The sequence below is a fragment of the Gopherus evgoodei genome, chromosome 14 (genome assembly GCF_007399415.2).
Source record: "Gopherus evgoodei ecotype Sinaloan lineage chromosome 14, rGopEvg1_v1.p, whole genome shotgun sequence".
Classification (NCBI taxonomy): Eukaryota; Metazoa; Chordata; order Testudines; family Testudinidae; genus Gopherus; species Gopherus evgoodei.
The window spans coordinates 14,139,907-14,278,862 of NC_044335.1; the positions used below are offsets into that span (position 1 = coordinate 14,139,907).

At 41.0% G+C, this 138,956-nt stretch overlaps 1 protein-coding gene across 5 annotated transcripts; it reads right to left on the reverse strand.

Annotated features, from left to right (window-relative positions):
- Positions 1-18,521: 18,521 nt before the first annotated feature.
- On the reverse strand, positions 18,522-107,984 carry DOK5 (docking protein 5). 5 transcript variants are annotated; one of them, XR_003996551.1, is made up of 10 exons: positions 107,495-107,984; positions 62,827-62,934; positions 43,980-44,094; positions 43,760-43,900; positions 40,966-41,155; positions 39,244-39,379; positions 33,769-33,986; positions 32,975-33,659; positions 32,036-32,165; positions 26,851-26,939 (listed from the first exon to the last, which is right to left on the reverse strand). XR_003996551.1 is itself a non-coding variant. In XM_030533632.1 (8 exons), exons 1-8 carry the CDS (start codon positions 107,558-107,560, stop codon positions 19,103-19,105), a joined length of 894 nt encoding a protein of 297 aa, XP_030389492.1. In that variant the 5' UTR covers positions 107,561-107,983; the 3' UTR covers positions 18,522-19,102. The 5 variants fall into 5 exon arrangements, 3 of the variants coding, with proteins under 3 accessions (XP_030389492.1, XP_030389490.1, XP_030389491.1); XR_003996550.1 differs by having other exon boundaries at positions 26,852-26,939; positions 32,071-32,165; XM_030533632.1 differs by lacking the exons at positions 32,036-32,165; positions 32,975-33,659; positions 33,769-33,986 and adding an exon at positions 18,522-19,119 and having other exon boundaries at positions 26,819-26,939; positions 107,495-107,983.
- Between the last annotated feature and the right edge of the window lie 30,972 nt (positions 107,985-138,956).

Sequence of the window (138,956 nt, forward strand, 5' to 3'; positions counted from 1 at the left end):
AAGGTGCCTCAAAAATCTCATCTGAACAAAACCTTTTTGTGGAACATTTTCCAACCAGCTGTGCTATTTATATTTAATCTCCATTCAACATATGAAGACAAGCTCAGAGAATAGGGATGAGCCTACTCAAGATACATTAGGGCTGGAGAGAGCGCTAGGGTCCAGTCCTCTCCTTGGTGAAGACTGAGCAATTGGGTTCTCTGACAACTGGGGTGAGATGGAATCCTTCTCCTGGACTTGTGGGCAAGAAGAGCTGTTCCTGTCTTCTGATTGTCATGCTCTCAAAAACTGTAGCAGCCCATCAGTGGTGCGGGGATGTACATTTGACCTGGTCTTTTACTTAGGCACAGTTTCCTGTAATAGAAAGGGTAGTCCAGGGGGCAAAGTAGAATTTGGAAAAGTGGGATTCCAAAACAGACTTTCTGTGGGACCTCACACAAGTCATTTAGTCCTAGATCTTCAAAAGGTACTTAAGGTGCATAATGCCCATTGAGTTAGGAAGTTAAATGCCTTTGAGGATTTGTCTCTCAGTCTCTCTCAGACTAAGTTTCTCATCTGTAAAATAGGGGTAATAGTACTTCCCTACCTCACAGAGCTGTTGTGAGGATGAGTACATTAAAAAAAAGATTGTCAGGCACTCAGCTCCTATGGTAATGGGGACACAGGTACCTAAGATACTCAATTAAACAATATTATATGCCATGTGGTTCACATTTATCTCACCTTTACCCTGGTGGGAGTCTGGCTTTTGTGAAGTTACCATAGCTCCCAGTTCCAGCTGATGATTCCTTTATTTTTTTGAAGGCATCAGGAGTGTTATAAATGAGATGTTCCCTTCCCGCAAAGGGCCAAAACAAGCCGAGTCTGAACACTTTGCAATGTCAAAAAGTATGTTCTGACTCACTAAGCAGTGAGAGAGCTCAAACCCCAGTTTGTCAGGGAAAGCCAGTGCAATTATCTGTTTGAGTAACGCCAGCTTCTTTGACCCAGGCTATTCACAGAGGAAAAAATAGAACACTTTAAAATCAAATAAAACCACCAGATCTGGAATAAGAGAGAAGCGGTTTGTCCCATCATGTTGTCTTTACTGGGCTGTTATGAAAGCGTTTTGTACTGCGTAGCTGAGATCCTAGGTTTGTAGTGATTTTGGAGCTCAGCATATTGACTTGATCACAAGCCACTGAAAAGAATAAAAGGCAAAATGAAGGGAAATTAATTGTCAGTTGATATCTCATGTTTGATGGCAGTTTAAAATGAAGCTAAAGGATCCCTTCCCAATAATGGGAGTCTATCGATTTCATTGTTGAGAAGTCACAGTTTTGGAAGCTTCAAATGGAGCATGGCTATCTGCCTCACCTGGATTGAAGGGACAACAATAGGTCTGATGTTTCCCATGTACTGCCATACTCAAATACTATGGATTTCCACCCCCAGCATTGCTTCCTATTTCCTTTGTCGTGATGTGTGTGTTTTTTCCCATTCCCTGGAGCAGCAGCCAAGTTTACCCTCTTCCTCCATGGCCAATCCTAGAGCCATCTGTGCACTGGATAAGTACCTGGCATGGCTTCAGGAAAGCAGATAGTTGATTTAAATTGCAGCTGCTTGGAAAAGCCCTACAGGGGCAATACAGCAGCCCAGGGTGCTGGGGTGGTGAGGGAACAGATATAGTGATGCAGCTGCAGTAGATCTATCACAACATGGTTTCTTTGGGCATGAGGCTACTGCAACAGTGACCATGGAAGAACTCAGATGCCATCCTATAGTCTGAGATGCATTCCTTCCCCAGCACTGATAAGATTCCCACAACCCAGGAACTTTCCTTGTTTGGGTTTAGGATTAGGTCCTTAATTATGTGCAGTTATCTCAGATGTTTTTTCAAATTATTTACCTCTCGCTTTACTGACAAGCTAATTTTTGCTTCGTTTCTTTTTCTAAGATGTGTAGTGTCTGGTGAGATATCACCCTTTGGAACAGAACTGGTATCCTACTTGTAGACTGGGAGTCAGTACAGTGGGAAGCTGTTATAAGTCTAGCTCCCACTGGCAACAAGAGCTTGTATTTGGAAAGCTGTGCTAATGACCACTCTTTGTAAAGTAGGCCAAAGGCATCTGCCTCTTCAGGGTTCTGCTTGGGCATTATAGCATTTGTGGTTTGTATGCAGGGTTCCTGGTGCAGAAACGGGTCTAGGCAGCTAAATCTATAGCCCAGTGAGCACTAGCTTTTCAAAAGCAGGACGACAACTGTCAACATTTCATGTGTAATGACATATCAAACAAATTACCTGATAAAACTGGGAAAGTCAGTGTTATTTTGCTGAGTTCCTACTCATGCAGGAGCAAATTACCAAGCCTGGGAACATGACCAAATAGCATGTAAATAATTGTGATGGGAACTAATGATTATTAGCCATTAGTAGTTTGCATTTTAAAGAGCCTCAGATTTTTAAAGGCACAAACAACAGTTATGTGCTTAGCTCCCATTCATGTCTTTGAATCAAAGGGCCTGATTCTGAGTGGTCCTGCTTGGACTTCCAGGTGCTCAGCACCTGTCAGGATTATGCTCCTGTTGCAGGGTGTATTTTAAGCTTCCTTTCTTAGTTTCCCAGATATATGTATAACTAGGCTCATGCAAAAGAAAAGAAATGAAATCTTCACTTTATTGAGAGTCCGGGGGAGCGGCTGTGCAGTTTAAGACTGTGGATCTGATTGTGGTCTAAATGAGGAAGCACTTCAGCAGAGAGGACAGAGAAGAAAAGGAGAAACAAAAGCAGACCAGAGACCTTAAAAATCTAGTAAGATAATTAAACTCTAATTAAATGCCAAGTTCTCACTTCAAGCAATGGATTATGCAATTTAAGCAATTTTCCACAAGGATGACAGTCACGTGTTGCAAAGGAAAAGCAACTTTCGATTGATTTTGTTTCACTCTGTAAACAAGAAAATTGAATAATCCATTGGAGAAACAGATGTTATAAATAACCAATCCCCAAATAAAGCTAAATGAAATTTATTTTATATATTGCTGTTCTAGTTGAGCCCCCGTTTCAATCAATCCTTATCATTGAATGGCAAAAGGTTGGCAAAGATCTGCCACCCCAGAACTTCATTCTCAGAAATATTTGTTGCTTGGGAGTCTTATCTGGAGAAAAGAAATATATTAAACTAGAGACATAGGATGGTTTTTAGGGAAGAAAAGGACTTGTCTCTGTTACAATTAGACATCTCGCTCTTGCTGCAGATTTTTCTTGACAGCCTTTAGACAGGTTGCCAAGAAGGTCACTCCACCTCCCTATGCCTCAGTTTCCCTATCTGTACGATGGAGATGGTGGTACTTCTCTCCTTTGTAAGAGGATTTGAGATCTATGGGTGAAAAATGCTGCATAAAAATCTGTGTATTAATATTATTACACCAATTTCATTTAGTCTGCTGAACATGAAATGTTGACAGCTATAAATACACAGCCAGGTTCCAATGAGTTTCAGACAGCCGGAGGGTTGGGCAGATGTACTTTCAGAGAACTTAAAGCCTGAAGCTATGGGTAGATCATCTAATGATTGATTTTATAAACTTCTTAAATCACTGTGGTATCTAGACTCTAGTACCAAACTAAGGGTTGCATGTAGGGGATCAAGAGACTACCAGTCCCATGTCACAATTCATAGGATAGGTATTTGTTCCAGTCTTTATGGCAAAATATCACATCCTTCCACAGCTAAGGTCGAGTCTCTTGTGTTGGCTGCCACTCTGCACTCCAGAAGTCTGTATTTCAGGGTGAAGCAATCCCTGTTGTTATGATGGCCCTGACTCTTCATTCTGCTGGATCTACACTTGGCACAGGAGCATGACAGGGAAATCAGAGGCAGCTTTGCAGATCCCCAATACTGAGATCACCCTCTCAGAGCTACTTTTATTTGCCCTTGGCTACTTGTAGTCTCAAGATATCCCATCAGCAGCATATAACTAGAGAACAGTAATGCTTTGGCCACATCCACTTTGCTGGTAGCTGCAAGATCAGGTGGTGTTGAGCCATCATGTCGGCTATGCTAGGGTTATTCTTTAGAGGCCAGATTCATCACTTTTAAGGGACCTTTTATACCTCCAGAGGTCACAGTCAGTTTATTAACATAACAGAAAATCTGTCCCATAGTTGCTGACATAGGAAATACTTTAGGATAAAGGATACTGAATGCATGCAGGGTTTTATAGTTATCAGTAGGAGTTCTGTGTCTGGAACAAAAACATGATTAGGCCTCTTATTTAAAGTGCATGAGGTGTACTTCGCCCTTATCCTGTAGCAAGGAATCCAAGGGAAAGATGACTATGGACACTTCGACATATCCTAGCAAAGTTCTCATTGCAGCATGCCGCTCCAAGGTGGGATGCTTCTGCCTGAGGAAGAGAGCCATAAATATACTTGCAGTACCCTTGGCATCAAGACGCTATAAAATAACATTATTAATACTGAATGTAGATGGCATTTTATCTAACTAAATTATAACTAAAAATAGAGCTCATGCATCATTAATGCCATAAGGCTTTCATCAGAGGCATTACATGTTTATGGAAAAATGAGGTGTTTATGCAGATATTAACTCACTTTTATAGACAGTATATTTTACAGAGGACATGTCTTCATCACAAAGGGTTTTGTAAATCATTGTGGTTTGCATAGGTTTTATCTCACTATGTAAAATGAAGAATTCTTTGTTCAATGAAAGAGAGAAATTTTCTTAACAAGTGAATTTCTTAGTATAACAACTCATTGACCTCCTCTACAATGCTTTTTATCCAAGGATCAAAACACTTTATAGGCACTATTAAAGCCTACTACTTCCCCATTTCTGATGGCTATAAAGGACATAGATGGTGCATCCAGCCCTGGATGGAGGATGGAAGCCTTTTAACAGATCACAGCACAACACAAAAGTTTAGGATAGGAAGGGAAGAAGAGCACATGCAGTAGAAATGTGAAGGGAAAGTCAGGTAATGAATTAAGTAACATGTGGCCAGAATGCACTTCTACTCTTACAGAAAGTACCATGGGATCTATAATTAGCAGAAGTACTTAGTGTCTGTTTTACATCTAATAAAAAGGCAACATGTCCAAGAGCACAGCCTTCCTTAGATATGTACTCTCCTTACTGTAGTGTCTGTGCTCCTCACAGTTGTTGACAGGTCGTTAGCTTCACAATACAGATGAGAAGGAAACAAGTTTAAGTGACTTACCCAAAATTATACAGGAAGTCTGTGGCTGAGCTGAGAATTTAAATCCAGGTTATCCACTGGCCTATCCTTATTCTAGCACCTTGCTGTAGCATTGCTTCAAAGTTAGAGGAAGAAAGGAAACCTACTGAATACCACTCCCATTTACTTCAGCACCTTTCTGAGGTGTCTCCTGTCCAAGAGCAGTCATGCACCTGACCTTGTTCAGCCTGAGAAATCTGACTGAAATCAAGCAGCAGTAGCAGCACACAACGTATGGGCTGCAAGCTCTAAGGGCACAATGAGTCTCTTCCTGTTCTATGATTTCAATGTTCAGTGGAAGTGGATCTGCTCAGTTCCTGCAGTAGAACTCATTGTTTCCAAGTGTGGGAGACTCAGCTGAGTCCCCACAGGAGTCCACCATTCCAGGATTACCAAAGGTCCCCCCCACCAAAAAAAAAAAAAAGGAGGTGGGGGGAAGAAAACAAAATCTGAAGCTAGCTCACAGCAGGCCTCCTTTCTTTCCAGGAGCTTTTTGCAAGCCATGGTCCAATTCTACACCCACAGGTGAGTCCCTGGGAAACATTCCAAAGCAATCATTCAGAATCCAGACCACCTGGCATTCAAGGAGCTCAGACAGGCAGTAGTTGCACTAGCAGCCCTTGTTCTCTGCCACACTTTCCTTTGGGAGCAGAGGACTGAAGGTCTGTTCCCTCCCTGGCTTGCTGCTAACTGAGTAGGGCTTCCCCTCTTTTAAGCCTTTCTTCCAGGCCTGAAATGCTTTGCAGGTGTAATAGACAGCCCATAACAGTTCCTTAACCATCACCTGGCAGGTACTATTGGGTCTGTACACTCCACCACAAGGGATCACAGTGAATGAGAGCCCTTAGTATCCAGAATGTTTTAGCATCTAAGGAGTCTGCAGCATGTCTTGTCAATAGTGCTAAGGTTGCAGTACATGTAGGACAGAGGAGATATGTGGGACCTGCCACAGGGCTTGATCTTGCACCTTTGAAGTCAGTGGGAGCAATGACATTGATGTCTGTAGACACATAATCAAGCCTTTAATAGCTGCATTGCAACTGAGGAATTTTTGTACGTCTGCAAGAGGCACAAATTTGAATCTTCATCTCTACCTTTTATCTCAGCATCAGAGAAAAGAAATGCCCTCAAAGACAGCAAATTCTGTTTCAGTGGAGCTGGGGATGACTCCAGCAGTGTGTCAATAGATTCTCTTTTGCCAGCTGGAGCATTATCTGTGGTTAAGGAGGAGGTCTGGAGTCTGGACTGTATGTGAAGGAAAATCAGGATAATGATAAAGACCAGGAATGGGTTAATTGGGGAGGGGAGAAGAAATACCTCCTTCAAGCAAGCCATAGAGCCTCACACTGTGTTACAATAGCCACCTGGGAGAACTATGCTGCAGCTGTGTGCAGTTAGACAGTCCTCCAGCTAGATGGGAAGGAGCTGAAATGGAGACAGACAGGGCCAGTGTTCATTTACATGCTTTGATTTTCATAAATGTTGCAAGCAGCAGGAGAAATGTGTATAATTTAGGTTCTTCCCCAATTACACCAACCCTCCCTTTTTCATGTTGTGAATCACTCCTCCGAGACAGAGAGTGATGCCAAGCTGCTTGCTGCTATTTCACAGACAGAACAACCCCCCCCCCATTCTGTAAGATTCAAGAAGAGTCAGCGGCACACCTTTGTTTAAATCCTACTCCATCCTGATCACCATCTGTGTAAGTGGTGGACGTATAGCACACCGGAACTAATTTTGAATCCAGAGTTTTCATTTCTGCAAAGGGGAATTGTAGGTCTCCAATCCATTTACACTTTTATTATGTTTCTCTATAAGGTTTCACTGCAAAGATTTCTTTTAGAATAAACCAAATGTTTCACTTTGTTGCTATTGCTATGCAAGCAACATGAAAGATAAAGAGTAGAGGCCTGATATGGCAGAAGTGGTGGAAGTTGTCATAAGAAAGATAAAGAAGAAAAAGGATAGGATAGTTTTACTTTATTAGCTATAAACCCCAGTTTAGCCAGAGAGCAAAGAATAGGGCAGATGCTGTTAAGGTAACTCAAGTTGTTCACTTTTTCTATCACATGGAAACAGTGACACTTAGTGGCAAAGGAGAGGGACACAAATCAACCTCATTCTTTAACAGGAAATTCTCCGAGTTTGATTTCTGGGAAGTGCAAACCAGTTGGGATAAAAGAAAAACTGGGCCAACATTTCTGACAAAATGGGAACTGACCTGTTCACAGTTGTTTTTCCCTCAATTGTCTTTCATCTGTGTACCTGCAGGCCCACTCATTGACACAAGTCCTAGCTAATGTCAGTGGAAGGGAGACCATCTAGGAAGTTTCTAAAGTAAAGTTTGTTGATACATCCTTCTTCCAGTCTCGTCAGACTCTGTGTTCCCATGCAAGTGTCAGCCTTGTTTTTAGCACGGAAGAGGGTTAGCGAGTTTGGATAACTATTTGAATGCTTCCCTGCAGTGAAACCTTTGAAGATCCACCCCAATGCCATCATGTGATAAAGGACCTGTCTGAACAATCCATTACACTCACTAGCCTGGTGCATTTACACTGAGGTTAACGAGTTTATGCCAACCCAGTGTCATCTGATGTATAAGGTGTTTTCACTACCGGCCGTATCGGCAAGTAGCAATCGATTTCTCAGGGATCAATATATCGTGTCTCATCTAGACGCGATATATCGATCCCCAAACGTGCTCCTGTCGACTCCAGAACTCCACCAATGCGAACGGCGGTAGCGGAGTCGACAGGGGGAGCCGCGGACGTCGATCCCACTCCGTGAGGACGTAGGTAACTCGATCTAAGATACTTCGACTTCAGCTACGTGAATAACGTAGCTGAAGTTGCGTATCTTAGATCGATCCACTCCCCTAGTGTAGACCAGCCCTTAGAGTCTTAGTTGTAAACAGTTTCTGCTCTATCACTGAGCTTCCTTCCAGAATGAAATAAAATGAGATAGAAAAACATGTTTGTAACGCTTTATTATTGATACGGGATCTGGTCCACAATATGCTAGGGGATATAAAGTACATATATATAACAAACAGTTCCTGCCTACAGGGATAATTCTAAGGAAAGTATTTAGATCTTCTCAGCTCATTGTTGGCTCTAAATAAGTCCTCTACTAGTAGTTTCTTTTAAACCATATGGATTAGAATTCCTCAGGCAGCAAGTCGGACTTGAGCTAATCTCAAATATGTGAGACTTTTGTGTGATTTTGGGATTGTTTGATGGTGACAGCTTTGTTTGAAACAGCCACCTATTTCCTCTACTGCTAACACTAAGATGATTTTCTTATCTATTGTACTCATGTGCTCCCGTTATCACCACATCTGAGCGCCTCACAAATTTGAATGCATTCATCCTCATAACCCCTGTGAAGAAGGGAAGTACTGTGTATCCCCACTTCAGAGACGGGGAGTTTGGGGAAAAAAACAACAGGTGACTTGCCCAAGGTCACAGTTTGCGGAAGAGCCAGGAATTGCATTCAGGTATCCTGACTTTCAGGCTCGTGTCCTAACCATTAGACCAGTGGTTCCCAAACTTGTTCTGCCGCTTGTTCAGGGAAAGCCCCTAGCGGGCCGGGCCCGTTTGTTTACCTGCCATGTCTGCAGGTTCGGCCAATCTCGGCTCCCACTGGCTGCAGTTCGCTGCTCCAGGCCAACGAGAGCCGAGGGACGTACTGGCCGCCGCTTCCCGCAGCTCCATTGGTCTGCAGCGGCGAACCACAGCCAGTAGGAGCCATGATCAGCCGAACCTGCAGACACAGCAGGTAAACAAATCAGCCTGGCCCGCCAGGGGCTTTCCCTACACAAGAGGTGGAACATGTTTGGGAACCACTGCATTAGACAATCCTTCCTCTCAAGATTTCGTTGGGCAAAATGCACCAATGCACACTAGGGAAGCTTTGATGTGTGCCAGCAGTGTCCATATGGGCAGTTAGTTTGTGACACATCGATGCACCTTTGAATTTACACCCCAGTTATGTCACATTAGAGGTAGTCAAAAATGCAAACAGGATGTTAAGAATCATTAAAAAGGGGATAGAGAATAAGACTGAGAATATATTATTGCCCTTATAAATATCCATGGTATGCTCACTTCTTGAATACTGTGGTCTCCTCACCTCAAAAAAGATATACTGGCACTAGAAAAGGTTCAGAAAAGGGCAAACTAAAATGATTAGGGGTTTGGAGAGGGTCCCATATGAGGAGAGATTAAAGAGGCTAGGATTCTTCAGCTTGGAAAAGAGGAGACTAAGGGGGGATATGATAGAGGTATATAAAATCATGAGTGATGTGAAGAAAGTGGATAAGGAAAAGTTATTTACTTATTCCCATAATACAAGAACTAGGGGTCACCAAATGAAATTAATAGGCAGCAGGTTTAAAACAAATAAAAGGAAGTTCTTGACGCAGCACACAGTCAACTTGTGGAACTCCTTACCTGAGAAGGTTGTGAAGGCTAGGACTATAACAGCATTTAAAAGAGAACTGGACAAATTCATGGTGGTTAAGTCCATAAATGGCTATTAGCCAGGATGGGTAAGGAATGGTGTCCCTAGCCTCTGTTTGTCAGAGGATGGAGATGGATGGCAGGAGAGAGATCACTTGATCATTGCCTGTTAGGTTCACTCCCTCTGGGGCACCTGGCATTGGCCACTGTCGGTAGACAGATACTGGGCTAGATGGACCTTTGGTCTGACCTAGTACAGCCGTTCTTATGTTCTTATTAGTCCACCGTGCAGACACACTCTAAGTACTTCAAAAATGGCCCAATGTTCCAAGAAACACAATGAATTTTTCCTATCAAATATACTTGCTGGCATTTGGAAATTAAATGGGGAAGTGTAACATAATCAAGATAACCTATGTTAGAACTCTAATTAGAGCCATTTGTTTGGAAGCAGTTTTTCTTTAACTATTATGTGTTTGGTGGTAATGATACAATATTCTGTAAAAACAAGAAAATGGTTCATTAGTGTTCATGGCAATGGAAGATCAAACTGTACTTGGGAAAGTTAATGAATACACAGAAATATGATATCATGACCTGTGATCTCAGTGCCTGAAGGAGTAGCATTATTATGCACTCTTCAGCATAGCAACAGGGCTCAGACACAACTATTTTGGTATTCAGATTATTTGTGTGATTATTTAGTTAATGATAACAAGACCGGACATTGCAAACTTGAAGAGCTACTCCTTTTCTTAAATATGAATTGAAGCTGTTCACACCCCTACACAAAAGAAAAACAAGGAAACAAAGCCAAACAAAACAAAAACCCACCACCAAAATATTAACGCAATAGGCCAAATGTGAAAAAATATGGAGGTTTAGTTTTGATAAACACTGTAACTATCGGGGGGCGGAGGGGGATAAGGTTGTGTGGTTTTGTTTTTAATTCTCTAAATACATAGCTTCCAAGAACATGGACAGCCAAAGTTTTGAGTGTAGGTACAATTAGGGCTAGTCAAAATATTCTGTTTTCAATTTGACTCCTCTTTAACTGAAAATAATTTTTGATGAAAATTTTCAACAAGGATGATGGTATTTTGCAACCAGCTCTTGAGACAATGCACAAATGCCTACCCAGCCCCTATTATCTCTGCACACACAAATCATATTGGCCAATCCTGCTGTATGTACAATTGCTTGATTTGCACAGCCATATATTACACTGCACATAAATTGTGCGTTATCATAGTTGCACCTTGGTGGCTTGATTTAAAATGTGTGTGTGTGTTATCCTGCCCCTCATTTGCCTGCACGAAGAATGCGGTGTATATGCATGTGATTGCGAATGATGTATATTTATATATGTACCTAAAAATGATTAGTGTGCTCACAAATTAGATATATAATTCAAGATGCAATATGTGTCTGCAGCACAACCACATACTTTCAAAACCAGGTCCATATTTCTAGTGAAAATATTTAAACCTCATTTTTCCCCTTTGAATGTGTTAAATGTAAGCTAAGAAACACAGAACTATGCATGACTGTGTAAAGAAACAGAGGACAATCAAAGCATTAGAAAGAATTATATGAAGGTCTCAAAATTACATCCTTGCTTTAGCATGGCTTTCAAACCCTTTGTTGTCGGTACTAAGTACAGCCTCGGGGCTGGAGCAATTGTCCCACTCTGAATTTACATATATAAAGAAGAAAGTCGATTCCCAGGGTCAAAAGATGAACTTCTGACATTAAAGATCACTAAATGTCTATCATTAATTTCTGGAAATTTCTGGAAATACCTAAATGAGACAAAACAACAGAACCACATTTGGCTCTGTCTTAATACCCTGTATTCTAAAAGACAAATTCAGCTGAAGAGTGGTAATTTGCTTTGTATTGGCTCTACTAAATATGTTCAAGGAAAATCAAATTAAAATGGTATAGGATGCCATGACTTTACTTCCAGGGATGCAGCTAGTGATTTTTTTCCTGATGTACTGGAGATCTAATTCAAGTGAAGTCTTAAAAAATTATCCCCCATTGAGTGCTGCCAAGGTCAGTGCCAGCTTGGGTTACCTGCTGTGTTGCTGTTGGTTAAGTAGTTCAGACCTGCTCATGAGCTAGAGAGACTTGCACAGTTCAGAATACTTTCTCGTTGAGATTTTGGACTGAAGTGTAATTCGCTTGGCAATTCACTTCCTCCTCATTTCCGCTCCTCTTCCAGCCCCACATTTATACTTCCCTTTCCATGGTTTGCCCCGGAAGACTATTCCTCCATAGTAAAAATATTCCATGCTGATCTCTTTCAAGATGAGGGAGAGTGAAAGGACAGAGTCCACCACTGATCTGTCAGATCCATGTGGAACTGCATTTTGACAAAGAGCACAGAGTTACTTATGTCCAGTGGTGAAGGTTACACAGAGCTCCAGGCTGCCCTTTGGAGGGCATGCATATTGGCTATCTGCTACATGCACTCATGCTGAATATTTTTGTTCTTCTGAAGTGTTTATATATGAGCTGAATTTCTAATCACCCCAGAGTTTGGAGGGAAAGCAAGCTGGGGATGACAGAGTTCAAATCGGAGGATCTGGGTGGTAGAACTGTTGTCTCCCTGCTCGTGTCTAGCCCACCCCCTGTGCAGCAGGATTATACCTCTTGTTTGGGTGGCTGACCATTGTGTGTGGCAGGTGGAAGCAGAGAATGGGAGAGCCACTGGAGAAATAATGCTGAGGGACCCGTTACTGCATGGATCCTACTATTCTTTTTTCCGATCCCAATGGGATCCGTAAGGGCCATGGCCCAGCTATTACATTTCTAGCATTCTCAGTGCTCAATCTGGTGGATTTGCTATTCTATTTCTATACTATCTTCACTGTCGTATCAGTTAGTAAATAGTTCAAAGCCCATCTGGATGAATAATACACTATCACCCAAAGATTCATCACCATTATCAACATTACATGCAAACAGACTTCTAGGCACTTTACAATAAGACAATTAGAATTCAATTCAAAACACACACTAAACTTTTCACCCACCTCCCATAAAGCCATGGGCAATTTGGATGGACATTCTCTCTCACTCAGCTTAACTAATGACCTATCCAGCTGATTTGTCTGGTGATGATACAAAAGATAAATAACCCACCAAATTCATCTTGATCTGTTGTAATCATAGCTGTACATTTAGCTAACAGTTTGTGACAGGTTTTTGACATTAAATGTCATGATACAATTGAAGAGTACAAAGTATTTGAAGGGAAAGTTACTTTTAGGTCATTTTTCCCACCCTGCAGACAGTTCCACTAAAAGGGAAAAGAATTAGACCCCACTGATTTAAGGACCCTTCACTTAAAGACAAAGGTCACAGCATTTTCTGTCTTCTTTATAATTGGACTGTTCAACCATAGGTAAAGTCTTACCATATCAATCACTGCATGAATGAAGGCTGAATAAAAGCATTTACTGAACTGTCACATCCATGATAAAACAACAGATGCTGTCAGCTTTAAAGGGAATACATTAATGGGACAAAACCTTAAAGATAAAGACTAGTCATAGCATGCCTTTAAGATCACTTATTTATGGTCACAGTCCAGCTCAGAAATAAAAAAAGAATATAATCCTTGTTTACTGTAAATTAAGCTTATCTTAGTACTGAACAGTGTATCAAACAACAGATGTGCATTGATTTCCCCCGTCACAAGTCCATGCTTCCATTCTTCCCAGCACTTCATGTCAGGCTGCTTTTCTGAAAGTCCCTATCACTCTCAGTTTTGCTAGTTTGACTTTCTAGCCAGTGGATACTAGCCACTTACATTTCTATAGCGCCTTGCATCATGAACAATCCCAAATTTGTCAAAACAATATGGGGGGGGGACGCAAGGGACACAAGGCTGATTTTTTAAATATTTTATTACATGCATGTGTGGTCCTATTCGGAGTCAAGGGAGACACCACAAAGAAATCAAGGCTTGAAATGGTGTGGAAACTGAACTAACTACCCACCCTTATCACAGGATTGAGGCACATGGCTAGGGAAAGTGTGGAGAAGTCTAGACTACATCTGACTGTACTGTTTGATTTAAGAATACAGAATATGAGTCTCCTGAGCTATTAGTCCGTTTCCTTTGACCAGAATTAAATTTTAGAGAAAGGCCTAAAATGAACTTCCCAAAACATCCTTAAAAAGGTTCAAACCTATGGTCTTGGAAAAGACTAACTTGCCTTTGAAAAGTTGTTCCTTTGTCAGATGTATGACTGAACCTCCAGGGGATTCAATGTGAAATCAATTATTAGAGCTGGTCAGGAATTTTTTTAATGAAACTTGTGTCAGAAAATACTGATTTCTTAAAACTGAAACCTTTCAAAACGTATCATTTCAGTGAGGAAGTTTCTCATGTCTAGGATGGAATCTCTGGTCAAAATGTACATGTGCATGTCACCAATAACTCACTGGGAGGATGGAGACTCAGGTTCAAGTCCTTATCTTCTGGATTATTGGCTAGTCTGGGGTGGGGATGTCTCCTTGGGGTTTTGCATGAAAAGACCTGAGAAGTCTCCATTTCATCCTGATGTGGAACAAATTCTCAATTAATTTTTTGTGTGAAATGGAATTGTTTCCCAAACAGCCCTATAAATTATTCATTTCAGCCCAAATCCGCGAAATGGTTACTTGCTTATGTACCTCAAAATAAAGTTAAGAAGAGTGGAATTAATATGTTCCCTTAACAGCCAACCTGTTTTATTTTTTCCTTCATATCAGCATTTTTACCTTAACACTTTAATATTAAATCTTCTTTTATTCCCCTGCATACCTTCATTTTGTTTTATTAACTTCCAGTTTAGAAGAAACATAACTTTGGCTTTATTTAACAAAAATACATAAACATATTTTGTGCTATTCTGTAGTTTGCTTAGCTTTTGGGGGTGGAGGTGGGGGTGGGGAGAATTGTTCACTCTTCTGAGGCAACTTCCCAGAAAGTCAGTATTGAGTCTCCAATTCAGCAAAAGTACTTACTCACAAGATTTATTTCAGACATATGCTTAAAATTAATGTGATTAGACACTTGCTTAAAGTTAAGCATGTGCTCAAGCTTTTTTGACTCCTGATAAAAATATGTAAATATAAAAATTAAATTCCCATAAGTGATTAGAGGCCCAGTCATGAAGAGACATGCTGAGAAACAAAAATCAAGAGAATTACTCACCTGAGTAAACATTTGCAGAATTGTTTCCTATAATTAGCCATTGCCAAATTTCCCAAGTGAGGTTACTGAAAGGTAGACACCAAATAAAGTATCTAATTTCAAGGATCAAAAATTGAAAATGTTGGCCTATTTTTTGTTTTTGATTGAAATAAAAATATTATACTAATGTCCATCTCTTTTAATATATACAATTTCCATATTTTTTCTCTGTTTTCTTTTTACAAGTGAATACCACTAGCAATTCCATAGGCACTAAATCTGACCGGACTATCTTTGTTAGCTCCACTACAGTAACATGTGTCCTGGAAATGAACACCATACCCACCTTGTGAGTGTGTACATGGCTGGGACACAAAGCGCATTTATCTCCCCATTGTGCCATTAGCATTACACATAAGCGTCATTCACAATTGCAGACCTTCAACGTTCTTGAGTGGAGTGGGGAGGGGAGGTAACAGGCTATCTCCTTTCGCAAGCTACAAAGGGGAGTGTTTGCTGCATCTCCATAAGGCTTGAGAGTCTGGGTCATTCCCAAGCCCTGCTGCATGAGCTTCTTTCTCTCCAGTTATCCTCTCCCTTCAGGGCTAGGTCACATGAGAAACAAGCCCCTCCTTGCAGCAGCTTAGCTTCCTCACAATCAAGCTGTCCCTAAAAGACTGAGATCACTCAGGGCCGCCCGGGGGGGGGGGGCAGGAGGGGGCAAGCCCTTGAGAGTTTTTTGGGGCCCCTGGAGCAGGGTCTTTCACTTGCTCCAGGGGCCCCGGAAAACTCTCGTGGGTCCCGGGCCACCGGAGCTTTTTCTGCTCTGGCTCTTCGGGGGCAATTGAGCGGCGGGGGGTCCTTCCACCCCGGGACCCGCCACCGAAGTGCCCCAAAGACCCACAGTGGGGGGTCCTTCCACCCCAGGACCCATCACTGAAGTGCCCCAAAGACCCATGGCGGGGGTCCTTCTGCCCCGAGACCTGTCATCGAAGTGCCCCAAAGACCCGCAGCGGGGAGTCTTTCTGCCCTGGGACCCACCACCAGAGTGCCGGGTCTTTGGCGGCAATTTGGTGGCGGGAAGACCCCAGACCCGCTGAATTCTCTGGGTGGCCCTGAGATCACCCAGCTCCTTCACAGCTGCACTTAAACTAGACCCACACCATGTAACCCTCAGCTGGGAGGGTATCTGCTCACATTAAGATATTCTAATATTAAACATCATAATACAATTGACTCCCAAGAATAAAATTGTAGATAAAGGGGAGAAAATGGGTTAAATTCTGAATATTGAAGGCTATGGTAGTATTATGGTTTATTACAAAAGACTATGCTTCCTTTTAAGTATTGTAAAAGGTAATTGTTTTCCTGGAATACACGTCTAAAAGTGTTTTGTGAAAAGGTTTTCATTTCACTTTACTTGAGACAGGGACACGGGTGATAAGGACTCTATAAATTCCACAGGCAGAAAGACAGATAATCTAAACCATTTATCAGACATTTGGAGTATGGGTAAAATGGGACTCAGATCTAAAACACCCTGCTTGGGATTTTGCAGAACCTAAACATGATCAGCACATTTCTGCAAAGCCCAAACCACCCCTTCTATCTTGCCTTGATGTTGAACACACACATCCCCAAACTGGAGCCATTTATTTCAACATGCGTGAACTTTGTGGGAGTTGGTTGAATGGGACCAGGATCTGAACCCAGGGCTGGTGCAACCATTTAGGCAAACTAGGTGGCCGCCTAAAAGTCCCCTCAGGCGCGGAGGTGGAGTGGAGGTGAGCTGGGTGGAGGGGGGCGCAGGGGGATGGCTGCCCACAGTAACGGGGGGTGTGCACAGGGGAACAGCTCCCCGCCCCAGCTTACCTCCACTCTGCCTCCTCCACTGAGCACACAGCCTAGCTCTAAGTCTCCTCCAATCAGCGCCACAAGCCTGGGCGGGGAGGAGAATTAGAGCAGCGCTAGCGTGCTCAGTGGAGGAGGCGGAGCCAAGGTGAGCTGGGGCGAGCTACCCAGGCAGGGCTAGCTGCTGTGGCGGGAGGGGGGAAGTCACCCCAGGAAGGGTTAGCTGCCATGGTGGGGGGACGAGAGGGGGGAAGTCTCCGCAGGCAGGGTTAGCTGCCGTGGGGGGACAGGTGGAGTCTCCCTGGGTGGGGTTAGTTGCCGTGGGGGGATGTGGGGGAGAGGGGTTAGCTGTCGAGGTGGGGTGGGGTAGCTGCTGTGGGGGGGGGCTCCCCGGGTTGGATGCAGAGTTAGCTGCTGTGGATGGGGGCAGGGTTAGCTGGGTGGGGGGTGCAAGGTGGAAGTTTTGCCTAGGGCACGAAACTTCCTTGCACTGGCCCTGTCTGAACCTACTTTGAGTTTGGGTTTGCAAAAACAGCACCACCTCTAGTGGTAAAGGAAAAAGCTTTTTACAGAAGTAATAGGTTTCAGAGAGACTGCTCTGGCTTCTGGCATTGTAAGAAGGTTGATTGCTATTTCCCCAACCTGTGACTTTAATTCTTCCAGTTAAAAAAAGAAAAAAGAAAAAAAAATCACACTATACTTTGAGTAAACAAAAAAAAAAGAATGGATTTCATAGATGTCACTATTTTACATTTCACTGATACATCCTGGGAAACAGTGCTAGTGCTTATTTCAAGGGAAATCTCATGTTCCTGTCCGTTTCCAAGTTCCTCAGGCATGCATGGGTTTATTGATCCTAGAGTGAACATTGCCTGAGGATGCAGGAGTGGCTTCTCAAACCTATACATTTTAGAACTGACTCTGGTTAGAGTTCAAGCTACAAGTGCCCATCATTTGGAATAAAATAAACCAGTTTTTCACCCTTGCTCCTGCTCATTGACTTATTAGCAAATTTTATTAACTATTGTTAACAGTCTGCATCACTACACATAGCTCCCTCATTTATGAAATATCAGAACAATCAGAATTGTCCATCTATAGGTCTCCAATTCCCCATTTAATGCCCACAAACTGGCTATCCAGTTAGTGCAATATAAAACACACAAAAGATAACTGTTGCATGAAAAATCCTGTCCAAATTAATTAACATTCTAATATCATATCTGTGAATGCAGTACTTAAAGGGACACTGTTAAACACAGTAGCTAGGGGCTGGTCTACACTGGCGGGGGGGGGAAATCGATCTAAGATATGCAACTTCAGCTACGTGAATAGCGTAGCTGAAGTCGAAGTATCTTAGATCGATTTACCTCTCGTCCTCACAGCGTGGGATCGACATCCGCGGATCCCCCTGTCGACACTGCTACCACCGTTCGCGCTCGTGGAGTTCTGGAGTCGACGGGAGCACTTTCGGGGATTGATATATCGCGTCTAGATGAGATGCGATATATCGATCCCCAAGAAATCGATCATTACCCGTAGTCTAGACGTATCCTGTGACACAAAATGTGACTTCTGTCACAAAATTACTTGGCACTCATGGCATAAAGAGTGTGGAAGTTACTATTCTGTTTCTCTGAATTAATTACAAATCCTGAAGAATGGAGATTCTTTGGGAGAGATCCAAAATAACCCAGTTTCCCTCTGCTGACTCATGAGTGTCTGTTGCTTGACATTATTCTCTGAGCTGACTGCACTGCTGATACTGGCATTCACATGGAAAAGCACAACATTGGTGGGGGAAAAGTTTTATTTTTACACACCACAGAGTTGGAAATAAACATGGAAAAATTAAAGAAACGTTGACAGTGTCCTTTTAAAAGTCTGTCAGGACTCTAGGAGACTTCACACAGGAAAAACAGATCCAATTGCTGCTTAAAACTGGCCATCAGTACTATGGTCAAAGATTAGTCTTAATCAATAATGTTAGCAACTAAAGGGTATGAGTTACAGCAAACAGGAACCATGAGATTGCTGGCACAGCTGAAGTCAACACAAACACTGCGGAAACAGACTAAGTGGTATCACAGTACCCCACATAATAAGACAAATTCATATATTTGCAATATATATCTATCATATAAAAACATTCAGTAACATTTAGGGGCTGATTTCTGTCCCCTCCAGGTGTAAAATATTAAATAAACCTGTGATAGTTGGTTTGGTATTTTTTTTAAATACCTACAGAATACATTCCTTTCTTGCCAAGGTTAAAAAAAAATGTATTCAAGGACTTAATTCAATCCAAGCCGACTTTTTCTGCATTTCCAGCTTTGTTTGCTTGCCGTCATCATTATTATCCGCTGGGCCAAGCTGTCACAAGACAGAGAGAGTTTTCAAATCCTTTACAGTCTTATCAATGCTCTGATCTATAAGTGGGGAAAGTCTCTGTTCGATGAAGCTTCAGGGGGCTTGAAACATCTTCACCAAATCAGATGTAAGAAAAACAAGCATAGTTACTGTACACAGCACTTTACTCTAGAACTAGTTAAAGAATGAGACATGCATTAGACTCACTTTAGTTACTTAAGGCAAAGACTGTCACTGTGCAATCTGCCGCACTACCCTAAGAGCTGACCAAGAAGGGAATGTAGAGTCACATGTCCCTTCTGGGCTCCTTCCTTACTCCACGGGGAAGCAATAGGCTACTGGTCTGTACATATACATAAAGGTAGAAGACTGCTTCTTCTGCCATGCTGATTCAGCTCTACTACCTGATGTGCTGTGGGAAGGAGCCATGACTCCATCCATTCTCCAACCTCCTGTGCAGAAGTGACAAGAGGGGCCCCATAAATGCTGTTCTCCATTTCTTGCTGTGACCCCAAAGTGTGTAGCCCATTCAGGACACACAGGATATCACCTCACTCTCCTGTGTGAGTCTGTAGGACAAGCAGTCATTTTGCCCTACATTAAATAAAAATTTAAACAGGGCCAAATTGAGCTGCATGTACTCAGGCTGAATGGTGCCTGACTTCAAAGGCCATCCCAGTACGATCCATGGGACTACTCCTTAGAGATGATCAGGAAATGAAAATTTCAAAATCAGAAAATCAGTTTCCATTCTGAATCAGAACAGGAAGTCATAACAGCAAAATATTTCACAAACCAACAGCATACAAAATATTTTCATTCAACATTGCAAAACAAGATCAGGCTATTTTGTTTCCAAATGTCAAAAAAAAAATTTCATATATTTTGGAAAATTCCAAAAAAATATGGAAATTGAATTTTTTTTTTTTGCTTTCAAAACTTCTTTCCCACAGAAAATGTAGTTTCATAGCAATTTTACAAATATCAACCTTCTCCACTTCTCACTTAGTAAGATACTACTCAACATGTGTACGGGTATTGCAATTGGACCCCTGCTTAGGCCAAAGTTTATTTTATACTGAGTGTTTCCTTTCCTCTTGGTAACCTGGTACATTCTAAGATTTTGGTGAACTAAACTGATTACATATGTTACAGGTGCTGCGTGAAAAGCAGTTCTAAATAACAAATGACACAATAATCCTAAGGAGTGTTTATTGACTGGAACACTATTCTATGTATAACTTATTTCTGGAAGTCCCAGGACTTATCAGAGAATTTAGATCCATTAGCCAATCTGAGTTGTGGATTTTTTTCAAGGATCCTTCTCTTTACTTTATTAAATCTGAGCAATTTTTCAAGTATAAAAATAACAGTTTGTACCAATATTGTCTCCCTATTTATCTTATATCAAATACATTGGTATTAAATTATTACTTTAATAAGGGGCTTTATCATAAAACACAGTAAGAAAAATCTGCTGATTGTGGGGCAATGTTGCAAATAAACGTTTTTCTCATTGTGTCAAAGGCTATCAGCAGGTCAACTTCATAAGCCCTAATTTATGGAGCAAATTCAAACTGGCATTTAAGCAAAATATTGCTTTTACTCTTCATCCCTTTTTTCAAAACATTTGCTGCTTTTACGTTGTGTCTGTGCCCCCTAGTGTTCAGATCATCTTCAAAGACAGTAGGAAAATCAGCTTAGCTTTGTTTATGAGTTGGTGATAAATGAGGAAGAGAATGAGAATGGTACACAGACTATATCTAGGCTTGGCAGAATTGGATTTTTTAAATAAATTCAATAGATAATATCAATGGTATATTAAACCTTTTTTTATTTTTATCCACTTAAATTTTCACACTTGCGGGAAGTTATGGGGGTCAGACAATTATTTCATGACAATAGATTTTGAGATAAACTATTAAAACACAATTTGTCAACATCATATGTCAAAATATACAAAATAAATATCATTCTATCAAATGCTAAAGTTCTGAAGCAGCACTTTTCTGACTTTGCCTATATGTAAATTTCAGTCATCATAGATGGAAATACTTTTTTGTCAGTTTGTGTGTTTATAAATTGTCTGTGAAGCTGATGTTTTACCGACACCAATAACAATCTATTCCTGTCAAGCCTATCTATATCTCAGTGTTGCCATCGCTTGTGATTTTTATCACAAGTCTTGCAACATATGGTAAACCCAGTTCCTGGAGTCATTTGAATGTGAGAATCTCAGCTTTCATTTAAAAAAAAAATTGTACTCCTCATTATTGCAGAGAAAAAACTTGAAAACATGAACCCTAAGGCTCAAAACTAGGTAGCAAATTAAAAGAACCCCCATTTTTAAAAAAGGAAAACTCATCATTTATGCCAATCTCATGATTTTTGAGTCCTGACTTGATGTTTGAAAACTTGGGGTTGGCAAGTGATAGATGCACTTTGATACCAGGGCTGCAGTATGCTGCCTAACCAGCCCCTAAACCAGGCGTTGGCAACTTTTCAGAAGTGGTGAGCCAAGCCTTCAGTCATTCTAATTTAAGGTTTTGTGTGCCAGTAATACATTAACATTTTAGAAGGTCTCTTTCTATAAGTCTATAATATATAACTAAACTATTGTTGTACGTAAAGTAAATAAGGTTTTCAAAATGTTTAAGAAGCTTCATTTAAAATTAAATTAAAATGCAGAGCCCCCCCAGATAGGGCCCACGCAGTTTGAGTGCCACTGAAAATCAGCTCGTGTGCCGCCTTCAGCACATGTGCCATAGGTTGCCTACCCCTGCCCTAAATCATTCTGCGGAACATACTTTTACAACGTTGTTTGTTTTACAGTCATTTAGCTCAAAGTTTGTCCACATGCTCCCTACTTCATGGGACACAATTGCAGTCAGGAGCAGTAAGGTCTTGACTTCTCCAACTATTTCTCTTTCTGGGCCAAATTGTTGCCAGCCTCCCCATTGGTAAACTTTACAAGGTTGCCAGTAGCCTGCCCCTGTGCATCACCCTGCATGGCACCAGACACAACTGCTGTCCCTGAGCTCTCTGAGTGGCACGGATTTTCCCCACTGATGCTCTCTGCAGTGCAAGCCACCCCAAGATTAGCCTATCCTTCAACACACTAAACAATTCATGTGCACCCTTCTCAGGGTTAGCGCAGCAGGTGTTTTTTCCCTGCAAGTCAGTGAGCTCAGGGAAACATTTTACTTCTGTGGTGCATGTCAGTGGTGCTTCCTCTTGGGACAGTACAACTCAACCCTACTAAGGGTTGTGCCTGGATCACAGAGTCTAGGCCTCTCTCCATTGCCTCTCCAGTGTTGATATCTATCAAAGCTATGTCAATCCAACAAAGGAACTGTCCAAGTTTTTATTCCAAAGTGCTCTAGAGAGAAAATCAGGCCAGAGGTGTTGACAGTTTTTGGTTTCTGCTATCCAATAATCCACTATTGCCTTGTTTCTGTTAAATATTTGGTTAGTCCAGTCTGTTTCTCAGAACTCCTCTGCTGACCACTCAGAACAGATCCCTGATCCTTAGTTACTGATTCATCATCAATATTGTACTGTAGCAAGACGATCTGGTTCCCTGCCGCCTCGGAGAGAGACAAACCCCTCCAGATGCCAAAGTGGGGGGAGCCAGTGGAGCTTGCACCCGCCCCCCAGCGGTTAGGGCGCAGGACAGGAAGTACAAAAGCCCAACCCCAGAGCTCACTAGAGCCCCAGCTGCCAGAGAAGCCAGACGCCTGTGGCCTAGCTCCCGGTGGGGAGACTCCTGCAGTCAGCGATCGACCCGAGGACTGACCAGACCAGCCGAGGCCTGATGCTGACCAGACCCCAGAGAAGCTGTTAAACCTGCCTGCGGCAAGCTACCCAGAGGAGCTGCCATGCGTACTGCTTGATGGGTATCCTGAGGGCCCATGGTGCTTGGTTCCATGGAGGACACTGTCCAGACACAGGTACCTTTAGATGGGGGAGGTAGGAAGTAGCCCGGAGGCAGCTGACCCTAGTCTGGCTGCAGCACACCCAGAGCCGATGCCAGTGTGTTGCAGCCAGGATCCCCACTGATACAGCAGCGGTTCATCTACTGCTGCTAGGGCCCTGAGCTGGGACACAGTGGAGTGGGAGGGCCTGCATCTTGCCTGCCACTCAAAGTGCAGGTGGCCGTCTCTCCCCTCCCCAGGCCCTTTGAAGACAGGACCTAGGCTTCCTGAACTCATTTGTTTGCTCAGCCCCTGCATAAGAACCTGAGCCAGAGACTCTTGACTGCTCTGCCCTGAACTAGGGCCTGGGTCTGTGGAATAGAGCTGTTTGTTGGTCTCTGCCGTTGCTGTGTCTCATAAACAGATAGTTAAGGGTTAATAGAACAGAAGTACTTCATGTCTCTTTTGCCTGTAAAGGGTTAACAAGTTCAGTGAGCCTGGCTGTCACCTGACCAGAGGACCAATCAGGGGACAGGATACTTTCAAATCTTGAGGGAGGGAAGTTTGTGTGTGTGCTGTTAGTTTTTGGTTGTTGTTCTCTCTGGGTTCTGAGAGTGACCAGACGTGCAACCAGGTTTCTCTCCAATCTCTCTGATACAGGCTCTTATGTACTCAGAATAGTAAGTACTATGTAGATAAGGCGAGTTAGGCTTATGTTTGTTTTCTTTATTTGCAAATGTGTATTTGGCTGGAAGGAGTTCAAATTTGTATTTTGCTGAAAGGATTTTAATTTGTACTTGTATACTTAGGCTGGGAGGGTATTTCCAGTGTCTATAGCTGAAAGATCCTGTAACATATTCCATCTTAAATTTACAAAGATAATTTTTACTGTTTTTCTCTCTTTAATTAAAAGCTTTTCTTGTTTAAGAACCTGATTGTTTTTTTATTCTGGTGAGATCCCAGGGGACTGGGTCTGGATCCACCAGGGAATTGGTGGGGAGAAAGGAGGGAAGGGAGAGAGAAAGGTTAATTTTCTCTCTGTGTTAGGATTACTGTCTCTCTCAGGGAGAGTCTGGGAAGGGGAAAGAGAAAGAGGGTGGAAGGTGAATTTTCCTCTCTGTTTTAAGATTCAAGGAGTTTGAATCACAGTGATCTTCCAGGGTACCCAGGGAGGGGAAGCCTGGGAGAGGCAACGGTGAGGGAAAGGGTTTACTTTCCTTGTGTTAAGATCCAGAGGGACTGGGTCTTGGGGGTCTCCGGGCAAGGTTTTGGGGGGACCAGAGTGTACCAGGCACTGGAATTCCTGGTTGGTGGCAGCGCTACAAGTACTAAGCTGGTAATTGAGCTTAGAGGAATTCATGCTGGTACCTCATCTTTCGGACGCTAAGGTTCAGAGTGAGGAATTATACCATGACACCATGGCGTGAAACTCCACAGCCAGGCTAGTTCCCCGAAATAATCCGAGGGACGTAGTGAGGCGGTCTGGTTCCCCGTCACCCTGGAGAGGGACGAACTCAGCCAAACCCTTCTACATGTACCAACCCCCAAACAGCCCATCAGCTTCATTCCAGCAGATTTAAAATAATAAACTTCACAACGTAAAATGTAGATGGGAAAAGGTTTCAGTTTTAAATTAAGAATATGTGCACAAACTAGAAGGTACTGATTTAGGGCCTGATCCTGAGATATGCTGAGCATCCACAATTCCCACTGAAGTCAACGGTAACAAACAAGACAGTCTAGACATGTAATGGAGCTTAACGAAGTGTAGCAGGACGGTTACCCGCTCCTGGCCTGAAAGGGGTTAAAAGCCAACCCTTGCAAAGGCCTGGGGCTGGGAGCCTTAGGATGGGGAGACAACCTCAGCTGTGGCCATGACCCAAACAGACTCAGCTGGGCCTATAAAGGCAGTCTCCCTTTGCTTGCAGAGGGACAAGGGCCTGCTTGCAGGGACCTAAGCAAGACACCTAGATTGGGAGCAGGGCTGGGGAAGGGCTAGAGAAGCTGGGAGCTCCGGCCTGGAAAGCCCCAGGCTGCAGGCCTGACTATAAGCTGAATAGGTGCAAGGTTGCAATGAGGCAGCCCATGGGTAGGCAGAGGCAGCAGGTCCGAACCCCTTTGCCTGTGATGAGTGGCTTACACTGCAGTCTGCCCCAGTAAACGGGGGCTAGATGGAGACTGGACAGTAGCCAAGACTGAGGTGAAGTGGGGATAGTGGAGGGGGTTCCCCTGGGAGGGGGAGACCCAGAACTGTTGGCTTACTGCCAGGGGGCAGCACCCTGTTAAAGGGGCACCAGAGTCCTGGGAGGGACACGGGGGCCAGAGTGAGGTAAGGCAGATCACCGGCCTGCAGAAGGTGTTCCTGGCTGGAAAATGAGCTAATTCCCAAGGACGACCAGCAGGAAATGCAGCAGGGGTGAGTCTGCATCCACACACGGAGTTACATCATGGATGTATTTGAACCAAAGGCTCTATAATATATTGGAGCTATTGCAGTATAACCTCCTGGGGTCAGCTCTTAAATTGTAAGAGTGGGATTCTAAAAAATGCTCAGCACTGGTCTAACTCTGCTCCTACTGAGCTTGGGGAGAATTTTACCAGTTGAGTTAGGTCAACAAGGATCATTTTTAAAAATCACATGCCAGATACTAAGGATAGGACCATGTCTTCCTCCATGTTTGTAAGTGTCCACTGCACACTCACTACTCAACATTTCAACCTGATAAATTAGAGCACTGAATTGGCCATCAGGATAAAGACTCTTACTAGCCACTAGATGTCCCCCGGTGATCATGATAGAGGCAATAATGGGCTTTATAGCACTGCTGAACTACTGACCTCATTGGAAAATCTAACTTTACTGAAAACGTCCCAGGCTCTTATGAGAAATCTCGCAGAATGGTCTGTGCTATCCCTTAGGCTGGCAACGGGAAGTATATCTGAAATACAATAGCCAGAGGAACTGCAGTTCCCCTTAGTATGAGACTGCAAGGAAGCAGTTATCCCACTGCTGAGTTGGATGAATTGTTCACAACAAGGCCACTCCACTGTGTGCTTTACTAAGCCATATTTCCCTGTTTGTTGGTGAAGGGACTGGAGTGAGAAGGAGAAGGGTTAGTAACTGTTAGTGACGTGATAACACATTTGAATGGTGTGGATTTAAAAATCCCCCAGCAAATCATTTCAACTCATTTTGATCATTTAAAATCACTTGATCTTTTCAAACTATTTTGTTATTAGAATAATTTGAATTTGCTGTAATCAACTGACTACTCCCATGACTAAGGCATGTTCCAGGACTGGACCATAAACATGTGCAAACTGCCATTTTTCAAAGGCTTATAACTTGGCCAAATTTGGGCAGATTTTCACAGGAACAGCAAATGATACAGCCCTGACACAAAGGCCACCTGCTGACAAATTCAAGTCCCCGTTCCAAAGCATAGAGAAATGAAAAGATGCTAGAGAAAGAAAAGGTTGTTAGAATTTTTTGACATGGACAGAGCAATGTATTTTGCGTAGCTTTGTTCTTGGTCTTGGCTGAAGTTTTCCAAAATAATTCAGCCTTAGACAGACATGTGACATAGTAAATTTCAGCCTGAGTGGTCAAACTGTGGCAAATGATAAGCAACTAATTATAATGGGAAGTGCTGGGCAACCATAAGAAGGTGGTGCTATGATCCCTGCCTATAACAATACAATTATTGCTTCTAGCACAATAGGCGTTCAAACCACACTTTGGTCCTGTTTGTGGCAGTTCGAGTCTCCCTGCACCATCTCTCCCTTACCTTGCAGGCCATAGAGCTGGCCCGTACTGTGTTGCCGTGTAATGTGCTGCCAATAGGCACTCCGAGGCAAGGGCACTATGGTGTTGAGGGAGACGGCTCGCTCGCTCATTTTCATTTGAAGCTGTAAGAAAGGAAAGTGACATCAGGAGAAGAGCACTACAGCAGTGTTTCTATTACCCACCTGAGCATGTTAATTGCTAAGGCAATAGTTGCACAGAAAAACCTGCTGGAGCACTGGGTGAGAATGACAAACACTCAGGTCCGAGACACACAGATTTATTAATTCAAATATTTATCTGAAACAGATGTATGTCTTGGATTACAATTAGTATTAAAAGCAAGAAATGATAGAGATACTGAAAAAGACAATGTCCGGTTACCTTCTCCTAGGGAGCAGGCAGGTCATGATGGACTTTTCTTGTGTCTCCATAGGAGCCCCAACTACCCCTTACAATCTACCACCTTTTGTATACATCCAAATTATATATTTCAATAGTTCTCTTCCAATCACCACTAAGTAGTATGAATATTCTGTGGTTTATAAAACTTATACAATATACACATGAAAACTTCAATTGGCATGACTTTTACTGCCTTTGCTATTTTCGTGTTGTTTCTAATTTGTTTATTACCATTGATGGTACACTGATGGCACGTGCTCAACCAGGTTACTTCTATCTTTTACCCAATATTAGGCACTCATTTTTCTCCAATGAGCTTTTGGCAGTACATTTTGTATATTCATTGTCCTCCAATTTAAGCACATCCTATGGTGAAAACATCATTACTGTCCCATACAGCAGCAGCTGTAAGCAAGTTACTTAATAACAAGGTCACAAAGACAATACTCATATTAAAACTAGGTTGAAGCCAGCCAAATCTGTACAAATATCATTTAGAAACGATCTTCATGTCAATTCCCAATAGGAGCTTCTAATGGAATACTAGCTTTATCTCTCCACCCCCTGCTCTTGCCAAAAGTGGTGTAGTTTTATATTTTGCCCTGGCAGCAGTGACACAGGAAATTAGGGGCCAGATTCCACAAAGCAAGGCTGGGAGAGGGGTATGCAAAGGCAGCTTAAAACTCATGTTTGTGCTTCCCTGGTCCTGGTCCAGCCAGGAGTTGCGCCAGAATTTCTGGCACCCTAGGCAGGGGTCCTTCCGCACTCCCGGTCGTTGGCGGCAATTCTGCAGTTGGGGGGGGGTCCTTCTGCACTCCCGGAGCGAGTGAAGGACCCACCGCCGAATTGCCACCGAGGGCGGCGAAATGCCACCCCCCCAAATCCTGGCACCCTAGGCGACTGCCTAGGTCACCTAAATGGAAGCGCCGGCCCTGGGTCCAGCACTAGTTCCTCTGAAGGCTGTTCTGAGCCCCAAATGGTTGAAACAGAAAATCAGTGAAACATGAAGAATTTCTGGCTACTCCCCCTTTGCCAGCAACAAAACCTCTTTGCAGTCAGAGAATTCCACTACAGTGGGGGTCAGCCTGCCTGGGCCAAATGTAGTCACACTGCATCTGAGAATCTGACCTAATGTCTTTTTCAGCCAGGGTGTGACAAGAAAAGGAAAGTTGTTCTTATTTTTTGGCCATAGGTTTTTCTTTTCACTATTCTCTGTCTCCTCTCTCATCTGCAGGGCAGCAAACACCTTTCCCTAACATGCTGCGCTGAGGACAACACAGGAGTTCATTAGCTCCTCAACACAATAGAACAAATTCATCCCTTGGGCACCTTCATTGAGTTAGACATCTGGGCTTGCCTACACTTATAGTGCTGCACCAGTGAAGCTGCGCTGCTATAATGCTTACTGAAGAGGCCACCTATACCTCCCCAAGAGGCGGTAGCTATGTCAATGGGAGAAGCCCTCCCATCAACAGGAGTTCGGTTGGTATAACTGCAGATTTTCCACACTTCTGAGCAACACAGTTATACTAACATATGTCTGTAGAGTAGACCAGGGCTCAGTACACCAAATGATCAGATTTCCACAGTGAGGACCACCACAGAAATACCTAGCTAGGGAGTTGGCATGATTGGGCCCATTCAAACTTCACTGGCCTGAGGAAAAAGACTGACGAGATCATGATGATTAAATGCTGTACATTACACAGAAGCTTTCTAAACAGAATGACTGGGGGTGTTAATATTATGTTGGGGGTGGCGTGGGGATGAAATGGCCAATCCAGTTTTGAGCAGAGAAGGCTTTCAGGTGACCTCACAGAATTCATAAACAGGCAGAGGTCAGACAAAGACAAACTGTTCTCATTAGCAACAGAGTCAAGTCAGCACACCATCTAAAAATTAGAACGTGAACAGTAAACTATGAATGCGAGCAGAGCTATTGCTACAACATTTCATACAATGAGTTAGAACATCTGGCATGGACTAAGCTGCCAACTAAGCCCACTGAAGCAGGAGTTTAAGAGACAGGCAGTCTTGTGAAAGAAGAACCCTGTGGCGATGCAGAGGCAGTGCTGGGATACAGCAGAAGAGACCATGCTAAATGTATCCTACCCAGGGATACAGCTGTCTGAATCTTTCATATCCAATTCATCTTGCTTAGGGATTCATTATGAACGTGGCCTTGGTTCACCAAGGTAAACCCAGGACACATTTTGGGTGGATACAGCCTGAGTTACTGATGAACCCTTTCATCCCTAGATGTAAATGGCAGGTTTGAACTGCATTGCACTTAATTTGGGGATTTATTCAACTCTGAGTCTCATAATGAAATAACGTTTGCCTAATATCTTACAAAATGACTCTGCTGAATTTTGCACAGCTCTATGCAGACAGGCCTTTCCTGGCCACTTGTTCTGTATGGCTATTACCACCAATGCATAGTGGCAAGATGGCATGGTTTATAGCTTACTACACATTCATGTCAACAGACAAACATGCAGGACTTCAAACAAGAGTTGCAGTAGTATTACTGTGCCACAGCCTACAGCTTTACAATTTGCTCCCCTGAAAACAGGAAAGCTAACAAATTACTGTAATTTCAAATCACATTAGTCAACCAAATAAAGTACATTGAGATACAGTACTCTTTTTATGACATAGGCAGTTTCTAAATGGAGACATATCAAATTAAATATGCCATAATTTTTTGGCTTGCCTCTAATTTTGTGCACTGACTGATTGCACCTGCAAGAAGTGGGTATGCAGCCATTTTGCATACGCAAACAAACAATGAATGCAAGGATCAGTAAGCTACCTTTTACCACCACTCTACAGAAAAGAAAAACCAAGGCACAGAGAGAGCAAGTGATGTGGCTCAGGTCAGAGATGAAGCATGTGTAGCAGAAAGGGAAGAGAAGCAGATCCCTTCCTTAACCAGTAAGTCTCCTATGCCCTTCGATTTGCTCCCAACTTGAACCAAAACATTTAAAATAATGCTATTTGTATTTGTCTCTATATTTTGTTGTGTATGAGACCAAAAGTGGAGATAGAGAGATACTGAGTTGTGGGCCATTCTTGGGAGATTTTCAAGCCTGCCCAACCTGACATCTTGTTCTCACGATATTTCCAGCGTAATTTTCTGACCAAGAAGTTTTGGATGTTCAGAGCATGTTTGAAACTTTTAGATGCTTATATGAACCTCATTGAAACTTTCTCAGCTGTCCCAGCTGCTAATGTAAACAGGATCAAACAATTTCTGGTGTCTTTCAATTAATAGGTGAACACCAAAAATCACAAAGCTTAACAACCTGGAGAACTCAAAAACATGAAATAAAACTTGCACAGAAAAAGGATAACCAAGAATACTACATATCATCCTGCCACTTGATAGTAAACAACGCAACACAAATTTCAGAGTAGCAGCCGTGTTAGTCTATCTGCAAAAAGAACAGGAGTACTTGTGGAGCCTTAGAGACTAACAAATTTATTTGAGTATAAGTTTTTGTAGGCTACAGCCCACTTCATCGGATGCACAGAATGGAACATGTAGTAAGGAGATATATATACACATACAGAGAACTTGAAAACGTAGGAGTTGCCCTACCAACTCTAAGATTTACAACACAAAGATTCTCTCCCTTGTGCAGACCTAAACTCTGTCAAAAACCTTTCATCTGCAAAAACCTTAGCATATAGACAAATGTTACAGCTTCCTCTGAAGGTCAGGAGATCCTATGTATTTCAGATCAGGGTAGAAAGCTGTTCCCAGAGTTTAGGGACCCTCCAGGAGGATGTCCTACCTCCTCCTGACCATTTTCTCAGCTTGAACATCTCCTCTGATTGCAACTGGGTTAGTGGAGCCTCAGGAAAGATTGGAATCTCAAATGGAGAAGTCCCAATCCATTTAGGATTTAGGACTTCCTGGGAGACTCCCTGTCTCTTGGTGCCATATTTCTGCAATTGAGATCAGCAAATGCATTTGAGCTAACACTATCTCATGGAAAAACCAGTCTCGGGCCTCTTCCTTTACATGTAACACTCTCAGCTATAGTCCCTAATTCTTTATTTTAAAGTAGAAAGCATTGTCAATTACACTGTGCTTCAAGATACAAAAATGCATGAGATCTGCACTAGAGCTGGTAAACATTCTGAATTTTGACTTTTTAATGCAATTTATCATAAATTCCATTTTTAATAAATATGTTTTCTCCAGCCAACAGTAAGCTACACATTTCTTCAACTTTAACTCTGTGGCACTGCCAAAGGTTCTGCCCAGAAAGCCAGACTAAGGGCTCTAAAACCCAAAGTTTAAAGAAAAAAAATTCTGGAGAATGTAAGTTCCATGGGGAAGGGACAATCTTTTTGTTCTGTGTTTATACAGAGCCTAGTACAATAGGGTCATGCTCTATGACTAGGGCTCCTAGGTGCTACAGTAATATAAATAATAATATTTTAGAAAATACATGAGATGCCAACATATATAATAGACTAGGCTTGGATCATCCCAGTCTCTTAAAATCCCTTGTTATTTTGGGAGCAAAAAGCACAGTAATATCTATGCTACTCTGTGTTCTTGCAGAATATGTTCTGAAAGACATGCTTCAAGCATGCTTCAACTTTTATTTTCCTTACAAAAAAATCTGTATCTAGAAGTGGAGGGAAAGAATCTTTACAAAATTAGTGTATTTCATAGCGAAAAGGGAAGGGTCAAGCAAGCACACAGAAGAGGCAGAGATAAGGGCTGGTTGTCTTAGAGCAGAAGTAGTAAAGATTTGAAAGACAAAGTGGGTGAGGTAATATTTTTTATTGGACCAACTTTTGTTCGTGAGAGAGACACGCTTTCAAGCTTACACAGAGCTCTTCTTCAGGTCAGGGTTGAAGTTATGTAGCAGAACCCATTTGCCTACAACCTCCTTTCTGTAAGGTGTGGACATTGTGCTTGGGATCTGAAAGAAAAAGCAAACATCAAGTCAACTACTGATCTTTAAAACGCCCACATTGAAGTTACTATTAGTGAATCACTTTAAACAACACACACTTCCACTTACAGTCTCTTCAATAAAGTATCAGCAGAAACTTCAGTGTTAGCATACATTTCAGCACCATAGAAACAAACAACTAGGGATCTATTCCAGGAAATGTAAAACTAGAACACTGACTTTGACAGTTCCCCAACTGCACAAAATCTTTAGCAGTCTGAATTCCATTTAACAGTGTCTCTAAGGTAGGTTAGGTGAGAAGGGAGTTTAAGTGACAGTACAATGTTCCTGAAGTAAGTGGAGTTACTAATGGGAATCCTTGGAGGATGGGAAATAGACTGGGGGGGGGGAAGATTTGAGGAGGAGAAATCAAAAGGCCTGAAGGAGAGCCTGCTGTGAGTTTTAACCCAAAAGGAAAGGAAATGGGCCTGGAGAGATAAGGAGAAGCAATTCTATGTCCTGAACACACAGACTGTGTTAACACAGCTCAGATTCCATGCAAACCCTGCCTAGACCATTGATTTGATTCCCATAATTAATTCACTGGTATCTCTGCAGCAACAGGAAGAGCTGGAATGACATGATAATTGGCTGGTTTTATTTCACATAAACACTCAGCACTATGAAGTGGGTTGAAAGCCGTAGGAAATGAAATGCTAATGTGCACATGCCCAGTGCTTATGAGTTGGCCAAGAGCAGAGAAGTGTGAATCTGTGTTGCATTAACTTGGTGAGTGAATGATTTGGCAACCGAAGGACATCAAACTGAAAACCTACCATGTGGGGAGTGCAGCTTAGATATTTCCACTCATGTCATTGGTTAAAGGCTATCGGGGCCCTTCAAGTCACATCCCATCCAAAAGATACTGCCGTTCTCCCTGATGGGACACCATCTTTTCAGAGAATACACTGTAACACTTGTGATGGCTTGCTGGTGAACCCTGCACTAGCACAAAAATACTGCACATTAATGCATCCTCTTCCATCAAGACCAACATTTATGCTCAGCCCTACTTATGTGCACTTTTAGTTGTGGCTTCTTCTTCATTTTCCTTATACCTTAATTATGGTGAAATCTCCTCTTAAAGGCAATGAAAGGGACTGGATTTTTTCTGACCATAGTAACTGATGACTGCATAATGCAGTGTGGAGGCATTCTCACAAAGGCTGACATTTTACTGGCTATTTGGATGGATGATCATGGTACAGTGACCATTAGCTGGGTTTTCGATGTATACTGAGGTTCACTGGCAACCTGGATGGTGTATTCTGTTGATAATGTTCTTCTGCTGCATATACGTTAACAGAAAAAGCAATTTAGAGGCACTCAGGAGTCAGTTGTGGCATTGTACCATTGGAGGCAAGCCAAACGCTATTTTGTAAAACAATGCAGTATGATGGGACGTTATTGCGTGGTGTTTCAGTCAACCATGGAATTCTGTGCCATGTTAGTGACTCCATTCTGCATTCAGAGAGAAGCAAAAACACAGTGCTGAAAAGTAAGTTACTATTTTAGTTCATATTTCAATAAATTAATGAAACAGTCAAGATGTAATATATAGTGTAAATACCTGGCTCTCCCTGAAATTTCTATGGATGAATGTCTCCACATCTTAAATCCTTCTCCTAAACAAGGAGAGTATCCTTGAGTCCTCCTTCAGTAGGAATGCACTAGTGTGACTGAGAATAGAACTTGGTCTAATTCCTACAATACTTCTCCAATATTATCTGTCCATTGCGAATAAAACACGTATTTCTACTGGGGTTTCCAATGTTTTTTAAATGTTTTCTGTGGAATACAGAAAAAAGGCCAAATTATCACTCTTACTATGGCCCTTGTGTCATTCTAGTGTTGCAAAAGAAGAGTAAAGCTGCCCTAGCTGTGCATTTGAGAATTCCCCTGGCATGGGCGTTGTAGTAGAGGCTTATGTAGAGGACAGTTACCAGGATGAAACCTAGTCCTGGGGATTGGTTTCCAAACAGTCCAGCAGTTTGAGGGAGTCACCATTGCACCCTATCTTGGATCTCCATTAAGCACAGCTCAGCCAGGACTAAAAGTTTGGGTCAGATTTTTTATTTTTTTTAAGAATATAACTCCCTACTACCACCATCCCACAAATTAGTATTTCATGTGTTCTTGCTCTTAAAAAACAAACAAACAAACAAACAAACAACAAAAAACACCTAGGTAATTTATATAAAACATTTGTTAATAGTGTGATCTGTTCATTTAGTCTGATGAGTATACATTTCAGAGATTTAACACTCTAATTATAAAGTACCTGAATCTTAGTCTTGGGATTATTATATTGAGATTAGGGCTATTAATTATTCACAGTTAATACATGTGATTAATGCAAAAACAAACTAGATAAAAAACAGTTGTGATTAATCATAGTTTTAATTGCACTGTTAAACAATACTAGAATACCAATTTAAATTTATTATATATATTTTGGATGCTTTCCTATATTTTCAAATATATTGATTTCAATTACAACACAGAATACAAAGTGTACAGTACTCACTTGATATTTTTATTACAAATATTTGCACTGGAAAAAAAGATAAAAGAAATAATATTTTTTAATCTCACACTTAATTGTGATTTGTTTTTTTAATAATTTGTCGGCCCTAATTGAGATGGGGCTTTTTTCTGCCAGGTGAAGTACGTTCATGTAGTCAATTCAAACTGTTAAGACAAAAATTGCTTCGTTAAGGCAGTTACCAAATCCATTGCAAAAGATAGACAAATGCTGTAGAAGAGGAAATATTTTAATTTTAACATCTTCAGACAGACAGGGATATGTTAATGATCTTTTTTTTTTTTTATGGATTTACTTATGCTGTTTGTTTTTTACCCTCCAGTCATCCTTTCTACTACATGGTACTCCTCTTTTCTAGTCCCAAAGATAGGAAGTACCATTCCCAGCACTAATTTCCATTTCTAATGATCACACGTACACATGGAAATGACCATAATTAGCAATTTGCCATCCAATAATCCAGCTGCACTTTATTATCATATGCATCAGATGTACCTTTGTCTGAAAATCTGCCCCGAGCATCTAGGCTGCCCTTTGAACTGGCCAATAAGGTCATTCTAGGCAATATTGGATTTCGGTTGCCAGATCTAGGAAGATTCATTCTTATTAAGTTTTGATATTCTGTCATGAGAAGTAATAAGGTTCCTTCTCAAACTACCTGAACTGAGCCCTGGCATAAATGGCAACAGTCAAGAACTATAATTCTGTTGGTCAATTATTAAGGCCAGCTACATAATCTTTCATGGTTTTTGAAAAATGTGTTTGTGCTCTAAATAAATATTAATTTTCCATTGAATTACCGTACAAAACAGAAAGGAAGAAAGCATGAAAAGGGTGGGTACAAACCAGATATGCAGTGTACTAGCAAATAATCAGAAAGAGTGAAATTCACCCAAGCAGAGGGCCAACACTGTTTCTACTCTTTCCAGAAAGGACACATCATTTAATTCACTTTGCTGACAAGTAAATGCAACCATCTGGTGTGTATGCATCACACGGCTGCTTTGCACCAATGGTGCAAAGAAGCCATAAAATTGGCATATTCTACGCCACTCCCATATGAGACTTGTCATGTGTCTAGACAAAGGTCATGTGGTCACAGCATCTTATCTGAAATAATCCCTTGTCTGCTCTAATTTGTAGTGAGGGCTAGCCTGATTCCTTGTCAGTCCCAGAATAGGGGAGCATGTGGGTAGCTTAATGTCACTTCTGCCAACCTTCCACCAGTCTTGTGCTAAGCACAACTCAGCCAGATTGGAGTACGTGAGCCAATGATTAGATATGGATCTTAGAGATGAGTAAAAAGCGAACAACATTTTCTGTGAATATTTGAGTTCTAAAATGAATGTTAATCTACATATTCTACCCTTCCAGGTACGCTTTCTATAAATAAAAATGAGAATTTCATGATGTAGTTGAACATGTTTTGTGATCAGCAAAAGAGGTGAAATTCATCAAATAGATTACCTAGTATGAAGTATTCTCTCAGATCTAACAAGACAACCAAAAAACCTTAATCTGGATGCCTCTGAACTCTAGGATGAAGGCTGGAATCTGAACCTAGATCCAGAGTCATATTTCAGAGTCACCTCTGTGACAGGCTACACTAAAAACCCAAGATCAGAATTTCCGGTTGGTCTCAAGTCTGTATCCAGATGGGCTCATCTTTGTATGCCAATACTAAATGATATGCCTTTAAATTGAAAAGAAGAGTATGTTGTTATCATCAGGTTAGCATTCTAGGATTGACTGTATTATTTTTAGAAGTTATAATTGGACCTAGTTCAAGTAAAATGGAGTTTAGATCTGTTGCAGCTGCTCCCCACTGAAATTTATGGCAGCTGTATCTTTGTGAAGTGATTGAGGTGACGATTTTATAAGTGCAGTTTAGTATTTTAAGAATCAATTGAAGTGACTCTTCAGATACCATATTGCACAATAAGGCTGCCATTTACACTTCTGTAAAAACACCAGATATGAAGTGGCCTGAAAACGCTATTCACTTCAATAGGAAAAAGTTACCACAGACTTTAGACCGTCTTTGAAAATAGCTACGATTGAATAGACAACACATGTTACTCAGTCTCTTCCAACAGTAGTGGACTGCAGCCAGTCCTTGCTTCCAAGGTATGTATGACCCATGCCAGGCTATTTTTAATCTGTTTTGTTGAGTGGTTTTGTTACACTAGTAAAATAGCTGCTAATTCAGGATAAACAAAATAATTATCACCATTTTATTCCCCCTGTGATGAAAGACTGATATTGCTCCTGAAGACTTGAAAATAACCCATTGTTTCAACCATCAAAAAGTCATCTACGCAGCTCTAAGAAATATATCAGTAGAGGATACTGCATTGAGAGGAAGAACAGCATAAAACTTCATTTGCTACTGATTTTGCACCTCAGGTCAATGCGTTTCTACAGGCAGAAAAGCAAAGTCTGTCCTTGACAAGTACTACCCAAATATCACCTAATAAATTGAAGGGTGCATTGGAAATTGCTAAAATCCCAATGGCTGCACTTGGAGCAGAGTTTTTACCATTGCATTTAGGTTTGGCATGCTGTATTCTGTCGTCATGACAACACATGTGGCTGTCCTATTGACATTATGACAGTGAATATATAAGGAGCCAGCTAACACCATGTGGATTCAACAACAGAATCTTGCCTTCAAGAATGACTTCTTGGTAAAAACGTCCCCATATTGCTACCCTACACGGTGATCACAGATGCTGATTAAGGAAATGAATACAAAGCAGAAAGTCTAGGAAAGCTACTAAGGTAACAATATCTGTGAAGTGTCACTATTAGCCACAAATTGACTGGAAACAAGTGAATGTTTTACCACTGGACCTTTTTAGGTGAAAAAAATATATAGCATTGAATTTTGTTTTATATAATAGCAGATTCAAGCTCCCCCAAAATACCTTACAAACTACACCAATGAATTATTTATTAGCCTGGGTGCTTAACTGAAGTTTAACTCAATTATCCAATCTGCAAAATTTGGCTTGACGCCTTAAGAGAACAGTTAGATTCTTTTTCCTTTCAGGGTTTCTTGTATTTCCTCATTCTGGTTGGGCTGGAATTACTATGAGAACAGCCTTCCTAGCTTTGTTTTTGTGATTCTGATTCCAATTCCTGGCCCACATTCAGAAAAACAAAAAAACCTACAAAAGATAAAAAGTGGGGGAGGCAGAGGGGAAATATTAATTCAACATATTAATCTTCCCCAAAAAGGGCGACCTTTGAATGAAATTTCAGAGGACGATTTCCATTTTATCTCAACCAATTACATTCAGCCTGACTCACTGCCATGATATATCCCTTAGACCAGGAGCTTAGAAGAATTCTGAAAAGGACTAGACATTAATATGGATAACAACAACATCAGTGTTTACATTAGGAAGGATAAGTATTGATAAGGATAAGTATTGTAAATCCCTTATCCTTTAGGGTATAAATCAATCATTATCTGTCTGGAATAAGGAGAACATTTCCCATATGGTCAAGTTATCCCACAGTTAAGGGATTAAGAGAACTTTATATCTGAAACATCTATAACTGGTTGGAGTGCTCCTCTGGGATTCAGGATACTAGTGTTCAGTTTCCTGTTCTGCCACAGACTTCCTATATGATCTTTGGCAAAGTACTTAGTCTTTCTATACCTCAGTTCCCCAACTGTTAAATGGAGATAAACTGTACTTCCCCTTCTCTCAGAGGTGTTGTGAAGATCATATACACTCAAGATTGTGAAGTGCTCAGATGCTACAATGACGGGAGCCGTACTTTACACAGATCACTATATGAGACAGGACAGTAGCCGAGATATACCACTGGTCTGATCCAGTATGCCAGTTACTGGGTCTGTATATGTCTAATTTCTCTAATTTTGTAAATGCCAAAAAACAGGACTGAAGACATGATTAAAGCATTTTACAGCCCCAGGAAGCTGAGATGCTTTGAGACTCTAAACCAGTATTTGTTTCCCCTTAACACCACATGACACTTTCTAAATTATTCTTAAAGTGTAGACATCAATTAATAAATGGAAAACCATGAGTCAGCCACAATATTTTGGAATTACATCGATGAGAAACACTTCCAAATAAACTACTCAAGTTGCTGATTAATAATGGGAAGCTAATGAGAATGGACAACATGTGCCTACAAGACCCAGCCATCTTTCCTATAGCAATTTACACCTCTTGATGGTTTTACAAATAATGCAATCAAGGAATATAAAAGCAGAAATGTCTTTACTTTCAGTTGCTTAAAAAAGCAAAAATCATTATTTCCTGCTTTAGTAGCCCCAAGTGCTAAATGCCATCAGAATTGAACACATTACCACCTTAACTAGAAGAGAAGAAAATCATCATGCACTCAAACTATTTAATATCTGTAAATCAAAAATTAAGAACATGCTCAAGAAAGTGGTCTACAGATTGTGTTACTCGTTAATGTGGAGTGTTGGATGACAAACACAACTAACAGCCATACCACTGAATTTTTCACACTCTGTAATAAGCGCTCATGTTGTTCTGCGATGGCCAAAGCAGCTGAGTGAACCTTCTGATAGATCGCCTCCCCATCTCTTGTCTGAAAGATGAATAGTCCTTCCCCAGTGTCACACATCCTGCCAAAGCGAGAACAGAAATGATCCAAATATGAGGTTTTCATTTGTTCGGGGTGATTCGTAAAGTATATTTTCAGCACTACTGCTGTAAAAAAAAAAGTGATATCAAAGCAAAAGGTAATAAAAATAACAAATGATTGTTTGCAGTATAACACATGGATTTAGATACAACTTCATAAGCATATCTACAAACCACTAGAACAGGATATGATGATTACTTATCATCATCGTTAACATATGGGCCAGATTCTCCAACCCATATTCATGGAGAAGTATTTACTTATGCACATAATTGCTTTTCAATGTACATAATCAAGTCCTTGGTGTATTTCAGTTTCAAACTATGTACGCTTGAAAGGGTTTGATTCAGCTGTGAGACTCAGGCCCCTGTCTGGAATCTACATTACTGAACTAAATTAAATGATTGTGTATCTCTTTAGATTTATTAAAGATGTTGTTAGAAATAGGGAAATGTCTCTTAGATCAGAAGAGTTATTAAGAAGAGAAATGTTACCTCCACATGCACTGTTGGATGTGAACTTTATTTAATTGAGGAGACCAATATGTAAATTTGCAGAGAAAGTCAGTAATTAGTCTTATATTGATTTGCCCCATTAGGAGAGCACAACATTTCCTCTGGGACCTGTGTGAAGCCACCATGCCATTTCTCTTCAGATTGTCAAGTATCAGAGGGGTAGCCGTGTTAGTCTGGATCTGTAAAAGCAGCAAAGAATCCTGTGGCACCTTATAGACTAACAGACATTTTGGAGCATGAGCTTTCGTGGGTGAATACCCACTTCCTCAGATGCATGTCATGTCAAAACATGCATCTGAGGAAGTGGGTATTCACCCACGAAAGCTCATGCTCCAAAACGTCTGTTAGTTTATAAGGTGCCACAGGATTCTTTACTGCGTCTCTTCAGATTGTTGCTCTTTCTGCTCTATAGAGAAACATCCATTTCAACATAAAACATAAGGGTCTAACAGGAATGAAAATAGCATTTTAACACTAATGCCAATGCTTTAAGGCAAAATTCCCCTCTTGCATCTACATGACAGATCCTGACTCCGCTATTTAGCTCTCCCTAATTGCACAGAACTCCAGTAAAATTTTGAGAGCAGAGTTTGCCTTCAACTTAAAACACTTGTGCATGTAGCTAGTAGATCCATTAGTAACTCCTGATTGAATCTTCATGCCATTATGGCTAAGGTAGGTGCTATTAGTGACCAAGGGTCAATCTTTGTCTTGTACGAATTACTGTCAGAGTATAATATTTCTCCCCCGCCCCCATTTTTTTAAATCTGTACATTCAATTCTCCGGGCTCATTACAGTATTTATTAAAAATAACTACACAGTAAAAAGTTAGAATCAGTGTGCAAACATTTGTGTTTTTTTAAGCAGCAACTTAAAACAATCCAACTTAAAACGTGAACAAGGTGTGGAACATCCTCTGTAAGGTTCTGAACAATCTCCACTCTCATTCAATTCAGTATGAGGTGGGGAAGCTCATTAGTACCACCTAGAGTTAGCTCCCCTATCATCTCTCTATGAAAATGGCTTATAGTATTATAGCAAAGCACTCACCTCCCTGCTTCAAATGTAAACCAAGCTGGGTCTCGTCCATACCGCCGGAGGGAACTTAATGGCCAAGAGATGAGTTTTACTCTGGGATTCTGGATATCCCAAAGACAGATATGCTCAAATGTTATCTGCAAGGTACATTCCCCATGCACCTCTAAATTAGGGGATGGCATTAAATACACATTGAATCGCTCTGGAAGAAAAACAAATGGTTGGGTCTAAAATCTCTAAGATTTTCCTATTTTTCCTTTATTTATCATTAGAAAGTCTTATATCCACTTTTAGCAATTACACCAAGAATAAAAACTCACTTGCCTCAATTGATTGCATTTATTTTAAATATATACTGCATACAGAGTAAAGCCATTTCAGTACCATAAGAACAGTACATAACAATGGTCTCTAAAAATCAACAAAATGTTATCTATGTGATCACCTTTTAAAGCAACTGAGATTTGAAGCTCTCTGGGGCAAGGGTCTATTTTATTACTCATCCATAAAGGGCCTAATAGAATCCTGGATTCCAAGCCGGAAGGGATCACTGTGATTCTCTAGTCCGCTCTTCTGTATAACACAATCCATAGAATTTCCCAAAAATATTTCCTAGAGCAGATCTTTCGGAAAAAAAGTCCCACCTTGGTTTAAAAATCATCAGTGATAAATCCACCATGAGACTTGATAAATTGTGCAAATGGTTAATTTCTCCCATCATTAAAAAAAATTATACTTTATTTCCAGTCTGAATTTGTCTAGCTTCAACTTCCAAACACCAAGGGAGAAAGTTCAAGCTGCCAAGGTTCAATATGTGGGGCTGCAAGAATCGGAGACCATACAGAAGCCACACAGTGGAATTTAACAGATCTCTGCATGCTGCACAACTAAACTCCCCAGTGGTCTGCTCTGCAGGAGATTGGAAGGGAGGTGAGCTCAGGTATGGCCTGGGAAGTGACTGGGACATTGCTAATGGATCTAGACCTACACAAATTCACTGACAACATGTCATATGGAAGGTTGCAGTAGGCTACAACTTGTTACCCATGAACTTTAGGAAGAGCTGGGAAACACTCCAGTGCCCTGGCCCAGGTTGGAATCGCACAGAAGATTCAGCATTCTCTACCCAAGTAGGCTGTGATTCCCCCAGACAAAGCCTATTTACTCAGGCCTTATATTCAGGACATGTATGTCACTGTGAAGAACTATGGCAATGAACTTCTCTTCTAATAATTATAGTTGTATATAAAAAGCATCACAAGAATAGTTAAATTGCAGTGCAAGTTTGTGCATTTAATAAGTCTCTAATCTATGTTCATGACCACTTAAGATTTTATAAGAACTCAATTTCGCAAAGAGGATTCCCTCAGTCTACTTCTCACAGACATGGAATTATCTAAAGCCACTCACCCACTTGTCAAACTGATTTCTTCTCATTCATCACCTTTTTTTAATTCACTTGACTTAGTGCACATATTTTGGATTGAATGAGTAACAATCAGAATTGATAGAGGAAAGTGGCAAGTAAATCTGAAAATTAATATGTTCTTTAATTTAAAGTCGGGATAGTATATTAGAATCTGATTCTCCACTCTGTTACATTAGTTCTGTGATGGTATAACTCTGTGTAAGCCAATGGAATTGCAATGGACAATGGAGACAATGTCTCCGAAACAGGGGCGGCTCTAGGCATTTTGCCACCCCAAGCACGGCAAGCAGGCTGCTGTCCTCGCGGCGACCGGCAGAGCACCCCCAGTGGCTTGCAGCCCCAAGCACGAGCTTGGCGTGCTAGGGCCTGGAGCCGCCCCTGCTCTGAAAAGGCAATGGAATGAAACACAGATTCAGATTTTTAACTCTGAAATCTGGTTTTAAAAAAGCTTACAGAAATGCTACTAAAGGAATTCCAGGTTTTCTTCAGGTGAAAAGACAACCTAAACTTTCAAAATTAACTCTTTTAGGTTCAATGAATGGTTAAAAATGTAGCTGATGTTACATTCTCCATTATATTTTTAGTGCAAGTCCCTGGACGCAGTTTGCAACAGAAATGGGATGAGGGTTAATTATAAATTCTAATATGTTAACCATACATGGGCATCTGAGAGTGTGTGTTTGGCCAGTATACAGACATGAGGGGAAATAAGCTAATAATTATGGCTGCTTGAAAGGAGGAGAGATTCCAGCCTGTGCTGCTCGAAAAAGAGTGTATTTTCAAGGTATATGCATGTGGGCACATAAAAGGCATTCACAACTGTATTTTGCTTGCAGTTAATAAAATTGTGTGCACTGATTAAATCATGGAAAGCCCATGTGTGCATGCAATTAGCTGATTTCCATATGCAGGTGAAGTAATTGAGCTCAGATTATGTATGCAATTATAATTTATATTGCAATATTTATTATTTGTATTTGTGCCTACAAGCCACAGTCATGAACTGGGACCTTATTTGGCTAGATTCCTTCCAAATGCAGAACCAAAAAGCATTCCCTGCCCCAAAGAGATTATAATGCAACTAATTTGTCTAAAAAATCTGACTAGAACATTTCTAAAATCCTAAATCAGAGAGTGTTAGATTAGCAGAACAGGTTAGTGCCGATAACAGTCAAGATTCATGTTTTTAGTTTTGTTTTGGGGTTTGTTTTTTTTTGTTTGTTGGTTTGATTTTTGCACCAGATTGTAAAAAATTGAGTATATTTCTGGTTTCTCTATGCACAGCCCAAACATTTCAGTAACTAAGCCATGGCCTCAGGTAGGAATTATGTTCTAAAACTTTCTAAATGCTATAAAGTTCAATATTTCTGTACATACCACTCTGCTCCCTTTCTACACCAGATGCCAACAAGTCAGGCTCTCCAAGGCTTATGTCATTAATCTGAGTTCCTAGGCATTCCATCTGCAGCACTTTGCACCACTCATCCGCCTCGAGTTCTGTATAAATGCCCAGAAAATCTGTGTGTAGGTACAATATGTTTATAATTTCACAATTTACATTCCAGTGTTTTCTATTATACTGTGCCAGTTTACCCACCTGATTCACAAGCAAAGGTTTTGGATGTGTCATCATTAAAATAAATGCCTACAGCATGTTTCTTCGTGTTTTTTGGCAGTCGTAATATATTCTTCACATTATTGAGTTCCGTGACCTGAAAAAGAGCAATTTGGAGTTCTAATTAGAATCCTTGAATAATGACTATTGAACAGAGGAGAGAAAGGAAATGCATTAAGCCAAGCTGGGGAAAAAAACCCCAAAAGAATAAGCCTATGAACACACACACGGAAAAGCCATCTTGAGATGAATCAGGCTTTCAGATGAACCTGAAGATTCTAAATGATGTAGTCACATTGACACTTCCACACTGCCTCATTCTGTCTGTGCACAAGCTCCAGTGAAACCCAGTGAAAATAGGATTTAAATCACAGGGATCTCTTCAGGAAGCAGCATTCACGCCAGTGGGGAAACATCATTATGAAGTACATGGTGCAGCAGAAGTAGCAACAAGACCAAGAGAAAAGGTTTCACTTGAGCCACTCACTTTTAGCAGGTGCAACTGATTCTGTTATGACTTGCTCTATGGAAGAGTAAACACTAATGTAGGTGAAATTTTTCTCCTAAAACTATTTTTGATGGAAAATTAGTTTTTCAACAGAACTGTCCACTTTCCTTGTAGGCCTGTAATAGCAGCGGGCTGGACACAATGACCAAGGAGGTCCCTTCCAGTCCTATGTCCTACATTCTTTGAAATTTTCATTTTTTTGTCAGAAATACAAAAACCTGAAAACCAAAAATATGGTTTTCAGTAGTTTTTAGCCAGAGATTTCCAGGCTTTGGTTGATAAAAACTGAAAAAGTTTTGATTTTCCAGTTTTCATTTTTTCAATGCAAAGTTGATTTCTCCCTCCCCTGTGGAAATCTCCCATTTTCTGTACAGCTCTAGTAGACAGCTTCAGCAGACAACAGGTGATTTTTAACATTTCTACACAAAGAGCCCTATTTTCCAGCCTGGACTAAGATTTTGACAAAAAAAGAGCTTAAAATTTGGCTCAGTGGTAACTGTTGGTTGCTCTGCACTATTAACACTCAGAGAAGTGGCTAAATATGGAATTAGGAGACTACATTTTTAGGCTTCTGTTTTGGAAAAATCTTGGCTTTACACCTCAACATTTTCATTGCCAAAATAACCATCTGAACATGAACTTCAGCCACTCCCTCCACATTTTTTTGGTAATTTCATCAGAAAGAGGAAGGATGTGGCTGCTAGACCTGTTCTCTCCAAAGACAGCTTGCACCATCATTGTCCAGGTTTTCCTAGTTCTCTGAATATTACTGAAAGGGTATTGTAACATTGAGCAACATTACATCCCAGTGGAAAATTTCACTTGTTTTTTTAACCATTGTGGGCTGATCATTTACAGTACTGAAAAACTAAAAGCATTACAATCTATTTATAAAGTGAGAGATAAATATCCTAATGAACCTTAGGCTCCAATTGACCCTATCTGACCCAGTTCCTCCTCAAAGCAGTTCTATTGCATGTTCCCTTCTGGCAAGAGAGAGAGAGAGGGAGGGAGGGAGAGAGAGAGAGAGAGACAACACAGCTCTATAGGAGGAAAATCTTTGAAAGCTAACCTCTTCTGAAGGAGAATGGGGAAAGTAGCAAAGTGATGGGTGCATTGTGAGCAGCCTCCAAAATAAGAGCCCACTTCCTGAAGTTGTTAAGCCTGCTTTAGTTCTCCGCATTGTTCACAACCACAACATGGAGGCAGTTCAAGATTTGTGCAAGATTAGTGGCCACACAGAGATGGTATTATAGCTCCTTCCCTACCGGTGGGCTTAGGCCTATGTGAATAGCATTGCTTTACATCGTAGAATTCCCTTCACAACTCCAGTTACTGGGCCTTCGCCAGACTGATGTTACTGGGTGTTTTTTGTCTACTGAATTTGAATCCATGATCACAAAAGGTGAAATAACGTAATTCACTGATATGGCATCTCTGAAATAATGTAGCCTTCGTCTTGTGGTTGGTAGAGGACCAGACCACGGAGAAAGACTGTTGCCAGAAGCTGGTATATGCATTCTTTCAATGATTTACATTAGACTTGACACATCCAGAGAAAAGCTTTCCTGAATAAAGTCTTCTGTTTCCAAATATTCTCTACACATTCACAAAGGCCAGATTCTGCTATCTGTACTCATGCTGAGCAGTACCTTACAAATCAATGGCATTACCTGCAGTGTGGATAAGGGTTTCATAATGGGACATATGATGATTCACAGTGGTTTCCCTAATGTATATTAACAATAATATCAATATAAGCACTGTGGCCTGACGCTTTAAGCAGTGGTCCATCAGGGTAATCTGCTGGCAGGCTGCAAGGCAGTGTTTACATTGACAGTCCACAGGCATGGCTGCCCGCAGTTCCCAGTGGCCACAGTTTGCCGTACCCAGCCAATGGGAGCTCTGGGAAGCGGCGTGGGCTGGCTGCTGCTTCCTGCAGCTCCCATTGGACGGGAACTGCGAACCATAGCCACTGGGAGCTGCGGGCGGCTGTTCCTGCAGACGGTCAATATAAACACTGTCTTGTGGCCTGCTAGCAGAATATCCTGATGGGCTGCAGGCTGCCCATCACTGCTTTAGAGAATAAGGAGCTCTCTGTTCCCTTCTGCTGTTGAACAGGGGAAAGAATGGCCCCAGAGCTGCTTCATTTGCATAAGCTATTTACCTAGAACTCAGGAGGCATGTCCCAGAGGAAGAAGCTCTCTGTCTCCATCTATTGGTGAATAGGGAAAGTATGGTTGCAGAGAAAGCTTTATTTGCATAATCTTTCTACCAGTAATTCCTCCAGTGACACTTTGGGAGCCACCAAACTGGCCACAAACTCAAAAATCTATTGAGTAGTGGAACTGAACTGACAAAGAAGAGAGGGGAACCCTATCTTGTGTCATGGAGTGCATCCAAAATGGTAAGGACTTTGCTCAAGAGACTTATATGTAGTAGTTCCCCTCTACTGAGGATCCTGTGCCATTGAGAGAACTTTTTGCTGAAGCCACAAAGTACAACACCAAAGCTACCATGGAAGAATCCAATGCCTGCAGATTGGATGCGAGATATCAGCCTTCATCATCTTAATTGGGACTTAGCACATGCTTACCATTAAAACACATTGGTAGATTGAGTTCAAAAGTCTCTCTTCCACAGGCCTAGCAAGGAGCAAGAAGCACTGTAGTCAGGTGACTAGGCTCTTAGAAGTTTCAAATGGAATTCTTTATGTAAATAAGATTTTTGAGAGAACTGTGTATAAATTTAAACATGGGTTTTCAGCTGTTCAACATATCATGACTATGGAGTTTGGGAAGAATATACAACTGAAGATGAAGATAAAAAAAGTACTGACATTATCAATTCATCTCAAAGGTCATGCAGTTATGAAGAACTACTGTGGTAATCCAAAAGGCAGAGCAATAGATTTCAATAGTAATTTAGTACGCTTCAATTCATGCTTGAAATGCCAAAGTTCATCCATTTGAACAGCAACATTTGTTTTCATTTGGTTCCTTTTTCCTTTCACATTTGCTCTTTATGAGCATACTATATCACAAAGCAAAGACTATTTACACTATTATCTATCTCTCATCATGATTACCTTCATAGTGCCCATACTAACCAATTTTGCTTTAACGGTTATCAAGAAACATTAATCCTAATCAACAAAACAAATTCTTCTTCACACCAATATTAGATCAGAGGAGGAAAATATATGGAATACAGAATGGTGTGGTTGGTAGAAAGTTTATTTTGAAGGCTTTCAGATGGGCCTTCTGCTGGTCATGCATGGGGTAAATTTCACCCTTTAGGATAATTCTTGGGAATATTGAAATCAGTAGGAACTTTGCCATATATTTAAATGAGATATTATACTGCAGAAAAATCCCATAGTTATAACTGAAGTTACATAGTAAACAAAAATGTAGAAAGATTAGCACCACAGATAAAATTTATCAACAGCTACCAAACTTTAGAGCAAACTGCACTGGAAACTTAGTTCAGGCAGGAGGCATTTCACACAGTATGGTCTTTCTGAAATCCTTTACTTGTAGCTATGAACATTTTCTGATTATATTTGGTTTTGTAAATCTGAACAGGCTGCAATGGAAACATTACCCTGTGTGCCGTGATAGATGTATAATCCACAATTTTGACCTCTGATCTTAGTCCAAATAGCTATGATAATGTGCACATCATTCCTTCTCTTCCCAGCTGGCTTCAACTCTAATTCTTCTTTGGTGCAAGGCTTCATAAACACAATGAGAAAAATAACTTGAAGAAACCAAGTGCTATGGGTGTCATTTGGACCATGAATTACACAAATGATTTGTTGTGAAGTATCAACCACCAACATCCCTTCACTCTTCAATCCTCTACTACCCTGATCAACTCTTCAATCCTCTACTTCCAGACTCTTCAGCCAGAAGACTTACTTCTTGTGTGCTTTGCTTTCAAGGCTGCCATTTTATGTAGCCTGAGCTGTGCAGCAGAAGTCTCTGCTGTTTCCCTTTATTCTTCACAGCTACATTTTTATTTTTGGAATTGTTCCTGAACATGTAAGAGATGACAAAGAAGACAGACACATTCCAACATGGGAACACCCCCTTCTTTTAAGATCTAACTTTAGCCATTAGGTTATCCATGTTCTTTAGGCTCAAAATTGCACCTGTGTATCTGAGGGGGAAACTGTGTAAAGATCTCTTGATAACTGAGCTACTAAATCCCTCAATAAACCATCATCATCATCCCCAGGTATCCAAGCAGTCTTCCTTCAGCTGACACTTGTGTGGCAGATGGTGCAAATGGTCTGGCACATGTATGCTCAATCTATGTTGAAAAGTGACAGACTGCTAACATTTTTAGTATTGTGCTTTTTGGCGAGAATGGCTGATGAGGAAATCTGAAAATGACTGGAAATATTTGTGTCTGAATTTTTCCTGGCTTCTTTGAGGGTGAGTTGTGTCACCTTCTTACCTGGTGTTGTTTATTATTGTTACTACTATTATTTTTCTTTTCTGCATCTTACTAACTCTCCTTGACTCAGATTCTTTCACAGCAAATGTATTTTCATATGCATGATTTGTGCTGTGCTAACATTAATTAGTTAATCCTGAGCAGTTCTTTCAGATAATGATAATTACTGTACCAACTCCCATTTTTAGAAATAGGAAAACTGAGAAATTAAGAAAGAAATTAAGGCCAACATTTTCAAAAGTGGCCACTAATTGTGGATGTTTGCCACGGTTTCAGGGTAACTGCACCTGTGATCTGCTCAAACCATGCCCTCTTAGGTCTCTAACCATCACTCTCACTGAACAGGGACCCATGTTCCACTCTCTCCTTTCCAGGGCTTTAGGCTTGCAGCCTTCTGGTACTCAGAGAGGTTCTCCCCAGCAGCTCTGATCAAAAGTCTAGTCTCCATGTGTTGCTGTCTCTCCAAGGGCTATGACTGATATACTCCAGTGGTTACAAGTCATCACGGGTCCTAGCAAGCACTACCTAGGACTGCTGTGAGTGATATCTAACCCTCTGTGTTCTGTAGAGTGGCCACCGATGCATCCCCAGAATACTAGACATTGCAGTACTTCTGGAGTGGTGTGACCTCTGTGACAGACCTAGGCCAGTGGGGTGCAGGAGTCTGGTAGAGGGCAAATATACTGGTCACTGGGCGAGTAGTTTTCTGTTCCCTGAGTGACCAGAACAGGGTCTGCACTAGAGTAGTCAGGAACTTGCTAGAACCAATTAAGGCAGACAGGCTGATTAGAACACCTGCAGCCAATCAAGGCAGGCTAATCAGGGCACCTGGGTTTTAAAAGGAGCTCTCTCCAGTCAGATGGAGAGGAGCCAGAGGAGAGGAAGTGCGTGTGAGGAGCTGTGAGCAAGAGACACAAGGAGCTGAGACTGAGAGGGTGTGCTACTGGAGGACTAAGGAGTACAAGCATTATCAGACACCAGGAGGAAGGTCCTGTGGTGAGGATAAAGAAGGTGTGTGGAAGAGGCCTTCGGGAAGTAGCCCAGGGAGGTGTAGCTGTCACACAGATCTTACAAGACGCACTATAGACAGCTGCAAATCCATAGGGCCCTGGGCTGGAACCCAGAGTAGAGGGCGGGCCCGGGTTCCCCCCAAACCTCCCAACTCCTGATCAGAAACGGGACGGAGATCACTGAGGTGAGCAAATCTGCCAATAAGCGCAAGACCCACCAAGGTAGAGGAGGAACTTTGTCACAACCCGCACCATGTATGTGAGGTCATGCCAGATGGGGCGGAGCAGCACACTCTGCAAAATGGCCTCCTTTCCAAAAACAGGACTTAAAACCAGACAAATGTCCTGCCTTCGGCTCTGGATCCCCTGGGGTTTGTCAGACTTCTAGAGCTGCTGCGCTGGTTCCTCCCTTTGCTGATCTGGCATACTTCCTGGGTACTGACTCAGTCTGCTACCTGCTCAGTCTCCTGCCTTAGCCCCAGGACCAGCAGTGACACCCTACGAGATATCCCAGTTAATTAAACACACTCCTTTCTCTTAACTCCATACAAAAAGTATGAAGGTCCTAGTTTACAGTTTAACACCCTCAGGGCATAAAAGTAGTTGTCGAGCAGTCAGCACACACACACACACTTTGCACAATCCAAAACCTTTATACTCTTTTATTCGTAATCATGTCAAGAACAGGGGAGCACGGATCATACAAAAGAACAAACATCTGAAACCGCAATGTCCCACACTTTCTAGCTCACACTTCCCTTGTGAGCCCTTAGGAAACATCGGGGTCCAGGAAAACAAAGTGTTCCCTCCTCATACAGGCTGTGGTATGCTAGCTGGTCTCTCTCACTCATGGAGCCCCTCACCTAGCTTCTGTGACCTTTTGCTCTCCTGTCCCATCCTACCTCTTCCTCTCTGGCTACCAGTTCCTCTGTTTTTTATTTAAGCCCCTCCTGGTCAGCTGGCCTGTTTTGTTCTACTGCTGGTATGTTTCCACTGTCAAGTACCATTGTTATTCTTAAGTATTTCCCTTTGTATCTATCTGGTTTGTACATGCTACAGGACCTGTCAGCAACAGTGAATCTACATTCAGATAGGCATTTGTAATATAGCAATTTTTCATCGTATGACTTCACAAATCTGGCAAGTCAAAGTCCCACCAACCCTTCAGCAGGGTTTGGATAAAAGGTTGTGTCCATTTGTTCAATAAAAATGAAGGCACCTCTGGCAGGTTAAACTCAGTCTTTTATACCAAAAAGTCTTTCTTTGTCCTTGGGCCTCTGGTACATATTTAAACCAATACACAAAAACAACCCCATGCGATAGTACTTCTCTGGAGTAGTTTACAGTCGAGAGACTGCAGTAATGACCCCCATTGTGTTTAGTTCCTGGAGGAGCTTTGGTAACCATTGCTCATGGAGTAGAATATGATCCCTGGTTCACAGTGATCCATATAATATTCATAAAGTTAATATAATAGTCCCAGAAAATACTGCATGTGATTGTAAAATCTGTCATGGCTTCTGTTTGTAAATGCCCAGCTTACACACTGTATGAAATCCATTGGTTTTCTATTGCCATTGACTTCAGTTGGGTCAGTTCACCACTAGGGCTTAATTTTTTAAAAGTATTAAGGGTCTGCAGCTAGTGAAGTTATAGGTATTTGGCTTTTTTTTTTAAATCAGGCCTATGGGTCTAAAATCTGGCATCTAAAAACCAAGTAATTCAAAATTAAGTCCCAATTTTCAAAAATAGGTGCACTCCCAAATTGCACAGCATATTGTCTCAGCATATGCATAGGCTGTGGATTTGTGTACATGTACTCACTGTACCCTGAGTTAGATTTAAAATTCCTCGGAGTGTCTTTTTATTTTCTATTTTATTCCCTCAAGACTTTCTGAGGGAGGAGGGCAGAATACTTCTTCCTATAAAACGAACCTGCCAAAGCCCGTTCATGCATATGAATAGCAGTACCTGAACTCCATGAACTGTTTCAACTGCTTCAGAACTACTTGACAATGTGCTTCTGGTGTTGACCCATATACATTTCATATGTAAGTAATAAAGTACCAGTATTCTAACAGAAAATTAGGAGGAGTACATTTGCAGCTGAAACTCTACTCCGGCTTCCATGTATGGGTGCAAAAAAATTATATGTACTCTTACTTGCACCTGCTTTTACAGCCACAAACACCTGCTAACAATCCTAGCACCTGTGGGCATAAACAGTTTTTAAATGTTTAGAGGGCCAAATATATCATACCTTTCTGAAAGGGGTAAATTATCAACCATTAGCCTCCATCTCTGCATGTGCAAAGCTGCATGCACACAAAGATACAAGTGCATTATGGTTTGACATCTGACAAAAATATTACATTTCATAACACTTCCAAATCTGGCTTGTAGAAGGATTATGATTAAAACTACCTACTGAATTTTGAGACTGTAATTATTAGGACTTATCACCAACTCTATCACTCTCAGAACTAGTCCCTTGGCTCACATGTTCATTTGAGCTGTGCTTGAGATCCATAACCACTGGCTGTCAGCTTTATACTACTTCTCACTTCACAGTAAGGAATGGCACATATACACTATATACACCATAATATGCCTGATAAATCTTGATGTATGACAGTCCAATAAAGATGCTAAAAATGCCCTGTCAACTTTTTTCAAGTCTCAGACCAGACACTTTATTTATAATTAGTGATAGTATTCATTAAAATAAATGTTTAACAACCAGTGATTAGCAGAGTGGTCATACTTTAAATGTTTAATTTGCTACCAATATAGTTTTGCATTAGCGAGCTTGGAGAACAATTACAAATTACACAATTCAATTTTCCAAATGGATTATTTTGTAACTAGGCAGAAAGACTCCTTACATTACTTCTGCTGTTTCAAGGGAAAATTAATACGACTGGATTAAAACTCAGATCCCCGTGAGGAATCAGTATATTACTGTCAGCATTATGCAATTAGTTGGTATAGTATTGGAATATTAAGACTGTTTCTGGTATGTTGCAAAGTCAAAAGACATTTAGAGAAACAAGAATTTAACTTCCAACATTCCCCCCCCTCTTCTTTGCATATGATAACTTGTAGATGATTTATTTATGTTTACCAATGAAAACAAGACAGCTATCTAAAAGGCAATTTTTTGCCCAGCTTTTGTAGCCCGTATCCTAATTATTTTTTCTCCCTTGTGAGACTGCATGAATTAAGTGGTCAATTCGCTTTGTGTATACAAATTTGCATCCCATTTCTTAAGCTTCAAACGACTTTGTTCTCACACAGGTCACCTATCTATAGCCTTGCCCTGAATAAATCACATCCATAGAGCCTTTTAACCTTTATATGTTGTAAAACTAATAGAAGATTCCAAAGTTAAACTGATATTATTTGTAGGCCAATATTGTACAAAGTTAAACTGATATTATTTATAGGCCAATATTTTACAAAGTTACTTATTTCGAAAGGATTTGTTGTTCTTTCACCTTAACGAGGCATTGATTTTTATCTATTAAGTACAGGACTCTTCCATGGAACCTGGATTGGTAATGGAACTATTGAACCCTCCCCTATGCACTCAAAAAAGGGATAGCTAAAATCTGGCCCTAGGAAATTTAGTAGAGAGCTTGTATGGCATAACTTAACATCTACTGAAACTATTATGCCTTGCCCATCACCATGGGCACTTACAAACACACACATACGAAAAAAGCCCACATACCATTAATCTTTAGAATCTTCAACCCAAAGGCAAACCTGTTTTTCCTATCTTTAATGATTCTCTGCTGTAGGTATTTTAAGCCACGTGCAGGGCTGGCAAATTCTCAGTCCTGTCCTCAAAATTTGTGCCCACAATTGAGTCTATCTTTAGAAGCTAACAAACAGGGATTCTCAGAAGCCAGCAAGATGAGTGAGTAACTGCCAGGAGTGAAATGCCAAGGATGAGGGTGGATTTGGGGCCCACAAAGGTATTTAAGCATCTGTGGGAACATCTACACTGGGAGCATGCTTCCCAGCTTGGATACACAGACACATGCTAGCTCTGTTCGAGCTCACATGCTAGAAATAGCAGCATAGCTGGGGATAGCACAGGCAGCAGCTCAGGCTAGCTGCACAAGTACAGACCCACCCAGACCCCCTGGATACATATTTGGGTGGCTAGCCCAAGCCCTGCCCCTTGTGCTATCCCTGTCTACACTGCTATTTTATTGTGTTTGCTCAAGCAGAGCTAGTGAGTCTGTCTACTGGAGCTGAGAAGCAGGTTCCCAGCTACTGTGTAGACATGTCCTGATTGACAGGCCAGAAGAAGGTGCCTATCTACTGCTTGGGACTTTCATCCATGAACTTTCTCCAGGTCAGCCCTTTCTCATGAAAAACTATAGAGATGCCACCTGACTCCAATAGTGAATAGTCCAAAGGACTGAGAATTCACCCAGGGTGTGGGAGACCCAGTTCAAATCCCTGCTGTGCCTGATTAAGAGCAGGGACTTTAATCTATGTCTCCCACCGTCCTGGAGAGTTTCCCCAACCACCACACTAGAGGCTGCTCTGAGGCGGGTCTCTCTTACTCTCTTCTGTTGAAGCTTTCCCACTTTCCATGCATAAATATTCATTAGGCCATGGAGGGAGGGGGAGAAAGAGAGATTGACTCTATAGCTACTCCAATGAAAATTTAAATTTATACAATGTGGAACAGCTTCAAAAGGAGAGACTGAGAATGACCCATGTCTGGGCACCCTCATGGGAGACCTGGTCTTTAAGTCCTACATCAAGTTAGACAGGGAGGATGGAATCTGAGTCACCTACACTAACCACTGGGCTATTGGATATTCTGCAGGACATGTATGCTTACAGCAGTCCCCCAAATTCCCCATCTGTTTGCTCCTGTCTTTTGAGCAAGATAGCGTGCTTTGAGAATGCCTACCAGATTGGGCACCGCAGGCAGGGGAATGCCTAGCTTGGGAATCCCACCAAGCTCTGGGCATGAAGCTAGGGCTCCAAGTAGCTCATTAGCTGCAGGGCAGCATCAGGTCTTTGTGTGTGCCCATCAGTGGAAACTTAAGCACCTATGGGGAGTAAGGCATCTACAAGATTAGGTGGCACCTGAGCAGTGGTTTGATGAATGTCCGTGGAGCCTAAATGTTGGACTTTGGCATCTAAAGAGGCAGTTAAGTGCCTAAATAACTTTATGAATCTAGCCCCAAATCACTAGGCATAATGAGCAGGGCTATGCATGAAAACAATAATCCATAACTAAATTTCCCTCTTTGTGTGTGTCCAGTAAAAGACTTTTAACATTTAGGGGACTGGCTGGAGGAGGGGTCAGAGGTGTTGTTTTAAAAAAAAATAAAAGAAAGAAAAATGTAAAAAGCCTTTTACAACTAATTTGAAAATGCTGTGAAGATTTTAGGTTTTTCAGGATTTCCCATAAGCCACGCTACATGTTCTTCCGTGATCTTGGGTGAACGTCATTAATTTTAAAAATCTAGTCCCCCCCCCCACACACACACACTTTCATATTTTTCAGGATATTCTTTAGATAAAACAAACATATGTATGTTTAAAGGCCTGATTCAGATAAATTAGGTGTGCATAATCTCTCTGATTGCATATGTAAATGCTCCCAGTTATTTGGTTGTGCATTTGCACTGATTGGGGAAGTCAGTCTTGAAGTTGAAATTCATGCTGGCTTCTGTACTGTCAGTCTGAAATTAATCACAAGTTACATCAATAAATGATATACTCTCCATTTATTTGTATTTGACTTACCAGCATATTTTTCACATTTAGGAAGTGGCCTGATGCATACTTAAAATAAAGATCCAAATCTGTGTTGCATCAGAGACACAACACAGAAGATACAGGCCACAGAGCATGGGAGGAAAGGTGGCTTTACCCCGCCAAGTTTGCAAGGCAGCCAAAACAGCATTCAGCATAAGTGAGAGCATCCTCCAGGCTGCCTATGGACTGACTGCATTTCAGTGTCTCCACAGTGCCAAGCACTATGGCTATGCCACCTCCCACGCTCAACCCAATCCTTGCCTTGCATCTTATACTGGAGCTTGTGGGGGTGAGACACTATAAGGGAGCTTGTGTCATCCCTATGCTACTTCTACAACAGAGGATCTCACCCAGACCCTTTCAGTTCCTTTACAGCCCCATACACCACTGGAGTGCCATAGAGGCGGTAGAGTTGATCCCAGAATTCCAATCTGGGTTAAACCTGGGTGAACCATTCAGAAAAGCAAAGCAAACTCATCTGAACTGACTGTTCAGATATTCAAAGCAGAATATAGATATCGTGGGTCCGTGATCAGCAGTCTCAGATACCTCGATGTGATGACACCATTCTAGACCCTACAGACCAAAACCCTAAGGGGTGACATAGTAAAGCAGCCCACCAAGCAGAACTCAAAAGAGTTCTCAGACCACAGAAATTGAGAGTCTGACCTCAGATCCAGGACTACTGGTATAACAATGTTATGAAAGCAGATGCTTAAGAAAGAGCCCCGTCCTATCACAATAAATTAAAAGTAACACCTGCAGTTAAATCTATCATTTAAAAAAGAAGAAGAAGAAGAAGAAGAAGAAAAGACTCAACACTTCAGTGAAGAAGCAGGTACTACAGAAACACTGGCTGTTTTCACCATTTTTCCTCCCTCCTCCCCACTTATAGTTTCTGTAATAGTGTAAAACTTTTCCTGTAGAATGATATATAAGGCGAGCAGAGGCTCCTGCTGTTACGAGATTTGATACTGCCTTCATCAGCATTTGAGAGTCATTTTTCAGGGCCAAGAGGGAGGTTAATAACCAAAATTCTTAAATGTTATTAATGCAAGAGTGGAGTTACAGTATCATTTGTCGAGCTGGACCTCATTCCCCTGGATTCATTAGCACAATCTCTCGGCACAGTGACACCAGACATAGTAAAGGGGTGGGGCTGCTTTCTCATTTTTTGTAAAAATGCTGCCTTTGTTATAGCTATTTAAAAGCAACCTTCTTTCCCATGGGTATTTTATGAGAATATTAACAGAAAAGAATACAAAGCTATTACCATACACTTAGACCCATTCTTGCTGACCAGTGTGACTATATATCAATAAAGGCAGAGTGCCACGATTCCATGTTAGTCTCATACATCAAAGCAACAGAGCATAAAGATGATGCCTTAGTACAATACATCACTGAAGCCACATTACTCTAATGATATACATAGTGAAAAACTGACCAGAGGGAATATTAGTTGAAATTTCTGCCACATAAAATTGGTTTTGAATTATTAGCCATGCTGTTCCTAGAATCAGCTCATGAGTCAAATAAAGGAATAATGATGATGTGGCTATTTTTCTCTTCACTCTATTAGATTTAGTTAATATTACTATTATTAATTGTTATTATTATTATTATGACACAGATTATATCCCAGATTGGAATTTCACACATCTACAAAGTAGCCCTCAGGCCCGGACTCATCTAGACAGACAATGTCACCATTCTTCTTGGTAACTATGACATCATAGCACGTAACATCAGAAAGACTAAACTCCGTTTCTGAGCAATCATCTTCAAAATTTGCATTCACAATATGGATATATGCCCAGCACCTAAGTGAGAGGATGCAGGAAAAAAAAAGTTTTTCCATGATACATGAGGGTGGATGGGAGAGGGAGGTTTGAGTATAGCTGACAAGTTGGCCCACATAATCCTCCAAACTTTAGGTACTACTTTTTGTGGCTACGACAGCCTTTGTTCTGATGCCATAGACTACAAGAGAGACAGTTTTACAAAACTCTCAGAAATGTCCTATAAAATATACTCTGATGGTAGAAATAGCAACTGAATGCATGTTACTCAATACTCCCATCAATAATTTGATAACCTCAGTAGAAAGAATGAAAGGTAGATCTCACAACCAGCCAGGTTCAGATAATCATTCAAGCTACACTGTGGATTAGACTAGTGGTTCTTAAACTAGGGCTGCCGCTTGTTCAGGAAAAGCCCCTGGCCCGCGGTTTGTTTACCTGCCGTGTCTGCAGGTTCAGCCGATCTCTGCTCCCACTGGCCACGGTTCGCCGCTCCAGGCCAATGGGGGCTGCAGGAAGCGGCACAGGCCGAGAGATGTGCTGGCCACCCTGTCTGCAGCATCCATTGGCCTGGAGCAGTGAACTATGGCCAGAGGGAGCCGTGATCGGCTGAATCTGCAGATGCGGCAGGTACACAAACTGGCCTGGCCCGCCAGGGACTTTCCCTGAACAAGCAGTGGCCCTAGTTTCAGAACCACTAGATTAGACAATCTCTTTTGCTTGGATGGACACTAGCACAGAATTCAGCTCTGATGGACATTGATTAGGGACACATCTCACTGAGGAGTTCCTTTGTATTGCAGAGTGTCTGGATGAGGCAGAGCTGGTGGAAATTTTTCATATTTCTGGTGAAAACAGTAAAAAAAAAAAAAGATCATTTTGTGATACGTTTTTGCTATTTTGACCAGCTTATAGAGTGGTTGACATTTTTTCAAAATTCTAAATTTGGCCTAAAAGTCTTCAGTCACCTGTCGGAGAAAGGTAAACATCCAGGGCCATCTGAACTAGTCTGTGCTTAACATTGAGCACATGAAACTTCATGCAAACAGGGGTAGTGATTTGAGGACAAGGGATTTCCCAGCTAAAACTAGATGGGTTGTCAAGAGTAAGGGGCAGAAAAAGGAGCTGCCGTTATTTTGGCTACAGGTTGGACACACTAGTAGAGCTGAGTTGGAAATGGTTTTCTTGTCCCATGAAAATTTTTGAGATACCAAAAGAATTTCCCATCCTGAATTGGTTGAAAATTTGAAAAATTTTCACAAACACGAAAAAAATCTAGCTAGGTCAAATCAAAACATTTTCTTTTAGTAATTTTGAGAAGTTTCATTTAGATTTCAATTTATTAATTATTATTATATTAGAGCTAGCATCAATTTCAAAGGAAAAGTAATTTCAACTTGGAAAACTGCAACTTTGTGTTTCAAAAATGTCAAATCAGAATTGTCAAAGTTTTGTTACTTCTTTCCTCCAATTTTGTTGTTTTGTGTTGAAAATTTTGTCAAAACTGACCCTTTCCTACAAACAGTTAAATAAAATGGTATTTTTCAACAAAAAGATTTGTCAGAAAATTCCCAACCAGGCCTAGTAAACAGGATTTGTGGACATTTTGTAAATTAATAAGTTATGCTACAGATGGAAAACACCCTCTTCTCCATTTCAAATTTCTCTCCCAATGAAAAATGTGGATACTGCTACGCCACAGACTCTGTTATCACAGCTAAGGGGAAATACTAGTACTATAGCTCATCCTGGTGCATAATTAAATTTAAACAATACTGTTTGATAAGCATTGTTTATTTTTCATTTTTAGGAGTGCACAGAAGAATGATAAACATGGAGAAGCAGTAAATTATGACAACGACACTGACTGTTTGGTGAGGGGCACTGAGAGAATACACTTCCAGATTCACTGTTGGTATAGTGAATGAAATCAGTAATTAAAACATTTACTCTAGATTACAAATGATTTCTGATGAAAACGTACATACTGCAGCACAAATATTCTGGATATAAATCATTATTATTGTGACTAATTTGCATTGCAGTAGTGCATTTAGGGCACTGCTTCAAATCAGAGTCCTGTCATACAAGGCACTGCACAAACTTATAGTTAAAGACAGACACTGTGCCAGACAGTTTACATCTAAACCATGGGGGCAAACTAGCTTCTTGTGAACACACTTCTACTGGACATGAGGACATCCACTCCCAGGCTTGTTGACCAACATATTTACAATATCGAGCTCCACTGGCCACATGCATGGCTCAACTACAAATTCTTGTCCATTGTGGTCCCCCATATGGAGACATCCTGTAATACTACTCCATTTGTGAAGGAAACTGCAGAATACCTTGTGTGGATTCTTTGTGGCTTTGCTTTCCCTGTATTTAGACATTTGAGTCTTACATATCTGGAAACTGGGGCATGTCTGGTTAACAGGCTCTGAAGTTTGAAAAGTTTTGGTTGGAATAACCTGGATTTCCCATGGCAGAATCTCAATGGGAAAGCATGGCTTGTGCACCATAGGGTTGCTTAAATTCTCATGGATTGGCCAGTACCAGAAGTGGGACTATTAATCTGTCACAGGATGAGCTGGGCCATTAAGAGGGTTGAGGCCTCAACTGAACCTGTATCAGATTTGGTCTGGTGGTGGTCACCCCATGTAGAAGCAGCGAGTGAAGTCACCTGATGAAGCATCAGGTGACTAGGAATTGGGCTTTCTGGGGGAATAAAAGGACAGTCCTGGCTAACTGGCTGCTTGGCCTGTGGATGAGAGTCAACTGACTGGAATATACCATTTAGCTTGACACATTTGGGCTTGAACTCAAAATGCAGCATGAGCAACCATACCAAAATGTTGGTGAATACCCAGAAAGACCAAGAACAGTTTCCAAAAATCTTGAACGGGAAGCGCATGTACATAGAGGTTTGAAAAGATGGTGGTTGATCTAGGAGTGCGGGTCAAGCTCAAACCTAAACAGATTTCAAGTGTATTCAGTGTCTGAGTCAAATCTTTCGCACCACTCCAAAAAAATCATAAAATGTAGTTCTAGATAGAACTAATGTAGCTTTCAGAAGTATATGTTGCACAAACATTTTTTTATTTTAAAGTTACATGAAGATGTATTATTTCCTTAGAAACGTTTCGTGTTTGGGGGGGGGAAATGTTGGGATTGGGGCTTGCTTTTGGGTTGTTGGGTTTTTTTTAAACCAAAACATTTCTAAACAACTCAAAATATTTTCCATTAACATTTTTAGATGTTATTTTTACTTAAAAATTTTAAGAAAAAGAAAAAGAAAAAAAAAACTTTCAACCAAGTCTAGTGTTTATTTTGTGCCTACAACTATTTCCGGGTATAAAATTTAGCTGATTAAGGGTAAGATTTTCATAAGTACTCAGAACTGGCTGAATTCTGCTCCTATTGAAATCAGTGGGAGTTTTACCATTTAAGTGACTGGGAGCAAAGTTTGGCCTATACTGAGAGCTATTGTAAATGCCACACTAGCTGTCTGAGCTCCCAATTACATCCATAATTCAGTTACTTGACATTAGGCCATATCTTGCAACTTGATTTATGTGGCTGGATCCCTATGCCTTCATGGAATCCCTCTGAAGCTAGTGGTAGCCCTGTGGTATAGTGGTCCACTTGTGCAGATCCAGTTGCAGAAACTGATGTCTGGATTGCATATGTAATAAACTTGCAAATGTAAAAATGGATATCCTCTTAAGAAGAGAAGAAAATTTAGCCTTAAGCATTTTGGTTCCTCTTGGATCTCAAATCCAGTCTTAAATTCAAAATCTTTCAGGCAATGGTGTATATATGGCTGATGCTCTGCATTAATATTATAAGAGATTAAATTTGCAACAGTAATTGTCAGAACTGCACCATCATAGAGGTTACATATTCCACGCAGAGCTAAAATGTACCTACTCTAAAAATATATACTGTGTAATCCCCACACAGATCAAATGGAAAATTATTCACTTTTCATTGCTTTTGCAAATTGCTTAATATAAATTTGAATGAACTCCTTTTTCTGGGCATGACGTACTACAAATAGCCCTGGGGTTTTATGACCAATCCCTTATAAATTATGTTGAGCATAGATACAGCTAGAGGCAAATAGGAGAGAATTCAGATCCAGTATTCCCTCATGATTTCCTCCTATGTGTCTCACAAACTGGATAAGAGAGGATCAGCCTCAGAAGCTCATCTGCAGTCTCAGGCACCTTGGAGGTTATGCACATAATTCCTGATTTTCAAACGTATTAAGCTTTTACCAGCAAAGATTATAAATTAAAGCATATTATTTTCAACTCCATGCCCAAGGGAATTACTCATGTAAATGTTCAAATGAACTGAGATGAGCAGAGGTCTCTAGAGAGAAGTGATTAGAAAAATTAAGGAAGTTCATTGGTCTGAAAAGCATCTAACAAGGGCCTTCATATTAACACGGAGCCAAATTCACTAACTTCAGCTGAGTTAGATTAAGGATGAATGTGGTCCTTTATGTTACCAAGAGTTTGCACAAACAATCCCTGCCAATATAGACCATTACAAGATCAACTGAAACTTGTGTCTAAAAAAAACCTAGCGGTAGGGTCATGGTTATGGCAATTATGCTTTAGACTCCACTTTCCAAGACAAGCACTCTGGGCCTGATTTTTGTTTACATTAAGGCCATTTTACACTCATTTAGCAGTGCAAATGGGTCTTAAAATACAGTACGTGTAAATATTAACTTACTCACACTTACACCTTTGACAGTGCAAAGGGACCTTTAAGTGGCCTTAGCGTAAATGAGACTTGGGTCTTATCTTTTTATATGTCTGAACTGTATTTAGCTCACTATTCTTACCATGCTAATAATAAAGTCTGGCATTGATTCATAAAGGAAATTAATCACATGTTTTTAATGTTGAAAAAGAGGGGACAAACTCGTTGTAAAAAAACTTTCATGATTTTTTTTCCAACTTTTCAACCAGCTTTACGGCTCATAAGTGCAACAGAGTTAAGACAGACACAAAAGTGAGCCCAGGATTTTGAGTATCTTGATTATTTACACTTATATTCATAGTAGATGAGTTGTCAAACTACACACGTTACAAAATCTATAAATTTCACTGGAGAGCTTGTCTTTGAAGTAGCAGCAAAGCTAAGCATTTTTGGCTTCTAAACATCTGTGGGAGCAGTGTAGAATTATAAACTCAATGGGAATCGGGGTAAGTTTACATATGGCCAAATCTTACCTTGTGATAGCACTTAAAATAGGCAGCACGCTCATCTGAAAACTTCTCCAGTCGTTTTGGCCCTTTGCTTGAAGCTTTCTTGAAAACTAACCAGCATCTCTGATAAATCTGGAAGCACAAAAGAGTAAGCTTGGCATCTCCAATGACTTGAATATCACCGGCATTTGCATAAAATGTTTTCTTTTTGATTCTTCTGCATGTAAATTATTTATAGTCACAAACTAGTTGTTGCTTATGGTAAAAATAAAACATTCTTTCCACCATGGATCTTAGATAGGCTTGCTTAAATCAGAAGAAAGAAAATTAGAGTTTTGAAGACAGATCCAGGGGGAAAAAATCATCACTGGCCTGATTTCAGAATACAATGGCATGAAGAAAAAGTTTCAGAACAAAATACTTGTCTGAACATTTTCTTTAATGCTAGCCACTAGAGGGAAAAGGATGTAAATCATGGACTTAATAATGCAAGATAATTTCAGTTCCCAGGGGATCAATACTACAGAGAGAATAGTTGAATGATTTTTATTTAGACATACTGTATTATTGTAATGGGAATAATTAAAATAGACATAGGATTCATTTTTGCTACATGCACTTCAGATAGCAACTTTGTAAAATCTTCATCAGAGCAGACAGGCAGGTACAGAGCTTTCTGTAACAAAGACAGAAAACTGTGTTTCTGAAGGGATTTGAAAAGTTACTGGACAATACAAAGGCAAAATCATTCAATTATCCTGGAATCTAGAACCAAAAGTTGGTCCCAATGAAGTCAACGGGAATTTTACCAGCATTTAGCCATTAATCATTCCCACATGTTCACTGTATTCACCTGAACTTATTTATTTTTGAGCTCTTCTGCTTAACAGGACACCAGGGAAGATAAAGGAGTATTTCATAAAGCCCCATAAACTCAACTTTGACCCACCTGTCTCTCCAACTACTGCTCTATTCCCCGTAACTTGTTCACCTCTAAATTCAATTGTGCCACTTACTGATTATCATTAATTGTACTATGGTAGCATCTCGGAGCCAAACAAAATTGCCACACTTTCAGAAATGTGTGGCTAAATTGGAAAGAATTCACACAACCGCAACAAAAGTGATAAAAGGTTTAGAAAATTTGACCTATGAGGAAAGGTTAAAAAACTGGGCATGTTTAGTCTTGAGAAAAGATGACTGAGCAGGAGACCCGATGAAGAGTTTTCAAATACGTTACGCAACTAAATATCAAAGCCCTAAAATTGTGACACCCCCCCTCAAAATGCAGTCACAAAAAAATTTCTAATTGTATGATTCACAAACAAAACTAGACTTTGAATGAAAATAAACATGTTTAAAGATGACAAGGAATGTTGATATGAAAGAATCATGTTTTCCATACCTCCCCTTCCCCTTTATAGTAAGTTAAATGTAGCACAGAATAACATATATTTACTCATAACACTCAAACAGAAAATAAAGAATTATTAATGATAAGATTAAGAGCTTTGATAGCTGTATTTTTAATGATTTGTAATTATATACAGATGAATTAACACAAGCCATGGTTTTGGTTAGCATATGCATGGTTTTGGCAATTCTTTTACATTGCTAATCTGCTTAAAATGTTATTGCTGACAGAAGATAACATGTTGTGTTGGAAGATGTAAGTAAAAAAGAGTCACAAACAGGAAACGGTAAATAAATAAATTAAAAACAAACACTTTTTCTAGGAAGACCCAGAGTACAGTGATAAAAACAATCTGACCCACAAACTGCAAACCCAGCAGGAAAAATACAGAAGATGAGTAACTGAAGCTCGCACATGTGTAATGCACAGGTTACCTAAAATCCAAAGGGCTGATGTGCTAAAAGCCAATGGGATAAAGATTAAATAATCTGTAATGTAGAAATGTATAAAAGACCTAAGTGAACATGGACTCAAACTGGAGGACCACCAGACCAGAAACTGAAGAACAAGACTAAAGGACCAGACCAAGGGAGAACAGAAAGCAGTGATTATTATAAAAGATGGAAGAACTTGCCGGAGCCCCAGATGTGGTAATTTGGGTCCATTTATAAATTCTGTCTTGTCTGTCATTATTTGCCTGGAATAAATGTGTGTCTGGCCAGACTAAGTGACTACAACTCTATCTGAAATTGTACAAATAAGGCAAAAATTGATTAAGCCTAAATTGGGTGGATTTGTAACTCAATTTCTCAACTTTTACTCTCAACAGCTTTTATAAAGAGGAGCATGATTAATTATTCTCCACATCTACTGAAATTAGGAGAAGTAATAATGGACTTAATCTGCAGCAAGGGAGATTTAGGTTGGATATTAGGAAAAGCCTTCTAACTCTAAGGTTAGTTAAACTCTGGAATAGGCTTCCAAGGGAGGATGTGAAATCTCCATCACTGGTGGTTTTTAAATCAGGTTGGACAAACCCGTCAGGGATGGTCTAGGTTTCTTTGGTCCTGCCTCAGTGCAGAGGGCCTGATCTGATGACTCTTTGAGGTCCCTTCCAGCCCCACATTTCTAGGATTCAAAACTATTGTGGCCCCATTGTGCAAGGTACTTTACAAACACAGACTAGTAAATAGTCCCTGCCCCTGAGAGTTTATTATCTACATTTTAGAGACAAGTAGGCACATGGTAAGGGAGGGGGATGTAACACAAGCAGAGTGAAAAACGTGGTGGGCTGAGAGCATCATGTTAGTGTCATGGGTTTTCTACACTTCAAGGGAGTGTTCTGTTAGGATGGGGATTAGCTAAATGGAAAGACATGGGAAGGGAGGGGCAGGAGGGAGAAAGAGCAGGGAAGAGAGAAGGAAGAAAGGAAGTAGGCATGAGAGGAAGAATTGTCCAGTGGTTAGGGCACTAATCTAGGATTTGGGAGAGCCAGATTCAACTCCCTGCTCTGCCACCGACTGTCTGGCACAGGGCAAGTCACAGACTGTCAGTGCCTTAGTTTCCAATCTGTAAAATGGGAACAGCAGCACTTCCCTACCTCAGATGGGTGTGATGAGGATAACTGTACTTAAGATTATTGTAAGGTGCTCAGATATGGGAGCCATGTAAGTTCCTTAAACAGAAAGAAAGTGGAGTGAGGTGCCAGCTTTGGGGTGGGAAAGTAGTTCTGGTTCCATACAACTGTTGCTTCCCATACAACTGCGTTCTCAACCCTCTTCAGTCTGAGGGCTGTTCTAAACTTAACACCTCAATTGAGCTAGCTATGGTGCTCAGCAGTGTCTAGACTACAGCGCTACAAAAGCAACACTGCAGTGCAGTAGCTGTGCTGATGTAACATGTGTAGTGTAGACAGCCTGATTCACCCTTGTCCACTACCAAAATCCTCTCAGAGGTCTTTAGTTACTCCATTATAGCCAGATCCCAGGATCTCTATTCTTTCCTCCCACTCTTTGAACCCTCTGTTGTTTCCAAGAAGGTGGATGACATGTGTTTTGACTTCTTCTCCTTCCTTGACTCCATCCTCTTCTTGTTTTCCTCCAACCTCGGATTTCTCCTTCAGTATCTCTTTAGGTGAGTATCTTCTTTCTCCTCAGCCACCGTGCATGATGGGTTACAGAGGCCCCACCTTCTCTTCTTTACATACCATCTCTCTCATCCATTCACACAGCTTGAACTACCATTTTTATGCTCATGACTTTTAGATCTATTTTCCCCATCCAATCCTGAACCTCAGTCTCTCTCTCTAAAATCTCCCTGTGGGTGTCTGGTGCAGTGGCTCAACCTGAAATTTCCTAAGGCAGAGGCCATTGGCAAGACTGGAGCCATCCAGGGCTTCACCTTCACCAGAGAGACCAGGACTACCTGGACCTCTTCCCCACTCCTGCTCTTTCCCTCTGAGATCTCTGTTCCCCACTCTGTCAGTATTAACATCCTTGATGTCTGAAAGACATCATCTTGGATGCCATCTTCAAACATTGTTCCCATCCTCATCCCCACACACATATTCAGGTTGTATCTAAATCTTCCTCCACACAATTTGTAACATCTATCCTAGCTTCTCTCCAGACAGCTCAAAACTCCTGTTCACACCAATAACATCTCCTGTCTTGATTACTGTAACCTCCTCCTCACTAGCCTCCTACCACTACATACCTTGCACCAACAAAGTGGCAGTTTTGGGTAAACAATCAATGCACGACCAGCATTTAAGAAGAGAAGAGGAGTTAAATTGCAATCAATTCAATAGTGTCCATCACTTAAAAACACAGAGCAATGCCAGCAACTGCAGCATTCTTGAGATGAAATTGTTTTCAGCAGCTAGACAAATACAAGCAGAGTTACAGACTTAGAGGATCCAGAAGCTGGATGAGCAATTTCTGCCTTATTAAAATAGCCATTAGATTAAGTATAAAGGTTTGATGTGATTATTTGAATCTGGAAAGTTAACAGACAAGGGAAATGTATTTATTTGTTGAGTGTAACAGCTGGGAAGGTATTCTTTTTTAAGTCAGTAATATTAATAATTTTTTATACATTTATAAATCCTGATTTGAGTTTGATGCTCTGTAGTTGTCATCTTGTATGTATATTTGTATACATAATACCCTTGGTGTGGATGGCACTTTACAGACAACAACTTTTACTATTTATAAACATAATCATTGGGTTTATCTAGTGCACTATTCTACTGCCAGCATGAACAATAACTAGTGCTTCAAAAGATACAGAGCAGGACACTGTTCCTGCTTCTTTGTCTGGTTCTACCTGGGGGAGGATTACCCTGGTGCAGGCAAAAGACAACTATAAGACTGCCTTCTAAGGATACTCCTGCACACCCCAGCATAACAGGAGTAGGACCAGGAGCAGGAAGGTATGCTGGGGGCTGAAATGTAGCAAAGCCCAGAGATTCTGGGCAGCTCTGCAGCCTATAGACTGCTTTATCTGAGAGGCCCTTGGGGCTATCTACCAGAGACTATTGCAACTTAGGGCCAAGAGTGTGTGAAAAAGGCTTAATCACACCTTAGTCCATCTTCCCTCTAGGCTGCAAGTCCTGCACTTCACCTCTTAAAAGTGCAGCACAATTTCACTCCAGGTGTCCTTGTCTGATCTGCATTCTGGCACTGTCTATGCTCTCTGAGGTATATTATCAGATGAAGTGGGGAAGAGTGCTTTCTCAAATACATCCCACCAGTGGAGACATGATGCCACATTACATGGATCATTAATCTGCTGTGTGTCAGAGGAGACTGTCATGTTATCACGTGATCGAATGGGCACATAGTTCTTGATTTTGTGTTTCTCTCATTCTGCCACTGGGAGTTATGGACACATATTTAGAGGATAGTGTATCTGATTATGGAAACTCCCCAACTATTCTAGAGCATGTGGATTCAGATTCAGTCAGTAAAAATACACTCATTTTCACAATGCAGTATTTCAGAAACCTTTTGGATCCACTTATTTGTACTCCGTTCTTAACATCCACTATATAAATTACAGCTATTATGCATGCTACTGACAGATAAGCAATGGATCATGGGGAAAATGAAAACATTTGAAGACACCCATCACTTTCTCATGATGCTTCCAAGCAAACAGCCTCAGAGAAGGATGGTCTTGTGCTTAAGGTGCCAGTATAAGAATCAGGAGAGTCAGCGTTTCTTGCCAGCTCAGCTACAAGTTTCCCATGTTATCCAGGGCAAGTCATCTGTGTACCTTAGTTTCGTCATCTGTAAAAACTGAATGATAACATATTCCTATCTCACAGAAGTGTTTTGAGGATAAGTTTGTTCATGAGGTGATCAGGCAGTAATGTCAGCACCACTACATTTTTTAAATGAAATGTTTGTGTGCATTAGATACACACTTGTAACAAAATGATCTGTTTACTGTGCAATTATACAGACTCCATAACTATACCACAGTATTTCTAAGTAATCTTCAGAGCCTGGCAGGTTACACCCTAAGTCTAACTAAGGGAACAAAGAATACAGCTCAGACGCAATAAGAATTAAGGGGCCAAATTCACCACTGTTATTTGCATGCAAGACTTGCCTAAAATTGAAGGTAGCCATATGCACCAGCAGAAAATCTGACTGTCTTCTTGGGTCAGATCTTGCTTTTGACACAGCAGGATGTTGATTGCAAAGAACAATGGAAGGAAAAAGCCTAGAGTTATTTATTATCATAGTGCTCTTGCCTGAGTACCATAAGCTTTACTAGTTAAACGTAAGAATAGTTACTTACAGGCTAGCTCTGGTGTCACATTGCAATGAGAACACTTACTTTGTGCTGCTTTCTACTTGAAAGAGTCTCAGATGTTGCTTATACTTTACATCTGGGAATGTTTGAGATGGTTTCTGGATGAGAGCAGGAGGTTAGTAAGTAATTTTCTACATTACTTAGTTTCAGAGTTTATGGGACCAAGTCATTAAGCTGTCAATTTACTTAGGATAACCTTCCAAATCTCAGATATTAAGCAGACATCTTTATGATACTTTTAAAAGGTTAGGAAGAAATATAAAAGTACTACTGAAGATAATGTCTTCTAGTTTCCTTTGATCTAAGTTTGAATTAAAGCCTAGTGATTGAATATACACACTAATACAATTTAAAGCCCAAATTCATGGTAGTAAAATATAGGATGTAGGACAGCTTAGTGTAGAAAAATTCATAAATGGATCCATATGTATTTTATGACCAACAGATGTCTACACAGATTAAACCTAACAAAATACAAGGGCAGGTAATGAAGATAAGAACTAGAGGCCATGTTATGAAACAAGAACATACAGAAAACTCAGGCAGAACTATTTCATGCGGTGGATTAGGATATTTAGATTGTAAACTCTTCAGAGCAGGACTGTCTTTTACACTCTTTGTACAGTGTCTAGCACAAGGGTAGGCAACCTATGGCATGGGTGCTGAAGGCGGCTCGTAAGCAGATTTTCAATGGCACTCACACTGCCCAGGTCCTGGCCACCAGTCTGGGGGGGCTCTGCATTTTAATTTAATTTTAAACATTTTAAAAGCCTTATTTACTTTACATACAACAATAGTTTAGTTATATATTATAGCCTTATAGAAAGAGACCTTCTAAAAACGTTAAAATGTATGACTGGCACGTGAAACCTTAAATTGGAGTGAATAAATGAAGACTTGGCACACCACTTCTGAAAGGTTGCCGACGCCTGGTCTAGCACAACAGGGTCGTGGTCCATACGCTATGGTAATTACAAATAATAAAAGAAAACATTGCTGGAGAAGATCACCAAACCAAATAATGTTAATCGCATTTAAGAAACAAGGGGCATTCAATTTATGCACTCTGCCTGACTGAATTATCTGACATCTCTGATGGAAACACTAACTTGGGGCCTGATCCAGAGTCCATTGAAGACAATGGGAAACTTTCCATAGATTTCAATGGGCTTTCTATCAGGCCTTTGGAAACCAATCCACAGTGCTCACTGTGGCTAATTCCCAGGGAAATAAATGAGAAGTTGGCTGGAGTAAAGACTTCAAGATAAATCTTTGGATTGAAACAAACTGGGATGGGGTTGGGTTGTAGGGAAGAATTTCACACAGTCTGGAATTACATTAAGAAAATATAGCACACTCTTTGGGCCTGTTATTTTGAAAGTCGCGTGTATGTGAAACCGATTAATATGCATTTCCTATTAAGTATTTACACACACACACACACACACACACACACACACACACACACCTCTCATTTGCCATAATCCATGTGAAAAACACCTGCAAAACATCTGCCACAGAGAAAACTCAATCCACCTTGTGAGCCTGCTCTAAGGCTAACAGCCATAATAATGCAGTTCTATTGCATTTGGGGCCTTGTACAGACAGGAGATTGTACTGAGCATAGCAATCAAAAGCAGCATTACCAGCTTCCCTTACTAACTCAGATAACAGTATGTGCACAGAAACCTCATTAAAAAGGTATTACCAGCTATCCCCATCCTTCAATTTGGATATAACCAGAAATTTCTGTTAAATGATTTTTTACACCTCTATACCGTTAATGTAAACCAAATCACGTCATAAAGATGGAAAGCAGGAAACCCGTGTTGCATAACAACATAGAAAAGAGTACGGCTGAGCTTTTAAAGGTGAGTCAGGCATCCAACTCCCATTGAAATTATTGGTCACTGGGTGCCTAACTCCCTTTGGCTCTTATGAAGATCTCAGCCTATAACTCCATTCAACAAGCATGTGCCCAACTTCAAGAAGAGGATTAACCCCATTGTCTTCAGTGAAATTACTCATATGCTTAATTTTAAGTGCATGCTTAAGTACTTTGCTCAGGACCTATGTCCCACACCAGATACAAATGTGGCTTATGAGAAGTAGCTTCAGATTCTCCGTTTTAACTCCAATAGTGACTATTTTGTTGACTAATTACGTTTCTTTCCTCTGCTTTTCAATCTTACCCTGCTTTCCATTTTATCCTTTTTCCCTCTGAGTATTGCTCTGTTCTGCTAATAACTTTTACTGTCTCCTTTCCCCAATGAAGAACGGTCAGCCTATTGAGAATTCTCTCTGATTTTCCAGTTTATTGGCAATTCAAGAACATGTTCTGTTGAACACTAGAGTTACTAGCATTTGTGAATTGCATTGTTCAAGGATGTCTAAAGAGTGACCAAGATGAAAACCCTGTGTTTAATCAAGCAAAAATAGATCTTACGTCAAGACTTTTAAAAAACTCTTCTGCATTTACCTGGGCTTAGCAATTAGGACACGTGTTGCAACTGTTGTTTTTTCTGAGCATCTTTATTATTTGTTATGGGGAAGATTTTCATAGCCACAATGAGGAGCAGAGTAGCTGACTCCCCTCTCTGCCTCTGAAAAATCTCCCCTTATTTGTATTACCATGGCACTTAAAGGCTCTAGTCAAGAACAGGGTCTCATTGTGCCATGCTATACAAACAAGAGGGATCCTGCCATGAAAAGCTTAGTCTATTTTAACCATATAACTCCTACAATTTGAGACAATATTCTCCTCAAATCCTTCTCCCAATGAGAGAAGAGGTTGGAGAACCAAACTGGCTTCCAAGTAGGGAAAAAAGTAGTTAGAGATTTTTATTATATATCTTTTGAGTATTGATCCCGGTTTGTTACCTCACTTACAAATGAAACAATCATTTCAGTTCAGAAACTTTACAGCTCAATAAACTGGAAAATAAAAGTCCCACAGTACCTCTTTTTTTAAAGCCTTACAGTCTAGATGAGAACCATCATACTGGGCTAGTGGTATTAGCTTTATATAAAAAATTGATTAGAGGTCTGGTCCCAGCCAGTTACAATAAAATAGAGAGAAAAGGCAGTCAAATTTCATTGCCTTTCTTACTAAAAGTTGTCTTTTTTATTTAAGAACAATGTGCAACAAAGAGATATACAATACCTAGTCCTTATGGAACCAAAGCTTGCAGCTGATGACAGTCTGATCCCAGTCTTGTCCGATTCAATCATTAACTCAAATTTACATTCTTTTATAGATAGACAGTTGACAATCTATAAAGTCCCTTTTTACATTAAAGACCATTACGCATATCCACTTTTTTCTGGCATATGTTGCAAATTTCCAAGTACATATTGCAATATACATATTTTCCATACTAATGCAGCTAGTACATCTTCAAGTTAGAACATTTGTTCTGATCAATAGGATATTATACTAAACATTAAGCAGTTAAACTTTCCATTCTTAAAAAAGATTACACAATGTTATTATTACAAATTATTCTTAATGCTTGCTAAGGGTTTGAGTCACTTGACGATAGACTTTTACATAGCAAGAGGTCCTTTGACCGAACAGTCAACAGAGGTTAGAGCAGAGCACTAAGATTATGGACTATGAATCTGTTTTGGATTCCAACCCTAGTCTTGCATATTGGCTTTAAGATTTTACAATATTTAGTGTCCAGTTTGTTTTCATCCTTAAAGTTTATGTTTCTTATGCTGGCTAGAATGATTAGAGCAGCACATTTTAGATGGTTTGATATGTACCTATGTGTGTCTCCTATTCTAGATGCACTTGCCTCCTCAGCCACACATCTATCAAACAATTCTATGACCTCATACTTAGTTGTTGCTTCTTCAGAGGAAGTTAAAGAGCCTGATACTGGAACAGGAGAGGGTCTTTATTAGTTATCTTTCCAGCCAAGAAAACCATGTAATTTTACCTAAATATTTGAGATGGAGAAAGTAAATGAATTTAAAATGTCCAGCTATACTAATAAGAATATGGATTGAACTTTATCAATGTAGATCATTACACCATTTGCAGTTGTTCCACTAAATAGGATGGGTTTCCCTATAAAACTTTATCTTCTTCATTGCTACAGTCTTTTGACTCTAATATTCAGCAATTTACAAATACATCAGGAGTGTAACACGAAGTAGATAAAATATATCATTCACACAGGAACGTGCATATCTAAAATCCATCTTGTTAAAGCCCAGAGAAACAAGAGAAATAGTTATGGAACCTCCTCTGTGACACGAGGAATGTTTAAGTCCACGTGGCATTCTAATGTCCCATCCAAAGCAGAAGGTATTTTCAGATTTTGCAATTATACTAGCTGACTTCACATTTGCCAGTACAGCATTAAATACAAGTTCTATACTCATGGGAATGAAGTAGTGTAACCCACACACCTCCTGGGTGTTGCGTTCTGTCCCATCTAGTGGCACCGCGATCACAGAGACAGCGAGAGAGATAAAATGAGTCCGCTTTACAGCCTTAGCAAACAGTCAGTTGGCTTTTAGCTCATGCAGCAGAGGCTCATGCACTAAGGTCCAGAGGTCCCCAGTTCGATCCCACCCGCTGACGACCGGGGTCTGTCGATGCTACAGTAGTACAGAGGTTTCCAAACTTCATTGCACCATGACCCCCTTCTGACAACAAAAATTACTACACGACCCCAGGAGAGGGGACTGAAGTCTGAGCTCACTCAAGCCCCACTGCCCTGGGGAGGTGGGGCGGGAGCAAAGCCCAAGGGCTTCAGCCCCCGACATGAGGCCTGTAACCTGAGCCCAGCCATCCAAGGCTGAAGCCCTTGGCCTTTAGCTTCATCCCTGGGTGGTGGGATCAGGCTTTGGCCCCAGAACCCAACAAGTCTAAGCCAGCCCTGGCAACCCCATTAAAATGGGGTTGCGACCCACTTTGGGGTCCTGACCCAGTCTGAGAATCACTGAAGTAGTAGTCTAACATTTCTGGCAGGTGGTGCCAACATCTGATCACTGAAGGGTGTGATAGAGAAAAATGTATAATGTAAGTAATATTTACTCGGCACAAGATATGCCTGCTCTCTGGAAATCCTCAATATGCAGCAAAGTGACCAAAGTTATGAGAAATGTGACTAGATCAAAAGATTTGAAAGAAAAATAATTGAGAAAGGAGATGTTTTGGGAATTCAGGTACCACAGCAATGAGCAAGCAATAAATACCTCGACAGACAGATCAATAAATCCATGCTCACCACTTCATTTTCTTTGCATCCAAATAAACAGGTAGCAGAAAAAAAATGAGGATACGGAAAACTAACAGTACACTGATGGCTCCCTAAGTGCAGATTCAGAGAAATAATTTATCTGATGCTTAAATTAAAATGGAACAACAGCAACACTCTAACATTTCTATATTGATTCAGACACCTGAGCTACTACAGCAAAAAGCTTTACACAACTAAAGAAATCTTGAAGTCAAATTCGGACATTGAGACAAAAGACTTCTGAGGCACCTGGAATTCCTCCCAGCTCAATGTTTGACTAGACCACTAAGAGCCAGAGAAAAAAAGATGATATTGAAGAAGTCAGTCAAAAAGGAATTTGATGAGATAGTATCAAAATCACAAGTGATTTCATGGACAGAGCTGTGAAGATCAGTACAAGGAAATGGAAAAAGTATCAAATTTCCTGGGTATGTCGAATAAGAGTTTTAACCCTGCTTTGGTATTGTTATGTTATTTTCATGAAGGATATGAACCAAACAAACTCAAAGCATTAGAACAGTCAGCATCAGCGCATCCACATTAAAACTATTTTTTTTAATCATCATAAATGCTATGTATTGTCAGGTTTACAGGTATGATCCAGTAAGGTGCTGAGCCCTCTGTCTCCAATCTAGCAAAGCAAATTGCAATTACAAATAGAGACCAGACCTCAATCACACTTATAAAACATACCACATACTACGCACGCTGCAATTCACACCTTTATGGTCATGCATGGCAAGCAAGATTAGCCTCTGACGGTACTACAGTCAGTAACAAGCAGAGCTGGGTGGAGAAACTGGTTTCCCATCCTGCAAAAATCTTTGCAGTTTCATTTTTTTTTCTCATTCTGAGTTGGCATGAACCAGAGACCTTTGTAATTTTTCAAGGCCCACCGTGATCCACCCAAGCCAGAGTAGCCAATAGCTCAGTGGTTAGACCACGTTAAGTGGGATGTTGGAAACCCAAGTTCAAGTACTCACTCTGCCTAACTCAGAGCAAGGACTTGAACCTGGATTTCCTTAAGTGAATACCCTAATCACCTGGCTATTTGTGGGAAAAGGGAAGTCAGTCTGTCTGTCTCTCTCCCTTCCCTCCTCCACCTCCCCACAAACAAATTCCAGCCTGGACCAGAAAAATTCTTTCCAATGAAAGCTCACAGAAATGTGTCAGTTATAGCTCAGCACTTTTTAATGAAACTTTCCAACGCGCCCCCCCAAAAAAATTCGCAACCAGTTTTTGTGACCAGACTTGATCAAATGAGCAGACTTGGTCAAAGTCAGAGGAAGGTGCTATGCAAGTTTTAAAACAGATCATTTAAATTGCTCACTTTGGGGCATCATTGCCCCAAAAAATAGCTGCTGAAAGGCAATTAGTTATTTATATTAATGGACTAACAAATTAATCTGCAGCTAGCAAGGTTCTATCACTTCATTAACCAAATGGTAATGTTAAATGGTACTTTGTTGGAATTTACACTTCATAAACTAGGAATGCTGGATAACATGTTCCCATGGGGTGATAGTGAGTGAGCACCCTTAATTATTAATTTACAGACTAACACTTTAATGTTTTATTGCATAATGTAGTCTGCAGCACACTCTGTGATTGGTTAATCCAGGCCAGGATTCACACAGACCCTGTTCCTCAGTCTGTGAGCTGAGAGTCAATTTTCTAGAGTCCCTGTGTCGTTAGCAGCCTTGGTATAAAACCCTTTTGTTTGCTACACCAGTGTCTGCCACACGAGAAACTGCATACGATGGCATTCTTAACTCCTACATTGGTGTGTATTAATATGTATTTAAATAGCGAAAGTATGTTGGTTTCCACTGGCACTCATTCACTAATATAGAGAGCCAACAACCAAAATGGGACTGACATGTTGTGACCCTAAAAAGCAATGCCAGAAAGCAGGGGCTCCCTGATATCAGGAAGCGAGTTTCAGTTGCCCTGACCAGCTCAGTGTGCCTCAATTCATTAATGTCACAATCTGCATCTAATAGATGTCATGTAAGGTACCACTGGAAAACCAACGTGCTGATCATTAATATTCTTGTGGGGTGCATGTACAGTAAACACCCGAAGGACTGTTCAAATGCAAAGGAAATATGGAACTAAAATGTGTTTGAACCAGACAAGTCTGGGGAATGGATAAACAAGTTTTTTTTCCAGACCAAGCCAAGGCCAATGCCTTCATTCAGGAGTAATCACAGACAACTGGCAATCAGTAAAGTGGCCATTCGTTGGCATGTCGGAGACTGCAGGGACAAATCAATTTGCATTGTAAAAAGCATCAGTGGGGAAGAAACCAGCATGGAACCTTCTCCATCAGACTCGTTGGCAATTTTCCTCAGAGCAGAGGCACTGGATTTTGAGAAGGGTACATTTCAAAAGTTCACTGGACTATAAAAATGTGGGGTTCTTTGCCCCTCTCTCTCGTTCACTGAAGATGACAAAGGAACTGAGCACTTTGGACTTTAAAAGAGATCCTGACCAAGGAGGTGGTCCGCCATCTTGCTAGAATAAAGTGAGGTGAGAATCTTACCTTGAACCAAGAATGTAGTTTTGTTAAATCTTAGCCACTGGAAAGCATTTTTAAAACTTTGATTTGCTTGTAACCATCTCCGACTTTGTCCCTTACACTTGAACTCACTTAAAATCCTCTCTCTTTGTTATTAAACTTGTTTTACTTTGAATCTAAAGCAAACCATTACTGTGTTTGAACTGAAGTGATTAACACCAGTTAACACAACAAACTGCTGTATCTGCCTCTTGAAAGAAGCAACAGACCTTATTACTTCCCTAAGTTTTTCAACAGAAGGCTGGTGGACATTTCAGGGCAGATGGTTTGGAGGGAAATTCAGGATTGTGGGTGTGGTGGGGTCACTTGGCTAATATTAACCAAGGCTGGTGGAGACCAGAGTATGGCTGTGGCGTAACAAGCAGGCTGCTGGACTCAAAGTTGCAAAACCGGGCCTGCTTATCATAGAGACACTTACTGCATGCTTGTATGCTGGCTGGGAGCATCCAGACAAGGAGCTACAGCAGCAGGGCATTTTAAGGCACTCAGGATTACAGGACAAGTGGTGACACAACCAGTCACTGCTCTGGGCTGCACCCTAAAAAACCAACACGTGTACGTAAGACTCATCAGTTATCCCCCAATAACAGTGCCAAGACAGCCTAGTTTCTCTTCCCAAAGATAGGAAAAGAGGGGACATGTTTTCCAAGCACACTCCCATAGCCTATGTGGGGGAGGATGGAGGAGACAATGTATTTGTCTCCTTATATAGCTTGTGTTAGTGCTCAAATACAATGACAATCAATATATCATAAATAGGATACATTATCTCCTAATGAAACAGACTGATATACTCTTTTACCCCCCCCCCCCACACACACACACACTGTTGTCACATTGAACTTTGGATCACACAAGTAAAACAGTAAGTAAAACTTACAGAATTGAATAATGTGTGCAGAAGGGTGACTTCTCCCCCTTAGTATCACTACACCCTAATGTAACCTTATTTACCTTGTAGACCCTAAAATAAGATGCTAAATAGAACATTAAATAGCTGTTACCTTTTACATGCATTTACAGCATGTTACTACTGAAAGGCAAAACAGTTGTCTTTTGTATGTAGACTGTCCAATCTAGCCTCCTTCTTAAAACAGATGATCAAAGTTCTCTGTTGTCTATTTCCATTTTATCAGAGGTAAGAATTCATCAGTTCAGTGAGGTCAAAAACACAAACAAGTGGACACCTAATTAATGCCTCTCTTACACTACTAATGCTATTGATGATGGATACCCTACCAATTCCTCTCAAATTATGTTGTATATGGAGAGTTAGTACCAAGGAATAGGCTCTAACTGGCAGATGTTAAGCAAAACTCAAAATATTGATAAAAAAAATTAGTAACCACCAGTTTTAACTCTGGAGATTACTAGCATAAAGAAGGAAATCCTGCCTCTAACCATCCTTTGCAGCTATGCTGCTTAATTGGAGATTCTCACACAGCAAATTCATCTGAATTAACTAAAGGCATGACTTTAACATGGATTAGTTAAACCACATTAGACCTATTTCTGGATACTAATTACAGTGGTCTTAATTCAGTTTTGCTTAATTCACATTGGAAGTAAGGCCATTTTAATCCTGAATAAAGGTGTCCACACAGGGATTCAATGTAGTTTAACTAATTCACTTTAAATATTAATCCAGATTATTTTTTGTGATGGTCCCTGTGTACACAAGCCCTAAGAAATGTGCCCCCACCATGCACATATACCACAAATGTTACTGAGTCCCATGGGCTGCAGTCACAGTTGGGGAGCAATTCCATTAATGCTTCATAACTACAGTATAGGAATGAGATTATTATCTGTTCACCAATCTCTGATATATCCCTATTCTCAGGCTGTGTGCAGGGAACCTGATCTGATCCTATGAACACCAACATACTCAGCTCACATGAAAACTCCTTGCATCCAAAACCATCTGCAAAGCCATCTGTGTAACTCGCATAGAATACAAAGGAAAATGTAAAATGCTAATTTTACTGGGTTCCAAGGTAGTTTGCTTGAACATATTCCATCAAACAATATAGCAGAGGAATTTGTTCTTGGATTCAAAGTCAGATAGGGACGCCACATGAACAGATGGCTACAAAGAACCTACTGTGGAATTGCTTCTTGGAGACATTAAATGAGTCAGCAATTTCAGTCAACTGTAATAGCACTGGGAGTACTGAAGCCTCTTTAAACAACCTCTACAGTTTACACCTGCACACAATTCCTGGTTCCACCATAGCCATACTGGATGACCGTGGACATTTGCTGCCTTCTCTGTGCCTCAGTTTCCCCATATATAAAATGAGGATAATTATACTTACCTCTTTTGTAATGTGCTTTGAGAGCTACCGATGAAAAGCACTGTAAATAGATATTATTAGATGTGCAGAACCTAAACATTTTGTAACTGCTTAAAAAAATTACACACATACACATACCGGAAGATCCAGTTGCCAACTACAGAGTCAATCAAAACACAGACAGAGAGACGTGGTAGGTTGGAAAATCCATTGGCCAATCTAATTTGTGAACTGGAATCCAATAAAGTGACCCAGATTGAGATTAGGTAGTTCTTTCATAAACAGTATATTTACGGACATTTCCAAAATGGCATCAGTCAGAGTTCTAACATGGCAAGTGTTAGTTTATTCGGACTTCTGCCATTGAATTCAGTTGGCAAAAGATTCCTACCGGACACAGTCTACGTGCTAAACTTTCAAAAGCAAACATCTATTTGCTTTGCACGTGTGCAACCTCCTGGAATTTAAAATTAAGTTGAAATATGAAGCCCCCTGACTTTTGTTTGTCCACGTGAGGCTGTACACAGATACAAGTTGGCTTCTGATGGACCAGGAGAACTGTCTACCTGCTTTGTGAGTGCAGTAACATTTTGGATACAGTCATCTAGAGATAAATCTTCATGAGTGCATGCTTATGTATACTTGACTTATGAGTACTGGGTATCTGTTAAAGCACATTTTTGTGAATTCAGCCTGAGACACTATGATCTGCACCTGCAAATAACTGCAGAATATATCACACCCAGCATTACAATAATATCCATACTGAACACTGAATATAAACATAAACATGTCTGTTTTGAAGAAAGAACTGAATCTGATCAGTTTAAACAAAGATGCAAATAACTAGCATTTTTGGCATCAGTTAAATGGACTTTTCCTACGATTAACACGAATTACCAATGACCAATCACTTAACTGATTTGAGGCCTGATCTACCTATAATGAGGGCTGAGAAGCTTTGGCTTTTCATTAATACACTGACCTTACTTTGAACACAAAGCACTGAATTCTCAGTTGGTGCAAATTAATATAGTTCCATTGGCTCTGATTTACACCAGCAGAAAAATCTGGCCCACATTTCTCAAAAATAGATTGAGCCAATACATCCTCAATTTTCCCTATGCATGTTCTATAAAACTGATATGACAAACATACTGCAACTCTTTGGGTCTTCTTTGCTTAGACTGTAAGCAATTCAAGGTTCTGCGTTTGTACAGCACCTAGTACAATGGAGTCCTAGTACAATGGAGACAAGGATTCCTAGGCAGTATGCAATACAAATTAATTTATGTTTAAATATTTTATCTTCGAAAAGGACCTACCTGCATTATGTTTTCAGTTCCTGAACAAGACAGTCAATATGGTAATGGAAAATTCCTTTGTGCTATTTCCAAAATGCATCAGGCAATATCCCTAGTTGGTGTAAATCTGTGTAACTCCGTGGGCTAGATCCTCACCTACGCTATCTGACGATCTGTCTCTATGTGTTTTCCCGTCATTAATATTTTTCACAATAAAATCCCAAACCACAGAAGAATAACACATCCAGTTAGACAGATTGCTCAAATTATTTATGGCAGGGGCTAACTTGCATTTTTTTTTAAAACTAGCAGGACTTGCAATTTTATTCTGATCAAAAGCAATGATTTTTTCTTTTGAATATACAGTGGATAGAATTCCAAATGCTGGTTCTTTGACTTCTACTTTTGTCTTTTAGTGCTCATTCACACAGCAGTGCAGTCAAGAGATACCCTTCCCTTAAAGCATTGGGAGCATCTTCTAATGTGTTACAAATGGTGATAGGAAAACTGGTGGAGCTATTGCCAGGGAATGCTGATAATGTCAAACATGAAGGTTGGTACCTTGGTAATATAAGACTCAGCTATTTTGGAGAAAATGTCCCTTAGATTAAGAATGCAGGATGGTCTCCTTTTAACTGAACACAGTCACTCTCTTTTTTACATTACAAACTGATCTGAATGAGAATTGTTTATCACTGCACTTCAGCATGAATAGATAATTACAGGCAAGCAGATATTGGAGAAATTTATTCTTTCATTGTTGGGCACAGCAGCCACAACATTTGTTATTTAAAAGACATGTATACAGTGCTATGTGAAGTACTATGTGGTCCTTTAGGATGAAAACACGATACAATGTAAAATACAATTATTACTAAATAGAAAATTAGCAGGTATTACACAGCTGCAAACTAATTTCAGCTGCAATTTGGGTTGTTTAGCATGACACTATTATTACCCTCCCACTGAAGGGGGAAAAAAAAGATATTGTTATTGTATAATCAGAAACAGACTGTTATAGACCTAACAAACAAAGCATGCAAATGCAGATTGGTTCACTGATTTGGCAAACAGAGTGTTGAAACTGTACTTTATTTATAAAATGTAACTGCACTTGGCAGTACAGAGGACTTTATTTTCCTGTAATACCTATTTAATGTTACTGTGTTATGAGCATAAATGATATATTATATTATTCACAGTGATCAGGCTGTAATGACCATATAAATCAATGTTGTTTTACAGAAGACTATGTACATTTCTTCTCCTTTCCTGGGTAAACAAATGCATACAAATTAAAATAAATCTCATGAGAAGCTCACTTCATATGTGTCTTCAGACCAAAACGGTTAGGATAAATTAGTCTAATCTGCTCTTTGCTAATAAAGAAAGAATGAACAATATATATATATATATATAAAATTCTCTGTAGATCTCATCTGGCATAAATGAAAATTGCTCTGTACTGCACAGTTTCCAGAGGGAATCTAAAGCCTCTGTCTTCCCACAGACACGTCAGTAGGAATTCAGATCAATAAAGCAGAGGTGTATGTCTCCAACGGACAATAAATGGAAGTGTTTAGCACTGTACCGCTAGATATGTCTGTAATGTCTTTTTTATCACATTATAAACACATAACAAATATGGGGAAAGCCTTTTAACCCAAGATGTCAAAGTGAAACATCACTATCAGTGTAACAGGTGTACACAAAAGAAACTATTACCTAGTAGTTCAAAATAGCGTAACTTATAGCATTTGATATTGGAATACAGCGAGACAGTGATAATTCTTTGTACATGTTTAGTCCAGAGCTAGTGAAATTTTTTTCAATAAGAAATAGGGTGTTGAATATATTTTTCCTGAAAAAAAATATTGTCATACGTCGCTTTTCAAAGAAATTTCAAAACTTGTATTGAAGTATGGATAATTTTCATTTTTGCTTTAAAAATAAAAATCTCTTCCCTCCCTAACCTACCCCCACTGGAAAAGGTGGAAAAATTAAAAATGAGATTTTTTTTCCCCTCTACTTTCTCTTTTTTCCCAGTGGAAAGTAGGGGGAAGCAGTACAAAGAAGACTGGGATTTGTCTCACCAAAATGAAATAAAATTTTAAAGTGACTTGATTTAAAGAAAAAAATCATATCTTGAGGATCCCATTTTTAAATTTTTCCACTAAAACCAAAAATGATGCATGTGTTTTTTAAGGGGGCAGTGGAACATTTTTGATTAATTCTATTTAGCATCCTTCATCAAAAGAATCTGATCAAAACTCCACATTTCCATTCTCAGGCAACTGACATTCCAATTTGGAACAAAAACAATTTTCTGAACTTCTACTGAAATGAAAATTCTGAAATTTCAGTTTCAGAATTTCAAAATTTTGTTTTTAACTTTGATGGTTTTATAATTTTTATTATTTTACATTACTTCATGACATGTCAGCAATAGTGCCTGTTATGACATGTCAATTCCATATGGGTCGAATATTAAATTTTTATATTCTTTTTAAAAAAATCATTAAGAGAACCTGCTCCTTCAGATGTTGCAATTAGTACTAAATAGCAGCTGCCATTATTGATTTTAAAAACAAAACATTTCGGCTGTTATGTCAGAATGACATGCCAGTAGTTGCAGAGCATATCATAGAAATATAGGGCTAGAAGGGATCTTGAGAGAGGTTGTGATGAACTAGGAATGTTCTTAATGTTTTCTATGAATACTGTGTTGGTGCCTCAGTGTCCCCTGGGCAGTTCTTAAGTAACTGGCAGAGCAAAGAGCCAGTGCACCTAAATGCCTGGCACTCTGTCTCCTAGCAACTGATGGCCTGGGCCCCCCTCTGCAAAGGTGCCAGCTGGAGGTGTTGGAGACAAAGAGATCAGGTGACCTCCTGGCCCGGGAAAGGAGCTGAGCAGAGAGGAGGGGCTGGAGGGGGCTGTTAGTCTGGAGCTGGCTGAGGGCAGACGTGGGAGTCTGGCTCACTGCCCCCAGAATGGACCCGGCCGAGGGGTCCGGTTCGCTGTATCTACAAGCTCTGTTTTAGACCCTGTTCCTGTCATCGAATAAACCTCTGTTTTACTGGCTGGCTGAGAGTCACGTCTGCCTGCAAAGTGGCTTCCCCAGGACCCCACTGAGGCGGGCTCACTGTGGGAAGCGCACGGAGGGGCAGAGAATGCTGAATGCTCCAAGGTGAGACCCAGGAGGTGAAGACGTGTGAGCTTCTTGCCCTGAACAAGTCTGCTCCAAGGGAGAGGAGGCTCCCCAAAGTCCTGACTGGCTTTGTGGGGAGCAGTTCCAGAGCATCGCCCGGTGACTCCGTGACAGAGGTCATTAAATCCAGCCCCCCTGCAAAGAGGCAAGACCAAGCAAACCTGGACCATCCCTGACAGGTGTTTGTCCAACCTGTTCTTCAAAACCCTCCAATGATGGGGGTTCCACAACCTCCCTTAGAAGTCTATTCCAGTGCTTAAGTCTACTTGGTGTTAGAAAGGTTTTCCTAATATCTAACCTAAATCTCCCTTACTGCAGATTAAGCCCATTACATCTTGTCCTACCTTCAGTAGACATAGAGAGCAATTGATCCATGTATTCTTTATAACAGCCTTTAACATATTTGAAGTCATATCTGGTCCCACTTCAGTCTCAGAATCATGCTCAGTTTTTGAAACCTTTCCTTGTAGGTCAGGTTCTTTAAGCTTTTAATCATTTTTATTACTCTTCTATGAGCACTCTCCATCTTTTCTAATGCATGCAACTCATCACATTGTTACTCATTCAGTTTGCGATTCACTATAACTCCCAGATGCTTTTCAGATTTTTGCTTCCTAAGTATAGTATTTCATACTTGTCTTCACTGAATTTCATCTTGTTGATCTCTGACCAATTCTCTGATTTCTTAACATTGTTTTGAATTCTAATCCTGTCCTCTAAAGTGCTCACAACCCCGTCCAGCTTGATACCATCCTCAAATTTTATAAACATATGCTTCACTCCATTATCCAAGTCTTAAAATTGACTAGTATTGGACCCAGGACAGACTCCTGCAGGACCCCACTAGATACACTCTCCCAGTTTGGCAGCAAACCACTGAAAACTACTTGGAGTATAGTTTTTCAATCAATTGTGCACATACCTTATAATTTTTTGTCTAGACGAGATTTCCCCACATTATGGCCATATTGTGAAACCATGCAAAAATAAAAATGAGAACCCACAAAATTTGAAAACAACATTTTTTACGTTTTCCAAAATGATTTTTTTCTTAATTTTTTTTTATTTTGAAATTTCAGCAAAATCTACAGTCAAAATTGAAACACTCTCCCTCCTTTCCAAAGAAGTTTTGAGTAAAAATATTTTGATAAAAGTTTCCAACTAACTCCACATCCCCATTTACTTGTCCAGCATCACCTAAGCTTGAAATCTAAGGAGTGAGTTTCAATAGCCAAGTGTTAACCCACAGAAAGTAGACACGTCACCAGAAATTCTGGCAGCAAAGTTTGACATATGTGTCTTGACTATGTCCCAATATCAAACCAATACGTTCTAGTCATTGTTCTGCTGTTCACTCACTGTGTTGCCCTGGACTGTCTGGGGTTTACTTTATGCATATGTAAGAAAAGGTTCACCTACCTCATAGGAGTTTTGCAGATTTTTTTTTAAATATCTAGATCTTATGCTGTGGATCTCAAAGCTCTCACAAAAGGAGGCAAGCATCATTATTCCCATTTGATAGAGGGGAAAACTAAGGCACAGAAAGATTAAGTGACTTGCCCCACGTCACTCAGCAACCCCATAGCAGAGCTGGGGATAGAACCCAAAGCTTCTGAGTTCCTGTCCAGTGCTCTTATTAACATTTGCCAGATTCTTGGAGATGCTTGGAGGAAGTGTTTGTGTGGAGGAAAAGGAAGTATGAGTAAAATTTTGTAGGAAGATGAAGGTGTACATGACATTTGGTGTAGTCTCATGCATTCCAAAAGGTTTTAAAAAGTTGCTCATCAGAAACATTTTTTAAGACTCAAGAATAAATCATCTCTGGCAGGACTGGCATGGCAGGATCCAAAAATGTAGTGAACTCATTCAAAGGCAGGAAAACGATTCCAACCTTCCCTTCAGTTTGGAGACGAATTTTAAAAGGGCACCTGGAAGCTCCCAAGAGCCCCTTGCAGCACATCACTTCAAATGTTAAGAAGCCAGTTTAAAAGCAAAATATCTCCTTGGAATTGCTGTTGATGCACAAAACAGTTGGAAGATATTTTATTGTAAAGACACCTCAATGAATGCTTCCAAACAATCAGTGGAGGGCACCTTCATTTGGTTATAATCAGCTTGATCTCTTATTATCCAGGTTGAACGACGTATAGGGCTGACAAAAGGAAAGATAGTCTTAAGGGTTATGGTAATGAAATGCAGGACATTTGGTTTCTTTCTCTGCTACAGAGTCCTTCTGAAGCCCTGGGTAAGACACTAAACCATGATCCTCCACTGAACTCCATTACAAGACTGAGGCCATAATCTCTTTTCACTTTAGCTTACCCATCCGTAAAACAGAGATAAACACTTCCTTACTTCACATAGGGATTGAATTCAGTAGGGCCAGTGAGATGTTCAGACTCTACGATGAGTGCCATAGGAACTCCTGTAAGTAAATAAATAAACCTACTGTCCAGGATGCAGATTAAAAAGAGGAGCAATGTTTTGGATTGGCATGGCGGGGAGCAGTCATTATCCAAGGCTTTATTCTACTATTCCTATCTCTCCAGAATTTAACACAGAAAAATCTAGAGATTCTGAACAACGCTTAAATCAAGTTTCTAGTTACAATTTCCCCCTTTAATAGGGACTCTTCCCTCAAAACCTAACAACCACTGTACCCAACTACTTTGTAACAGAGACCAACCTAAATCATCTGTCTCCAGCTCATTCACCTACGAACCTACGACCTCCCTGGGGAAAGATGGCCAACTATTCAGCATACCCAGAAAAAGCTAACAAATCCAGCCTTTGGTGGGTCACAGAGGGAAGCGTATTCTAGAACTAGGGACCGTTTCCAGCAAACAGAAGCTCCATCTTGTTAGTTATTAAGGGAACTCACGATGGAATGCTTCCCTGCTAATCTAAACTGTGCCAGCACCCGAAGACAGTCCTAGGCATTAAATGGGGTGAACAGTCACACTGTATGATCTGAGTCCAAGAAAACTCCAGGCTTCTGTGTAAAGCCACAGAAACTACAGGAAACAGACTCAGTACAGCTACCTTAGCTTGGTCGTAGTTTCCATCAGAACACAAGCCAGATATGTTGTTTTACTGAATCAGGCCATTAATATAGGCTGCCTGCTGGCAAGGTACAAAAAAATCAAGGACCAACTCACAAGTAGATTGGCATATAATTTGTGCTTGAATGGACTAGTTAATTGTGAATAAAGCTGTGACCATCTAGGATTGCAAATATCTGACAGCTTGTTTGATTAGGGAGAAGCTAGAGGGGAAAAGAGCTGTGTCCATGCCATTGTTAATAATTCATGGAGTGCACTAATTATCACATGGGATGCAGGCCACAAATATATTGGCACCTAATAATTATGAGTGATCAACAGGATGCATGACAATCATAGAGCATGCAAAAAGCTTTTCTTAAAGCAATGGGACAACAGCTTTATTTCAATCTCCCAAATCTAGCTACTTATAAAGGCAAATATACATTCAGGCCGCAACATTTGGCTCTCAAGTTCAACACCCTAAAGTTCAGGTGTGTTTGGATCAGAGGTTTTGTTTTAGCCAACATGGCTCAGAGCCATTTGCAAAATTCAATCAGACCTGGATTTGGATTGCTATATTGACTAAAAGAAGAGTGAACACTTTTTCAAAAGGCAAAAGCAGGACACATGCAAGGGCCTGTGACCCTAACCCTATCCCTTCTCTCCCCCCCCCCCACAAGGCCCTGCCCCCTGACCAGGCAGGAAGCCTGGGCCACTGCGGGGAGCCCGGACCCTCCACCTGCCCTGGGCCAGGTGCTGGATGCCTGAGAGCAGTTCCTGACCTGTGTCCCTGCCCCCCACCCCGGAAGCTCAGAGCCCATCTTAGTCCCCACCCTCCCCACCAGGAAAAGGCTGGCGCTGCCTCCTGAACTTTGGCCAGGCACAGAATGGTACCACAGGGAATATGGGACAAATGCTGTTCCAGAGTCATTCAGCTTCGGACTGAGACATGAACTCTGCATTTCAGGACTGTACCACCCAAATCAGGACAGGTGGTCACCCTAACTAAAAAGGCACAACCAAATAATTGACTATACTTGCAGTTCGATATTAAGAATGTTCAAGAGATCAAATAACCAAGCTCAGCCAAAGCAATACGTATAGGAAAGAAAGAGTTCATATATCATCAGTACTTCCCAGGAAGCGAACACTCGCAGTGTGTTCAGTTCACTTCACACAGAATTTACATCTTACACAGCAAGGTCATGCATTTAGGGATTAATAACAAGAAATTTAGTTATAAATTGAGGACACATCATTGGAAGTAACAGAGGAGGAGAAGGACCTCAGAGTACTGGTTGATCACAGAATGACTATGAGCCACCATGTGATGTGGCCGTTAAAAAAGCTAATGCGGTTTTAGGATGCATCAGGCGAGGTATTTCCAGCAAAGATAGGGAGGTGTTAGTACCATTATACAAGGCACTGGTGAGACCTCATCTGGAATACTGTGTGCAGTTCTGGTCTCCCATGTTTAAGAAGGATGAATTCAAACTGGGACAGGTACAAAGAAGGGGTACTAGGATGATCTGAGGAATGGAAAACCTGTCTTATGAAAAGAGACTCAAAGAGCTTGGCTTGTTTAGCCTAAACAAAAGAAGGTTGAGGGGGAATAGGATTGCTTTTTATAAATGTATCAGAGGGATAAATATTAGGGAGGGAGAGGAATTATTTAAGCTTAGTATCAATGTGGACACAAGAACAAAATGTATATAAACTCTACACTAGAATGTTTAGACTTGAAATTGGATGAAGGTTTCTAACCATTAGAGAAGTGACGTTCTGGAACAGCCTTCCAAGGGGAGTAGTGGGGGCAAAAGACATATCTGGCTTCAAGACTAAGCTTGATAAGTTTATGGAGGGGATGGTATGATGGGATAGCCTAATTCTGGCAATTAATTTGTCAACTGATCTTTGATTATCAGCAGGTAAGTGTGCCCAGTGGTCTATGATGGGATGATAGATGGGGTAGGATCTGAGTTACTACAGAGAATTCTTCGTGGGTGCTAGCTGGTGAGTCTTGCCCACATGCTCAGGGTTTAACTGATTGCCATATTTGGGGTCGGGAGGGAATTTTCCTCCAGGGCAGATTGGCAGAGGCCCTGGAGGTTTTTCGCCTTCCTCTGCAGCGTGGGGCATGGCTCACTTGCTGGTGGATTCTCTGCAGCTTGAGGACTTCAAACCACAATTTGAAGACTTCAATAACTCAGACATAGGTTAGGGGTTACAGGAGTGGGTGGGTGAGATTCTATGGCCTGCATTGTGCAAGAGGTCAGACTAGATGATCATAATGGTCCTTTCTGACCTCAAAGTCTATGAGTCTATGAGCATTGTTCACATCGCTAAGATTAACTAGCTAGCTAGCTAGTGCCAGCTTTGAGTTTGAGGCCTCCTGGAACTTTCCCCTGCTCTCATTCTGAATATTAAATTCCAAACATTAAGGAGCACAAAAATACTCTCTAATACAAAGCATTCATAAATCTTACTTTATTTCCACGTTGTACCTTGTCCATCTAGCTTTTGACAGTTTCTGTATTTCCTAGGCCAAGTGCTGAGCAATACATGTGGCAGGGGTATCATGTCTCAGCAAAAGTGATCAAGAATAAGCATAGTACAATTTAGCTTGGTGACCCAACACATACATACTTTAGTAATACCATGTGCATAGTACCTATTCAAGTGGTGTGTGTATATAAGCCTGTAGGTATTGACTAACACCTAACATTATCAGCATTCAAGGATGTTGATTTCATGGGAAAAGGGATCTAGGTTGATTTCAGACCTTTAATTAACGTTAGTACTAATATTTTCCTTATTGCAGTGTATTTCCTTAGACCAGTGGTCCCCAACCTTTTCGTCTGGCGGGCACCAGATGAAAGACCATGGCGGCGGTGAAGCATCTGCCGAAATGCCGCCTGATTTCTGCAACGTTTCGGTGGCAACGCCTCTCGATGATGCCCTTCGGCAGATGCTCCACCACTAGCCAGGACACAGGCACATTTAGATGCCCCTGTGGGCGCCATGGCACCCACGGGCACCACGTTGGGGACCCCTGCCTTAGACAATAAGGTGCCATGGACAGGACATTGGAGTGAAAGTCAAAACACTAATGCTCTTTTCTCATCTTTGCCAATCACCTGGTACATGACCTTGGACAAGTCATTTCACCTGTCTCCACCTTCCAGTCTGATAAATCCTAACAATATTTATGCTCACTGAAAGTTGCTTCAAGATCCACAGATGACAAATGTTACAGGAGAGCTAAGTATTATTAGCACACGATGAGGATAATGGTTCACTTTTAAAGTCCAATCCTGTTTCTACTGAAATCACTGGATGGTTTGCCATTAACTTCAATGGGGGCAGGAGCAGACCTCCCAAAGCAAACACCCTGCCAACTACTTCCTTTCACTTTTTTATTCTTTTCCCATTGAGACATCACAGCTGTGCAGTGAGTCATGGTTCCCCCCACACTCATATTTATGACTGACTCAAATCAAGGGAAGATATTTATTTTCATGAAATAGCAAATAACGCCATCAAGTGAGTCACAGCAAGCTGACCCTAAATAACAACATTTTGCTTTTTTAAAAGTGACAGAATTATAGTCCATTAAATCATACTAACAAGCACTTTAGCTCTGCCTCACAGCAAATAAAATCGGAATGGTAATTGAGATCATTTGGCATGAAGTACTGGACGTACTAATGGATTGTGGCACAGCTCTGTTGCCAAGCATAGCCCACAACTATCAAAATGTATTTTCTTTTTCTAGTGCTTTGATGTAATGACATAAGAGTTATAGCCCCATCTGGGCTCTAAATTACCAAAGTAATCAAAGAGCTGTTCAGGTGGAACCAAGACACACAGTAGAGCCCATGTGTGATTAAAGTGATCTTGATCCTGCATCCTATGCATATATAAAAACTCCCATGGAAATCAATAAGCCAGTGGAATCCATTGGTATTTTGGGCTTACATGGCTCAGGCTGTGGGGCTGTAAAATTGCAGTGTAGATGTTCAGGCTTGGGCTGAAGCCCGGGCTCTGGGATTCTTTCCCCTGAGAGGGTCCCAGAATATCTACAAAGCAACTTCATAGCCCCACAGCCCGAGTCCTGAAAACCTGAGTCAGCTGACACGGGCCAATGGTGGGTGTTTAATTGCAATGTAAACATATCCTATGTTTCCCAGACAGGGCCGGCTCCAGGCACCAGCTTAGCAAGCAGGTGCTTGGGGCGGCCACTCCAGAGAGGGGCGGCGTGTCCAGGTATTCGGCGGCAATTCAGTGGAGGGTCCCTCGCTCCCGCTCAGAGCGAAGGACCTCCCGCTGAATAGCCGCAGATCGTGATCATGGCTTTTTTTTTTTGGCTGCTTGGGGCGGCAAAAACCCCAAGAGCCAGCCCTGCTCCCAGAGTCTACCAGTGTGTATAAGCTGTCTATTGCTTTTAAGATGTGTTTTTTAGCTCCTGTAATGCTTTTGTTTTGATAACTTCACTTTGCTTTATGAAAGCTTCCTGGTCACTGGTAACCTAACATTGCACCCAACCTGCTAAACTGCAGGTGCTAATCTGAATTTTGACCTGCTGAAGTGATGTCAGTGAATTGCTGGAGTCCACTGCTTAGGACCCTTGCTAGGAGGGAGAAGAATGTGGGATTCCACCATGAAAAAGCTGAATGATTGAAATTTAAGTGGGGTGCCCTCATAGAGACCACGAGGGGGTCTGAGGTGCAGCTAATTTGGGAACTATTACACAAGGGTTCAGTTTTTAGGTCTCATCTGAAATATCCAGACAGTGTAAACTACATGCATCTCAAGTTAGGAGAATGAGTTGGTCCTCCCAGGACATAAATGGGGTAGTTCAGGTAGTTCCAGGGAGTTTAGGTATTTCAGGACTAGATGCTTCAGGCCTGACCCAATTTCATATAGATGGAGTTACACCAACCTAAAACCAGTTGACTTGTGTGGAGTTATTCCTGATTTACAGGCGTATGAGATTAGAATCAGGCCCATAGACTATGACATATACGCACAACACTTACTTCATTAAGAATCTTCACATCACACAACAAATCGCATTATTTGGCTAAACAGAGAGGAAAATAATAGCATGTACTTTGCCATGTGAACACAGTGTGGCAAGAAGTGCCTTTGGTTCCTATTGTACTGTAAGTGCAGTTCAGCAGCACATAAAATACAGGCATTAATTATTTCAGTACAATCAATTTGTAGCTCACTTTATCCTCTGCATCTTGCAGATGCTTTACCTAAATAAGTGAGAGCACTAAAACTAATTTTTCCTTTGCTGACAATGGAGATTGTATTGTTCCCCAGATGAACATAACATGCTAGGTAAAGGGGCAATTCATCTGCGGTAGTGAGTTACTAGGAGAGAAATGCTGCAGTCATTCTACTCATCAATTTTTAATTAAAAACAAATTATATTACTTTCAGTATAGGAAATAAAGTCAGATTCACTGACAGCCTGGTACTTCAGTGATATTTCTGACAGCATGTGATGAACTGAGGCAAAAAAAAATTACAAAATTAGTCCATCAACTCTCATAATGGATCTAAAACTATAGAAACAAAATCAAGATGTCAGACTTAGTTATCGTACTCCCTCCATCTGTTATTTCCCCAAGATGTTTCACTGGCACTGAAAGATGTATATAGCTTGCAGGTCTATAGTATATAGTTCCATTGACTTCAGTGGAGCTATGCCAACTTCCACCAGCTGAGGACCTGACCTTAGACTATATAATGGTTAGTTACACTGGCTGGTGGCTTTCCATGATAGGGAAGGATCAACTTTGCTCACAACAGAGCCTGGTTCTCTTTGGCCATTTTCTACTGTTTACTATCTCATTTGTACAAAGATGAAGTGCAAGAAGATGAAAGATTTTAATCCATTCCATTATTCTCCATCAATATTGTCCTTATTAAACATCATGCACAATCACTGATTATATATTCACTGCTGCACAGGGCACCATGAGTTACTTTGAATCCCTGAGATTAAAAGCATCATAATCAGGTGTTCTTGTTTTGGGATTTTTAAAATCAGAAAGCCTCTCCCCCAAACACTGCTAACACACACTCTCCCCCTTCATTTGGGAGTCTTTTTAGTTTATTGAGGGGGGTAGGGGATGAGGAAGAGCTCACATTTGGAATTATTGCCAATTTTACATCAAAACAATGAAAACCCAGAGAAATATGGGGGACTCAACTCAGTCTGAAACACATGCTGAAAAATACCTAGAAAAATGAGTAATTCCTATTCTTAAAACAACAACAAAAAAGCTACAAATTCCTGCTTCATTGTTAAGTATCAGAGGGTAGCCGTGTTAGTCTGGATCTGTTGCATCTGAGGAAGTGGGTATTCACCCACGAAAGCTCATGCTCCAAAACGTCTGTTAGTCTATAAGGTGCCACAGGATTCTTTGCTGCTTCATTGTTGGCTTTTAACATGTACCATAGCATAAAAGTCTTCTACACAATCCTCCATCTTTAGACATTCATAAAGAAGGTATGTTTAGATCTGCTAGATTTTAGCAGGCAAACATGGAGCTTTTTTTAGCATCTTTTGCTTATGATGTTATCATCAAAATTTTTTATCTTTCTTACAATCAGTATTTCAGATGCTACTAATGGTAACCACCACCTTACAAATTAACAGCATAACCATGCATGACATTAGGAGGCTCAAAACTAGTGACCTGGAAAAGCTATGAAATTTTAACAGAACTGGGAACTAGGTGCAACTCACCTGATTAAGGTTTTATTACACTCTGAAAACTCCTGAACTATGCAAACCTCAAATGTACCCAGGTCAAATTTTGAGTGGACATGGTCACATCCATCTAGACTCATAATTTAAGTTTCACATAGCTTCCTCTTGAAATCCTTAATTTAGTTTGGGGTAATAATTTAAAATTGAAAAATCATGTGGGTGAAAACCATGTGAAGAGAAACAGGTTCCCCTGAACTTCTGCAAACAAAAACCCTGAACAACTCACAGGGCTAGTGCTCGAGGCTGTAAACAAAATACTACCTTACTAATTTATGTCATAAAATGTAATTTAATCATCAGTTTGCAACTGTAACCCAGTGGTCAGGGTGTTGTCCTGCTCTGTCTCCAGTCCACAGATGATCTGAGACTGTTACAGCTCTCACATGGCAAGGCCACCTTCCTCTCAATGTGTGGCAATGCATGGTTTTAGTTCTGAAGGCCCCCTGTTCAATTCCCCGTTTTAGCCAAAATGGTGGCAGTCACATAATTACTGTCCTGTTAATCTCCAAATAAGTCACCCTAACAATGTCCTAGAGCAATAGTGTGCATGCCTACCCACCACCCTTTACCAAATGGAATCAACCCTGCTCAGCTGTGCCATAGGATTTATACCTCTATCCACAAAAGATTTCCTTCAGTTTAATCTTCATTCATTGTCTAGAAAAAAATTACATTAACTGTCTCATGAGGGAAGTTTGTACTCCAAATGCATTCAGAAACTTCAAATATTAAAAAAAATGTTCTGAGCAAAAAATTAATTTAACAAGCAAATTGAAAGAACTAGCAGGACTCTCATTCTGGGTGTGCCTAGAGGCAATTTCCACACCTCCTTGGAGTATCTTCTACCTTAAGGTGACTGTATGAAGCCACCACTTGCACTGCAATGCACCATCATCAGTAAGCACAAGCAATGTCCTAAAACAGCATAGGTGGATGGCCACTAGTTCATGAGTTATCACAATGTGTATGCTCATGGAGTACAACGTTACCCCAGAAATGCATTATCTATTAGCATGTATAAACTATATTTATGTCAAACAAACAAACAGCTTGCTTAGTGAAGGATACATAGTTATCACTATTGCAACCCAAGATACTCTGCCTAGAAGCAAACGTACACAGAACTACTAAAAATACAAGATACGTACCGCAAATATGTTTCACTTTGTACCCTCACATACTTTTTTGATACAGAAAAAATATTTTTCATGCTATTTCTTTTTGGGCTGAATTGTGCACATGTGCCTAGATGACATTTTCCTAAAACAGCATAGTTGGATGCCCGCTAGTTCATGAGTTATCAGAACATGTATACACTCACAGGGTACAACATTATCCATGAATATGGAAGAGGGTTAAAGGGTTGGAGGCCTCTGATTTTAGAGCACAAAGTTCTGAGTTCTATCCCTGCTGTCACTGGGACGTACTAAGTGCCGCAAAATCCCTGATAGCTGTAGATTTGTTCCAACACTTACATTTTATAATTTGCTAAAAATATGATCATTCAACAATTTAACATATTGCAGGTTGCGGTTCTTAGCTTTTCCAGCACTCATCTCCTTTGATTCAGTCTTCACATCTTAAAGTTTAAGCCATAACTATCTGGTATGAGTGTGAGGGCATGAATTTTCTTACACTATGACCCCAAACTTGCACTTTGTTCCCCATTACACAGGAGTCCACTCGCATAGAACTTGCAGGATTTGGGCCTATTTTTTGTAAGATGACAAGGACACAAAGTTCACCACACAGAACTGGTCAAAAAATTTCATTTGAAAAAAAAAATCCCCAAAAGAATCATGTCTCCCCCCGCCCGATTAAAAAGGAACTCTCTATTTGAGAAATTTTAAAGGCGTCAAAAAACGAAAACCCACAAATTTCAGTTTGATAAATGAAAATTTTCAGCTTAAAAAGTCTGTCTCCACCCACCCACCCCTTTCACATTTTTGGATTTTTCCTGAAGACCCTAAGACTTTTGATATAAAAAGTTGAGATCCATCAACTTTTTAAAATTGGAACAAAACAGTTTCCTGGCTAGCTCTAGTGCAATCTGAGAACTAAATAGCAACAACAGTGACAATTTATTTTCTAAGTGGTTCATAGTAAATTGAAATTGTTGTACAGCCCACATTTTTTAAATCTAGCATTTAGCCCGCGTGGCTGAGATTTGTTGGTAAATTCCAGGTTCAATATGGTCATTAGCACATGCTAAAAATACACATCTGTCAGTTTTTAGGTGACATTTTTGTGTTGCTTTATAAGATGACATTAGCCTCTCAGTACCATGCAAGTCTGATAAAAGAAGAATCTGTAATCCTGTGGGTAACACATCAATCTAGTTAAACAGTCCAGAAGCCTGGGGAACTCCTCCTCCTTTTGAATCTTTAATCAATCCGGAAACATCTGGCATTCAGAGCATTTCATGTTACTCTACTTTATTATACAAATACTTCCTAGAAATTAGCTATAAGTAAGTGACAGACAGTTAAGAAAATCAGCTTTCCCTCTCCCCACCCTCATCTCACTCGAAAACCAAATTCCCAGAACAGAATTTGAGTGCAGATCCACAATTCTTTAAACCTAGGCAGTAGTCACAACAATGAAAAGGGTGGCTGCAGGTTTCTGGGAGAGGAATCTGGTCCACTTTTTTTGACAAAGGGAAAGTACAGCCATGCATGGATCCAATTTAGTCCTCAGTGAACTTGTCTGCACTAGGAGCAAAAAAATTCCCATTGTTGCATCTCCACCAGTGACTGCAGTAGTGGAAGATGTTGTGTAGACAAAAGCTATTGCAACCACTAGCATTTTTAACACTGGGACATTATTGGGAGCCAGGATGTCCCAGGACACTGGAAGCCAGGATTTCATTCAATGTTTGTTTTGGCTAGTTCTGATCCAGATTAGGGGACATGATGATTAAGATAATTGCACCAGAGGAGCCTCTTTTACTCTAGTGTTATCGCTGATGGAGCTGAAACAATGGGAATTTTTTTGCCCACCTCTCTCCCTGGCAAAAAATAAAACAAAATGGCCTACATTTTCTACAGAGCCAAGTACCCAACAGCTCCCACCAAGGCATCTAAGTGTTTACCGTCTACCCAGTCCCCTTTGTTCTCAATTAGAGTTGCTGGGCACTGAGTCTTTTGAAGATCTAACCTCTTCATTAGCAAATCAAGCTTTTGAAAATGTTGAGCATCCACACTTGAGCCAGGATTTTTCAAAAGCTCAGCTTCCCCTTAGGCACCCAAATGAAGTGGCCAGATTTTCCAAGAGCATTCAACACCCAGCAGCTCCTACAGACAAGAATGGGAGCTACAGAATGCTGACTTCCTTTGAAGGCCAAGCCACTTGTACATTTAGATGCCCGAGGGCTGTGTTCAAAGTGTCTACACAAGGCCAGCCTTGTAATTGGAACTGTATGTAATTCATTTTGAAGTTTCCCTAAACTGTAAAACCTATTTGGGAAGTTAATTTTTGGATCTGAAGCACAAACTATACAACTGATATTTTAGAAGTGGACTAAACATTGGGGCTGTTCCTTCCGCAAGAACAGTTATCAGTATTCATCTCTATGAACTAGTGTCTAGATATCACAGTTAGTAAGTCACACATGAAGCCAGCTGATTGCTTATAACTGTAGTTTGTAGGGCAATCCCACCTCTGAACTGGCTAACTCAATACTCTAATTCAGAAAGGCAGAGACATGGGAGGAGACCTATGGAGGTTAGAAACCTAAATACTTCTGAGGATCTCAGCCAGACTCCCAAAGAAGGATCCACTTTCTAACTCTATGGAAGGTGGATGTTTCTTCACACAGCAAAGGCATCCCATCAGCAGATGGGACTACAGCTGTGAGATGCAAACAGAATATGGTGATTCTGGATTTAATCATTACAAATACTGACAGACAGGTTCTCAGTAACTGTGAGAACATCTCAGTGAATGGCCTAGCAAGTTCAGAGCTGGTTGATTTGACAAGACTCAGGACAAACTTCCGGTGAGCAGTCGGGAAGAAGGTGTGATCAAGGTAAATACTGGTGCCAAGACATAGCTACAAGACGCAGATTGCGTTCCTATTGTTTGACAAACCCCACATTAAGGGAATAAGCAGCTGGTTTTCTTGTGTGCCGTGTCTTGGCATATCACAGGATGAAGTATACCAGTACACAAGTTAGTTAGTGTAGATCCTCGGCTGCTGTAAGGTATCATAGCTCCATTGGATTTAATGGAGTTATGACAGTTTATGATACTTGATGATTTGCCCTGTAATCTCCATATACTCATTTGATACAATGCAAAAAATAATTTTATAAAATCAGATATTAGATATATTACAGTAGTAGTTTTCTTTATAGTTATCCATTGGTTTTAAAAATGCTACATATTATTTTCAATTGCAGGATGTTCTTTGGCTTGCAACCATACCATGTAGCTGATTACTGAACTGTATATATTTTTCAGCAAAAATCTCTTCTCTTGTAGACATTAAAGAAACATTACAAAGCAAATGCATTAGGCCGAATGGCAAAGATGACCAAAAAATTTAGAATGGCAAGTGATTCAGACACAATTGTCTGTGTATATACTGCCATAGAATTGAATTAATATATGTTTGGCCTCAAGATATGAGAGACAGTCAAAGCTGATTTAAATAACTAGGCTTTTTCTCATAATCAAATTTAATCTCTAATACATCCTCATCTAACATATGGGCATTATCTTGCATATGAAAGTGCTCTACAGTATTTCCCATGATATTTAAAGAAGATTAATAATTTTTACTTCATCTCTAGTGACAACTAGTATTTAAGCTGGGCGAGTTTTCCTTCATTATTATACTGTAAATCAAGCGAGTCTAGAGTTGTCTCAGAATACGGTAAGTTTAATAATCTCACAACATTCAGGGAAGTACACAATCTGAATTTACAAGTTACACATGCATCCACCAGCAGCCAACATAAGTAGTCTCTCAGGGTCATGAAGCAGCTGTTAAAAGTAGAATGAAAATAGGGTATCTTCATTAGTGGATATAGTCTTGTCCAGTGATTAAAGGCAAAGGGAAACCAATGGCAATAGCCAAAGCAAACACTCAACCCAACACCCAAATGTATATCAATTCTGATATTTCATGATGCTAATGTGAATCTTGAACAAAGGAGTCTTTGGGCTAGCTTCTTGAGCAGCACAGATGCCCTAATAAGGCAGTTGGAAATTCCCTAGTACAGTGAAAATCCTGGAGGGACATAAAACCGACTTAGCTAGCTCTACACCACCTACTCCCTGCCCCCCCAGAAACAAAGTTCATCTTGTTATCCAGCAATCCTTACAGAAGTGCTCCTGCCACCTTAACATCAAGTGTTCTGGACCCCAGCCAACACCTGCATTAGGGGAGCAGAAAAGTGGCTTACAGCCACTTCTCCCACCCCACTCCCACACTGAGTAGAGTTTGACATAAGGACTTGGCCTTTGCTGTCTATTACAGTCCTATCTTAGAGAATTACACTGCGGTCTATCACTGCTATACCTGAGCACCTTCCATGTTAAAAAAAAAGTCAATGGCAATAAGGTCCTAACCATTATTAATATTTAAAAGATTACTTTTAATATTTCAAAAAGAGTTGAGCCATTGGTCAGCTCTACTGCCAGTCAAAAAAACCTGAAAAGTTCTCATTACATTTTTTTCTGGTTTGGCTTATTCAGTGGCAAGACAGAAATCTTTTTTTTTCAGAAGGATAAATGACAGGGCAAGATCAGTTTCAGTGTAACCTGACTGGCATGTCCTGTATTTCTCATGTCTCCCAAGTACAAGAGGAATCTTATTTCACAAAGATCTGCTTTTGTCATGGTCAGTTATTTATATTACATGCCAGACTTTATGGACTGCTGGTCCAATCTGATCTGGTAATTTGAATGTACATCTCCAGGCAGTAGGATGACCATCTGCCTTTCAAGAAGTAAAGGACCACAAGGCCTTATTTAATGAGACAGCATCCCACTGTGACACTGCACCCCATATTCTTCATAGTGATATTATGATATGATTATTGAATAATTATGATGTAGTTTATGCAAGATAAGTCATGTGAGCTGTCATTGGAAAAGTTATGGTTTGCTGAGTATGATTATCCTATTTGTATGCATGTATAATTTTTTGTATCTGTACTTCAAATGTAGTTACACTTGGGTAACATCCACTATATAGAGGGTGTGGAAGGGCCTATTCAGAGAAATGGGCCATTTGAAAGAATAATAGGCCCTAGGAGAAGTTTATCTCCCATCTAGTGAGTCTTCCTGAGAACACTACAGACAACCTGAGAGTGATGGCTGCTATGTCTAGACAAGGACACGTGAACAGGCCACATGATGCTGGACTCCATTTTGAGAGGTCAGTATTTTTCCACAGATTAGTCTGGGAACCAATCTTGGGAACAAAGAGTTCTCGCCATAGGCAAAAGCTATATAAGGCAGGGAGTGACATCATCTGTGGTTCTTCAATCCCCACCCATGAAGATTCATGGAAACACCTGAGGAACAAAGACTGAACTGCGGGAAGTGCTGGACCTAGGCTAAAGGGATTTCTAGCCTGTGAATGAACACATGAGAAATCCAAGCTGTAAAGCTAATGCAGCTTGTGCCGTAAGAATCTGCAGCCTGCTTGTATCACTTCCCAGGGTGAGAATCTAGTATATTAAGCTTAGGTTGTGTTTTTGTTTACATCTCTACCTTGATATAACGCTGTCCTCGGGAGCCAAAAAATCTTACCGCGTTATAGGTGAAACCGTGTTATATTGAACTTGCTTTGATACGCCAGAGTATGCAGCCCCCTGGAGCACTGCTTTACGACGTTATATCCGAATTCATGTTATATCGGGTCACATTATATAAAGGTAAAGGTGTATTTGCTAAGTAATCTGCTTTGATCTGTTTGCTATCCCTTATAATCACTTAAGATCTATCATTCGGAGTTAATAAACTTATTTTTGTTTTAATCTAAACCAGTGTGCTTTGACTGGAGTGCTTGGGGGAAATCTCTGCCTGGTTATCACAAGTGTGCATTGTTCTCTTCACATTGGGAGAGAGGCAGACCGGGTATTAAATCCATACACTGGCCAGATTTGACCAGTGCAGGACGGTACTGCTCTGGGGTCCTAAGCTGGTGGTTAGAGAGCCTGCATGTAACTGCAGCTGGTGGTGTCCCTACCTGTATGACTGCTGGTGAAAGTGCAGGCCAGAGGGCTTTGCAGCTTATCACAGTAGTACGGTGTGAAAGGGAGCCCAGGCTGGTGGGTCGGGGGCTCAGTAGTACCCCAGTTTCAGGTTGCACCCCAGGGGGAACCCGTCACACCCACAATATTTTATTTTGGATTAAAAAGATCCACACATTTTATACCGTGACACAAATGTATGATTGTTGCTTGCAAACATTGCTTTAATCAGCTCAAATGCTTTTGATTAGTTGTATATTAATCACAGAGAATCACACAACAGACTGTAAACAGGAACCGGAGTTCTGCTCCATTACTGGGGCTTGTAAGTACTACCACAATACAAAGGAACAACTGCTGTCCATTAACACAGAACAGGTGATCAGTGGAATGAAATGAATCTTAAAATATTGCATACTAAAAAATTACCAGCAGTACAATCCAGCTGCAACCCCTTGTGTATTTCAATTTTACTGGAAAGTGAGATGAAAGTATGTCATCGTTTAGAGGACTTTTTTTTGTAAGGATGAAAAGACTCTGGGAGATGAGAATGTTGTGTTTTCTTAGGAATACATTATGCTCTGCAGAGGAAGCATGTGATAAAAATGTTGCTATGGGAACTATGCTTTATTACATAAATGTAAATTGTCAGGTTTTAGATAATGTAAAAAACCGTAAATGACCCAAATTAGATTTCAAGTTATACACTGGCTTTCCAGAATTTTGTCCTCTGATTCGCTTTCTGAATAAATGGTTTGCTTTCAAACAAAATTACTTGAACAAGCTTTAAGAACCACACACACACAAGCATCAGCTTCACCCCACTCTCATAGAAATGTCAGAATTTAAGAGAAGTTGTACAGTCTGCTCCCATTTTTCCTCAGGATGGAATTAGCCCAGATTTACACTGGAGAAAGTAGGCGCAGAATATGGCCTGAAGAGCCGATTCACTGATTAAACACATGCCAGGTTTCTTGGAGAAAAACATTAGACCCATTCTCTATCGTCTCTCTCACCACAGAGTGATGGAATCCTTCCCACTTTGGAATGAGCCCTCAGACAGCGGTTCACAAAACAAGGATGTTTTCCCCACTAAAGTTTTAGTGAGAAAAATCCCGTATTGAAAGTTTTATTTGTGGTTTTAAAATTGTCTCCCTGCCCCACCACCACACACTTACAATTCCCCCACCTTCTCCCACTTAGAAAACAATCATAAAGTGGAATTAACACCACAATTTAAACAACAGTTTTCCCCCCTGAAGTTTTGTTTCAAAATAAATCAATTCAGAAAACAACACACACACACACACACACAAAATAGAAGTTTCTCCATGAAAAATACTGATGTTTTCAGCTAAACCCTCTTTTGCTGTACAAATATTTCAGACAATTTTAAGCCAGCTTTATTTCTGAGGAATTTCACCAGTATTTGCTCACCTCCCACTCCTCCCTGCCCCTCAGCCTTCACAGGGCTCAATAAAACCAGCACCAGCCTCTGCTAAGGCAAACTGAATGAGAGTCTTACTTTAGCCAGCAAGATTCACCAAGATGGAAAGCTGAAGTAACTTGTTCAAGACCACAGACTCAGCGTCCGAGTCAGGATTCGAACACAGTAGCACCAGACAACTCAACCCTGTATCAATAAAAATAGCACTTGTAACTTACTATTGTGAAGATGAAAGCAAGAAGATGTGTCACTACACATCTACTTATGTATTTTACGTCTCCAATCTAAATGTATCTAACTCCAGAATACATCAGGAAAATACACCTGTAGTCCAACACACCAAGCTAGAAATCACCAAAATAAAGTGAGACTGAATAATATTGGTGTGTAACTACCCACTTCCAAATTAGCTTAATCACTGCTGTCAACAAAGCATGCTTGAGTGAACTGCAAGACCTATATCATAACCATAAATATATGGAAAGAAGAGACGAGGCCCTTTTATTCATCTAGATTCTGTCTCTCTCTAAAATAAGGCAAACTAAGGCCACAATCCAATTGATAGTTGGGCACATGAGTAGCCACACTGAACTTAATGCAACTTCCCACAAAGTGTGCCAAGTTACTCATGGACCAGATTTTCAAAGAGCTCAGCTCTTGTGTAGGCACCTAAATGATATGGAAGTGAAAATCTGGGCTCAGTTGCGAGTACTGAGCAGCTTGTATTTCCCATTTTCACTATGATAAGGTTAGAGGAGCTGCCCGCTGCATCCCATAATATATGGAAAGTGATAATTTGATGTACTGTATCCCCATCTAGGAGGGAGGTTTGTCCTGTGGTCAAGACACTAGCCCAGATGTCTCAAGACCTGGGTCCAACTCCCTGCTTCCACCACAGACCTCCTGCATGACCTGCCTCCATGACTGCTCTGAATCAGTGTCCTAACCATCAGGATATTGGCAGGGGGTGAGGTTCTCTCTCTCAACCACAGAAAGAAAGGTCTCCGTTTTGGCTGCTGAAGCATGAGCTATCTGACCTGGCATAGGCACCTGACTCCAGGAGAAGATCCTGAGCAAAGAAAGGTCCCAGTCTTGTGCATAAGCCTCTCTCTCTTCAGTATTTCCCTTCTAGCTACCTGCTTAGGCTCCCGACTCAGGTTGCTGACTTTTGAGGTTCCCTTCCTTAGGTGCCCAACTCTTCCCAAGCATTGTATGGGGAGCCTGGGCACCTAACACAGAGCTGTGCGTTTCACTAGACATCAAGCTGCCTATGGGTTAGGAGTTGCAATGCAGAGCAGAGTTACACTTAAGTGCCTTTGAGGATCTAGGCCTATGTTCCCCATCTGTAAGATGGTATCGTATTGGTATAAAATAGCACTTTCTTCCCCACATGGGTGTTTTGAGGATAAAAATCATCCCAGATTGTGAGGTGCACAGATACTACATTAATGGGGGTCATAGGTACCTAAAACAGACAGCTCCAGGAGTCAATACAACTCATTGAAAGCTTTGGCTGAAGCAGAATTATGCTGATACATATGTGTTGGTTCAGAGCGACAAGTGGGTGTGGTACTGATCTTTAATCTCTGCAGCAGTCTACATGAGCTGGTCTTATATTTAAGTACTTACGTTAATTATAATTACTTCAAGTATTACTAGAACGAAGTGGAATCAGAAATCTTGGCACTGGAGAGCTGAGACAGTTACAGCAAATGCAAGTGGTAAAAAATCTGAAGCCCGGTTATTTCTAGCGTTAGCAGTCTGAACTAGTAGTAGAGAGAATATTACACACTGCAAAATTACTCATTGGGGCTTCAGTGGAGTTTGAAGGTGGGTCCTCAGCAGGGCTGGCTCTATGCATTTTGCTGCCCTAAGCACAGCAGTCAGTCGGCTTTCAGCAGTGCGCCTGCAGGAGGTCTGCTGGTCCTGCGGCTTCAACATACCTGCCGCCAAATTGCCGCCAAAGCTGTGGGACCGGCGGACCTCCCGCAGGCATGCTACCAAAGGCTCCCTGACTTCCACCCCCACAGCCACCAGCAGGCTGCCCTAGGCACACGCTTGGTGAGCTGGTGCCTGGAGCCACCCCTGGTCCTCAGTTCCTCAGCACAGCTCTTGGTCACTTGAGCTAAAGGAGTAACCCGCTTATTTGGTAGCTGTAACAAGCCTATTACCTATGCCCTATTGGGTTGAAATGTCAGTGGTTTAGCAAGAGTATAATTTAGGTCCAAATGTGGGTGTTTGACTTAGAGTCTAGGTCACTGTCCAGATTTTGGTCCTGTTCAACTTTTGACTCTTTCAAATTATAAGTGCACTCTCCACACCATGTTTGTCCTGTTTTAGATCAACTGGTGACAGTAAACTGCAAAGTTCTTTACCTCGGTTAATTATAAACAATACTTGGAACAAAAGGCAATCAGATTAAGTGAAGGAGAGAACCTTTTAAAAAGAAATTAATTCCAATTCTATGGATCTTAACTAAATAAACCAATGAGAGAAAAATTTCAGTCTACATACTACAGGGACTGAGAGTACTCTTCCATAAAGAGTGAGGCAGCTGCAAGGTTTTACACAGCGATAAGTTAAGTTCCACATTGTCTTACTAACACTAAACCACTGACTGGGCTTGCTTACATGCCCATCCACCTTCTCCGGCACCCCTTTTACAGTTATCTGCTGTTTGGAAGTTTGGTCTGTTTATTTATCTATTGTGAACTGCATGGTATACTCCTTGTTTGTTTCAATGGGAAATTATACACACGGTATTCATTTTCCTCTGTTTTACGAGTGTTTTTCCCCTCCCCAGTATTGATAAATACAATAAAAGTTACCCATAATAAAGGTCTGGATGCATGGCTGTCATGGAGTTCTACCTGAGATATATTAAGCCCAATAAGTCTATCAGAGAATGCCCAAAATTAAATCCTTCTCTTCGAAGGGTCACGCCTACTGTATATATTATACATATACTTGGCAGAATTAGATTTTTAATAATTTCAATGGATAATACATATATTTATTTTGGAACTTTTTTTTTGTCAACAATTTAAATTTTCTGCAGTTGGGGGGAAATTAGGGGGGTGAGAAGGTGTCAGTTTTTGTTTTTTTATGACAGTAGATGTTGAAATTCAAAAAGTTAAAGCTTTATCACTGGTAAAGCACAAACTGATATCACATATCAAAATCTACAAAGTAAATATCCTTAAATCAAATTAATAAGCTCTTAAGCAGTAGTTGTCTTACTTTGCAACCTGTACATTTCAATTATTGATATAAATATTTTTATTAGTTTGTGTGTGTACAGTGAATCAATGTTTACCAACATTTATTGATAAAAAGCTAACCCTTCCCAGACTAATTATACAGATTGTGCAGATTCCATCAACATGAGGAAATTACAAGCAGTATCATATTTTAGCTGTCAGAAGACTGAGCTGTACAAACTCCATGCACCACTTATGGAAAGTTCTCCTTTTATACTTCCATGAGTGCCTGTTTTTCTGTAACACTGTTTATATACCAAGTAAATATAGATCAAAAAAATCATAACTGTAATAAACATGCAAAAACTTTTAGATATCTGCAGAATCTTTCACATAAATTCCCATGTGATAAACCTCCGTGTAAGCTTCAAATTATGAATCATTAGGAGTCACTGGATTAATAATGCAAGGGCTATTCGTGTTGGTATGCAACAAAAACCAGAAGGCATTCTAAACTTCTCATAACAAAAAGGGTAAGTACATCCAAAAGAAAAATCTATTCTGAGAACCCTCCCACTCCCTACCTTGAACTACCTTCTAACTAGGTTGCATATTTTATACAATAAGAATCATGCTTTGCAGCCTGAAAGGCTGATTAACTGCAGCTTTTAGGTAGCTGCTATGCTTTGATACCCAGAAGAGAGACAGCAGCACTGTATTCTCAATAATGCTAATGGAAATAAATCACATGACAGGAAAATGAAAGCCAAAAGATGTTTCATAAGGAATTGGCCAGCTTACATTATATGTATCACACCTTCATGTAAATCCATAAACATTTCACAATAGTAACCAAATACATATTTGCAAAAGAAAAGGAAGTGGCAGACAGAAGAAAAAAATATCAGAAAGTATAAATCTATTGTGCACCCCCCCCCCACTCAGTGCAGAGAGTTTTAGAATGTTTTAAGACTAGTACAAATCTCCCTCCTCTCCCCAACACACCTGAGCTTTTAAATCACAAATGCCAACTTTTAATGGGCAGATGATCAGTCATAGGAATATCCAGTGTGGCATCAGAGCAGCTGCAATTGCAAATCCAGGTGAGATGAATGGTTTTGACAGCCACAAATGCTACTGAGTTCAAAAGGCACAAGTTTGCATTGCAGGAAGTAAGGTCTTGTCTACATGGGGACATTCAGAAAAATGAATCCTGATTAACTAAGGGGATGAATTTAAAGTGGCTTTAGTAAACCCATGTGTGGATGCTCTCTCTCAGAACTAAAGCAGCCTTAATGATTAATAAACTGAATTAAGGCCACTTTAATTCTGAGTAAGAGCATCCACACAAGGGTTTAATGGGAGTTAACTAATCCACTAAATTCACACCTTTACATAATTAGGATTAATTTTCCTGAGTTTCTCCCTGTATACAAGCTCTAAAAATCAGTCACACAGGCCTTCCAATGGCATCCTAGAGAAAGTTTTAGTTAACACCCCTCCACATATGTCACTGCTCCCTGCTCCCAGTGATTCTCAACAACTCCCCAAAACACACATCTGTTTTAAAAGAAGTCACCAAAAGCCAACCCCACCCTACATTTCAGAAGCTATCTTCCCAGTTCAGATTCTTTTATAGCTGCATGTTACTGTCAGACTCTGAGCCACCGTCCCTGCTACCAAAAGGCTTGCAGCTCCACTGCAAAGTTAAGTGAACTAGAGCCCTTTGGCAATAGAGATCTTGCTTGTGTTCCTAAGCAGGACAGAGTCCAAGTTCTGATCTGCCCTTTCCCCAGACCCAAAGTGCAGCTGTTCAGAGAGCAGCCTATTGCGCTGCACCTCAAGCCGTTCCTATATTTGTGGTGTGCAGATGACACAGCAGCGATCTGAATTGGGGGCTGCAGGGAACAGACGTTTCCCAAGCTCATACTTTACAGAAAGAAAAGGCAACATCCTCTCCCCCCACCCCCACCCCGCCCGGCCCCCTAGACAGCCACCGAGCAGTTTGCAAAAGAAATAACAATCGGAGCCCTCGCGCGTCCTGCCTCTAGCCCCGGCCAACAAGAATGCTAACTAATGTCACACGGAACAACCAAGCAGAAAGGGAAAGCACAAATACTTACACCTAAACGTCTGCTCCTAATCTTTACATACCCTTGCTTCACTATGTCATTAAAATTGGCAGCCATCCTTTGTTGGGGGAGGAGCCGCTCGCCCAAGGTGAATCCAGTCGGTAGCTGAAATGATTCACATCACTTGGAATAATCCTCCTGACCCAGAAACTCAGCGGCCAGAGTTTTAATCCACTCAGGAGAGGGGGGAAGAGGCTAGAGGACCCTTCTGCATCAGCTGACAGCGCTCCAGCTCAGCTCAGCCCAGCTCCGCTCCTCTTGCGGAACAGCGGGATCCGCCCTCTGCCTTCCTCCCCACCGGGGCAGAAAGCCCCCCGGCCAGCCCAGCTAGCAGAGGCTGCACCTGGAGAAGCAGCAGTCCTGGCTGTACGCAGGGGGACGCACGGGAAAGTTGTGGGGAGGATCCCAGGGAGAATTATGTTCGGTGCAAGAGAGACAATGAGAGCAGGGGTGAGAGAGCCTGGTGGAATAGGGCTGGCTGGAAAACGTTGCTGCTTTGTGAGTTGTTTTCTTTCTCCCGTTCCCTACATATTCTGCCCGGCCCCTTTAAATACAAACACACACTCTGGACTGACTTAGCTTTCCTGGCTGTTCTTTTTAGGCCTCCTTTTTATTTCTTCACTACCTACCTTCACCCTTATTAAGTCTATTTCTAAGCTGTCCCAGTTTCTTCCCCTCTTTCACCATCATCTCAGTCGTGTTCACCCCTTCTCATTACCCATGTTTCAGTCTCTCTTTCCCCCTTTTATAGGGCTGAGCATAGGGTTGCCACCTGTCCGGGTTTTACCTGGACTGTCTGGTTTCTGGGTGCTGTGTCTCGGTGCCCTAATTAGGGTTGCCCAGTTTTTGACTGGAAAGTTCGGTCGAAAAGGGAACCCTGGCAGTGTCCAGTGGGATGTACTGACCAGCCACCAAAAGTCCGGTTACTGTGGGGTGGGAGGGTAGGGTGACTAGACAGCAAATGTGAAAAAATGGGACAGGGCGTAGGGGCTAATACGAGCCTATATAAGAAAAAGATCTGAAAATCTGGACATCTGGTCAGCCTACGGTGGGGAGGCACTGGGTGATTGACTCATGCCAGCTCCTGCTCAGCCAGGGCCACCTTCTACCTGCAAGCAGGCTCCTTGTCAGGCTGTATCAGCTCCCATCCCAGCCCCGAAGCAGAGAGAGTCCTGCTGAGGAGTAGGGGTGGAGATGATCCAGGGAGTGGGGGAGAGAAGCAAGTGGCGGGGGCAGGGCCTTGCGAGGAAGAGGTGGAGAAGGGGGCAGAGTGGGGGTGTAAACCTATAGCACTTTGACCACTTGGAACAAGCAACTTTAGTTAAAAGTTCTGGAGCATGCTTTGACATACAGCTGTTTGAAACAGATCATAGTATGTCAAAGCATGCTAGAGAACTTTTCATGCTCAGTATCAGGGTCCACAGGTCAACATGGTGCACAGCAAGCTAGTCCTCTGTATCATCATACTCTGACATGCCACACATTAAGCCACAGACAAGCCTGCTCTCCCCACACCACGGTAAGTGGGAGCAAAAAAAAAAGTGCACATCACCCTTAAAACCACTGAAAGTGATACTGTCCTACAATATTTCAGCATCTATATACAATTCCGAGTAGAAGCTGACATGCGATTTTGGGGCCTGATTTAAAGTCCATTGGAGACAACAAAAAGACTTGGATCAGGCTCTTAGCCTCGTTTTTATTTAATTTATTTTTGTGTGTGTGTGTGTGTGTGTGTGTGTGCTGTACCAAGTTTAAGATCCACGTAAGAAAGGACCAGTGCTCAGTAACAGGGGCTGTCCAGCAATTCTCAGGACAGGTGGTGGTGACCTGTGGTTTTCTGCAGGAAGGTGCATTTCCCAAAAAGTTTCTTGGCTGCCTCAACAAGCATCAACTGGCACCACTCCAGACTCTGACTGAAAGTAACCTGAGCGCTGGCCCTGTGGAAGTGGTAGAAATGTCACACAGACATATGACACTTTTACTCTGGCAATGTGTGGCTGTCCCAATGAAAAAAAACTTGGCTGGCACTGGGCAGCATGCTGCAGCTGGTGGATAGTCATTGTTTTCAGATGTTTGCAAGCACTGCTGAGCATAACAATGAAACCAGGAAAGGGAGAACTCCAGGCACCCCCACCATCACTGTTGAAATGACTTGTTCATTCACCCCATTGCTGGGGAAGGAATTGCTCACTGTGTAAAACTGGACATCCTAAAAAATGCATCTTTACTACCTGTTAACAGTTCTAAACACAGGCACCCATTGTCTGGGTAGGAGGATACTCAAATACCTGTCCCTTTTACACGGAGACTGCCAGATTACTGCAATGACATCCTTCTTATAGAGGAGCTGGGCAGATGGCTACAAGGCAGATCAGAAAAGAGTCACTGAAAACCAGAGATCAACAGTAAATGTGGAATGTACCTTCTAGGTATGTAACTAAATTCTTCAGGCAGGGATTGCTTTTTTTATGTCTATTGTACAGACCTAAGCATAATGTTGGCATCAAACCAGCAACAAGTTGGCCAGTCACATAAGGTTTTATAATTTCATTGAGAGCCATGGAAGCAGAGAGTGTAGGCGTGTGGTCTGCCATCTGGGCCTGTAGCCCTGTAACTATGGGTTGCTTTTATAGGCATCTCCATTAAATGCAGCTGATGGGACCAGGGACAGAACGCTGGTATATTTAAGGGAATCAACTCCTGCTTTACCTACTACCTCAGATAGAGTTTTGTATTGGAAAAGGCAGGTCCTAGGTCATGCTATTTTCTCCACAGTGATATTCTACTTCTCTACTCCATACCCTAAATGGACTAATTCATGGACCCACCTTTTGCTAAAAGAACCAAAAAAGTGCCACCATGGCTAAACAACAAAGTAAAAGAAGTAGTGAAAGGCAAAAAGGCATCCTTTAAAAAGTTACATCCTAGTGAGGAAAATAGAAAGAAGCATAAACTCCGGCAAATGAAGTGTGAAAATATAATTAGGAAGGCCAAAAAAGAATGTGAAGAACAGCTAGCCAAAGACTCAAAAAATAATAGCAAAAAAAATTAAGTACAACAACCAGTGGGACCACTGGACAATTGAGATGTAAAGGAGCACTCAAGGACGGTAAGGCCATTGCAGAGAAACTAAATGAATTCTTTGCATCAGTCTTCATGGCTGAGGATGTGAGGGAGATTCCCAAACCTGAGCCATTTCTTTTTAAGTGACAAATCTGAGGAACTGACCCAGGTGTCATTAGAAGAGGTTTTGGAACAAATTGATAAATTAAACAAGAAGAAGTCACCAGGACCAGATAGTATTCACCCAAGAGTTCTGAAGGAACTCAAATGTGAAATTGCAGGACTACTAACTGTAGCCTGTAACCTATCATTTAAATCAGTTTCTGTACCAAATGATTGGAGGATAGCTAATGTGACACCATTTTTTTAAAAAAGGGCTCCAGAGGTGGCCCTGGCAATTACAGGCTGGTAAGCCTGACTTCAGTACCAGCAAACTGGTTGAAACTATAGTAAAGAACAAAATTGTCAAAGAAACATAATTTGTTGGGAAAGAGTCAACATGGTTTTTGTAAAGGGAAATCCTGCCTCACCAATCTACTAGAATTCTTTGAGGCAGTCAACAAGTATGTGGACAAGAGGGATCCAGTGGATATAGTGTATTTAGATTTTCAGAATGCCTTTGACAAGGTCCCTCAACAAAGGTTCTTAAACAAAGTAAGCTGTCATGGGATAAAAGGGAAGGTACTCTGGTGGATTGGTAACAGAATAAAAGATAGGAAACAAAGGGTAGGAATAAATAGTCAGTTTTCAGAATGGAGAGAAGTAAATAGTGGTGTCCCCTAGGGGTCTGTACTGGCCCAGCCCTGTTCAACATATTCACAAATGATCTGGAAAAAAGGGTAAGCAGTGTTGTGGCAAAATTTGCAGATGATTCAAAACTACTCAGTATTTTTAAGTCCCAGGCAGACTGTGAAGAGCTACAAAAGGATCTCACAAAACTGGGTGACTGGGCAAAAAAATGGCAGATGAAGTTCAATGTTGATGAATGCAAAGTAATACATATAATATGATGGGGTCTAAATTAGCTGTTACCACTCAAGAAAAAGATCTTGGAGTTATTGTGGATAGTTCTCTGAAAACATCCACTCAATGTGCAGCAGCAGTCAAAAAAGCAAACAGAAGGTTGGGAATCATTATGAAAAGGATAGATAAGAAGACAGAAAATATCATATTGCCTCTATATAAATCCATGGTATGCCCACATCTTGAATACTGCATGCAGATGTGATTGCCCCATCTTAAAAGAGATATTGGAATTGGAAAAGGTTCAGAAAAGGGAAACAAAAATGATTAGGGGGTATGGAAAGTCTTCCATGTGAGGAGCGATTAATAATACTGGGAATTTTCAGCTTGGGAAAGAGATGACGGGATGGGGTGAATATGATAGAGGTCTGTAAAATCATGACTGATGTGGAGAGAGTAAATAAGAAAGCGTTATTTACTCCTTTTAATTACATAAGAACTAGGGACCACCAAATGCAATTAATAGGCAGCAGGTTTAAAACAAACAAAAGGAAATATTTTTTCATACAACGCACAGTCAACCTGTGGAACTCCTTGCCAGAGGATGTTGTGAAGGCCAAGACTATAACAGGGTTCTAAAAAGAACTAGATAAGTTCATGGAGAATAGGCCCATCAATGGCTATTAGCCAGAAGCTGGGAGTGGGTGACAGGGGATGGATCACTTGATGATTACCTGTTCTGTTCATTCCCTCTGGAGCACCTGGCATTGGCCACTGTCGGAAGACCGGATTCTGGGCTAGATGGACCTTTGGTCTGACCCAGTATGGCCGTTCTTATGATGAGAAACAAGTTCTTCAGCTGAGAGAGCTCTCTAATTTACCTTTGACATTCTCTACAATTGCTATGAAAGCAGATGACAGTAATGGTAATACCATGGTAATATTTTCTACATAAACCACGGATCTGTCTTTGATGATCGAAGATTTTTTTTTCTCCCCACTGAGATTCTTAAGGCCAGAAAAGCCCATCATGATCATCTAGACTGGCCTCTTGCAGAACACAGGGAATAAATAAATTTTCATCCAGTAATTACTGCAAACGTCCACAACTTTTGGTTGCCCTAGAGCACATAGAAAGACATCCTAACTTGATTTGAGAGGAATGTTAACTTGGTGTTAGAAGAGAAGATATAACGCACACTGAAAAGAATTTGACCTGCAAGTGTTCCTTTATTCCTGACTGGTTGTCTCTTATATGATATATGGAACTAAGCTGAGAGCAAAGCTAGTGTGTATAAACATTTAGTAACCCAAAAGTCTATTTAATTAAATTTGTCAGTAACTTGACTGGTGAAAATCTGTCCCCAATAAGCACTCTTTTCAATACAGAAGGTTGTGGCCTTTGAGAGACTGTAAAGTTGTATCAGCTTTCTTTACTTGGCATGGAATTAACCGGGTTGCATAGCTTTATCCTCTCTATTTGTGACATCCTTTTATATAAAGAGAAAATCAAGGGGGAGCCTTCTTCTACCTAATCACTCTGTCTGATTAAACAAGGACAAAAATGGCTCTATCTTTGCTATAGGAATGTTTTGTGAATTTCCCAAATTATGCAGCTATCCAGTTAATCTGATTTGAGCAAGCAGATGGAGTAACATTAACATTGGACACAAAAGACATAACTCCAGGAGGATTTCTTGAGAAAATGTCAGCGTTCACTCCAAGAACACTTATTGTCATTATCTTGAGATGATCAGTGTGGACCATTTTCTGCAGAGGATGACTGTAGAACTTGGAAGGTCCAAGGAAGGCAGATGTCCTGGCTCAGCCCTGGAATTATGCCTCTATCAGGCCAGTGCGGTGAGGTTATTGTGGTGGTTATTGTTGAAAAAGAATTAGGCATAGCAAGTTCATATATGTGAACATAGAGGAGAGGTAAAGGTTAACCATGGCCACGAGTATCAAAGACTGTGAATCCCTAAGTCTACTTGGACATATTTCTGGCAGAGTAGTCATTTTCTGATCACAAAATTTGGGCAGCCCTAAAAATTGGGCTATTCTTTGGAGCCTCTATTCTTCCCTTATATTTGGAAATCTATGGAGTATTTTTTCTAGAACCCACTTAATGTCCTAATTTATTGCCAGCTTTTCAAGAATGTGAAGTAAGTAAAATATGGACCTAAGTTTGAATGAAATTACTCTGATTGCCCCTACAAATCAGGAGACAGCATGTACAAATTCAGCTCACTTCCCACCTAACTTTAAAAAAACAAATACATATGGTCATGAATTAATAGAAGTATTTACCCATTGCACAACTGGGAAAAAAATTATTACTGAAAACACCTTGTATTGTTATGATTTATGAAAATAAAGAATCTATTGGCCAGGCTGATATGCCAGTTTATGGAGTCCTAGGTTACTATAATGATCTTGCCTCTGTTCCATTCAAATATTTTTATTTTATATGGGCCAAAGTGGGGCGAGACAGCATATATTACAAATAACAGCAGCAAATGGAATGTGTCCTTTTACTGGAAGCTGTGTTTCTGATTTTATTGTTGTGTGCTTAACAAAATTACTGTCAAAATGGTGACTGTTAAGATAAAAATAAATATATGCTGACTAAATCTGCAGGCAAAGTGAATGCATTTGAATCTTGGGTAACATTACCTACTGAGAAACCAAACATTTATTTTGTTTACTTTGTGTTTCTCTGACAGGTTACAAGTATCCGAACAACTTTGTCATCCTCAATCTCCTGAGGACATATGCCAAGGGACCTTCCTCCAGCCACACAACAGTGACTCAGGAATTAAGTAGAACTGAATGTCAGATCACAAGGTCATCAGCATCCATTCTTCTCTTTCCAGTATGTAATTCATCAGAATCTACAGCATACCAGAGCGCAGCTCCAGGACTGACAGCTTCCTTTGAACTGTATGCTAAGGGACAGCTCTGACTGATACAGGCTAGCTTCTCCGGGTGGCTGGGATCATTGTCTATGTAATTCTCTCAGCCTGAGTCAGCACAAGGAGCATTATTCCCAGGATTAGTCCTAAATCTGTAGTTATAGCTATCAGTGAAAACCAGCTACAAGCAACAAGGAAGCAGTGCAACTTTTCTGGAGATAGAGGCACTAGCAATGGCAAAATGCAAATTCTAATCTATGACATTATATCTTAAGAGATAAGATATGTTAAATGGTGTGGGTATTTAGCTGCATTACTTACATTAATGTCAGTGGAGCTTGCATATTTAAATCCAGGTACCTCATTTTGAAAGTGTATCCATAAAATAAGATTACATGACACACTAATATAAAATATAAAGAGGGTCATCCTATTGCTTCTTTAGAGCTGGATCCTGCACGTGTGTTGGTAAGAGTTGTGTGGGACTGGTGTTGAGCCGCCACTAGAGCTCCTGAATAGTGTGCTTTTTTACTCATGATCTACTAAGGAGAAGTTAGGTAAGAGGTGTGGGCATTGAAGGCTGGTGGACTAGCAGGTCCACTGTACCTGGCTTTCATGAGAAGGCACCAACAGTTGGCTGAAGGTTAGTGTTTGCTCAGAACTTTCCGGTACATTTCTGTATCAGCAGCCCTCATGGTTGACCCCATGTTCAACTGACCAAATCCCATCCTAAAAACACTCTAAATTATACTAGCAGGAATGTTTCCTCTATGGACAGGTCAAAGGCTAGAATTCCTAGCAATTGGTAGCCAGAGGCTCTGTTCAACCCAAACATGCCTCTTTTGTGAGGGAAGAGATGAGAGCAGGCAATATAAGGCCAGCTATGTCAACATTAGGCTACTCGGAATTTCCTATGCTAGGCAAATCCACAGCTAACTTTATGGGAGCTCAATGGCTGCTTTCTTGTGCTGCCACAAGAGGGGCCAAGGGTCTGGCCCACTTCCTTCTAAGTGCCGCTCTTGACAACACTTATGTAGCCTCTGCTTCTGGCAGGCAGTGGGAGTAATTAAAAATCCTTTAAATGGCCACTATGCACTGGATTGCACTCATGGCACATATGTTGTAGCCACTTGCCATCTCTGTCCCATCACAACCACTTCCACCCCATCTCACCCATTCTCACCACTCTGGTTAAGGTTTGCTCAGGTTGCTGAGCACTTCTGCAAGTCATTGTCTTAAAACCTCTCTCCTCAGGTGTGGAGTAAACATCAAGTGATGAACTTCATCCTTTTGGTTTCCATACTTCTTTCTGGAAGTCTCAGCAACCTGAAAAACCTGATCCTCATAGTGAAATCCTGTTCATAAAGTCCTACATAATTATATCAATATGATCCCTGTGACCTGATGCTCTGGAGGGCCTGGAGCTCTCTTCCCTCTTCTATTGGTGAACAGGTGGAAGTAGCTACAGAATGAGTGCTTCATTTGCATAAGCTTTCTTCCCCAAATTATTTTAGTAGCACTGTGGGATCTGCCATGCTATACAGAAATTCAGAATTGGTTGTGTACCAGAATTGACCTGATAGAGAGAGGGGAAAATATGGGCATCTCCCTTGTGGTGAGAAATGTATCCCCAGTGGCATGGTTGCATGGTATTGGTTCCTCTCTGGGGATCTTGTGCTGTTGGGAAGGCTGACAGGAAATAACAGAGGAGGTGCATCAGCCAGGTGCAGCAGTCAGATAGCTCATTGCTGAAGCTGCAAAGGAAAGCAGCAGAACTGAGTGAATTGTAGTGAGGCCCCTTCCTAGCCAGTAAATAAAGCTGAAATCATAGCTGGTTTAGGTGGTGGAGCCTCAGAACAGGATCAGTCAGGATGTCAATGAACTTGAGACAGACCTGCCCAAATGTACATGAGGACATTGGAACTCACTACTCACTTACACCAAACTGGCTGGGGTTTCATGGACAGGAAAAGAAAGTGATGTGGTGAAAGGATATTTGCTTATTGGACATTCAGTGGCAGGTGGAAGTCCAAGTTAATGGGCTATTACCAGAATTACTGTGGGGTGGTGTTTTCTTTATATAGACAGGGAACATAGCAACATTCACCCAATAAAGTTTACCTTGTTTAATTCACACTTGCACACAGAAAGGCAACAGATTGCAAACTGGGATGTATTGCCTATTTTAACGGCACCCATGGAAAGTAGTTAGTGATCCAAGACATCCTGGGTAAGGGCTTAAGCTAGTGGTGGTTGTTAGTTTTAAAAGGGACCTCTAGCTATTTGAACCTGACAATTATGCATCTGATGTGGCAAAGAAACATTCATGTTTAATTTTAAATAATGATTTTATTAAATTTATGCTTTAGGAAAACACCACTTCTGATGAAGGCTTCTCACATTCTATCATACAATTTTGAACATATAGAAATAATTCATTTATGACTTAAGCTTCCACATTTATCTTTATAGGCCTCCTAATGTTGACTGATTCCAGTGAAGTTTGTTTTGCCCTAAATACTCATTACTGAATCAATGTCAAGCTAATTTGATGTTTGTGTTAACAATGTCTCCAAGGCAAATTCTTATCTTGAATCAATGCATATTTAAGCATTTATTGCTGCATGTCTGTTGATAAAATATGCCTGAAAGTGTACAATTTTTTGTTGATGTTAAATGGTAGAAGGAAAATAAATTGTCTAATTAAAGTATTTGCGGATTGCATTTTGAAAAGATACTAATGGTCTTATTTCACACAATAGACAGGTTTTATGTACTGCCTTTATAATCAATAAATATTGGAATAGATTTTCAGGGTTTGGGTTTGCAACTATAAGCTTTTTTTCCATAATTGGACACCCAAATTCAATTGGTTTCACATTCAAGGGAGCAGAAGTGCCCATTTGCTCATTCAGGACCAGATCATGACTGGTCCAATCTTTTGCTCAGGGAAGGAAGAGGGGGTTGAGACAACCCTCAACTCTGCCTACATAGTGCTCTAGCAATGTTGCTGGGCTTGTAAGTGGGAAATGGAGTGGTTGTGCACCAGAATTCTTTCCATTTGAGCAGATGAATGTGGAAGGGGCAGAGTATGGCAGTCTTAGCTCCTGCTCTGTTCTTCCAAAATGTCACATGTGGGGAAGAGTAACTTGCATCCAGTAAAGGAATGTGGTAAGTTATTATTCCATAGGAGCAAGGTGGGTTTCAGTGCAGGAATTAGGACTCAGAGTCACAGTGTCTTTGTAAGGCTCTCTGGGGCACTGCAGTTATTTTCCTCCCCTTAATATTGTCTGACTCTGAAGACTCAATCTACTTCTTAGTGTAAAGTGGCTAAATTGTGGCAATTTGCACGTGAAAATGTACATCTAATTTGTTTGAAAACCTGCCTCAGATTCATGGATGTTCTTTGCTACTTTTCAAGGTAAAAGTTGATCCGAAAGCAAACATTGTGGTCAATCGTTAACTAAAAGACAAACTAAACAAAATAAAGAAATGCAATTACCTAGACAATACGATGACATTCCTCTTACTCAAAAGAAAGGTACTTAGCTCATGATTGGGACTGTGAGGCTAATGGGGAGCAGGAGGTGACTGTCCCCCTGAGATGCTTTTAGGTGTATGTATGGTACTTTTTCAAATTAATAGGTATAATTAAAAGGGAACACTACCAATGACTCGTCTCTCCTCGCACCTCCCACCTCCAGCACTGCTCACAACCTGGCTCCATAAAGGTTTGGGAGCTTGTTAGACGGTATTATTTTTGTCACACTGTCTGGAGTGGCTCATGACCATGAGTTTCAAACTCAAGGCAGACTGTCAAAAAACAGGGCATGAACACCAAGCTGGTTGTGTGTTCCATACTTAGATTTCACCAACCAAGTAACAAGCGTGAACACCTCAGGCACTCTAATAAGGAGCCACAGACAGTCCCCTTGAGTTCTCCAATCTATCTTGCCACACAGTCAAGCCTGCTTTTGTGATAGATGGTCCCTTACACCAAAAATATCAATATTCAGTCCCAAAGAACCAGTCATTTACCCAAGGTCAGATCTCAAACCGAAGACAATGCTGAAGACAATCCTGTAACTAAAGGTTTACTAACTAGGAAAAAAAAGAAATGAGTTAGCGAACCAGTACAGAGTTATTTGGAAAGCTAAAGCAGTTAAACATATACACACAATCTTAAGTTCAAAAATATAACAGAAGTTTCTATAATAAGCAAGTGTTATGTTCTTTAAGGCTAACGCAAGCCAAGCAGCATTGGGATCACTTGTCCATGTTTAGGAATCCTTGTCCCTCAGAGTCCAGACAGCATAAAGTTTCTCCTTATCAGGGATTTTTATTCCCTTCCCCCAGGATTCAAGCTGAGATGGGATGAGGGCTTGTTCATGTACCTTCTGTAGGGATTTGGGGGGAAGCAATCAGGATAGTCTCCTGTGCACAATGGCTTCTCAGATGTCTATAGACCTTCTTCTGTTGGGGAGAATTCTTTTTGTGGTAAGCTAGCATTGCCCAGTTGGTAATACTTCTCACCTGACTATAGAGAGTTTACAGTCTTCATAAACATTTTTATAGTTAGAGCAAACAAGTAAATGTTACCTTATAACATGGTACACAGCTATAAGTAGGATTAATACATGCCACATCCTCCAAGCATTCCAAAAGTTTAAATACTAAACACATTCTTATAACTCTAATGTTTATTTCCACAATAGAGATGAAGCAGATTGGTTTCCAGCCATGCATTTGTCATTGCTCAGTAAGACCCAGGGCCTTGGCATGAGCTTGTGTCACAATTTTATCTAAAATGTGATGAATATTTTCATGATACTAAAGATGGCTAAAGTGTATTGCACTCAAAAAGGGTTCAGAAATATGTATGTATCTCAGTAACATAGTGGTAGCAAAAGGCTTAAGGGTTTTAGGAAGACAAATCTCCTTTGGAAAATCTCCCCTGTATGCACAACATAGGCACACTGTTCTGCAGCTAAACTGTCTCAAAGTCAGGACCTACATTTGTTCCTGCTTCCATGATTTTAATTCTGTATTCAGATAAATTAAACTTAGTTCCAAATGCATAGTTCATGCCCTTCTCCTTTGGCATGTAGAGGACTGACAAAAATTAGGATACACTGGTGGCTTTAACTGATTACAGCAAAATGTATTGTCACCTTAGAACTGTAGAATCAAATTCTTCCCTCCATTATGCCTCTACAACGCCCCTTCCATTCGCTTCAGTTTAATTTCAAGAGACATAAGTGTCCGATTCTGCAAGACAATGAACACCTTTAACGCCTATTCATGGCACTAAGACTTTTGCAGGTGCTCAAAACCTCACAGGATTGGACTCTTAAAGGCTAGATCCACAAAGGGATTTAGGCACCAAAGTACCATTTAGGCCTGAAAATCCAAAATTTAGAGCCTCAAAACCCTCACTCAGTTATTACCTGGCCCTGCACGCACCTAAAATTCCACTGGTCTAAATGCCTACGTTTCTGCCACAGGGCATGCACAAGCTACCTGGGTACCCCCCTTCTCTTGCCTAAGCTCCAGTGGGATCCCCCACCTACTTTGTCTGTTGTCTCAGTCTGGTAGATGTGCTCAGAGCATGCCTAGTGGATCAGGCCTCACACAAAACAAAGGAAACTTAAAACCTTTAGCCTGATAGTTAGAACACAAACTCCAGGTGTGGAAGACCCAGATTCACACCCTCACTACCTGACATTGAGTAGGTAAATCTGTGCTCAAATACCATCTCCCAGGAGAGTGCCCTAACCTGGGGGCTTTGGGGTATTCTAGGGTGGGTCTTTTCCCATTAAAGCTGTGTCCCTTTGCAGAGAGCATTTACTAGTCACTCTTTCTTTCACCCAGTGACTATAGTCCAGTGGGATGGTAGAGACTTAAGTTCAAGTCTGTTCCAATGACTGTTTAATTATTTATACATAGGAACAGCTTCCACACGAGATACTGAGAAAGGTCCACCCAGAACTCCCCATTGCTCAGCGATTAGGCCATTCACCTAAGAGGGGAGAAAACCTGGGTTCAAATGTCTGCTCCAAATCAGGGCGAGTGGGGAACTAAACCTGGGTAACTCATAGGCTACTGGATATAGGAGGAGCACCTGCATGTGTGTACCTGCCCAAGAAAGGGCTTGTACTCCTAATTCAGCTGTGAATCCCAAGCAGAGTGAGGTGCCTCCAATTTAGTCTACATCCCTTTGAGGGGTAGGACTTAAGAAATGTTGAAAAGAGGGGCATGGCCTATTGGCAAGTTTAGATGGCTTCCCACTCAGCATGTTGGCTTTTGAGAGTCCCATTCTTAGGGGTCCAGCTCTCCCCAGGCATTGTATAGTGAGCCTGAGCACCTACCTTGGAGCTGTGCATTCCATGAGGTGGCAGAACATCTAAGAGTAAGGCACTGCAATGCTGAGTCCAAGGGCTTGCCTACGCTGCAGCACAAGGTGGGCTGTGGACATGCAAACTGCAAGGAGCACCAGTGTCATGCTCAAAACTGCCCCATGTTGATGTTGCTGGCACAAACTATAAAAGTATCTAATTTGCATTAACATAATCCTAAATCCTCTTTTAGGAGCTAGTCCCAAGACTGATTAGTGTACACAGTATCCTGTGTGCATGAATTCATGTTTGGTTAGTAGATAGATGCACAAACAGGGTATAAGTGTTTTGCTATAAATAGACTGGCCTCTGTCATCTTCCTTTGCTCAGCATGCTTTCGGGGAGTAAGCTGGAATTCTTATGGCATTTGGACAGTTTGGGGGCATGCAGTTCATGTCTCCGGCTACGTGCTTTGTCCAATGCGCTGTGCTCCTGATAAATATGATTTAACTCCTTATTGATTCATCTTCATTTGCTATGCTAGACAAGGACTTTTTATCTAGAACTGAAAGAAAAGAAGACTGCAGGACTCCCACTATGGAGCTTCTGTTAACTAATCAATGTTATCTTTTGTCTTAATCTATTGAAACCGAAGTTATGGTTATTCAAAGAGCAGCTTTTATGAAATATACCGTCTAGCTCACAGCTCTTCTTTGAAAACAAAATGCTGGTGAGGTGTTAGACTTAAGATACATTTAAAAAAAATACAGTCAGCTTGAACAGTACCTGTTCTTGCTGCAGCAGCATTATCTGTCCTTTGGCACCGTCTGAAGGTTTGAAGCAGAGATGAAAAATTGTCCGGGTGCTCTCGTATTGACATTTAAGCACATCACAATAGCCTTCTATTTAAAGTCTCAACTCAAACTGTCTGAACTTTAGACATTCATATATTTGAAATAATTCACTTTGGTTGGGATTTTAAAGAGTCTAACAGACTTAGAAGCCCAACCCATTGAACCTGCAATGGGATTTGGATGCTGAACTCCATTAAGTTCCTCTAAGTGCAGTAAAATGGGTTTTCTAAGTCCTGGAAGTAGGATTCAAAAATGTTGAGCTCTGCCACTGACAGGCTGTGACCATGGGCAAGTTACTCAGGACTATCATGTGGCTCTTCAGCCACAACTTGCATGTAGGTTTGCCAACTTTCTAATCACACAAAACTGAACACCCTTGTCCTGCCCCTTCTCTGAGGCCCCGCCCTACTCCCTCCACCCCCCTCCCTTCATCGCTCGCTCTACCTCACCCTCACTCACTCATTTTCACCAGGTTGGGAGGGTTCCTTTTCAACCAGGTGCTCCAGTTGCATGGGAGAAGGCAAAGACACTCCAGACAAACAGGAATATTGGAGGATGGGGTAGCTGTGGAAACATATGACAGATGGAGCTTTTTTGACTTTCTTTAACATGCGCTACCCTTCAGGGCCAGCCTTTAGCAAGTCTAGCATTTATTTAGGTTTTTCTGTGGGGGAGTATTAATTTCTCCCCTGAGAATTTCAAGCGTACTTTCCTCCTGCCCTCCCTCAAGCTTTTCCACAGAAGGTTGCAAAGCCCTGATTCAGCAATTTAGAGCATGTGAGCTGTCCCACCAGTATTAATGGGGCTACTCATGTAATAAAGTTAAGCACATGCTTATATACTTTGTGGATCCAGTATCTTAATCCTTGAATATCAGCGGAGCCCTTTAAATGGTAAATATGCCAGTTCTATGTCAATAGCAATAGTTAGTGACTGTGTGGCTGAACAAGTGAGGTCTGTTCATACTATTTAGTATGAGCTTCTGTTCTAGAGTCTCAGCTCATAGAAGTTGTCATGGTTCCACTGATTTCAAAGGAGCAATGTCAATTTACACTGTTAGAAAGTCTGGCCTACCAAAGCTTCACCTGTGGTCTTGTCCTCTGCCCTACACATGCTACAAAGTTAAGACATTAGGGGAACAAAATCAGGTCTTAATTGAACATGTGTAGCTAGTCATTGGGAAAACTCTAATTGAATCCAGTGGGAGCAGGACTGAATACCTAAAAGGGAGACGGTCCTGACTGACAGAAAAAACTCTAGCTGCCAGTCATGGCTTAACTTATGGCTGCAAAAGCTCTTATACATTATTAATTTCCACAGCAAAATAAGTGTTGCTATGACATTTAGCAACATTTTACAATCTGAAAGTGCTGCCCTTCCTTCTCAGCCTGTACATGTCCTGACATCCATTTCCCTAACATTAAACTTTAATTCAAACATTACTTTTGTTTAAACTTCCCTATATTAAATCAGTGATTCTAATGGGACTTGCTTGAGGTACAAACTTCTTTAAAAGGTCATTATATTTGTGGAATATTTAGTGTAAGCCCCAGAGGCATTCATTGGACTTTTCTCAGTTCATTTCAAATTGTATTAGACATGATTTTTAGTTATGTAAGATGTGCAATGGCATGCATTTATTAGAATTGCCCTTGCAAATTGGTTAACTGCATGTGCAAATGCACCGAATTAACCATACATGTACAATTATCTGTTTTCAACGTTCAGCTGAAAGCTCTACAAGCAAGATTTACAATTTTGAAAAAGCAGTGTCTTTTTTGTTTTATTGTATAGAATTCTTCAATTAACAACCTTGATCTATAAGATTTCATTCTATACTAGGAACCCATCTGAATCTAGGATGCACTTTTCAATAGTGATTGATCTTTCCAGACAGCAGTGAATAATCTAATGGAATAAATCAAATGGAATTGGTGTGTTTTAAACAGATTTGGGGGCATTAATTGCAGTGTTGCCAGCTCATGATTTTATTGTGAACCTTGCAACACACAGTGTTTTTCTTTAAGCCCCAACTCCTGGAGTCATGCAATTACTCAGAATTTCAGCTGTCATTTTAAAAAAAGAAAGTTTCTAGCCCTCATGGTTGCAGAGAAAAGCTGGAAAGTGTGAACCTGAAAGACTCACAAACCCCAAAGCAAATGAGAAGACATTTATTTTTTTTAAATCTCAATATTTGACTGTATAAGGCTGACAATACTGTTAACATACTATTACATGTTGCACCATCTTTGTAATTTCTCAGTTGATCAGCTGATGTATGACTGAAGTTTTGATTTAGGCTTATCCATTAGAGGTATGTGTATCTCAGTATTACCAACCTCAACCTGTTCTGGACAAAATTGATTGTCTAATTTGTACTGGTTTTCTAGGAAAAAAAGTCATTACTTTAAACTCTCTATGCACTGTAAGGAAGTAGAGAGAGTTAATTTAGTTTACTTAGTGTGCTGGGATTTCTAAGCAGTTCACATTAGCTCCACCAGTGATCAGATAGGGATATTGATCTAGCATAGGGACAAGAACACTGGACTTTGCTGAACGTGGGACGTCTGATAACGTAAATCATTGCTATGCACAAAATTCTGTTGATTAGTTACCCCGGGGGAATTTTGCATCATGCATGAGCACAGAATTCATGTCCCCCGCAGGAAAAAATGACTTTCTGACAGGAAAGCAAAGGGAAGCTGCAAGAGCAGATATGCACCACTCCCTAGCAGTGCAAGTACATCGTTTCAAGCACCCTAGGGGGACACCCTAGCCAGTGTCTCCTACCTTAAGCTGGAATCAGCTGCTAGTCTGGCTGTGCTGGAGGCAGGAGAGGACAGAACTCCCTCTTCCCCTGCAAAGAGTTGCTGGGGCTGTGTCATACGCACCGCTAAAAACCTCCCCCAGCTGCAGAAAGCTCAGCATCCTCCCATGCTTCCTGTCCCCATTGCTCCTCAGCTGTGGGGGGAGCGATCACCATACAGGGAGCAGCTCCCCTATTCACCCAACCCCTGTGCATCCAGACCTCCCATATCCAAACATCCCTGCAAAGCCTCACACTGTACATCTAGAATTCCCCTAGCCATCCATACCCAAACCCCACCCGACTGAACCTCACCCCCTGCATCTAGAGCCCCCCTACACATGGACTCCCCACTGAGCTCCCTTCACTCAAACCCTCACCATGATGAGCCCACCCCATGCATCACCCTGAGCTCCCATATCCAGACCCACATGCCACTGACCCCCAACTAGCTGCACCCAGACTCCCCACCCCACCAAGTCCCACTCCCACAGCACCCAGACCCTGCTTCTGAGAACCCCACACCCAGACCCCTCCACTGAGCCCCAACCACTTTTACCTGGAAGCACCTGCAGAGTCCCGTTGCCCCAGCACCTGGAACACCTCCCAGCGATCCCCACACACACCTAGACCCCCTTCTGAGCTGCCTGCACCCAGATTGTCCAACATAGAATCCTCTCAGTCCACATCTGGATTCCCCCACACAGAGCCCATCCACACTTGGATCCTGCCTGGTTAAGTCTGCCTGCCCTACTCCTGGTGCACCTGGCACATAGGGGCAGGGCCCCAGGGTGTTTCTGGGACAGGCCCATGCCTTGTGCTGTGTCAGAGTTGGATGCAGCCTCCATGTCCCATGGTGGGAGGGCTGCAGGGTGATATCCCACCTTCATGCAGCCAGTAGCCTGTGCTCCCCACTTCCATGCTGGAGCCTCTGCATTTATTTATTGACAAATAAAACTTGCAGAATTTCAAAATATTGTGCACGGAATTTTTAATTATTGGCACAGAATGCCCTCAGGAGTAATTAGTTTCAGTCTAAAAACCTCCAGATAAATCCAGAAGCTGTAGCATCTTCTCATTCAACAAGTTTCAGGGTGGGGGTGGGGATGGAGGTGGAAATCAAACAAGAGACTCTGGAGGGAGGATTATCAACCATCCTTTTAAAGCGGGCAATCAAGTCAGTGGTGTTTACTAACTTGTTATGGCTAAAATTATTCTAATGTGTTCCAGAATACACAGTTTTGTTTAAAAAAAATTGTTGGCAATAAATTCTGTGCATGCTTTGCTGGTTTGTATCTACTTGCATCATGTTCAGTCTAGTCTTCAATGAAACAATAGGCACAAAAAACAGCTACGTGCCAAAATGGACACAACCTGGGAATTCAGGACCTAGATTTTTAAAGATACCACCTAGTGGGATTTTTAAAAGCACACAAGATGCCTATCTGTATCTTTAGGCACCTACATACCTTTAAAAATCTGGTCCTTTGTTCCTAAAACACAACACACTTTAGCTACAAGATAATCTCAGTTCTCAGAAGCAGTACGGATTTTATTCTCTCTGCAGTCAGCCACAAAGAGGATAACATACTGTGCTCAGTCACACACAGTCACCATTACATTACTCAAGTATCAGGGGGTAGCTGTGTTAGTCTGTATCCACAAAAACAACAAGGAGTCCGGTGGCACCTTAAAGACTAACTGTAATTTTCACTCCATGCATTTTTTACCCAGGAAAGCTTATACCCAACTAAATCTGCTAGTCTTTAAGGTGCCACCAGACTCCTTGTCATTACATTAATGTTATGTTCACAGCATACACAGAGAAAGCAGATAGAAACAAATACTCTTGCTGGAGGATTGCTACATTACACAGCTTTATTTTGTAGAATTTAGCGATATACACATAAGAACCCAGAAAAAGAGAAAACAGATTGCTTCCCAAAGCAATGAGGCACTACTCACCATACCTTTATTTAAGCTGTTACTGACTCTGATCATATGCCTTGCCACTGAGCTCCCTAGCCTGCAAGCAGGACCATGAAACCCTCCCATTTTTATCATGATAGTTTGCAGTTCCAACAGTCCTCAATACACCATCACCACCACTTAGAACCACCCCACTTCAAAATGGGATTTTGCAAAGTGTGCTAATGAGCTGTTTGTTGACCCCTGCTGAGGTGCACATGGCCAATTAGGGTATGTCTACACAGCCTGTGGCAAGGAGCCTCCGAGCCAGGGTCAAAGGACTCAGGATTGTGCTACCTTGCTAAAAATAGCTGTGTAGATGTGGCAGCTTGGACTGGAGCTTGGGCTCTGAAGCTGAGGGAGAGGAGCGAGCTTCAGAGCCCAAACCACAACTTAGGCTACGTCCAGACTACCCGCCATTACGGCGGGTTAAAATCGATTGCTCGGGGATCGATATATCGCATCTAATCTAGACGCAATATATCGATCCCCGAGTGCGATTATATCGATTCCGGAACTCCATCAACCCCAATGGAGTTGCGGAATCGACAGGGAGAGCCGCGAACATCGATCCCGCCCGGTGAGGACGGGTGAGTAATCCGATCTTAGATATTCGACTTCAGCTACGTTATTCACGTAGCTGAAGTTGCGTATCTAAGATCGATTTCCCCCCCCCTAGTGTGGACCAGCCCTTAGAAAGCACTATTTTTAGTGTGGTAGTGCAAGCCCCATGAGCCCGAATCTGTCAACGCAGGCTCAGAGGCTCACAGCCACAGGCCACAGAAACATACCCTTAGGGCACAGTGGGCTAGTGTGAGGGTCACTCCACAAACTAAGTATTCATGTAGATAAACCTAGTTGAATACAGTGAGTGAAAAACTTAGTTCTGTTGGTGGGATTTAAGGAAGTGAAATATAATTACTTACACAGTATTTGTCCAGGACACAAGAATTAATACCCTGTTCTTCAGAGTAGTGTCAAGAGATCATTAATGACACAAGGAGTTATGGACAACCCGAGTTTTTTCTATCACATGGAAGGTGACACCTTGAGCAGTAAAATCTTTCAGATGTCATTTCTCCAAACACTGACCAGGACAAAAGAGTATAGCTGAGTACAAAAAGCAAGCCTTCCAGGACTGAGTTTTCTATGAACCCTACAACTATTAAAGCAAATGGAAAAACCTGGTGGGTTGCTTTTATAGAAGAAAGGGGCTCATTGAAACTAACAATGTTTACAACTACATTTTGAAGAATCTTTTTTTTTTTAGCATCAGCTGAAAATTTTGATTTTCAGGTTTTTTGGGGTTTTTTACTACGTCAAACAATGTGGCTGAAAATTTCAAAAACTTCCTTCATTGGAATTTTTCTGCAGAAAAAAAAATATTTTGACTGACTCTGAGCAGTTCATTTCTGCAGTGCATTTGATACACCAGTTTTGTTTTAGCCATAACCTATATTTGAGCTGAACATTCCTGCTCAGATATATACAAGGAGCTCTTTATATTTGAACAGAGGTTCATATTTTGTACAGACCAAAAGAGCCTCTCTATCGAGCAACCCTCTCCATTCTTCATCATTAAAGAGAGAGAATGGAAGCGCATTCTGTGTCAGATGCTCAACCACTTATGCCATCTGGGAGTCTCAGAATGTTTGAGATTACCAAGAATCCTACTTCTTTTCTGGAAGAGGGGAAGGCAGCTCCAGATTCCTAGGGCCAGATACAGACTTATGAGTGCAGTAAGCATTGCTATTCAGAAGACATTCCTATCTTAGGCAAACACCTGACTCTCTGTCTTTTAAAGAGAGTCTACAGGAGGCCTGTGTTTAGATCTACTCTCCTTGAGCAAAGTCAGTCCGTTTTCTATTATTTTAAAGGCAAAAATACCACTATTCTCTAATGAATAAAAACAAACAAAATCAAGTAGGGCACATCTCCAGCTTCTTGTAATTTTGAATAGAAAATATTTTCAGATGCTTGCTGAAGCTTAAACCAATGAAGCAATTAAGAGAAACTTAATGAACTGGTGTGCTAATGAGCATCTGTGGCAACAGAAAATCAAACAGCTATTCCTAATTGACACTTTGCAAGCAGAAAGGATAAATATGTCCTCTGCCTAGTTTTGTGTTTTATTTCATTTCTAGGATTATAACCTATTTAGGGGTATGTCTGCCCTAGAAAGATCAATCTGTGGTAGAGCAATTGGGTATTCTAACCAACTGAGTGCATCCATTCTATCCTTGAATCAGTGTGACGCTTGCTTTCTCACACGATTCAGGTGAGGAGGCTGTCAGCAGTAGAGGGTGTCCGTGTTGCTCAGGATGAATGGAGCTGCAGCAGCACCCCCCACAACTGCTAAGTCCCCACCCCTGCTAAATTTGGAGAGACCAGGGAGGGTGAGGGGAAGAGCTAGTATCCAAGGAAATGTCAGGAGTGTAATTACCAGCTCCAGTCCTCCACTATAGCCAAGCAGGACTTACAGGCAGTAAACCGATCAGTTATTCCATTCTATTTTCTTGCTGGAAAATGTCCAACATCTTTCTGCCAAGTGTAATCACCCTAACACATTTATTGTTCTTTATATCGCAGTAGCACGTAGGAGATCCAGTCATTTACCAGGACCCCATCATGTTCAGCACTGTAGAAACAGAACAAAAGGTGGTCCCTGTGCCAAAGAGCTTGTGCTCCTTGTTCGTTTTTGTCTGGGGTCATGTTGGAAAATCAGGGCTGCAGCAAATGGAATTTGTAGCTGTACAGAAACAATCTTGAAAACAAATCCATAGTGGTCCAGAGTGTAAAAAGCAGAGGGAAAAAAAGATGTACTGGGGGTTGAGGGAGGGGAGAAGGGTGCACTGCAGCACACAATGGGACCCTAGAAGTAATTCTTCATGGCTGAGACATGCACATTTCATGCCTCAGAGCATACTTGATTACAAGAAGCGGCTTGGAAGAACGAGTTGATGTGAGAAGTGCATGAGGTTAGACAAAAGAGCACAGGATAGTTTAACACTGGCTGTGTAAAGTATGTGTGCAGAAATATGGGGAAATAGGGAAATTAAGGTTAAGTCATTTATCCAGTGTGACTGAATACAGATAATAGCACAGTTCTGCAAGGCAGTACTGTCAAGTTATCAAGCAGAAGAACTGACTTCTATCTCCAGTTCTGCCACTGACATGCTCGGTGACCTTGGGCAAATCAGCTAGGTAAACCGAGGCACCAAAATGTTATCTGTAAAATGAGAGTAATGCATATTTTACACTGGCAAGTGCAGCTTATTTAATTACTATTCGATAGTGCACATTGGCTTGAGTTTTCACTTTTGTGCTCAAGATCTCAGCCGAGGACCAAATGCGGTCATCCTACAAACCTCTACACAGCTTTGAAATCACAGTTTGTTATTCCATAACTGGTGGAAGAGTTTTGTAAAAGGAACTATTCGGGCCTCATGCAAAGCACACTGGAAGTCAGTGGAAAGACTCCAGTGAGCAATGGATCCGCAAACTAGTCTATACAGGGAAAGAGCTACTTTTGTGTACTTGTAGCTTAGTCAAAACAGGGTTGAATCAGTTTCTTCATGTGAGAATAAACAAAACCCCAATTATTTAAATTCAAAGGCTACAAGATTTTCCCTTGAATTATAGATGAAGGAGGGGTCTACTGTCAAGATCAAATAAGATAAGAGAATTTTAAATATGGGGAGAAATGTCAAGATGAGCATTTCAAAGATGGGCTTGCTCTGTTTGGTAAGCAAATATTTGCATTTTCCTTAATGGAAGATCAGAGTTCAACATTTTAACCTATGATTCTCTGGATTAAACAGAAGTTAATATACACACATATGCATCAGGAACATAAACAGGGCCCATCAGCCAAACTCCTTTCCTGCCTTCATTCTTTTCAAGCATTGAGAAAATACTGACATCAATGAACAAACCAAATCTCTTCATTTTGTGCTGGCTTTTCATCTATAGCTTCAAAGACAACTTGTATTTGACCATGTTGTGAATATGATTATGTTTGTACCTATCTGAAAATCAGAAGGTGCTACCAAGTCATCTGATTTATCAAAAATATTACAAGGTAAACTGCCTCCCTCCCATTCCATTTTAATTCAACATTTTGTATTAGAAACATAGGATGGATGATATCCAATGGGCTGGATGATATCCAATGGGATGATTTAACTCTGAAAGCTAAATTTTCCCATAGAGGTATAAAAATGGTGCTATTAGGGCAGACTGTCACAAAATGATTAATACTGCAAGGTGGCTATCATTTCTTTTAGTCTTCATAGCAGAATAGCCCATTAATCTGCAATCTGTACAGCCACAGCAAGTGTCATGTTTATCCAGAGGGACCAAGATGTCTTCTTCATAGGGAAATTGATATTGAATGTGCTTTGGGCTTAGTTTCTAACTAATCAAAAGAGTGGCAACCTAAAGGCAAGTTTCCATGTGTGGGTCAGGAGAAGGGAATGGGGTAGGAAGGAGGGGAAAGGGTCTGTTAATGAGTTGTCTGTGTGGTATGTGCTGTTTGACTAATGTCACAATGCCAGGGGTCCTGTGCTTAAAAATACTCATTAAAATTTTCCCTGGAGTTATGATTTATATGGCTGGTTCATTTATTTGTCTATTCTATCTCAGGTTTTTATACTGCCATTCATGTGAGTACTTTCTGTGTAAAATCAATAGCAGAGTCCCTGGAAAGCTGAAATAGGCACTTTTTGAAAATCAGTGCCCCAAACTGGGAAACTGAAAAACTGAGGCACCCCAAAACAATGTCACTGGTCACTTGAAAGTATAGACCCATGTATTTAAGATGACTCAGGGCCATGGCTTCCTCCCACATATGCCCAGGGGATGCACACTCACATACCTTGGAAGACTATTCCACATGCAGGCAAAACTCATTTCCTGAGATTAATTTAAGATTACTTACATCCCTTTGCAATTTTTTTCCTCTCAAGATTCCTTTAGCATATATTTTAATATGCATGTAGCAGTACTGGTTGCTTAGTATTTCACTCCCCCTCTTCCCAACCACATGTGTACTATTAGGGTTCTTGGAGATTTTTGTAGTGATCTGACCTGAATTATTTTGAACCCATGATGCAAAGTTAAACTCTTAGCACTAGGCTGTGCCTAGCCCTACGCACAGACATATAGATGGAAGTGTGAGGAGAGGAGCAGAGAGCTATTTTTAATGCCCCTGTACTGTGGCCAAGTATGATCTCCCAGTGAGTTGTCCGTGTATAAAGACTAGAGGACTCTGGCCAAGAGTGACACTAGAAACCCCACAGGATCAAGAAAGACAAAGGTGGGGTTATGCCCAACTCCTCATTTTACACTGGTCAGCAGGGTAGGGCTGGAGAGGAGATGGGAGTGCATGCTGCACCTTGTGAAAGAGCATCAGAAACTACCACTATATATGCTCCACAGGTGAGCCCAGAACCCATGCACTCTCCCTCTGGAGCATTGCCCTGGAGGGGTGATCAGCGTGTAGCCCAAGCCTCAACCCAAGCAGCAGCTTCATGCCAGATTAACATGCAGGAGCTCCAAAGGAGAAGTAATAAATGACCACTAAACCCATCAGGCTGCTTGGAATGTCAGAGAATGGTAAGATGTTATAATTAACAGGTTCTTCCAGCACTCTGTGAATACGTGAGCAGCTTGGGAGCAGAGATGACTGGATAGACAGGAGAAGACTCATTCTGATCATTTTTTAAAAAGTGAAGTTTCTCTAAATTGCCGAGTGGGACTAGTCAGAGTATTAAAGCATTTCTGTGAACTGTTATCTAGTAACTGCAGTTCCTGTGCAGTGTGTCTGGCTGGGGAGTTGTGCAAGGAGCCAGGCTATGGGTCCTTAAAGCTAGGTCATATTGGCATAGTTGTTTTGGAATTTGGGTCAAGCCAGTGAGGGCAAACAATTCAAGTTTGGTGAAATTTTCATTTACATAGTTCTAGGGGCAGCTGGAAAAGAAGAGACATGGCCACTCAATTCCATTTCAGGATTTGCCTTGTTCACATTTTCCTTTCAATAGCAACAACAGCCATTTGGTCCACAGCCTGCTTCCTTTGCATGAAGCCCAAAAATCAGCTGGCCTGCCAGAGTTGTGATGGCCTTCAAGCTATGGATTAAGTGCATTCTAAGTCAGCAGAATTGGGAAAGGTGAACGATGGGCATGGACATTGAATTGTCTTGTAAAAATCCATGCTGGCTAGGAAGTGAAGCAGGTGCCAATATGTAGCACTGACAAAATTACTGTTTTGGTTCTTTATTTATAGTATTTATTTGGCTGAGGCCTTTGATATATTTATCCTCATGGCACAACTGTGAAGCAGGGAAGTTCAAATATCCTCATTTTGCGGATGGGGAAATGAGGCACAGAGAGATTAGCTGACTTGCCCATCTGGGAAGTATGTGGCAGAGTAGGGAACTAAGCCCAACTCTTCTATAGGTAGGGATGGTGACTTAAGGAGTGGAAGGATGATCCAATAGTTAACACCACTGGCATATTGATTCCTCCACTAGGTACCATGTATAACATCTCATTAGTCCATCAATACAGAGGGGATCAAGACTTTTCCATTATAACGTTTTTTTGCTATAAGGAGAGGATATTTAAAAAGAAGGAAGTTCAAAGACTAGGCAATTGGGAAAAAAATCTTCTTTTACAGGGATATATTTTGCACAATCAGAATTTGTTGAAAAATATATGCTCCACTTCAGGCTAAAACATGTGCAGTCGTTTGACTTCCTTGGTGCATATTTATAGCACAAAACAAACAGAGGTCTCACATGACTTTCCGGTAATAAAATTAGTTTTAAAAAGCCCACTGCTATTGGAGGAGAGCAATTAACACACCAAGCACAGTGACAATCTAACCTGTTTAGAATTATCTCTGATGAGCAATCTTTCATAGACAGGCCAATATTTTATTAGGCTGCTTTGCAAATACCAGAAAGCTTTAAAAGTGATAGTACAACAAATAACCTTGACCATATCATTTTGTTTTTACAGTAGTCTGAAGTATTGATGTACTAGACAGCTAACAAATTGTAGATGGATTGCTAGCATACCTTGCTGCAATTGAAAGTGCATTCTCAAATGGAGAAAGTGTTGCTCGTGAGTCTTAAATTCAAATTGTTTCACGTAAATACATGAAAGAGTAATTAGTCATTAAAATGGTGCGTGAGGCTGGCTCCCTAATTTATATTCAAAAATGACTTTCCTCTTATAAAACAGAAGGCAAAGCAGTGAGCCAGCAAAGGAGTTAATTGCTGGGGTTATTTAACATATGATGAGCAATTGGATCCACCTATCACTTTACTTGGTAATGCCCTTTTTCATTTACTTTGAATGCATTCATAATATTAGGCTTTGTTTACCATTATGATAATTAATAATGGAGAGAGTCTGGATCAAACTCTGCTTTGAGTTGCACCACTGTAAAGCTGGTGTAACTCCAGCGAGGCCAGCAGTCACTCTGGTACAGCTGAGAGCAGAATTTGGCCCACTGAATATTCTGCATTAAGAACCCAGGCATTTTTACAAAAATGGTTGTAAAATAAATTTATGTTCTGCATCAGATGACTACAGATGAGGCTGATGTTGGGTTAGCACCCATCTTATCTGTAATAAATTGGCTGGGGTACAAAAATATAGTATAAGGCAAAGTTCTGACCACAAGACCTGAGGACCAAATCCTAATAATCCTTACTCAAGGAAAATTCAACTAAAAGTCAACGGGCCCAATCCTGTGGCACCTAGGACTCCGTGGTAACTGAGTATGCTCAGCAGTGCCCCTTCTAGTAGGTGTTCACTTCTGGTGAGATTGGAATACTGAATTGCTGCTGAAAACTCAACAGCTCTCAGAATGGGCTCTGAAATGTGCAGAACAAGCAGTGTTTGGAGTTTTCCCTGAGAAAGGACTACAGGATTTACCCAGGAGGAACACACTAGGAAATAGGAGTAGTTTGTCTCATCTACATAATATTTGAATAAAGAGTGGAAATAACCCACAAGAACACAGCAGCATACTGTATCAGATCAATGGTTCATCTATCACAGTATCCTGTCTCTGAGAGTGGCCAGTGACAGATGCTTCAAAGGGAATTGAGGAATCCACCCTGTTGTCCAGTCTCAGCGTCATGTCATCATAGGTTTAGGGACACTTAGAACATGGGGTTGCATACCTGACCATCTTTGTGACTAGGCACATAAGTCCCTATCCTCCCTATCCTCATATCTATTTTTTTTAACTCAATTAGACTTTTGGCCCTTACAACATCCCCTAGCAACATCCCTCCACAGGTTGACAGTGTCACATGAAGTGCTTTCTTATGTTGACCCCTCATTCTGTGTTACGTGAAGGGGTAAATAACACTTCCCTGTTCACTTTCTCCACACCAGTCATGATTATATAGACCTCTATCATATCTCCCTTAGTTGTCTCTTTTCTAAGCTGACCAGTCTCAGTCTTTTTAAATCTCTTTTCATATGGAAGCTGTTCCATAGTGCTAAGTAATTTGTTACCTTTTCAGTTCTAATACATCTTTTTTGAGATAGGATGACTTGAACTGAATGCAGTATTCAAGGTGAGGACACCACGGATTTATGTAGTGGCCCTATGTACTTTTACGTTTTATCATTTCTCCATTTTCTAATGGTTCCTAACATTGTCTTTTCTGACTGTCGTACACATTGAGTGGACGTTTTCAGAGCACTATCCACAATGGCTCCAAGATCTTTCTTGAGTAGTAACAGCTAATTTATATACAATTGGGATTCTCTCTTCCAGTGTTCGTTACTTTGCACGTAATATTGACCTTATAGCTGTAGCTGAAGCAACAGTGCTGAGTTTACTTTCTATTTTCACCATAGCCTGTAGATAGCTCTTTTCATCTCCACCCACAAGGGCTAACTCCTAGGGATTTTCCCTCCTCCCTAAGGTTAGTGATTTACTTAATATTGCAAGGAAAGAAAGCCACTTTTTTTCAAATGAGATGTAAAACAAGTCATTCTGACTAAAGCTGTGTGAAATTCACATTCATGAACCCAGTGACCTGAATCATGTGTGTTGGGCTTCCGAATTTGGTCCTTCATTTGCTGAAATGGCTTTAGAAAAATGTTTGCTGTTTCCTGTTGTGGGATTTCAGGTTCCTTTCCGTAATGTCTCATTTAGAGGAAACAGCTCTTATTTTCATTTCAAAAGTATGCAAAGAAGCCACCCTTTACATGTAGAGATGTGCCAGTTATCTTTCTCAGAAGCTTGATTTTAGCTGAAAACATTGATACGTATGTGGCCGTGCCTAGGAATCCCAGTCATGGACTAAAGACTCATTGGTGCTGTACAAACAATTTCTGCCTCAGAGAGTTTACAATCAGTATAATTCTTCATCAGCATAATTTTTGCCAAAGTGAGCCCATTTTCCAATGTGTGTTAAGAAATTAATTTTGAGTAGCTTTGCACATTTTTGGACAAAATTCACCCTTGTGCAGAATACTGCCACAAGACCTATGCAGTCCCCATTTAACTCTTATTTTGAGGATTTAAATGCTCTATAGGCTGTCCAGAGGTGAATTTCATACTTGTGTGGATTATTCCACACTGCCACACTGCATTCTTAACCTCTTGAGTTGATTAAAGATCCCCTGGGACATTTTGTAAGAGTTTTAGTCCTGATCTTCTGTTCAAAATCTAATTCCAACAATTACTTTGCCAGCCTAAGCTCTCCTGCAGTTTCAATTGGATACAGTTTTCTTCTGTGCTTCCTTTTCTAAGCCATTCTGTAATCTTGTGCATTGTGAAGTGACTGTTGCACTTCATTCTAGAGCTGGCTGTACATAGTGATGGATGAGGTGATCTCTATGGATTTCTGCTGAACAGGAGTGTTGAACTTATGTCCATAGAGCACTGAGGTTTTCTAATGAAAAGCTCTATACTAGTGCATTGTCTGAAACATGTCGCTCAGGTGAAATATGAAGCTATCTTTAAAAGCTAGAGAAAGTTTTTTATGCCTTGAAGTTTTCCTACAAGAAAAACAGTTCTCTGATGAGATCTATGAAGAGTTGTCACCCCAAGAGAGACTGTGTACCTTGCATATTTTAATTCTCCTGGCGTCCTGTAAAAGCAATTTATGGAGAAAGCTTCCTACCTGAGTCTGCAAACCTACACTAACAAGCTAAAAGGGCCTGATGTGAAGGGATGTAAGATATCGGAGAGCTGCTGAGAACACTCAACCTCCACTGATGTGAATGAGCATTGAGGATACTTCCTCTTGGACAGACTCAGCCCCCAAAATAGATGAATGCACATGAAAAATAGGCTGTTTCTTCCAGAGTTACCCATGCTGCCTCTGCAAATGGCCATCTGTGAAAGCAAGTTAGGACAAATGGTGCAGCAAGCATTCCCACTGCTTAGAAACAGAATGACTTAATTCATAAATAAGAGCACCTGGTTTTCCTGCCACAGCCCTGGGGGGAAAAAACAGCAGAATGAAATATTTGTCAAATAGATGGGGAGAAGAGGAAACAAGGAGGGGGAGAGGGGTCATAGTCAAGATTCCATGGAAAAGTTACAAGTAGCAGGGAATTAAAATTTAAGTGAAAACTATAAAATGTATTTGGCAGTGTCCCTCTCAGTGTTTAAACTGTGAAACATATCAGACAGAACTCCCTGTGCCAAATATCTATGACATTTTAGATAGTTTTCATGTGTGTCATCTGCACAGCACTGCTATTCCCTGAAATTATACATGATTTAAGATCTCACACCAAGGGCAGGAACATGGACAATTTATGAGTTTTTCCACTGGCTAGTCTAATTGTATTCACTGTGTTTCACTAATGAATAATTTACATGCTAATGTAAATTAGATGAATTAGTAATTTCACCTGTGTAAAGTCATTATTATTAAAATAGTTTGCAGAGTGAAGGCCCGCCTCTTTCCAGCTTCAAACATCCAGAGATTATAAATGACATATGTTAATACCTTTTGCCTCTTATCTAGAGCCACTTCCCCTTTTAACAAAAATCCCTGCATCCATTCCCCTCCCCCTCTAATAAATTTGCATACAAATTAGAGTTTTTAGTGGTGTATGATTTTGTTTTATTTATCATCTGTTTTGCCTGTGTGTTAATGTGTGGACACAATTGGTTTCCAAAGCTCAGCTCATAGGAAAAACCTCTCTGAATGTAAAGCTTTTGCTGCAGATATTTTATGTAGAAACAAGGCTTTTTTAAAGATAAATTATTTTCACAGATTGACAGTTAAAAAAACTCATCCTGTTCTGAAGCCTTTTATTAGTATACTATATTGTATTGTACATTTATTATGGATAAGGTTAATAGTCAAAGAACCTGGCTAGAGTTTCTGTCTTGCTGGCTGGGGAGCCCTCCTCCTCGGAGTACACTAAAAAGGAAAACAAATTTCTGAACACCTGTCATTATGCATAGTTAAGGATGTGGAGAAAGTCACCATGTACTTATCAAGGTTTTATAAGGGAATCTTCTCTCACACACTACTTGGTCACTTTTTCCCACTTGGTTACTGAATGAAAGGCATGATGTTTTCCAGTTGCCTTAAAGATTATATAAATGTGTACCATGTCTTTTCATCTCTCTCTAACTCTATATGCCTATTACTATGTATCTCCAGAAAGTATGGCAAGATATTTTACAATCAGTACAGGATCAGTTCCCCTGCCCCTGGCTCAGAGCAACCATTGTAGAGAAAGCTTGGTGGTCCAGAATGTAATTCTTGAACTGGACATTTGCCAGGAATCTTGGACTATCACAGATACCTCCTACTCTGACACTCAGCTTTATATCTCATTTAACATCCCTTAAATAATAGTCTCTAGTTTTGAATAATTGTTACTGTACACTTTATTAAGATTTTGACATGTGATTTTTAGTAGATAACTTGTAACTACATTCTCCTTCTGGCTGTTTCTCTACTATTTCAAGCTGATAGTCTTTTCCAGCTAATCACAGAATACCAGGGTTGGAAGGGACCTCAGGATGTCATCTAGTCCAACCCCCTGCTCAAAGCAGGACCCATCCCCAGGCAGATTTTTGCCCCAGATCCCTAAATGGCCCCCTCAAGGATTGAATTTACAACCCTGGGTTTAGCAGGCCAATGCTCAAACCACTGAGCTATCCCTCCCCCCATAACAATAAATGGAGATATACCTATCTCATAGAACTGGAAGGGACCCTGAAGGGTCATTGAGTCCAGCCTCCTGCCTTCACTAGCAGGACCAAGTACTGATTTTGCCCCAAATCCCTAAGTTGCCCCCTCAAGAATTAAACTCACAACCCTGGGTTTAGCAGCCAGTGCTCAAACCACTGAGCTGTCCCTCCCCACAGCTAGATACCCTTCTGCCCACAGTGGGTCATCAAGTATGCCAGACTTCGAAAGGAAAGATAAAGCACTAACGTGATGTACAGGGGATGACATGACTATTACAGAGGGAATTACAGCTACACTGGATGGACATAATGCACCACAATGGGAGCACAAGCAAAGGGAGGCAACCAACA

Coding starts and splice junctions, on each gene's coding strand:
- DOK5 (XM_030533630.1), bottom strand. CDS start 107,560: ATGGCTGCCAATTTTAATGACATAGTGAAGCAAGGGTATGTAAAGATT. Junction 62,935..107,494: donor TTAGGAGCAGACGTTTAGGT/GTAAGTATTTGT, acceptor TTGTGCTTCCAG/ATTTATCAGAGATGCTGGTT. Junction 44,095..62,826: donor ATTTTAAGTGCTATCACAAG/GTAAGATTTGGC, acceptor GCTCTTTTTCAG/GTCACGGAACTCAATAATGT.